Source organism: Pinus tabuliformis, chromosome 5_2 (assembly GCF_031772625.1).
Source record: "Pinus tabuliformis cultivar Carrire ecotype Pingquan chromosome 5_2, CPIR1, whole genome shotgun sequence".
Taxonomy (NCBI): Eukaryota; Viridiplantae; Streptophyta; class Pinopsida; order Pinales; family Pinaceae; genus Pinus; species Pinus tabuliformis.
The window spans coordinates 486495587-486639765 of NC_142306.1; the positions used below are offsets into that span (position 1 = coordinate 486495587).

A 144179-nucleotide genomic window follows, 5' to 3' on the forward strand; every position below is an offset into this window, starting at 1 on the left:
ACTCTTGCAAGTACTTCCTAGAAGTTTCTTTTAGCACTATGGTTACCCAGACACAGTAGTTTAAAACATCTGACAAGGGTAAAGATCTATTTCCCATCCAATGAATAGCTCTTCCCACACGTTCGCCGAGATGTTGACATGAGTTCCCTCCCCTCTAACTGGATTTACATTTCACTCAGGACCTACCAGCCCAGCCAGGAAGGTGAAGAAAAGACAGTTCAAGGTCAGTTCAAAGGTTTTTATTCTACTGGGGTTTGATAAATCTAGGGTTAATGATGGTTTATGTAAATACTAAGCACACTAACTGCGAAATCGTGCCAAACAACTATTAAAGACATATATATGCCAACAGTAAGATGGAAGAACTTAACCACTCACGCACTGAAATTCCGGTGCATCTACCTTCGGTTTCTCTCTCTCCGCCTTTCACCTGCTTCACTGCATCTGCACTTCGCATTAAGAAAATAAAGCAAATAAATAACAGATTACTAATAAATTAAACTAGAATTTCACCATGCAACATACCTTCTCTGATTGAACAACCCACTATAGCCCATCCTGGGTTTGTCTGTTTTCTGCACAGAACACCATCCCTCTTGGCCGCAAAAACCAAAAGAAAACAATGGAAGAGGAAACAAACCAAACCAGAGGACAAAAAATAGAAATGGAAATACAGATAATTGAAAATAGGACAAACGCAAAGCAAAGGAAAGCATGGCCACACTGGACTCCAATCTACAAAACAAAAACAGAAATCAACCAACCAGAACCAAATAAATATATATATATTCTGCTTTGCTGTCTCAACAAATTATCTACAAGGTCATGCCCTGCTCTGTTCTTCAAAAATATCATCCCTGTTCAACCCCAACCTTGCTATGCTCTTTTCTCTTTTCCAAGATTCAACCCCATCCCCAAAAATACTATGTGCTCTGCCCTCTTCAACCCCAACTCCAATATTATCCAACATTCAACCCCCACCTCCAATATGCTCTGCCCGCTTCCTCTTTTCTCCCATCCAACCCCAAAGTATTAAGCTCTGCCCCCTTCTCCCACATTAAACTCTCGTATACTCTGCACTCCTTTTATCTGCCTCCCTGTCTCTGTCTCAGCCAGGCCAAGTCTCCTCTGTCACCTCATAACATAGACAACTCAACCCATATCAAGACCGCTCTGTTCCTCTGCCTCAGATGTGTATTTAACGGCCGACTAGAACTCCATTATCACTCTCAACTTGTAATGCACGCGTTCCACTTCCAACGTCTATAGTTTTTCTTGGCCTGCACGGCTCCCAAAATCCTGCTTTAAAGCACACTTCCAATGTTATTTTGAATTATTTGACGGCCCAGATTCCCTCCGCTTTCATGTTTTTAATAGACAAATATATATGGTTCGCTTTAAGACATTTAGTTTTTCTTGATTACATTGGCATACCTTGTAAATTGGTGATACAATAATTTTAGGAAGGTTTTAATTTTATAAAAATATTATAATTAAGGTAATTTTATAATAAATATACGTCAGGTTAAAAGTAAATGTATAGATATGTTTTAAAATTATTTAAATTATTTGTAATTGTCTAGTAGAGATGTTGTAATACAACTATAAAAGTAGAGATGTAACATAAATATAAACATTTTGATTCTAAATTTGAATTAGTACAATCATATAAATTAAATGGTTAGTAAATTCTTATATAGAGAGTAAAACAAGTTAAATATGTCTTTTTATGGGATTTGAAACCGGGGAAGGGGATAACATCCTCAACCATTTAATTGACCCACTGGAGACTAAATATTTTGACTATGAAATGAGTTATGGTTTTTGGGCATGTGGTATCAGTCCGTGACATTGTAACAATGCTTATTTATAACTTAAAAATCTCCATAATAAAATGGAGAGTGAATCTCTCGAATTAAGAATCATGTTACATTTTTTTTTTAAATCTATATATGTTTGTCAAGTCCCATTAACACACTTGGTTGAGGATGGGCCTAGTTAGCAAGGCAACCGAGGATCAAACCTCACGAAAGTTGTTGCGCCCGTGCTAGGGGGAGGAGACATGCTAAAATCTAGTTAGCTTAGAGCTGGTGTGGCCCAAGCCGGATACGATCTTGGGTGATTTTTGACGGCTTAGATGTCCTACGCTAGTGTATATATATATATATATATATATATATATATATAGAAAAACATGTAACAATATTCTTAACTATGGAAATCCATCCCCACTTTACCATATCTACAAATATGCCTCATTACAATGCATGAACCAATATCATGACTTGTCAATACTATATCCCAAAAAAATCATAACTCATTTCATATTACCCTTGTTCATATGACATTTTCTTCAATCAATCAATTTAATTAAAAGGGTATGGTATTTCTTTAATTAATCAAGTTAATTAAAAGAACAAAAAGAGCATAATTAATTTGGAGATACTTTGATTTCTAAAATATAGGTTAAATCTCATCCAACAAATAATTCTTGATAATTAAATTAAAATTATGAAACATCTACTCGCATAACTAGAAATCCACATTTATAAATGCAAGTAATTTAATAAATTTAATCACAACTTTTCATTAAATGATGATATTGAAGAATATTATTTTTTATTAAATGTTCACAATCATATAAATTAAATGGCTATTAAATGACCATAAACATCAACCTTGATAAACATTAAAACACTTGTCTCATTATCTTATTATATGACTCACATAGTAAAAAAAAAGAAAAAAATATATTTAATTAAATTATAAATCTATTTTAAATTATTATTTATAAATATATGTGTGTGGAGATTTTAATTATAGAGATTCACCTTTACTTTTAAATTTGTAAATAAATTTTGTTATAATATTATAGCTTATTACTACCACGCGTTTAAAAAAATTGTGACTCATTTCACAATCAAAATATTTTATATATAATTTTGATATGGTAATTAAAATGTCAGAAAATTAATCTAAATTAATTTTAATAAAAATTAATTTAGAAAGTTCAAAACAACACTTCACTTTACCATTTTTCACTTAGAGGGTTTGAAGCAACATTTCACTTTCTGACACTATTTGTTTTAATGAAATACGCTAGAGAAACAAAACCAAATTAAATCCATTTCTTTTTCATGGCAAGTGATCTCTTATCGCTTTTAAGATGAACGGGCAAAATGTTGAGGCCATTCTCTAAATAGTATATGTGCATTAAGGGTATCTTGTGAAATTGAACAGCTCGTGTATTACTACTTAAGTTGCATGGAAACAAATCTGCATACAATTTCTAGAATGCTCTAGTAACTGTGAAGGCGAGGGATTTCCCCTTGGGTTCCATCTATGCCTATGCATCTACGACGTCTAGCCACCATTGAAAACAATGAAGCAAGAAACTATCATTGTTAAGGTCGATCTAGTTCTTCTGAGATTGTCGAGGAGCTACTCCCATCCGTGCAAAATGAAGTTGCGCATGTTGTAGTGCTTAAAGGGGAGCTCAAAGACAATGGGTGACAAACATGGTGTCGTATCCATCCACCATATGATAGGTTAGCACAATATATCATATAGATGAAATATTTCTAAAACTTCATCTCATCTTTTTTCCCAAGCATATAAGGTCGTATTAAATTTTTCCCCCAAATATATTATCTTGGCCAAAATAAGAGTCTCCCAAATCCATAAGGGATAACCAATAGTCAATCTTTGCCTTCAAATGAACAAGCATTTATATATTAATTTCATTGCCAATAGTTTGATCAAGGATGAAGCCCAACAAGCATAAAGTTTGTCAGACACTCCTCTTTATTCACCTATTATTTGATAGTTTAAATTGATGTTAAAGGATTTCTTGGTACCTCATCTTAGTCTAGGGATTTTCTCTCTTAACTAGGGATTTTATTTTTGACATATTTTTCTCAAACCCTAACCCCCTACAATTCTAGGAGATAATCTTCAACGTTTACCATGTGTTTTAGTTGGCCCTTGATGAGGGGCTAAGTTTCCTCGTTTTCTTGTATTCCAACCTCCTTAGATGAACAATGGATCCAGTATTGATCAAGTTCCCAATTCTTTGTCTTTATTTTCCTTTTCCATTCTTACCTCTCGATTAGTCTTCCTACCCACCTTATGATCGAGCCACACTTGATCCTTTTCGGCTTCCAATTTCCCATTAGTAGAGATCACGAAGGCAAGCAGCCAGTTTTGATGATTTGGAGAAAGTGATATTCTTCCTCCTTCAAGGAAGAATCTTCAACCAACAATACAAGGGCTAAGGAATCCTCTATAAGCAACATATTCTTAGTATTCAAGACAACCTTATAATCTAAAGCACAATTACACTCCTTTTCCTAGGAAATAGGATGATTGTTTCACTGGATTTATCCTTCTTCATTAATCAAATTCAAAGCTTCAGAGCTATTATGGATATGTTTCTTCCCACTGGTCCTGCTCAATCCTTCTTCCTTTGTTGGCCCTAAACTTTTTTAGAAGCAAAGCCTTTCCCTTTATTCCCATTTGGATGATTTTTTCTATGTTGATTATTAGCTTGTCTTAACAAGCCTCTTCTTCTCTTTGGTTGTTGCCATTAATCTCCCTCTCCCACTTATTTTTGTTGTTCCTCTTATTTCTTCTTAAAACTTCTCTCAAACTGGTCATACTCACAACATATTTTGTAGTTGAAGGGAAGTTGGTCATAGTCCACTTCTTGAATACAAGACTTATTACCCAAATTCAATTGATGGACAACAAAGGGGCTAGGACATCCTCTAGAGGCAACATACTCTCAATATGTTGAACAACCTTAGAATCTGAATCATGATTACACTCTTTTTCTTGGGAAATAGGAGGATAGTTTAGTTGGATTCCTCCTTACATTAGTACAAATGGGACAAAAATACGACGTATATTCATCGACTATTGACTCAGTGTCATCGGTTATCTGAAATATTAGAGTCCTAATTTTTGTTGGTGTGATTGCATCGAATAGTCGACCCTTTACTAAGCGTTGGATATTTGACAGGCCTAACATCGAATATTTGACACCCAAGATGGCCAGAAATGCATTTAGTCATCCAATGCATTGTGGTCATATTTTTTATTCCAATTGGTGTCAGAGATGTGACAAGCCTAATGTCAGATATCCATCACCCAGGATGCCAAGAATGTGTTTCAACATCCGACACTTTGAAGTCAGATATTCCACGCCAACACCTTCATTATATCAGATATTTGGCGTCAGTAATCAATGTCATAATAATCTAATGTGATGGGAGCGTTATGGATTTGACAGTTTGTTTCGTTGGTAGGGAGTCGGATGTCCAATGGTTTGACATTGGATAAGTGACGTTATAATAGTTTAGTGTGGTGTGAGTATTATGGATCTGACAATTTGTTTTGTCGGTATAAAGTCAAATATCTTATGGTTTATTTCGTCGGTGTGGAGTCAGATATTCAACTGTTATGAATTAACATCGAATATCTGAGGATCCATACTAAGATTTGATGATTTGGATGTTAAATTGTTCAAAAGAAACTAATATTTCATGTATTTATCATTTTTCATGTCACATGATCCATAGAAAGTACGCAACATGGATACTCCTTGGATGAGGAATTAAAATTTGCATCCAACAAGTGCTCCCACTCAAAATTTGAGTAAAACCGTAGGGAGATAAGTTGAAAAAGTAGTTTTTTCTTTTTTCCCTCTAAAATTTGATGATGTAATGTAATCTTATTTTATTATTTCCACTATTATTTTATAATATTTCTTATAAGGAGGACCATTTTAGACCTCAAATTTTTTCTAATGCCTCATTTTTCTATTGTAGTTCCTCTAGATGAACTAAACCATCACAAAAGGAAAAATCCCACCATGAAACTAGAGAAGATGTGGGAATGGATTTAAAAGAATTGGGATTTTAGCCATTTCTAACATAAGTAACTTGATTGGAAGTTTCCAACTTGATCTGATATTGACGTGAACTTATGAAGAAGACTAATACGTGAATTATTATAACCAAGTCTTCTCAAAATTATCCAATTTTGGGGGAGCTAAAGTTTACGCTGACGAGAATTAAGGTGATATATTAATAATGATATTGCATTACTAACAACAAATTTAGGTGGCACCTTCTCATTATGGAAGATGCCATTGATTTCATGCCAACTAGATCTTCTAGCAATATCTTCATGGATAGCCATACTCTTTTGAATAAAGGATTGTATTGAAAAGTCCCCATATAGAGATTTTTCTAATTGTAAAAACTTTGTGAGCAACTCCTTGCAATATAGAGTTCTGAGCCAACCTTGTGAATCACATTCCAAAATAAGGTGAGTGGAAGATACAATAGATGAGAAATATTAAAAAAAAAAACACACTTTGAAGGGCCATGAATGCCCCTTTTGTACAAATTTTCAATTACAAGGATCTTTCCATGAACAAGGGTCCAATAGAAGATGTTTATTTTGATCATCCCAATGGCAGATTTTATTTCAAATTCCATATTTCAATGTGATTTCTTAATAGAAGAGTTAATGTTCATATCCTTGTTTCACAATGTATTCATGAGTTCCTAATGTTTAGAATTAGGTTCTTCAATATATCTTGGTTTAGTTCCTTTTAGGTGAAGAAGTAAAGACCACATAGGATCAAACAAGTACTCTAGAACTGCCCCAAAATCACAACTTTTCCAAACGCCCAAAAAGCTTGACCAATAAGAGATCTCAAAGAGTAGTTTTTCCTTATCTATATAACCATTTCTTAAGTAGAAGAAGGGCATGATCATGATGTAATGGTTCCTTTCCCATATTGCTATCATACCAAATGTTGATTTTCTATCCATTACATGGTATCCACACTAACTAACTTTGAAGTAAGGAGATGGATACACTAAGGAGCATCTAAATTTGTGATCCTCCTTGAATTGACAAAGCCTGACCTAGGAAACAAATTATGTCTCCTTCTAAATATTTTCTATGTAACACCCTCTTCCACCAATTGTATTTCCTAGTTATAAGTCTCCACAACAATTTGGCACCCAATGCAATATTCATTAGTGTATTTTCCTTCATCCCTAATCCTCCATGGGCCTTTGGGGTGTGAACTATAGCCTGAATAACTAAATGAAACTAGTTTTGGTTGGACATTCCTCCCTACCAAAGAAAGCATCTAAGATCTTGAGAAATGGTAAGATTAACACCAGTCAGAGCTAATAGATATCAAAATTAAAATTGCAAAGAGATGATAAAATAGAATTTAATTAAAACAAGATAGCTAGTAAGATTTAGCCATTGTGTTCCCCATTAATTAGACTCGGATTTTATTTTAAGGGGAATATGATGACACACCAATTTCATTTCCCCAAAATTTGTGATGTAGTTAAATACTTGTAGCCCTTTTATGGATAGATATGGCATGTAGGAAAACAAGCCCATGTTTATGTTATTAAAGCAGGATTTTCATGGGTGGAATTATAACAAGAAGGTTCACTAGTAGAAAATGACTACTTAATTACTACAAAAACGACTAAAATTTGCATACAAACGACTATTTTTTGGTTGATGACCAATAGTAGCTAATTTACAGTATCTTATAATGCGACCAACTTTTAGTCATTTTTAGCTTAGTCATTAATTGGTTGTCTCAATTTTATTGTCTAGTAATATATTTAGTCATTAATTTAGACATTAATTTAGTCATTAATTTAGACATTAATTTAGTCATTAATTTAATCATTGATTTGGTCATTAATTTAGTCATTGATTGGTCATTAATTGTCACAATTAATGACTAAATATACAACAAATATATTACTAAAAGATCACCCGAAAAAACCAATTAATGACCAAATAAATATGACCAAAATGTTAGTCATGTTATAAGATACTGTAAATTAGATACTAATAGTCATATATATGCAAATTTTAGTCATCGTTTGAAACCAATTAATGACCAAAGATATATGACTAAATTTTAGTCGTGTTATAAGATACTGTAAATTAGCTACTAATAGTCGTATATATGCAAAATTTAGTCGTCATTTGTAATCACAAATTTATCATTTGCATTAGTCATTTATATTTTTTGGTAGTATCATATTCATTATATAAATTACTACTTTAGTAGTTTATATTCATTTCATTTATTTTCATTAACAATCATTATAAGCAACTAATTTAGTCGTATATTCATTTTATGTGTTCATCATTAATAAACATAAACTACTAATTTAGTAGTTTTAGATTGATTTTATGTTTTCATTATTAATCAGCATAAATTAATTAGTATGATTTTGCAACTAAAAAAAAATAGCATACAATGTACATGTTCATATAATATGAAAACACAAAGTTACATATGTTAATTACAATACTAAGTAATATCAAGTGCAACTATAAATAATTCCAACCACATAAAGTATATTATATAAAATGTCAAGTATTACAATATGAGTTTCCAACTTAATATTGGTTGGAGTACAATTTACACATGAAATATTGTTTCATCACTTCAAAACATTATCATTGTGTTGCCAAGGCATTGCAGGTGAATTCACCAACTCTGAAAATTTGACCATTAGTCTTTATGTGTGCCTTATGCGGGATATTGGCTCTATGGGTACCACTAGACCAATGCTCTTCTCTTTCTCTTTAATTTTCATTTTGTCGTTCTAGTGTTATTGTTCTCCTCTTTCTTCAATCCCTGCTTCTTACCATCAATACTGAGTTCCTTTCCAGGAAAAAAAGATACATTGCAAAGTATAAGACATGAAAGTCGATGAACATTGGAATATAAACTAAAGTATACTATAAAAGATTTATACAATATATACCTCAACATCAACAATATTGTTAATGTCATTTTTCCCCATAAAATTAAGAAACTCGAACAAGTTTTCTTTAGTTGGGCAATAATGACCACTATGTGGCCAAATGACCTATATAAACAAAGCAAATAAAACGTCACCATAAAATAAATTTTGTACCTACTATGTTCTCAGTGTACAACATTTGTTCATGAAATGTTATCTTCAACTAAAGTAATAAATGCAAATAGATGCACACATTTCTATCCCAATATTTTGAATTCCCATGCTTATGGTACATTACAATTTTGATTTTATCCAACATAATCAAACACATCGGAGCTAGCAATTTCTATTAAGAATGTTTCATGCTTCACTTTTGTAGTTGTATCGTTTCCTCTAGTTATCTTTAAGAAGCAGTGACACTTCAACAATAAAACTGGTCAGTAGAAATCTAATGGGTGGAGCAAAGTATTGCTGACACAAGATTACAACAATAAAGTAGAAAATAATAAGACAAAACTTTATAAATTGTGATACTAACCGGGAATATAGCTTCAACATAGTAATCTTCAATTGTTAGCGTACCATTCTGAGAGAAAAGGAATCCAATTCCCAGAAGCCAACAAATTATGTATGCCCCTTGTTTTCCCTGTAATTAATTGAGCAAGATTAGCACATGCAATTTCCATTTAAAATCTCTAAAATGATTCTATAAATATTCAAAGCAAACTTAATGTTACTCATTCATTTTTCTCTAATGCACAAAAAACTGAATATGCTAACATGTTTTTGAGCAGGAGAGTTATGTAATTCATTTGTCCAAAATCATTTCTTATTGTCATGAATATTTTTTTTTAATGATCATGCAATGGGCCTATATAATATTTGATCAAAAAACATATTTTTCAAAATATATTCCATTTTTCTAATTCAAAGCTAAATTTTCTTCCAGTTTATGGCGTTCAAACAAACCGAAATCTTTTTCCTTTAACAAGTCATTGTTGTAATATATTACTAAACGAGCAGCTACGTAATGAAGTTATTAGTGGTGGAATACTAATAAATCACAAATACATGCAAGGAACAACACCATTATGTCCTAGGCATTCCAAGTCTTTGTCTACTTGGTTGGAAATATTACTTCATGAAAACAACATATTTGACAAAGAACTTTTTCTGAAACTAATCAACGCCATTGTATCAAACAACAACGACATTTCTATTGGCATGCCCTCAAAATGTGTGGAAGTATCAAACACGTGTCCTGCACTTCCCCATACACACTCCTCTTTCTTTCTGTCTTCATATGAAGCTCTCAAGTTCGATACTCTTGCAAGTACTGCTACAAAGTTCTAGCTCTAAAGGCACTAGGATTTCAAATAGATGAATGTATTGTATCTTGGTTGTAAATGATAGACACAGTGATGGAAGCATCCGCTAATCCTTAGCTTGATTATATGTCTCTATGAAATGGCATTAAGGAAAATGTTTCTATAAAGCTTTAGGTCCAACTCAACATGGACAAAGAAACAAGGTCTATCAAGAATTGATCATTATTCTTGATCATTTGTGTGTACTACCATGCATAGAGAAATACATAAAAAAATATGATGAATCCTAAATAAATACAATGTGGTCATCTCCCTCCACTTCAAAATTATACCTTGTAAAGTTGTGATCGCAAAGAAGAATGATAAGGAAAGAAAAATGCTTGCTACCAAAAATGAAAATGATTTGAAAAAATAAATAATATATATATATATATATATATATATATATATATATATATATATATATATATATTCAATTGAACTTGGAGGTAAAAGAATAACTTATTGGTCTGAATATTGAAACTGCAAACCCAATTTTGTTCAATATTTTGGCTTCCCACAACAAAAATTCATTACTACCCTTTGAATCTCTAACCCGACAAACAAATAACAATCTCCAAGCATATAACTTCAAAAAAGGACCCTCTAAAGCTATTGCAGTTGTCCACATTTTTGGACATAGGTTAGGCTTCGAATTGGTGAATGATTTAGTTTTTATGTAGTTGGCTTAAAATGGAATCAAATCAATGTTGACACCATAAAATAGCCCATGGACAAGGAATGTTTAGACGTTCTTGCGTAAGAAGCGACACCCCAAAGTGTTTCCCCTCTAAGAAGGACATCTCCCAAATGTCCCCTATTTGGAAGAGATGCCCTAAGAGATGGAGGGCATCACCAACATCCTCCAGGGTGTCCACTCATATATAAAATGTAACAAGGAAGAACAATTTTCGGGCCACTTCCCTTTAACTCGTGCAATATAGACAAAAAGCCATAGACAAGCATAAAAATTAAGAGATTGTGCAAAAGTTGTCTGGTCTTCTAATCTAAACTTGATGTGAGAAAATGACAAGAAATTACCCATCAAATATCCATGCATCCATATGATCTCACACATTCCAAATATAATTACCCATAGTTGCATTGCAACACTTCTGTGTGCCTTCAAATTTTATTACAGTCATAGGATGAGCCATATGAATTCTAGGTGCTTTTCAATTATCTCTCTTCAGCGATATCCACTCTTGAAGCTAACCTGGGCCTACATAAATTGAAGGATATGCCATAAATCATATCATGTATGTACCATTATTAAATCAATGATTTCCACTTAAAAAAGAACTCATAAAGAGAACTGTAAATAAAGAAGCAATTTCTGGGCCACTTCCCTTTAATTCATGCAATATAGACAAAAATCCATATACAAGCATAAAAATTAAGAGATTGTGAAAATTTTGGTTGGTGTTCTAATCTAAACTTGATGTGAGAAAATGAAAAGAGATTAGCCATCAAATATCCATGCATCCACGTGATCTCACACATTCCAAATATAATTACCCATAGTTGCTCTGCAGCGCTTCTATGTGCATTCAAATTTTATACAATCACAGGATGAGCCATATGAATTCTAGGTGCTTTTCCATTATCTCTCTTCAATGGTATCCACTCTTGAAGCTAACCTAGCCCTGCATAAATTGAAGGACATGCCATAAATCATATCATGTATGCTTCCATTATTAAATCAATTATTTCCACCATCCAAGTTTGGAAGGAAGAAACTCTAATTGGGTCTCTGGTCACTCCAATGGGACTAGGAGTCAACTAATAAATTTGTAGTGTCCATGCATTCTTCATAAAAGAGGCATGTGAACATTCATTAATGACTGTTGATAAGGAAATCAAATGGATTCCATAGTAATGACATAACCTAAAAAACATAGCTAATGCCATATAACAAAACTATCAAAAATGTTGATTGAAAGAAAACCAATTCTCAACTTGAAACAAAATCAAATATATGATAGCTGACATTGATCCTAAATTGAAATAACTTCAAAGTTACATCAGACATTCGCATTGAAATAGGGAACCTATTACCAAAAATTCTGGATCATTGAGAAATTTTGCTCAAACTATAGTTGGAGCTGCAGTTCACTGATGAAACCAATGGAGCATTAAACATCCACCAAGATTCCATTCTCATGTTGTCTTCCCTACAGCCCCCTCAAAGTGCATGTGCCAAAAACAGATGATGCCAGGTGCAAGTCCCGACAAATTTAGGAAGAAGGGTTCCACATCCTTGGATGGCATGTATCAAAAATAGATGAGACAAGTCCCACGATATTTTGGAAGGAGAGTCACACATGTTCACTGATGAAGCCAATGGAACATTAAACATCCACCAATATTCCATTCTCATGTTTTCTGCCCTATAGCCCCCTCAAAGGGCATGTGCCAAAAACAGATGATGGAAGGTGCAAGTCCTAGGAAATTTTGGTATAAGAGTTCCACATCCTCGGATGGCATGTGTCAAAAACAAATGAGGTTGGGTGCAATTCCTAAGATATTTTGGAAGGAGAGTCACACCTAAAATTTGACATTAAGGACAAAGTTGACCCATGTTATACAATGCTTAATGAATATTATAAAAAGAAGCCTAAGGAATAGGTGAAGACACAAGAGAGGGGACACAAAAAGAGAAGGTGATTTTCTCTAGTGCGAGTGGCTCAGTAGACTGAAGTGCATAGGAGGAAAAGTTTAGGAGGATTTGAGGGTGTATCAAGAGGACAAATTGCTGGAGATTGGAGGGCCAAGTTGTTGAAGAGAGAGGGAGGTCAATTTGATTGGAGAAACTGATTTTCCAGGGCCGAATTTCCTAAGGCACAATGGCAGCTCAAAGGGAAGGCACAATGTCGATTTGCTGGCAATTTGTTGGGCCAGAATACTCCAGGCCGAGTTCCTTCATAGGTTGATTTCATAGAGGCTGAATTCCTTGGGCCAAATTCATCGTATGTGGGCCAAGTTAAAAGTTCCAGTAAATGCATTTTTCCTTGTAATTTTTTGTGAGTTGAAAACCTTGATTTCCTAGATTAATGAATGACAAAGAATTGTTGTAGGTAAATAAATTTGGGTTGGTATTAGGATATTTAACACTTACCACTATTTGAATTTCTTTCAAAACAAAAAATCAACTTCTAATTGTTTGGTTCATAACAATTGTATCAAAGCCACTTTCTTGGTCTCATGGGCAGTCACCAACTATGGCTTCTTTTTTAGCATCTCATGGGGAAGATAATTAGAAAGCCAAAGATTGAATTATTAGTGAAAGAAGCCATAAGGATTCCCTTGGATGGAATGAGAGACCTCGTGAAACAAGTGAATTAATCCATTTATATATTAATTGTGGCAATGAGCAAAAGGGAAGGGAAGAAGGCAGTAGTATTGAGGAAGAAGATCAACAGAGACCCCAAGATCGAAGAAAAAGGCTAACCGACATGATAATGATTGAAATTATTTGTAGGAAACATTAATGGGAGGAAGGCCTAACATGGGAGTCATCAAAATCAAGATAATTCAAAAGGAAATCATATTAATCAACCAACCACTACTTGAGAGGATTACCATTCCCAAGTTTGATGTAGTCAATGAAAAGACTAAACCAACGGTTTGGATTTGTATGTTGTTACATGTCTTTCAATTAAATCCTATGGAGGACTATTAGAAAATCCAATTTGCAACCCTACACTAGAAGGACCTGCATTTTATTGGTGGCAAATGAAGGAACATGAAGGTGATCAACATGAAATTACTACTCGAGATGAATATGTCACTGCTTTTTATCTGAACTTTTAGGCTTACATCCAAGAAGACTACTTCTCACCCTTTCAGAATACGAAGCAACAAGGCCCTATGACCTACTACTCTAAAGAGTTTCACCAAGCTAGCCTACATATAGAAAATATTTCTCCTCCAAGTTTAGTTGCTATGTATATTGTTGCACACAAGTGCTAGTCCCCTCGAAAGATCCACATGATTTCCAGAGTAGATAGCAAAGGATGAGGAATAAATTACTCACATGGATAACAAAGATCAACAAGAGATTCCAATAGTTTCCCTCATTGCCATACATGGGGTAACCCAATATCAAACCCTGCAAGTAAGGAGCAAGGTCAAGGGGAGGACTCTAGTTGTGCTTATTGAGTTTGGTAGAACCCATAACTTTATAGATTCCAAGTTAGTATTATCAATGAAGTCAAAAGTCAATCCATAGCCAAATTTCCAAGTCGCAGTAGCCAATGATGTTATGATGGAGTGCACATGAGTGGTTAAATCATTGAAAGTACAACTCAACAACTATGTACTAAGTTTGATATCTACATCGTGGCTTTAGTTGACATTGATGTGGTAATGAGTGTAGAGGTTGAAGACCTTCGCCAAATTTCCAATGAATTTGGATGAGTACATGAAATTTGAAGGAGGACACTAGCTATGATTAGGTCGCAACATAATGCAAACAAGTTGATTTCCACAAACAAAATGACAAAACTAGTTAAAAGTAACTTGTGTTTCATCCTTCAATGTAATTCCATGAAAGCTTTGCATGTCAAGGTACAAGAACAAAAACCAACAAAAAAAGGGGAAGAGCAAAGGTTGATTAATGAATTTGTAGTTGTCTTCATAGATCTACCCCATGGGCTATTGTTACCAACTCATGTGTATGAGATCTTGAGTGATATATTTGAAGGGGGGCTTAAAAGAGCCTTTTGGTAGAATATTTGGTTTATGAGGGGACCTTTCTCTATTATTTGATGCATTTTGGACGATTGGAGGTCATTTTGGGCATTTCTCACATTTTTCAAGGCAAATTCACATATTTGGAGGCATGATGACTTTGTTTGAGTAGCGCCCTACACGTTAGGAGGGAATCCAAGATAGACCCCTTGTTGGCATTCTTACATAGGACGTCCCTATTTTTTGGCTTTTATTATAGGTAAAACAATAAAATAATTGGAAGCCCTCAGAATAAGGAAGACTAAAGACATTGGTAATGACACTTGGCACAAGAAGCAGAACAATCCCCTAGATCAACCCCTTTTCAAAGCATAACCACTCTTTGAGAGGGGTGCCCAACTTGGAGGAATGACACGTGGCATGTTTGACTTGATCAAAGCATCTAAATCAATGAAATTGACCCATTGAAGTGAAGTGCCCTACTATTGAGGGTTTGTAAGGCATGCTCGTATTATTTTTTTCCAAAAGGTAGTTGCAAGGAGAGCCTACAGGAGAACTCGTCACTTTGTCATTCATGATTCATGGTGGAGAAAACTCTAGACTAGAGTGTTGGAACTTGAAGACATCTTTGGGGTAGTTTCAAAGTGTTTTCATGAAAATTTTCAGGGTTGCCTTATATTGTTGTTTTAGTGTTTATTTCAACATGGAAAAGGATGAAAGTGTGATGTTTTGTCCACTTGAAGCCCTTTTTAATTTCAAATCTGAATATGTGCAATATGGGGCCCATTCTGGACAAGCCTTGACGTCTTCAAATCCATATATACTTCAGAAGCTTCCAACATCCTTTTCCAAAACAACTGACCATAAGTTATGGGTTTTATGTTATTTTGGATTTTTCTAGATTTCTCATCAGTTGTGTGTGTGTGTGATTAGGGGTAGCCAGGGAGGATGATAGTCTTTTTGCAGGTTCTAGTTAGGAGTCTACATAACTGCATTGTTGCTCCTCAACTGTTAAAATTGGCAACTAGGGCCAAACTCCACACAGGTCATTTTATTTATGACAACTAATATTTTTCTTGGATTCCTCTTTCTGATAGGTGTAGGATTGATCTAAATTTCATTTGATTCTGACATGGACAAATAAAATTATGAATTTATTTGATTATGGACAAATTGTCAAGGTCGGCCAGCAAACTTATGTAGGCTCAAAAGCCCAACAGTCACATTTATCCTCAACGTTTGCTATAAATACATGATGCCTTAGCCTCATTTGGACATACTCATCTTCACACTTCTCTCTCTCTCCCCTCATAGATTGGGTACACATTTATGGGCCTCTCTCTCTCCACATGTCCAAAATTTCAAGAGAGAAATTTCAAGAGACCGAATTTTTGGACAGTTTGACCAAGAATTGACTAGCATGCGTTGACCTCCTTTGACTGCGTTTTTGTGAGGGATATCTTTGTTTGGGAAAGCCACATTTTTGGGCACAGAAATCGAGGCTAAACGTTGAATGTTGACTAGCGTTGACTACAGCTAGGGCTGACCGCAGGTGGTCTGTTTGACAAAACTTTGATTAGGCTGAATTTGACTATTTTGAGCGTTGTTTTATCTTGTTGTTTGGAGGCCAAAGTTGATTAAAGTTGACCAACTTATTGAGGGTCAAATCTGCTCTGTTGACCAACATTGACTTTTCTGGTTAGGGCTCTTTTTTTGTTGTTATAGATTATTAGATTTGTAAATTGTACTATCTCTCTCTCTGCTGAACTATTGAAGACTAAAAGAATATTTGATCAAGGGTTTCCCCACATTAGGGTTTGTCCCTAGCTAGTGCCACATGTTGTGTCCTCTTGTCTTGGCTTGTCTTCTACTGTTTATGTTTGGAGTCATCTACGAAGGCAGAGGAATTTCCCGGACAATCAAAAGTGGCCAGAATCCAGGCAAAAAAATTTCAAAAAATCTTGTAGATTAGTGTTTGAATCATGTTTTTGATGGTGGAAATGGATTCAGCACCATCAAAAATGTCTAGGGCACCTAAAATTATGAATTTTGAAAGCTTTTACTTGGATCTACAAAAATCCTTGCCTGATTTTTTTAAATATGACCAGAATTTCCATAACTTTTCAGGCAAAAAAGCATATTTTTTAGACTACGACTTTATGTTTATGTTCTATTTGTCTTTTACTATCATGTTGATGTGATTGCTAATCTGAATATTGATACTATTCTAATAAAGAAATTGAAGTAAAATTTCTCTAAAGCATAGAACATACCATTGTTGCCTAAAATTAACATCAACACTGATGTGATCTCAGCCAATGTGCCTCTCTGCTATGGACAGGAACTGAGGTACTGCTACTACAGAACTTGCTACACCTCTGCTGAAGGAGAACATATAAACAGCAAGAGGTAAAACTAACACTGATCCAACGTGGAAAATTATTGGAATTGAAATCTATTTTTGCATATGCAAAAGAAGAAATGAGTATCTGTTTAACCAAAGTCAGCATAGTAAATGCTTTACTTAGGATGATGGCTTCCTAATTTGTTCAAAGTTTCAAACCTCCATTTACAGATCTAAGTATAGGTTTGCAAGGTGGAGATAGAGATTGGGTATGTATGCCAACCTCTAAAGTTTTAAGGTAGTGCACCTTGCAACATGAGCAAGGAACCCTTTACTAACCTCGCCCATTCTGCTCAGTCTCTTTGGTCTGAAGGTCAACTTTGAGACTGAATTGGCCATGCATTTTGGGAGCATTGCGAAATTCACCATAGCTAAATCCTCCATGTCCCTCCCAAAATGAAAATTTTTGTTGCCTAGATCTCGTTGTCTCCAAGGATGAGAAGCCTCCCAAACCCAATCAATGAGATGATGTTTGGGAACCCATTATCACTAGTCTTAGGTCCACTGTTCAAGGTTGGGGGCCATCCCCAAATGACAAAGAAGATCCTCTACCCAATAGTAATGATTCCTACTATTGCATGACTTGACAACTTGAGTGGGCTAGTTGGCCCTACTTTAATTTCAATATATTTCGTTTCAAAATTTGTACTATACATGTGGCCTATCTCGCATTTGTTATTTTTTGGCTTGTAAGTTATCTAGATATCTAGGCTTCAGGGTCTCTTAGCTCCTGGCAAATACTTAATGCAGCCCACATTTTTTTATAAAGTGCCTTGTCCATATTTTGATTCAGTAGTAGTCAAAGGAAGCTTTAATAAAAAACAACTAAATACACCTTTAAGCTTTGCAATTTCCCTAGAGTCCATATTTCAAATTTCAAGCAGCTAAACCAGAAACACTACTAGCAACATAAAAGGAGAAAATATTTCAGTGCTGAAGCACAAGAAAAAAGGCAAAGGAACATACGATACTGTCATTAAATAAAATCGATAGAAAACCAAAAGGAAGGGCCAATATGACTACCCAAATTTTCCCCAAAATACTAATGGCGTGAACCGAATAGCCCGTGCAAGATGATTGTATAGCTCTCCTCTTGGTCTCCACCATCTGTATGCCTCAGTCTGAATAAAATATCAAGTAAGAACAAGGAAAATTAGTAAAAGGCTAAAATCTAAGGTGTCAAAAAATACAAAGGTTGTGGCATAGTAAGGTATCATTATATACTAATAATAAACATTAGAAACAAAGAAAAAAGCAATTTTGAAAATTGAATGAGATATCTCAAGGAAACAACTTCAATAATTTAAATAAATGATTCTCACGTTCACCAACTTGACCAAAGCAAAACACAGGGACTAAGGGATAGCCAGTTTCAATAGCCACATGGACAAATCCATGCCTCTTTCTCAAAAAAGCAACCTGTGAAAAGGTAGTAATTTTAAAGTAAGTTCACCTATTCATATACTATTTCCTTGAAGAACATGATACATTTGCATAGTGCCTAAGTGATATTTCTCTCTAAACCAGTGCTTCTAAGTTCCCACTAGCTCTCATGTTTCTCCCTATTGATCTATTGTATGTTTCACAAAGACAAAAGAGAGCATTTCTCGTTCAATAAAAACCTCAGAATCATTACCATAAAATGAACATTTAGTATTTATAGATAGTGGAGAAGAACTGACCTCTGTACCATACTCCATATAAAATATTTCTCGAACACCACCAGGAATAACAATGCAACTAAAACCAGAGGTTAGATACTTAATAAAGTTCTTCCGAGAAGCAGCCACCAATCCCAACCAAGACCATATATGATGTAAGAGTGGTGTGTAGAAGATCTAACCAAACGAATCAAAAAATCATGAATCAAAGTACATCCATAGTGTTCTACATGACAGTCTCATCCATCCCTCACAATTTCTAACAAAATTTCATTATGATTAAGAAAGTTACCAAAACATAATGTTGATAGTTTAACTTCATGTGATCTTGTTAGTATTAGTACTTACAACACTACTTGCAAGAGCCTTGATCCTAGGTAGGGGCATATAACCAGTATGATTGCACAGGGCTACAATGTCGATTGGTAAAACTGAATGTGGTTCTACAACAAACACTGCAAACAAAAGTCCATCTTAGAAAACAAAATATTTTCACCCATACAAAATATTGGGAAGAAAAACTACAACAAGAATCATATCAAACTCCTCTTCTTACTATCTTCCTCTTTCAAGCAAATGACTAGACAACTATGTTGCACGAAACTTCTAGGAACCCAGCGTTTCAGGCCGTAACCGTACCCGAAACTCAACCAAAACTTGACCATCATGTAATCATGTATGAGAGTTAATATAGACTTGGTTTTCCTTATAAATTGTCATCTATGGGTCTTATTCCCTTTTTTCTTGCAAGATAATGTGTTATTCACTTATTTATAACCTTTTTTATATATATCTAGACATATGTGACATTTTATCTAATGTTTCGGTCGACGTTTCCATTTCTAGAAGGTGACATTTCTAAATGTACCCATTTCAGAAAATCTGAAATGTTTCGGCATTTTGTGCTACTTAGTTAGACAACAAATAAAGACAAAATTGATGATTTGTCACATTTGTGCCTGTTATTCAGCATAACTAGATACTGTGCCTCGAAAGTTGATACATTGTTCGAATTTGTTTAATGTATTAATTTTATCTTTGTTTATTATAGAGTGTGGAGGGTTTGTAAAAAGGCAGCAAAAAAGTTGCACTAGTGATATTATAGGAATCCAAAGAGGTTTGTAGTACGTGATTGAATAAATCCAGTGATGGAGATAATAGAGAAACTACTTAAGAAACTTCGACACCAAGTTGAGAAGTGCTTTCACTTGGTTCAAAATCTTCCAAGACCTAAAAGTAGTATTAGTCATTTACATTTGCTCTTCCTTAAATTAATGTAGAAATTGCACAAAGATAATAAAATGCCCAAAAGACACATTTAACATCCCGGTTGGAAGTTGGTTACTGAGCCAATAAGTTAGACCTTCCAGCATATGTCTAAGGCTCAATGTGATATCACAGAGGATTAAGAGAAATCAAATATCTATATTCTACATTAAAGCAGTTGACCGAAATAATGACAAATTTGTTAAGAAGCATGAGGTCAAAAACTATAACTTCGAGGAATGATATCTTCCACAGGCATAGAAAATTCATAAGGCTCAAATCTCAAATGGATTCCATAGTAACGACATAACCTGAAAAGCATAGCTAATGCCATATAACGAAACTATCAAAAATGTTGATTGAAAAAAAACCAATTCTCAACTTGAAACAAAATCAAATATATGATAGTTGACATTGATCCTATATTACAATAACTTCAAAGTTACATCAGACATTTGCATTGAAATAGGGAACCTATTACCAAAAATTTTGGATCATTGAGCAATTTTGCTCAAACTATAGTTGGAGCTACAGTTCACTAATGAAACCAATGGAGCATTAAACATCCACCAAGATTCCATTCTCATGTCATCTACCCTACAACCCCCTCAAAGTGCATGTGCCAAAAACAGATGATGCCAGGTGCAAGTCCCGACAAATTTAGGAAGAAGGGTTCCACATCCTTGGATGGCATGTATCAAAAATAGATGAGACAAGTCCCGTGATATTTTGGAAGGAGTCACACCTGTTCACTGATGAAGCCAATGGAGCATTAAACATCCACCAAGATTCCATTCTCATGTCGTCTGCCCTACAACCCCCTCAAAGGGCATGTGCCAAAAATAGATGATGGCAGGTGCAAGTCCCAGGAAATTTTGGTAGAAGAGTTCCACATCCTTGGATGGCATGTGTCAAAAACGGATGAGGCTGGGTGCAAGTCCCAGGATATTTTGGAAGGAGAGTCACACCTCAAACTTGACATTAAAGACAAAGTCGACCCATGTTATACAGTGCAGCCCATAAACCTTGGAATGTGTTTCTTGAAGCTACTTCAGAAGAAAAGGGAAAGAAAATAGAAATGTCAATTGTGCCAACTAGAAAAAATGATTTCTTTGCCTATAACAACAACACATAGAATACACCTCTAGGGCCATGGATTAGCTACAAGTTGAACGCTTGCAATGATAATCAACCAGATTCCAAACCCTATAAGCATGCTACCCATGATAATGCAGGGAACAAAATATTTACAAATGTCAGTCAGGATATTGTGGTTGACAAAATCTTATGAAACATTGATCATGATAATGCAACAAAACTAATTCCAGTGATAATAAGCACTGCTACTATGAGAAAAAGGGTGGCTAGAGGCATTTGGATCAAGAAAGTGAAAGTTTTCAAAAGTTAGTGGATTACTTGAACACAGTTGACATCCACACAACAAAGGTTCCTTTGCATGGAAAACAAAAGAAGCAAATAATCTGATCCAGGATGTTTTCGCTTATAAATGTATAGAAAAGAATCACATGTAAAATTGCAGCTTAACACAAAAATGTACACATAAGAAGAAGTAAACACATAAAAGGCACAAAAGAAGACACCAAGGCTTGATAACAGAGTTCGTCCAATTCGGACTACGTCTCCGGGCCTAGCTCAACAATGGGGAGGCCTTTCTTATTAAATGGCATGAAAGAAAAGAGAATTACAATCATCAACTGTCCACAAAGAGGCTTATTCCTCCAATCTGCAAGATGGCCTGTGAAATGGATGCCTGAGATGGAGAGGTAAACAACACCAAAGCGTCCCACAGCAATGAAAGGGGTTGGAGTCGTGTAAACTGTCTAAAACAGACCAATATGTGCTCTTGGCCTCCTGCGAAATAGCGTGCTGCAACCATAAATGCCTCCTCCTGTGCTCTTTCCATCGACTATGTTTTATAATGGGTTCTTTGGACAGAATCCCATTCAAATCGGAGTTTGTCTGTTTCATTATGGAGGTCGGTAGTGTGGAATGATTGGCGGGCACAACCGCTTCTTTAAATGGCCTTCCACCGTTGAAGTGATAAGACTTCAAAAATCCCAAAAAACACTGAAAATCCGCCCAAAACCCATATACCCAGACTTCAAAAATCATAAAATCGGGTGTATTTTCCATATCGGGTCTGACCTAGGGTCGCAAATCGGCCTATCGGGGGTGTCCCTGTCCTGGTTATCGGGAACGACCAACCGCCGATATCGGAGTCGACCGATTGCATCAGTGTTCCCTCATATATCGCTTCGATAATGATCACCGATCCGATTAATCGCTGATCGCAACCTGCCACTGCCGATATACATATGTGTAAGACCTCTGATCTAGTTACCTCTGATTCGTCGATCCGATCTGATCGGAGATCGATGATCGAGGGTTCCACTGCCCAAAGCTTAAGTCCACCTCTATGCGACCTCCGATTGCGATTTTGCCTTAAAGGCTTAAGACCCATTTTCAAAGGAAAATCCTCATTTTCTTAAGGATCAAAGAATCCTTCTTTATACGATAACTTCATCATCTGGACTCGGATTGAAGTATCGTTTGAGCCGTTGGAATCAGGAAGGAAATATCTCAACTCTAATCCTAAGTTGACTTCCTTCCGATCACTTTGATTTCCATGCCATTGTATCTAAAGATCCACCTGGAAAAGCGAAAGAAAATAGAAATGTGAATTGTGCCAACTAGAAAAAATTATTTCTTTTCCTATAACAACAACACATAGAATACACCTCTAGGGTCATGGATTAGCTACATGTTGAATGCTTGCAATGATAATCAACCAGATTCCAAACCCTGTAAGCATGCTACCCATGATAATGCGGGGAAGAAAATATTTACAAATGTCAGTCAGGATATTGTGGTTGACAAAATCTTATGAAACATTGATCATGATAATGCAAAAAAACTAATTCCAGTGATAATAAGCACTACTACTGTGAGAAAAAGGGTGGCTAGAGGCATTTGGATCAAGAAAGTGAAAGTTGTCAAGAGTTAGTGGATTACCTGAACCCAATTGACATCCACACAACAAAGGTTCCTTTGCATGGAAAACAAAAGAAGCAAACAATCCCTCATAATAGCAGAGAACCTTCATAAATCTATGGTAAATGGTTCCTCTTTGAAAATTCTCTTTAGAACAGAAAAGTCATCCTATGTTCTGTTTATATTTGAAAAATTGCAATGCACAAACTTTATGGAAGGTAGAAGACCACTTGAGAAGAGGTTATAAAATGTTCATCCTGGAAATGTTAATGCAACTGTGAGAAAAAGGGTGGCTAAAGGCATTTGGATCAAGTAAGTGAAAGTTGTCAAGAGTTAGTGGATTACCTGAACACAGTTGACATCCACATAGCAATAGTTCCTTCGAATGGAAAACAAAAGAAGTAAAAAATCCCTCATAATAGTAGAGAAGCTTGATAAATTTATGGTAAGTGATTCCTCTTTGACAATGTGAGTGGGCAAGGTGGACTCATAATTTCCTGGGGGTATTCTTGCTCCCACCCCTCCCTAAGTTAGAAGCCCTAGTAATTCTAGTCGGCAATAAATGGCTCCTTGACATTGCCAAGTCTGCTGACCTCATTCCTGAAATAGGATTCCTTGCATCAGTGGCATTAACTGATGCAAAAGGAGTTGTAATGTTCATGACTTCAACAAGGACATCCCAGAGTGTTTCCTCTCTAAGAAGGACATCTCCCAGATGTCCCCTATTTGGAAGAGATGCCCTAAGAGATGGAGCGCATCACCAACATCCTCCAGGGTGTCCACTCATATATAAAATGTAACAAGGAAGAACAACTTTCGGGCCACTTCCCTTTAACTCGTGCAATATAGACAAAAAGCCATAGACAAGCATAAAAATTAAGAGATTGTGCAAAAGTTGTCTGGTCTTCTAATCTAAACTTGATGTGAGAAAATGACAAGAGATTACCCATCAAATATAGGACTACTCCAGTAGTTTTATTGACCCCTGAAAACCCTTAGCTCTGTTTAGTCCCAAAAAGCTTTAACAAGGACTTTTTTTTTTTTTTTAAATTCAAGTTGTGGCCCTATCTTCTTTCTAATTTGTTATGGTCCTTGGTAAAGAGGAAAATATACTAATTTTTTATTTTGTAACTGAAATTGATTGTACGGCTGATGTTTTTTTTTTTTGTTTTTCTTAGGTATCAGGAGAATCAGTAGACCTGCCATTGGTCAACAAGGTAGACCTGTGGTCTGTCATTGAGGAGGCCCAGGGTTGAGTTAGAGGGACTTCCCCCACACTCCTGAGCCTATAACAGAATTGCCCACAAGCCACGCTAGGCGGGTTAACTGAGTTTCGAACATGCGCAAAGCTCCAATATTGGTCAACAAATGCTTTCTGGTGCATGATTTCCACAGTTTGGCCTAACCCTATGTGCTTTTGTGCCATGAATGTTAACATGCTTGTTTGGTTCAAGTCTCTAGTTCACATCCTACATCCTTCTAATAATTTTTTTTTAACCCAAGACACTAAAAACAAGCTAAAAAAATTCTTGTTATACCTTATTCTCAAAATGGGGGTTTCTGAAATTTTGCAAATATATTGAAAATCACATACATAATTACTTTGCATGGTTCATTCAAATTATCAAGTTGCCTCAATAACACAATGCAAAACATCTTTCTTGTGATAAAATTTACAAGACTCAATTGTTTAACATCAAATATGAAACTTGGCATCCTTAGCGAGATTTATTCTTCAATGTAAGTTGGACAATATAAAATATGTAAGTTTAGGATCCCATGCATCCATATGATCTCACACATTCCAAATATAATTACCCATAGTTGCACTGCAGCGCTTCTGTGTGCCTTCAAATTTTATTACAGTCATAGGATGAGCCATATGAATTCTAGGTGCTTTTCAATTATCTCTCTTCAATAGTATCCACTCTTGAAGCTAACCTGGGCCTACATAAATTGAAGGACATGCCATAAATCATATCATGTATGTACCATTATTAAATCAATGATTTCCACATAAAAAAGAACTCATAAAGAGAACTACAAAATAACAAAACAATTTCTTGGCCACTTCCCTTTAACTCATGCAATATAGACAAAAAGCGATAGACATACATAAAAATTAAGAGATTGTGCAAAAGTTGGTTGGTGTTCTAATCTAAACTTGATGTGAGAAAATGACAAGAGATTACCCATCAAATATCCATGCATCCACATGATCTCACACATTCCAAATATAATTACCCATAGTTGCTCTGCAGCACTTCTGTGTGCATTCAAATTTTATACAGTCATAGGATGAGCCATATGAATTCTAGGTGCTTTTCCATTACCTCTCGTCAATGGTATCCACTCTTGAAGCTAACCTGGGCCTGCATAAATTGAAGGACATGCCATAAATCATATCATGTATGCTTCCATTATTAAATCAATGATTTCCACCATCCAAGGTTGGAAGGAAGAAACTCTGATTGGGTCTCTGGCCACTCCTATGGGACTGGGAGTCAACTAATAACTTTGTAGTGGCCATGCATTCATCATAGAAGAGGCATGTGAAACATTCATTGATGACTGTTGATAAGGAACTCAAATGGATTCCATAGTAATGACATAACCTGAACAACATAGCTAATGCCATATAACAAAACTATCAAAAATGTTGATTGAAAGAAAACCAATTCTCAACTTGAAACAAAATCAAATATATGATAGCTGACATTGATCCTAAATTGCAATAACTTCAAAGTTACATTAGACATTCGCATTGAAATAGGGAACCTATTACCAAAAATTCTAGATCATTGAGCAATTTTGCTCAAACTATAGTTGGAGCTGCAGTTCACTGATGAAACCAATGGAGCATTAAACATCCACCAAGATTCCATTCTCATGTCGTCTGCCCTACAACCCCCTCAAAGTGCATGTGCCAAAAATAGATGATGCCAAGTGCAAGTCCCAACAAATTTAGGAAGAAGGGTTCCACATCCTTGGATGGCATGTATCAAAAACAGATGAGACAAGTCCTGCAATATTTTGGAAGGAGTCATACTTGTTCACTGATGAAGCCAATGGAGCATTAAACATCCATCAAGTTTCCATTCTCATGTTGTCTGCCCGACAGCCCCCTCAAAGGGCATGTGCCAAAAACTGATGATGGCAGGAGAAAGTCCCAGGAAATTTTGGCAGAAGAGTTCCACATCCTTGGATGGCATGTGTAAAAAACGGATGAGGCTGGGTGCAAGTCCTAGGATATTTTGGAAGGAGAGTCACACCTCAAACTTGACATTAAAGACAAAGTCGACCCATGTTATACAATGCAGCCCATAGTAATGAACATAACCTGATTCCATAGGAACTCAAATGGATTCCATGGTAATGACATAACGTGAACAACATAGCTAATGCCATATAACAAAACTATCAAAAATTTTGATTGAAAGAAAACCAATTCTCAACTTGAAACAAAATCAAATATATGATAGCTGAGGGTGATCCTAAATTGCAATAACTTCAAAGTTACATCAGACATTCGCATTGAAGTAGGGAACCTATTACCAAAAATTCTGGATCATTGAGCAATTTTGCTCAAACTATAGTTGGAGTTGCAGTTCACTGATGAAACCAACGAAGCATTACACATCCACCAAGATTCCATTCTCATGTCGTCTAACCTACAGTCCCCTCAAAGTGCATGTGCCAAAAACAGATGATGAAAGGTGCAAGTCCCAGGATATTTTGGAAGGAGATTCACACCTCAAACTTGACATTAAAGACAAAGTCGATCCATGTTATATAGTGCAGCGCATAAACCTTGGACTGTGTTTCTTGAAGCTACTTCAGAAGAAAAGGGAAAGAAAATAGAAATGTCAATTGTGCCAACTAGAAAAAATGATTTCTTTGCTTATAACAACAACACATAGAATACACCTCTAGGGACATGGATTAGATGCAATTTGAATGCTTGCAACGATAATCAAACAATATTCCCAACCTTGTAAGCATGCTACCCGTTATAATGCAGGGAACAAAATATTACAAATGTCAGTCAGGACTCTAAATATTGAAACTGAAAACCCAGTATTGTTCAATATTTTGGTTACCCCAACAAAAACTCATTTCTACCCTTTGAATCTCTAACTCGATAGACAAATAAAAATCTCCAAGCATATAACTTCAAAAAAGGACCCTCTAAAGCTATTACAATTGTCCACATTTTCAGACAAAGGTTAGGCTTTGAATTGGTGAATGATTTAGTTTTTTTTGTGGTTGGCTTAAAATGGCATCAAATCAATGTCGACACCATAAAATAGCCCATGGACAAGGAATGTTCAGACATTTCTGCATAAGAAGAGACATCCCAGAGCGTTTCCTCTTTAAGAAGGACATCTCCTGATGCCTCCTATTTGGAAGAGATGCCTTAAGAGATGGAGGGCATCACCAACATCCTCTCTTAATTGCAACCTTCACACCACCACCACCAATCTCTCCTTCATAAGCTTTCCCAAAACCACCAACACCAAGAATCCGTGACTCATCATAGTTTTTGGTAGCCTCTTGTATCTCTGCCAAAAACTAGAAGGTGCAGATGACACATAGCTCCCATATTTCAATATTGTACTCTTCATGATCCAGGTCCGGGTGTGAAGAAGGACCCTTCCATGACCTTTTACTTTCGTGATGTTTTAGAATTTCATTTTAAAGGAACATTAATGAATACATCTGCATGCGGAAAAGAAGAGGAACATAACAATCATCAACACATGAAAACATAAGCGTTGATAACGGAGTTCGTCCAGGAGGGACTACGTCTCCGTGCCCCGGTGTCAAGATGGTGTAGGCCACTACATTAAGTGCTGTCAATAATGGTGATTTACACAAGAGATGATGTCGCGATCATACAAGGAAAAATGCCCTCACACAGGAGTGGCTCTAAGAGATATTCCACAACCGGAATTCTCAATCAACCTTCTATCAGTGTGACACAAAAGCATGCATGGTGAGAATCCCGCCAACATGGCACAAAAGGGATGTCAAAACAAAACACATGTATGACGACAAAAAGAGTATCCCAATAACATACAACAAGGGATCTCAAAGCATAACATGAAGAGTTATGACAGCAGGTACATCATATAGAAGATTTCGCATCAAATCAGCAAGGAATCATGACAACAGGGAATAAATAAGATCCTGCCTCAATATCAAGCAAGGATCTATGTAGCATAATGGAATAAGAGGAAGTATATAAAAAATAATCATATATCTCACACCACGGGCCATCTGAAGAAGTGGATGTTCATAAGACAATCCATGGTGAATACGTTGTTCACATTATCGATGCGCAGGCACAACCCGCTACCAATCTGGACTCCGACCTCACTACAAATGGCCATATGAAGAAGCGGTGCATCTGAAACAGCTATCAATAAGTTGAAGCTTGCTGAAACATTGATCTCACAGCATCGATTTGAAGAAGGAGACCATTCTGGACTATTTCGCTGCAGTTCGCTAATCAGACATCTCTGATTAATTAAGAAGAATACCGCTCTAGCTTTATAGTGCTCTGGCTGAAGCTCTGCGGCTCCGCCTGACCCTCTAGTTCTTTGGCTTGTCTTCTCGCGCTGCCTTGATCATGCTCTGTGGCTCTCAGGCTCTGTGGCGCTCTGGCTTTCAAGCTTTCTGCGTTCCAGATTCTATGAGTAAACGCGGCATCGTCTAGCTACCTCTAGCTATCTGGTCCTCTCGTGTTGCAGCTCTCCATCGGGCACAGCCTCCTCATTGAGGTCTCTGACACTTAGCGTAGGCTCTCAGGCTCTCTAGCACACAGGCTCTCTGCTATCTGGCACTGTCTCTCCAGCCTTCTCTCCTCAACTCTTTGTCACCCATCATGTTTTATAACACGTTTGGGACAAGGCCACTTAAAAAGTGGAGTCGATTTTGTTTATAATAGAGGTCTGTTGTTTAGGAATATAAGTCGTTTGCATCAAATGTTCCTTGGTGCAAGAAAACCCCAAAACTGGCCTTTTTTTTGTTAAAACAGACAAATACACATGGGACATTGAAAAATCTGAAAAAGCTAAAAATCCGGACTTCAAATTTCATCCAATCGGGCTTATAAACCCATCAGGTCCGCGCTATATCGCAATCGCATATCACTGAGGTCATTGGCCCTATATATCAGGGAATCACTGCTTTGCCGATTTAATCTTGGCCGTTGATCTGTTTCCGATCCGACGGCTGAGCTCGCGTGTCGTTGATCGCTATCACTGCGGCCCGGGGGTTCTTCCCTTGTCATACGCCGACGTCGATCATCGATCGTTCCAATCACCAATCGCTGATCGCTCCTACGATCGCCAATATCACAATAGCAAGTCGGCGTTGCCCGGGTCCCGACATCGCGCCCCTGTATTCCTTTGATCTGATATATTGGAGATCGCCGATCAAGGGTTCTAAAGGACCGACATTGCATTAGCATGCCCCCTTTGAACTCCTTCCGATGAAATTTGCCTTATAAGGCTAAAGAAACCCATTTTTATGAGAAAAGCCTCCTTTTTCAAAGGAACTACGGCAAACACTTTTCGTGATAACTTCGTCATCCGAAATTGGATTGACGAACCGTTCGCACCTCCACGATCAGGACGGCGAGATATACACTCTAGTCCTAGTTCAAGCATAATCCAAACACTTTGGTTTTCGAGCGTTCATAAGCCCTCTTTGTCCTGTGTGTCTTTCTGGAGCCACTTGGATCACTTCACATGCCCATGTAGCCCCTACTATTGAAAATGAATTTTGATAGAGTGGTAAGACATTGCCATCTTCAGTTATGAGTAAGAGTAAATACCATTAAATTACACAGATAATGTAAGATTCCATGCTCAGATTCACAATTTTGACACAAAAATGAAGCAAAAAAAATGTGATTCATATTTGCCAATCAAACAGAGGAAAAGTAGGATGTTCTTGAGGGAATTTCTATAGAAATGTTTTTAATTTCCAATCAGTGATTTGAGAACTAATTCTATCCTAAAGAAGAGTTGGTGCACTATGAAGAACTCTACTATTACAGACAAAGTTCGTTCTATTTGTTGAATTTTCCAGCAAGAAATATTTTGGAACAAATACTTAAATCTAGATATTAAGAAAAGGGCAAATATGAAGGGGCCAGTTGTAGCTCAAAAATGACTCAGTGGAATTTTTTTTCCATCAATTACTTGGCAGTTTCTAGCTGGGAAAATTGGCCATATGATCATGTCTCAATACAAAGATGTAATTCAAGGGTTAAAGAAAGCTACATGTAGAGATAAGGAAATGGTGAGTGTTAGAAGTAACAAAGACATGTTTGAAACATTGGCAGGTTTTAATTTGAGGAGTAAAAGCCACCTATGAGTTCTCTTATCATTGTTAAACTGGAGAAATGTTTATATCAGTCCCATTGGAATTACATAAAAGTGTGTTGTTAACAAGATTGGAATATTATATCAAAGTCCATCAACATTATTTAAGCATGAAAATGCTTCTATTTAGCCAAGGAAAACCAACAACTAGGCCACATGCATATCTAATCTATCATAAGCATAAAATACCATGAGGAAACCCAAGTTTTAGAACGATGTTTATCCAAGGAGTTTGTACCTTCTAGAGAAAAAAGTCGAGCAAATTTGTATTCCTCCAAATAAATAAGATAAGGTAATTTTATTGAATCCTAAAAGTAACCCCAAAGTTAGGTCCATGGGACTAAAATAGGACATCTAGTATAGGTACAAAGTGGGAGTCTGAAAGTAGCTTCCGGATCAAAGCTAATGTTGACATTTCAGCCTATAGACCAATTCATCCTACATCCCTCTAGGCTGAATTGTCATCCTACAGAGATGTCAGCTGACATTACAACCTATAGGCCTGTACATTGAGATGTGATCCTACAACCATGTAGAATGAAATATCAGCCTACAGGTTTGTAGGTTGAGCCTATCATCCTACAGGTCTTCCCTTTTAACAAAAAAAAAAAATCGAATTACCAAACTAAAATCTGAATGTGTAAATTCCTAATTCTAGGTTCCAAATCATATTCCCATAGCTGGCCTTTCAACCCCTTGCTCCGCAAAACACTTTTCAGCTGCCCAGTGCCTCCCCATACTTCTCAAGGGACTCAAGATTTATTTTACCTTTCAAATAAGGATTTATTTTATCTTAGCATCCATTTTGAACATAATTTTTAAATAAATGATCAAATATCAAGAATGACAATTCTTTTAAAGGAAAAGTACAACCGTAGGTAGCTCAATCATGTTCATTTTCAATGATTTTTTTACTAAAAGCACAAATAAAATATCAATGATTTTCTATGTTATAAAGGAAAAGTACATCAAGTCAATATATATCAAGCACTACAATATATAAAAAGTCAAGTACTAAAATATATAATTGTATTTGCAATTGATTATTCATGAATTCATAAAATCGATCATTGATCCAGTACTATTTCATGACAACAATCCGCCACTAACCAATACTCTCAACAACAACAACAACAACAACAAAATGTTTATGACAAGAACAAGAAGACCATCTAGATCGATGACTTTTCCAAATACTTCTTCGGCCACTGAGTGAAACTCTTTTCCTTCTCCTTCAAATGAACACATCCATCTATTTTATCTTCATACGGAAGGGGGATGTTACTTGTGACATTAATGACATTTACATTTTCATCTTCAAGACCAAGTGGCACTCCATGGATGACAGAAAGTGACTGAATTCGTCCAATGCCAGCAATAGCACCATCATATGGATCTAATATGTTCACTTTGTCACCTACCTGAAGTAGGTCATGCCCTACCGGAGTTAATGGGCACTATCAAAAACAAAAAATTATACATAGATATTAGGAAAAAAATAATTACAATTAAATTGCAAAAACATACATAGATATTGAATTAATAGAATAATGTACACTCACTTTGTGAATATCTGAAATACCAACAAGATTTGGCACTGATTGGGAATGTTCAGGTGCATCAATTTTGTCATATTTTAGAACTCTCGAGGTAACATTTTTTCCTTTAACATCCTATATGTGATTTCATTATGCACAAATCAAATATTACATTAAAACACAATAACATAGCAGAAAATAATAAATATAATATTAAAACATTAAAATATGAATAACACTAAAATAGAAGCATATAGGGCTTGTAGATATCTACAAAAAATGCTATTGAATTAGTACATACCTTCAAATGTTCATGGCCCTTGTTTGAGTCATTTAGCATTCTTGCACCACCCAGATTTACATTTTCTTCCTGTGATTGACAAGCATTGCCAATAAAAGAAGGCTTCATGAGTGAAGGGAAATGGAACCAAAACATTAACATATTACAAATTCAAGTGAAGCATTGGTTTCAAGGGAATTATAATTATCTTACCTCATCTAAATCAATGTTAAATTCCTTCTTTTTCCATGCAACAACAAGAGGTTCAATGGAGGAGGCTATGGTTGACATTGTCTTTGCCAAATAAGTTATACATTTCATTGCATGATTATAATCCTCACTATGGTTTTCAACAGTAGATGAAGCTCCTCTTTGTCTACTCTCAACTTCAATAGATGGCAAAGAACTTTCTATTGGATTTTTTGACATGTAATTATGTTTGGAATTTTCTAAGTCTGCCATATACTGAGCCATTTCACTCATCACTGATTCTCTATTAGTTCATTCAACCTACAAATCATTTTCAACGCACAATTAGTTGGATATTCACAAAAATAAAAATACATAACACAATGTACAATATTCAACAACAAAAATTGTATACTTACAAATATGTGTTGTTTGGCTCGCAACCCACCCCGACCCAAAAAATATCAATCCTTCACATGCTCTTATACTCTTTGCCAAATACTCTTCAGCACGTATACTTTCCTTCAAATCTTCCCATTGTTTGGGATTCAAGCTACTCTCCCTATCTTTTCCATCCAAGATTAATTTTCTGCATTTATGCCTAAAGTTATTCATCAAAATTCTCATTCTATGCTTGTAATATTTAATGGAAATCCTTCCACCAATAGTCTCAAAAACATTTTCCATTTGTTGGATCACTTGATCAACATTTCTTGGATCTTGATCTGCAAAGTTGGATTTGGTAACATCCAAATGAGACCTTATTCTTGTGCCCAACTCTGTGGCCCACCTAGACGCATTTGGTCCAATAGGCTCACCATATTTTACCTCAATCAAGTAAGTCTTCTTCCCTTCTGATTTTCTTTCTTTGGCTTCCCTTTTTGTGGACCTATACAGGCTTTGACTAATTCTTTGTCTTTTGACTAAAGTTGATACATCTTTAAAACCAAGACTAGGTGATGAAAAACCACTCATACTTGTGGATAAAGAAGGTGTAGTAGTTCCTAGCACCTTGCTTGGAGGAGATGTAATTGGTGTGCTTTATGTGGCAGAAGGCTGAACTAGTTGGTCCTTGTCCACAATAGGTGTGGCACTAGGTAGCACACCAATCTCCTCAAATGTGCCTTCAAATATTTGCTTTAACTTTATATAAAGTTCTTGCAACTCTACTTCTCTAGAATATGCCAATTTTTCACAAACACCTTGGACATGATCATTTGATATATCAAGAAGTTGATCATTAGTATTGTCAACTTCATCTCCATGTATCGAACTACAGAGGCATTTTCTTCTACGAGTTGGCAATGATATTTCATTGTTTGCTTTTTGTTTCTTCTCATTTTCTGTGTAATCCAAGTTTCCCTTATAAAACAAAAAAACTTATTAATTTATAATTGAAAACATATATGGTCTACATCATCCAGATATTATATACAACTTTCATTAAATATGCATAGAAGTGATAAGTGATAAGGAGTAACTACTTATTCGCCAAACCAAGAGATGACAAATATTCTTCATTTTTTGTGATGCGTTGTTTATGAACACGCTCGTATTCTATCATATTTTCATCATTGCTGAGATAATTTTTATGTTTCAACCCCTTCTTCATAGTACTTATTTCCTACATTTCAAATTTAAAGAAAAAATATTAGTGCATGGACAAACAATGACTATAAAATATATCTATTCTAAAATCATGTATTATGATCAATTAAAATGAATTAACCTTAAACTGATAATGAGAATGAATCAACATCATGGTAACTTCAAAAACTAACAAAAATGGGAGTTGTTCCTCTTATATTATCAAAAACCTTTCTTCAACACACTACTACTATCATAACATCAGTGGAGACCTATTACGATGAATTGAGGTAATTCTAGCACCTCAGATCTATGGTGAACCCTCTTAAACTATGGCAGTTAGTATTTCCACTTAAATAACCTTGAATTTGAATATTTATAAATTAAATGTTAATCCCAACTTGGATTGTAATCCCTCATAAAAAACTCTTAATCCGTAACAGTTGAAATAGAAAGAAAAATGAGACATGAACCAGAACATATTCTGTTGATTCTTATTTTGGTTATTTCCTTTGAACTATGTTGCTAATATGTTGGTAGAAGGGACACTTCAATCAGTATCAACACCTATCTAGAAGTAATGGATATTCAATGAAAATATAGGAAAATGTTAAAATCATGCATAATTTTTTATTTTTTTTTAAATGCAAAGTTTTTTGTAACATTTGCATAAATTTATCACATAATAGAAACATAGCATATTGCAATTGGGAATGCAGATTGGTTGTCCCAACCATTGTAACATTATTGAATCTATTATATGTGTACTAGTGCCAGTACCATATAGCTTAGGTGAAGAGCTCCTGAACCATATTAAGACTTTGAGCCCTTAGTAAACAGAGACTTACATTGAGCTTTGAGGTTTGCAAGCTGAAAATCAAATATCCCTCAGTAAATAGATACACATTCCCCAATTTAACAAATAAAATAATAGATACACATTCCCCAATTTAACAAATAAAATAACATTAGAAGCTTCTAGTTTTACAAGTTGACTTTCATAATCTAACCCTTAAAATAAAAAATTACAAGTTTTTCCTAAAGAAAAAAACCAACAATAAAAGTTAGAATAAATATTGAAGTTAACGTAACTTCATGTAAGCAATTTCATTGATGGATCTAGTAACCCTCTTTAAGATAAATTGAATCACTTCATGCTACAATAGAGTTACTGGAATGAGACAAAATTCACACAGAGAAAAATGAATGATAAATTTCACACAAAGTTTAGTACAACCATTTGGCTAATCCCATGGCCAAAACAATAAAATCCATTTGCATAGTGAAAAATTATGCCATAAAGTCAAGGTGATAAATCATCATTGTGATCATTTGCATGGTCATCAAGATCACAATCCCGATCACTTGTGTATACATGCCATAAAGTCAAGGTGATAAATCATCATCATGATCATTTGCATGGTCATCAAGATCACAATCCTGATCACTTGTGTATACATCTACTTGATTTTCTTCATTGTCCTCATACATTATATTGTCCTAACCATGCATTATGTTTTCTATCTCAGTCTCTTCATTGGGAATCAAAGTTTCATCTTCAAATACTCTATCGCCATCTTCAGTTTCTTCCTCCAATGTTTCTTGTAAACTATTACATTTCCCATCAACCATTATATCAACATATTCCATGAATTTCCTTTTTGAGCGAGGCTCTATTTGAATGACATACAACCATCCTGAGCTTGTTACATCATCAATTAAAAATGACTGGTTAATTTGAATAGGGGAAACATATGGCTCATTGGTCTTTAGTAAAATTTGGCGTGTATTTGCACGTACAAATCCATACTCATCACGTTGTATTGCAGATGGCTTGATCCATTTACATTTTAATAATATAGGACTAGTTTCACCATAATCAACTTGAATAATTTCTTGTATGAATCCAACATACAAGTTCTTTTCAGTGTTGTGATGAAATTCAACACTAACAATACAATCACAATTTGCCTTTCCTATGTCCCTTTCTTCCACTCTTAAATGAGTACCACATCCCACTGAAAGAAGAAGCCCATATACTTGGAGGTAGTGAAAGCTCAATTTCCCCTTTTGTCATATCTTGACCTTCTTGTCACGCATCATTAATTGCATCAACAATCTAGTCATCAAATTTTGGAAAAGAACGATCTCCAATGTTCAAATCTTGAAGTGTACGCTTTTGAGATGGAAACATCCATGTTTGAATCTCTTCTTCGTATTTTTTGCATAGAATATGAACAGTAAGAGTGATAATAATTTAACTATTAAATGAACCCAGATGCGGGTGCTCTCGAGGCTCATTTAAGGAGGGCTCGTGTCAAGCCGGCAGCTGAATATGCACCTGGCAATCCTGCACGACCTTCGATCTCCTCCCGCGGATGATATGAATTACTCTCGGTACTAGCAGTTTTTCAAGCATTCAGTATTGAATGCGCTCCCTGTTCGAGACTCTGTGCAGGTGGTTATATTCATGGCTTCGTCTGTAGTTTCAGCTGTCATTCTTATCGGGTCTCTCTTCATCAGCCTGTCTTTATTCCTGCATCCCTGTGTCGCTCTGGTAGCTTGGTGGATTCTCCGGTGTAAGCTCCTTACCTGGCTTGCCCACCTTCGTTCCTGTTCTATCTGGGCCTGTTCATCTCTTCCCTCAGGTCTCTTTGTTCTCCTGACGATGGTGCGCCGTCGGGGTTGCTCTCGCCGTGGAGGCACCAGTGGAAATCGCGGCCGTTCTCAGTCTGCTCCCCAGAACATCATACCTCTAGCTTCGGCCTCCCTGTCCTCTGATCATGGTAAGCCCTTCCCGCATAATTCATTCCAAACCACCCGCTTTAAATTTCACAGTTGTCTCAACAGACCGATTCTCTCAGCTAGTATTAATGTAGCTCGGTCCATACCTCACCCTCGCAGTCTCCGGATGACAGCGTGCTCCAGGGAGATGTGGTAGGAACTATGTTTAATCATGATGATTTGCAGGTTGAGGGGAACGTTACTGAGGTCCCTAAGCCTCCAGAAGACAATGTTTAGAACAACTTGACCGCGGTCGGTCCGGCGCACCCATCTGATTGCAATTTGTGTTTGGTAGTTCCTCTAGGTGGCAACGACACGGGTGCCGGGGACAATGTCGATGACATGTGGATGGGCTCTCCCTGCCGGGTGGAGAAGGATGCTCGGGACCCTTTGCAAAATGCATGATGCCTCCGGAATCACGCCTACTGTTGCAGTTTCCCTTCTGGTTCTTCTATCCTGTGTGGTATGCTATTATGGCTTTTGTCAACATGTTTTGTATTAGGTCTTGGCTAGGCATAGTAATCATCTCTCGTGGTCATATGCTCTGTATCACGTCTTGGCTCGGCAAGTTTATCAGGCCCTTGTTTTTGTTCAGTTTTGCATATGGTTATCAGGGCGGCACAAAAATTATCACAACCACAGTTCTTATATGCCCTGTAATGTTGTTCACCACCTTGGCCAACATTTTTTGTATGTATGGATTCTGGGAATTATGTATTGGGCCATATCAATCCCGGGATTGGGTTAATGGGTTATCTAGTTATCTAGTTATCTGGTCTTATGTTCTATGGGTCAGTGTTGTTGGATGGCTTCGGCCTCCTCTGAGGTCTTGACCTCCTTGTAAATATTTCTCTTTATTAATAGATTTAGCCTTTACTTAGAAAAAAAAAATTAACTATTAAATGAAATTAAATAAATAAATGATCATGTAAATAAATTCTTACCTACGCCACTTATCGAATGATGATGTGTTTTGAAGAACATAGGCATGTATGGCAATTCTTTCCTCATTTGATAGCTTGAAGCGACGTCCATTTCCTTCTAATACTTCACCTGCAACTCTTTGGTCGTCATCATCATCCCATACATGCCGATTGACATTGCTAAAATCCTTCATATATTCTGTGCAAAATCCTATGGCCTCTTGCATTAAATATCCCTCACAAATGCTACCTTTTGGTTTTGCCTTATTACGAACAAACTTTTTTAGAACTTTCATGTATCGTTCTATAGGATACATCCATCTTGTTCTTATTGGGCCACAATGCTCTAGTTCATGTTCTAGATGTATAAGAAGATGCATAGAAATATTGAATATTGCTGGTGGAAATTATCGTTCCAATAAGCAAAGGACTTCAACAACCTCTCCCCTCAAATTATCAAAGTTTGAAGGATCTAGAACATGCAAACTCATTCTTTTTAATATTAGGCCCAACCTTATAATTGCCAATCTTGGTCCCTTTTCCAAACTTGATATGACTACAATAGGTAAAATATCCTCAATTATGACATGATAGTCATGGGTCTTGAGGCTTCTTAAGCTATTATTGTCGGTTTGGCTTCTAATATTACTACTTACATATCCAGTAGGAAATCGAGTCTGAGACATCAACTTTAAGAATTGTGCATGTTGATCCTTTGTCCACACATAAGGAGCAATAGGTTTTCTATATTTTCCATTACCATATTTTTCAACCCAAAGATTTCGACGAATCTTTAGTTCTTGAAGGTCTAGGCATGATGACACTGTATCATATGCACCAAAAATAGTTTCTATAATAGCAAAAGCTATGTTTTTCTCAGTATGCATAAAGTCAACAGTATGCCTAATGGTTATATGCTTAAAGTATGGCAATTTATAGAATATGCACACTCTTTTTACACCACTATCATTAAGTGGATCATTTTTACTACCACAAATGCCACCATTTTCAATAAATTGCATTCTTTTTTCTCCATTCTCAATAATGTAATCACTTGTTATTGCCAATGGTGCTTCATGATTCTCTTCCTTACCATTGAAATGTGACTTTTTTCAACGATATGGATGCTCCATTTTGAGGTAAGCACGATGTCCACAATAAATACACTTGTGAAAACTACTTGAATGCCTCACAAAACCCTTAAAGATGCAAGCCAGACATCCATGGTATCCATGAACATTCAGACCAATCAAAGTGCCATATTCAGGAAGAACGTGGATTATAAATAATAAAGAAGCTCTTAAAGTGAATTGAATTGAATTTCCATCCCTTAAAATTTGAATTGCTTCAATTCCTTTCCACAATTCCACTAACTCGTCAAATAATGGCTCTACATAAACATCAATTGTATCTGAGGTCACACTTTTTTTCCTTGATATAATCAATGACAGCATCAAGAAAAATGGCTTGGTTGCTAACCATGGAGGCAAGTTATAATTTATTAAAAACACTAGCCAAGTTGACCATTTAGTGCTTTGATTTGAGAAAGGGTTCACCCCATCTAGAGCTAAACCCAACCTTATATTGCGAGGATCTTGGGCAAAATCAGGTGATTTGTTGTCAAATTCCTTCCAAATCTTAGAATCAGACACAAATCGTTGTTTTCCATTAGTACTCTTATTTTGGGCATGCCATTGCATTAGATCAGCAATGTTTTGACATTTGTACATTTGAAGCAACCGTGGGATTAGTGGAAAGTGACGAAGAACCCTTCTCAGAACTGAATTTGATTTCAACCCTAGTCTATACCTCCCTTCTTTACATTTTTGACATTCAGTCTCACTTGCAAGATTTTTTCGAAATAATACACAACCATTCACACATGTGTGGATGTTTTCATACTCTAAGCCTAGCTTATTGATTTTCACTTTACATGCTCTTTGTTTTGTTGGCAATGTGGAGTCAGGTGGTAACAACCATTGTAAAAATGCCAATAACTCATCAACACTCTCATTTGTCTAACCATGCACCACTTGCAAGTTAAGAATTAAAGGATTGTTGTTAAATGACTTAAATTGCAAGTACCATACATAGGTTTTAAAGCATCCTCCATCAACTTTCGACATTCATCCTTGAAACCCTCATTCAACATTCTATCAACTTCAATCCCTTCATCAAAGGTTCCTACATTTCCATTTATGTTTGTTGCATCTTCATCTATGTCAAGTGCCTCTACATCTCTCATGCTATGCAATTTTATCCTATCTGGATAACAATTTTGAGGGAAAGGGCTTATACCGCTATGCCCATATTTTAGCATATGTTGAAAAATCACACTTCTTTTTCTCATCTTCCCACCATGACAATCATTACATGGACATGCATATTTAAGCAAGCTCTTCTCATCAACTATTCTCTCATCATGTGCATGGTATTCATCCGTTGTCAAAATTGGGCATTGACTCATCTTCAATTTTTTGCATTCAAAGATGAAACTGATATGTTAACTCTTTACTTTCAACTCTTTTCAGAACTTTGTTTGTAAAAGAGAAGTTTCAGCTCCCATTTGAGCACAAATGTCAATTGTGCAAACATTTTAGAAACAACATATAGGAAGAGAATACTACACATTTTTTACCAGTGTGAACACACCCATACACAACAATCACATAGTCAAACAACAAAAGAAAGTCATATTTGAGAGAAAGCCTATGGATTAGCACTTATTTGAGGAGATTTTTTTGTTTGTATTTACCCCTTTTAAATGTAGATCTACCAGCATGACAACGAAATTTTTTGTTTAATATACTAGCATTCTTAAGGGCACATCCCTTGCAGCCATATTTAAACACTCATTACAACAACAATGAGGAGAAGAACACAACAATGTGGGTTGCCTTAGTAGCAAATAGGATGCATCACTCAGCTACAAGGGAGGCACTGATGTAGTGTAAGTTACCAGTTGTGCACTCTCTCCTTTAAAGCCTATTTATGACATGTTCCAAGTGTTCATTCCTAGAAAATGAGGGCACTCCACTTGAGGGAGTCACTTACCTATTCATTGCAACATGACAAGTTACAAATTATTACCTTTTTGGAACTTGAAGGGAATACATTATATTTTTAGCCACTTGCATGGAGGGCACATTAATGAAGGATTTACACCACATTCTCTCCTTATTCCTAGCATGCAAGAGGGTACATCATTTGGAGATTTACATTATTTTTCTAAGCTTGAAGAATTTCACCCTAGTAGAAAATATGCATTAGGAGTCATATTTGCTATTCCTATCTTCATCTATAATTATGAGACTGGTCTTTGATACTCATTCAAGACCTTCAAAAGTTGTAATAATATTACCTAGGATAAAATTCCTCTTAATAAACTCTAGCTGATCAAGTAAAATGGTTCAGGATGCCATATTCTTGATTATAAGACACATTAAAAAGTGTGACAAACTGACAATTGCTCACTATGTTTATCTTGTTGTCTATCTTGAAACTTGTGTAGTTTATCTCGTTGTTGAAGTGAGACACCTTGTATGTGTCTCAAACAATTGATTTGTCTACAATATACTCAAAATTATCCCACATTTCCTTCAATGGATGTGTGAATATTCAGCAGGAAAATTTTCCTCCAATTACCATTATGGCAGAATCATATAGGAACAAAGTCATATGATGTAAATGCATGGACAATCCCAAACCTTTCCTCTTAAAGAAGCAACATGGTTTTGTGGATACAAGATAGATGAGATTGGAAAGCATCCAATATTGTCAAATCCATGCTTTTCAGAAAATAATTAGATGACCAAGAAGCCACAAAAAAATAATGTTGATGCTAGTTGGCCCCCAACAGCTTGGACTAGAGTTGTAACATCTAGAGATGAGTCATAGACACATTTAGAAAATTAAGGCATAGCTCAAGACAATGTAAGACTAGACAGATCTTTCTTGTTATAGACAACACACATGTATCTCATCCAAACAATTTGAAGTGGATTGATGAACATGTAACAAAGATAGATTTGATGTTTCGCTTGTTTTAGTCATTTTTGTCTACTAATAATTTTTCTCAAGTCAATGAGCTGGTTGGAAAAGGGGCCTTATATTATGGAAACATAAGAGAAAATATTGTTTCTAGTTCAAATACAAATATGGAACTTATTTTGAACTCTTTCCACACACCTCTTTCTTCATAGGAACTCATAGAGAAACCCTCTAAATTTCTTGAAGACAAAACACATTGCACTCTCGTAGCTTTGTAGATGAAAATATAATTAAGCTTCAAGTTAATTCAAATCTATATTATCTTGTCAATTTTGAGGAGGCTATTGTCTATGACTCTAATGGTTCTAACAAAGAGCAAGGTACAATTCCCCATGCACATTTGTCCACAAGCCATTGTAGCAGAAATCATGAAAGTATGAGCATCTTAAGACAGAAACTACTCAAGGCACGAATGGTCATATGTGAAGAAGATGTTGAACAATTGGAAGAATATTGTTCTTTAGTAGCCCTACAAACACAGGATTTGTTGAAACTACTTAAAATTGATAAAGGGAGTGCTAGGAATGCTCAAATTTCAAACCTACAACAACAATCACCATTCAATAATAAGAAAATACACAAATTATTGAGTTGGAAATTAAACCTCATAAGCCTTATTCCGTGCATTTTGAAGGTGATCATATTTATGATTCAGATGATTCAAATGAAGAGCAGGCTACAAGCACATACCTTAGACAACCATAAGAAGAAAAATTATGCCTAGAAAATAAAGGTAAGAAGCTTTCTAAAATTTGACCATATATATTTCCTTTCATAGAGAAATCAATATTCTTTCAAAAAGCCCAAAGCTGAAGAATCAAGAAATAGTGATGGATGCCTTGTAGAAGAAGATATTTTCAGCTGGCACAAGGAATTATATATTAAAAATTTTCATGATAGATTTCACCAAGTTGTACAAAATTTTGTGAACCAACTAGAGAAATGGCCCAAGAAATATTGACATGCTACACCAGAGGTCCCTAGGATGAGGGAAGAAGAACTAACACATTCACTATCAATAGGGGCCTAAAGACATAGGAAAACTTAGAGAAATACATTTGCAGATCTATAGCTCAGAGTCAACAACATTAATCCTTAGTTGAGAGATTAATCAAAATGAATAAGTTTTGAGCCATTGGAACCCAAGGAGAATCCAAGCCATATGAAGTAGACAAGGAGCTAAAATATATGTTGACTACTAGAGAATTGTATTTTAATATCTTCAAAACAAAATTGCAAAAGACAATCTCTAGTGACACACTGTGGAATCCTAAAAGAAACAAGTACTCATAGACTCTTTCATGGTCTCACTGAAGAAAGATGTACAAGCCCTCTCACAGAGCATGTTAGAATATTATGTCATCATGGAAGGGTTGTTACCCAATAGGATTAAGATGATTTACTCCTATTACAGAATCTGTGTAGCTTATTTTAAGAAGTATTGGGGATCCCTATGGAAGATCTAATCACATTATAGCAGCTACCTTTTTCAGTCTCTAAAATTTTGCAAATTATTTTCCTTAATTTCATTTGAAAATAATGAGAATATGAATAGATTGTACCTACTCAATGGAATCCCAAGAGTCCCTAGGGGAAATTACTATTGTAATCTGCAAGTGATGTAAAATTACTAGTAAGAAGAACTTTTGAATTCATGAACTTCTTTACTTTTGAACTTTGAAGTCTCTAAGTAAAATATGTAGAGTTTAAAAGAGAGGATCTAGGAAGTTGGTGTATGCTATATCTATTGAAAAATAATATTGATAATACCAAGAAGGCCACTGCTAGAATTGTGATTCAACATACATTATGATTATGCTTTAGACTAATATAATGTATTTTCATTTATGTGTGCATTCTGTGAGATTTGTTACTATAAGTCAACATACCGTTTTGCAAACTCGATAACTCTTGCTCACATTATTACTAATTATTTTTTGTTTATTTATTCAATTAGCACTTGTTAGAATAGAGAATGAATATTATTTATTTTCTCTAATAAGTTAATCATTATAGTGTTGGTAAATCAACTAAATTTTTTCTTTCTTCATCTATTTTTATGTTTATTTCTTCTTGTCTTAATCTATCTTTCAACATTTAGTTAGTTTACAATAGTTTTATTTCTGCAGTTAGATAGCTTTATTTGAATTTTCATGCTCCTTGTTGTGACAATCATTCAATATTTCATAGAATTCAACAAACCAAGCATGGTTGTTGGGAAAGAATATAGATGGGTCTCTTATCCAAAATGGTGTGAGGTCTTATTAGAACCTCATACCATAGATAACCATTGTGACTGTTACAGGGTCACTTATCCCTATCAATAATTAATTTGGAACTAGAAGGGGGGACTAATTGCATGGCTAGCAAGAATTCTCATTCATACTATGCAAGCATTCCCGATGAAGAAAATCTCTCCCAACATCCACATACTCCTTTTACCTATACTAAGCATATTGACAAGGAAACCAATTACAAAGATGTTCCCTGTAATGAAACATTATGTTATGTCACTTCCACTAAGGTTAATTCCCTTAGGCGTATTACTCGTTCTTATGCTAAGAAAATAGGAAGACTCCTTGTAGCCCTTTTTCTCCCTAGGAAAAGGGATATCAGAAGACTAGTGACCAAAGAGAATGTTTTAGTTGACTCTGTCAAAGATATTATTGAGCATGCTTTTAAAATAAATCCCTAGTCCTTTTGATTATATAACTGTAACTCCATCTAGTTCTCTACCCTCTACACACATACAATATGATATTGATGGTGAAATTGGTCATATTGATCATAACAATTATTCCTATGATTCTAAATACAAATCAAATTAGGACAACATACTAGATATAATGGCTTGTAATCCCCAACCTAAATGGATGTCCCAAGGTGCCCTCAACCTTGGAGGCAATTTGCATGATCTTCCTAAACAACCAAAGAGGATCCTACCAAAGTTTGATCTTGATAATTTTGTCACTCCTGAAGACCACATAAAGAAATTCTATATAGCCTTTTGTCTGATGAATGTGTAGCTTGAGGATGTGGTATATAGGTTTTTTCCTTATACCTCTGAGAACAAAGCATCCACATAGTATTATAATCTACCTATTACTTCTATATCTAGTTGGGATTCCTTTAATAAGGTTTTGGTTAGTGAATTTGGTTAGGATTAATCACCATCTATCCTTCTCAAATAACTTATTGTAATCAATATTGAGAAGAAAGAAAAGGTCAAGGATTTTAATCAATGTTTCACTACTATGCTAAATAAGCTCCCTTAAGACTCCCACTCTATCGACCCTCTAGCCATGGAATATTACACCTCATCCCTAAATGCTTCTATAGCCATGTTTGTTAAAATGAAAGATAAGAACACCTCGACTCATAAATTTGAGGAAGTTATGAAAGTGGAGAATGAAATGTTATCCTTTGTAGGGAATACGCCTAAGGAAGAGCCTAAGGATAGTGGGAAGAAGCCTCTAGTGCTGACTAAACGAATGAAGAAAGAATATACATATTTGGAGAGTGTACTCAAAATCCTAAAGAATATTTCAAATGAAGTAGTTGACTTGAAGAAAAAACCAGGGAAAAGCTAATCAAGACATATACCTTTCCATCATTTTTAAAAGAAAGCCAACATCCAACCCAAACTAGTCATGGTTCAAGAGTAAGCCTAAAATTAGATGATTTTGGCATTGATAACTTTTGTTCCTATCATCAAGCCAATAATTTTGAGAAAACCTTCCCTCAATGGATAAACTCTATGATGATTGTTATTAATCAACTCCTAGAACAACAATTATTGTATGATGAGCCATCTCAAGAAGCTAATGATGAACCTAGCATAACTGAGGAAGAAGCGATTGAGGGGTCAACTATGTTCTTATGGTATTAGGGGGTAGACACTCATACACATATCATTAGAGAAATATCTTTAGGAAAAACCCAAGCTACTCAAGTAGTCCTGAGAAATTATAATCTTCACAGTAGGGGACCTGCACTTGATACTTCTCAACCTACAAAAGGAAAATATCTACTAAGACAGGGCATCTCTACCTTGGGCTCACTTACGAATAAGGAACAAAAGGTTCCTACATCTTCTTACGGATACGGAACCTGGTAAATGCTCTTACCCGGGATATATGGAAGGAGTCATAACTATAGATTACATATGTTTATTCACAAGAGGTGGGGGTGAGTGTAGACTGAAAGTATTGACCGACTCGGGCTAAAGCTAATATCTTGTAGTCCGGTCGAGGTTCTGAAGAAAGCGTGAGTATAAGGGGAAGGGGCATCCATGAAGTCTCCATAATCCAAAGGGGGACTTCATGCTGGTCATTTTAATCCGGTCATGAGCTAATGCATGCTGGTCACCAGCTATGATGGTGGGTGTTATGAGCTACGCTGGTGGTGTGATGGTGAAACCAAATACACCTGAAGTCGGTTGAGTGCTCGATATGGAAATCAAGCATAAATGACATGTCCCGATCAAGCAAGCATAAATTTCCTTAATGGAAGTGGGAAAGGGTACCGCAGGAGCATATTCTAGAGAGATACTGACTGAAATGGCTGGAATATGTTAAAATATATAAATATGATTGAATCTATCAGAGAAAATAGAGCTATCCACTATCAAGAGAATGAAGAGGATTCTAATACTAGATAGAACTTTTATTTATTCTACACTAATGTTAAGGTGAACTACAGCTAGTCGGACTACAGCTTCAGATAGTTGGCATATTCATGGATTGAACTGATTCAACTATTATTGAGAACTATAGAGAAGAAGAACTAATGACAGTTTTAGTTCGATTGAAGGTAGTTATAAGCACTACGGTCCTCAACCAGAAAAAAATCACTCCATAGCAGAATGGAGGAGTATTCGCAGAGGGGAGGACTCCTTTTTGTCCATACCGACAACATTTTCCATTTCAAGTAAATACATGTAAATCCATAAATAAATACAACTAACCTGTGATTCGATCAAGTCAATTTAGTCAGTGAATTCGATTATGGGCTCAGACATTTATATTTTTAATTGCCATGTATAGGAATGCAAAGGTCCCCTGTTCAAGTGCGGGCTCAAACATACATTTATAATTTCTGTGATTTTCATAATTATTTTAATCGCCATGTACTACAATTCAAATTTCGCAAAGATTCTTCATAAACAAAATCGATTCTAGTGAAAGAGGGTCATATAGTTCATAAACCAAATGAATTCTAGTTAAAAGAAAGTCATATATTTCAAATTTCGCAGAGAATGAATGAAAAAATGAACCCAATGTGAATCGAAGAGTTCGGCAAGGGAGAGATCTGAGCAGAATGGGGGAGAAACCTAAGCAAAACATAGGAGTATTCACAGAGGGGAGGACTCCTTTTTGTCCATACCGACAACATTTTCGAGTAAATACATGTAAATCCATAAATAAATACAACTAACTTGTGATTCCCCTGCCTCTTCTGAGTTAGCCCGCCTCTTTTGTGATTCCAAAGCCTTGAATTGTGAGTTAGCCCGTCTCTTCAAAAGCCTCCAAGTCCTTTCCAATGTTATTTTATCCATGACAGAGGCTCTAATTATATAGAAACTTTCACAGGCCCTAAAAATATCTAACCATATATGGATTTCTCTCAAAATATATCAAAACCCTCCCACCAACCGTGCCAAATGAGCCAACCCTCCAAACCCTCCCGCCAACAACAACTATTTGGCACCAAATGAGCCATCTTCATGGACATATTACCTGTTTTCATGGAATTTAGAACCAGGGTAAACGTTTTCATGGAAACATGGTCCCTGGAAAATTTTCGCGGGTAATTGGTTTTTGTTCCTGGGCGTTCCTGGGCTTTCTTACTAGGCTTTCCTTCCTAGCCAGTTTTCCACTCTCCCTAATCTTCTCGATCATTGCAGTCCAAGTTTGGCGGGTAATCTTCTCGGTCATTGTAGTCCAAGTTTGGCGGGTATTTGGTTTTCGTTCCTGGGCATTCCTAGGCTTTCCCACCTAGCGAGTTTTCCACTCTCGGTCATTGCAATCCTTTGTTTTTAATTGTATGTGACTTTGCACTTTGTTTTTAATTGTATGGGACTTTGCTTTTAGTTGTATGTTTTGGGTATTTTGTTTTTAATTTTATTTAGAGTTTATTATGTTTTTTTGTTATTTTTATTTTAAATTGTTATTTTGTTTTTATTTTATTTAAAGTTAAATGAGTTTATTAGAATTTTGTTATTTTTATTTTAAATTTAATTAATATTAATTATCATTTTTAAAGGTTTCTTTATTTATCAATTATCTATTATTAAAAACAATTAAATTATTAATAAAAGTTCATATACTATTAAAAAAATTAACAAAATTAAATTATTAATCAAGGTTCATATAGGTTCATATACTATTAAAAAATTAACAAAGATTTATATACCATTAAAAAATTAACAATTTAATTTTCTTGAAATGAGTTTCATTTCATCACTTACTTTATCTATCCACTATTAAAAACAATTAAATTATTACCAAAAATTCATATACCATTAAAAAAATTAACAAAATTAAATCATTAACAAAGGTTTGTATACCATTAAAAAATTAACAAAGGTTCATATACCATTAAAAAATTAACAATTTGGTTTTCTTGAAATGAGCTTCATTTCATCACTTATTTTATCTATCAACTATTAAAAACAATTAGATCATTTTTTTCGGTAAAAACATTCGTTATATTATCATAGCAGAAGTGTCAACAAAATACATCACTACTGCAACAAAATACAATGTCACAGGCTTAAGGGTTGGCACAAGCCTTGCTCTAAACAGTAAGAAGCCTGAAGAGAATCTAAGACAGTTGGTGTCTTTGGTTATTGTCGGCACAAAAAGATCAAAATTACATGTCTCAGAATTACACATTAAGGAGGGGGATTGGGAAGAAATGTGGGAGGTGCAACAAAGAAAGAAGCACGTTCATGCATATGATATTAATCAATGTGTTCCACCTGAGTCTCTAGGGCACGGAGATGGTCGTTTGTGCATCGAAGGCGCTGACACTGAAGATCTTCCACCAAATCCAGGGTCTCATTTTGCATATGCAGGAGATCATTAATATAAGCAACCAATTCATTCTTGTCATCGTACATCTGCTCCCTCAGTGTATCAATGTTGAGTTGTATGTTATTCAACTAGGTCGTGATGGACTCCAAGGTGACCTGAGCTTCTATGTGGCCCAAGGAGCAGGCTGGGGATAGGGCCATGTCCGAAGTGAAGTGGTGACTCCCAGTCGGCACCTCCCCTTTCGGGCATGCCCTCGATCTCGAATAATACAACCAACACCACCACCATTAGTCGCACCACCACGGGAAGTGTACCACCTGACTAGAGAAACACACCATGAAATTCTGAATTGATAATACTGAAATAAAACTCCACTTACTGTACCTGATTCGTTGAACATAATTAATAATATTATCCTTCTAGGATTAAAGAGCTCGAAGTCCCGAGCACCAGCATCGTAACCACGGCCAACAAAGAAGAAGGAAGGCACGCCACAGGTCCCGGGGTCCGCAGAGCTCAAACAACCCCAGAGATGGCACCTGAAGTCACTCTCCCCTAGAAAACTATTATCTAGTGGAGCTTCCTCGAACCAGAGATAGAGCCAGACTAAGGAAAACTCTGTGTCTTCTCTTGACCCACACATTCCAATCCCAGAACCAGATTATAATTCGTTACGCCGGATAGAGAAATCTTCCCCTAGATCCAATGGCCATGCTTGATGCAGGTGTGAATTCCCCTCTCATCCGAATTTGATGGTCTCGTCCTATTTAGTTGCCCCATGCCACAGCCTGAGCTAGGACACAAACAAATTACCACATGACCTCGTCCTCTCCCAACACTCTCTCCTCATCGCCCAATGCCTATGAATGATCTCCTGCATGCAGTCCCTGTGCGGTATTAAACACTGCTTGTGGGGAGTGGGGTACAGGTTCTAACGGCTCTTCATTGCATTCGTGTGGCACGTGGAGGCCCCTCTAGCTCCTCGATCCAATAATATTGCATTGCCAAATGGCCTCCAAAATGATCACCCCCATCGGGGAACAATTAATTAATCGTTAACAAAGGTTCATATACCATTAAAAAATTAACAATTTGATTTTCTTGAAATGAGCTTCATTTCATCACTTACTTTATCAGCTATATATCCACTATTAAAAACATTTAAATCATTAACAAAGGTTCATATACCATTAAATAATAACTAGGGATGGGATATTTTTAATCATATATATATGCACTGCAGATGGATTCAGAGACCCTTGTAGTGAAATGTAACACTTTGGTATCAAAATTGCAATTTTCCATTTCTAGAGTGACACAATTAAAAATTACTAACATAATTGACTAATTCATATACTTCTTGTACTTGTTATTTGGTTGTATTTTTATTCTTTGACTATAATAGTCATTTACGTTAATCATTATTAATTTTGTCAGTTATTACGTAGTCATATATTTTAATCATAAACTAAATTAGTCATTTAAGTTAGTCGTTTTTAGTTTAGTAATTTATTATCTAGTCGTATATTTTATCCCTAGACTAAATTAGTCACTTAAGTTAGCCATTTTTAGTTCGGTCACTTAAAATTGCTCAAATGTAGTAGTAATTCACTTGAAATAATTGCGGTGACTAACTTTTTTAGTCACCTAGTCACTAATTTCATCATTTTCTACTAGTGGTCGTTGTAGCAAAAAGATGATATTTCTAGCAATGCATTTGATCACAAGCATTCAGGTCATTATAAAAAATAATAGTTATTCTTGTTGTTGAGCAGGGTATTGCAAGTGACAATGTTGTAGTGACCCAATTTAAGATCAACAAAATTGAATTAGGAAGGCCTCTCTTTATAAGCCATGCATACACATCAAGAGTGGTTATAAATAGAAAGCTTCACAGAAATTGTAAGGCCATTTCTATAGTGAAATAATAGAAAGTTGTGGAGTTCATAAATTCATCACTAGTGACCACGATGGAAACAAAAGATGCAACAAATAGAGGAATTGGCCCATATGAAGAGAAAGGAATCCAATGATACCTGGAGTTGCAAGGAACAAAATGATATTAGCTCATATTTAGAGCTCCAACGTTGAAGAGAGACTGTATGTTTGTAGAGATTTGTATAAGAGTTAAAGGAATGTGCTCGAATCTATGTGTTATAATGACATGGACTGAAAACATTCTTATCATGTTTCGTTTTCCCACCATGAACAATGCCAAAAGTAAAACTTCTTGAGAATAAACTTTTTAAGCAATTGCAAAAAGAGAAGAGATTACTTCTAGATATGTCAAGAATATTTATATATATTGAATCTCTAAATAATGACATCATATATTAAAATAACTAACCCATGCATACAGTTACAACAATCTAGTGTTATCTCACCTAAATTGGTGTCATCAATTCTAGACGCTTCTCCCAATTTGACTGCCTTGTCTTCTTGTTAAATTAATATCATGTGTTATCAGAAGATTACAATTCGCTCAAAAGTGCCATTTCAATTCAGGTATTGTAAAACCTAGAATTAGTAGGTACTCGAATGTACAAATTAAATTTCTTCCTAGCACAAGCAAGTTCACAAAGCTTCATTGTATTAGATACAAAAGTTCTTTATTGCATAATATAAAATTATAAATGATTTTAATTCTTGTAGTATTTTTATTGAAGGTATTAACTAAATAGAAATTGAACATGTAAGCAATGGGAAACACCACAAGATCACAACTACATGTATCCCTCATCTTGCTACTCATGATATCAACCATGTTCCATCACTTCTGACTAGATAGTGACAAATAAAAACAAATAATACACCTTTGAATTACCATTTCTCATACCTACTTTGATCCATGGAAGCATGTTCATGCCAATCTGAAGAACTTTGTAAGTTGGAATTATCAAGTTGTACAATAACTCCCTTTGCAATACAAAAGAAATGTCAAGTTAGTTCAAATATCTACCACTCATATGACTACAAATACAGTAAGTAGTGTAGTACATTATGCAGAAGGAAAAAGACATCAACTTGAAAGTAACTTACCTTGAACATTGTTGGCAATTAAATTGGCCATATTTCTTTCCAGACTTAGGTGTTAATTCTATCGAATTTTTGAGTTAGTTAAGGCATAGAACATGCTTGTTTTCATCATTGTCTTTGCTCCAAAGTCAATTCAGAATTTGGCACCAATAGTCTTAGATCTGAAGCCTTGATTCAAAGCTAGAGGAGGGTTGTTTGAATCCAATTGAGTGTGGATTAGAGGGAGGAATGTCCCTATAATAGAGTGAAGATTGGAAGGTTTTTTTGTGTTAATATTTGATGGTAGTATCTAGTCACATTTTGTGAATATTACAGAAGGATTGAGGATCATGTAGTGAATTATTTGAAGGGGCCGAAAGACCTTAGATAAGTTCAAACCTAAACTATTAATAAAGAGAAGAAACCTTATAGTAGGATCTAAATTGTTGGATGGAGAATCAATTTTCTCAAGGTCTATGGAGTGACTATGAAAAGACCTAGTTGGAGGACCGAAAGGATTCGGTAGTATCAAGATTTATATATAATAAATAGGTATCAGACCTATTGATGAAAAACAACAGAATAAGGAAATGGAAAACTTTGGTGGAAGCATCACGCATTGGCATCTTAAAGTAGTATATTTAGTCGTAAATTTGGTCATTAATCTAGTCAATGATTTAGTCATTAATTGCCACAATTAATGACCAAATACACAAGAAAATATACTGCTACATGATCACCTGAGAAAACTAATTAATGACCAAAGAAATATGACCAAAATGTTGGTCGTGTTATAAGATACTATTAATGAGCTACTAATAGTCATATATATGCAAATTTTAGTCGTCATTTGAAACCAATTAATGACTAAAGAAATATGACTAAATTTTGGTCATGTTATAAGATACTATAAATTAGCTACTAATAGTCATATATATGCAAAATTTAGCTGTCATTTGTAATCACAAATTTATCATTTAGAGTACTCATTTTTTTTTGGTAGTTTCATATTCATTATATAAACGACTGATTTAGTAGTTTATATTCATTTCATTTACTTTCATTTTATTTGCGTTCATCATTAATCAATATAAACTACCAATTCAGTAGTTTTAGATTGACGTTATGTGTCTATTATTAATCAACATAAATTAATTAATATGATTTAGCGACTAAATTAAAAAAATGTCATACAATGTGCATGTTCATCTAATATGAAAACACAGAGTTACATATGTTAATTACAATACTAAATAATATAATTTCAACCACATAAATGATATTATATGAAATATCAAGTATTACAATATGAGTTTCCAACTTAATATTTGTTGGACTACAATATACACATGAAATATTGTTTTGTCACTTCATAACATTATCATTGTGTTGCCAAGTCATTGCAAGGGAATTCACCAACTCTAAATACTTGACCAGTAGTCTTTATGTGAGTGTCTCATACGAGATATTGACTTTAAGGGTATCACCAAACTGATTCTCTTCTCTCTCTCTTTCTTCATTTGTCGCTCCAATGTTATTGTTCTGCTCTTCCTTTAACTCTCGCTTCTTACAATAAATATTGAGTTCATCTTCTGAAAATTAAATAAGATATAGCGCAAATTATAAGACATGAAATACAATGAACATTGGAATATAAACTAAAGTAGACTATAAAGGATTTATATAACATATCCTACAACATCAACAATGTCAATGTCTTATTCCCTAGAAAAGCAACTTGAACAAGTTTTCTTCAATTGGGCAATAGTGGCCAGATCACGTGTATAAACAAAGCAAATAAAACATCACCATACAAAATAACACCTTAGGAGCTTAGTATTCAACCTTCATGAAAAGCTTAGGCACAATCATGTCAACTAAGTTACATGCTAAAGAGCTCAAGTTGTAGATAACTTGTGAAAACAAATGGAAAGAAAAAGAAGAAAAAGGGTTGGAAAATTCCACCATAGAAGAAAAAATTTCTCCTATGGTTACCCATACATGTGGGTGGGTAACATGCCCCAGTATGCCATGATCCTTAGGGTCAAGAGGAAGTGAAGATCCTACTAACATAATGATTGATTGGTTACATCTTGGCCTTATTTATCCTTTGTGAGTCCAAAGAATAAAAATATGTCCATCCTTAACTACTTGTACTCCATAGTATCTTTTTTCACATGTTATCTCCACATACCTACTAAAACTGTCGCATATGCCAAAAAAATGGTATTTTGGAATTGTTTCTAAAACTATTTCATTTACACTCCCTTCCAATGTATTTGACCAAATGTACCCACTTGATTTTCTTCTTTGATATTCATTTACATCTTAAAAAAAAAATTGTTTCAAAAACCAAGACAACCCCAATATCTCTAGATCCTAACACTCATCCATATTTGTCACAAGTGATAGGAAATATTACTCTCTTGCGATCAACCCACTAGTATTTATATGCATGTGTGTGTGTGTGTGTCTTCTTTCCATTCTTGATGCACATAAAGTGATATTTTATTAGTTGGTCAACAAGTTGCCATTAAAAGTGACAATTTCATTGTTTTTCATGAAATGTCTTCATGCAACCTTTTATTGATTGCCCTGACAAAACAACTCTTGCATTATTATATCAGAGAGAATGTTTCATGTGCCATAGAAAATATGAATTGCAAGATATTATGAGTACTCTAGAAAATATTAGAGCTAATATTACTACAAATGTATAAGGAAGCAGAAGTGGTGCACAGCATAACAAAACTGTAAAATTGAGCTCTGAACTTATTTAATTTCTTCACTCTTATAACACATATTAGCGAAAACTATGTAAACAATTCCTTCTTCTAACCCCAACTTTTTAAGGGCTTGATGGGATGGAACAACAAGAGCCACACAATAACTGTAATGGTGACTTGCTGATATATTTCTCACATTAACACGACAACCACCATTATAATATCTGGATTGGAATTAAACAAGGGTATATGTAAATATGAAATCATAAACAAATCAACACAGGTATCCATAACTCTTGATCAAAATATGCTCATGTGTCTAATTTTACAACTACTTTCATTCATCCTGCACTAACATCAAAGAACTTCCTCTTCAATGGAAAAACATGAGCTACACTAGAACAAGGCAAACAATTGTTTAATTATTAAAACAAAAATATATATATAATTGAAAAAAAAGTGCATAAACCTCAACTCCAGTAGGGTTGGGACCCTCTAAGAAGCCTTATTCTAATGCTATATTCATCTTAACACCTTTGAATCATTGTTTCAAATAATTTCACCTCCAAGCTTACTATATGTAGTAATGCAATTCGTCTTTTCAAAGAAATCCAATGGAAATTTTGGGTTGATCCCAACATTTGATGTAGTGTTGAGGATGTTAGGACCTATATTTTTTACCTTCTCTGAAATAATACTATAATAATTTCTTAGTAAATCCAATCCTTGAGCTCCATTTCCCATTCCAAATGAGAATATTTGCAAACTATCATCATCATGTTAAAAAAAAGCAATATTTTTGTCCTTAGTGAGAGGCATATAAGGTATAATTCCAACCCATGGAGAAGATGAATTTCTAGACAATCGCAAAAGTTGTGCAGACAACTTCGTAGGACCAAGAGACACAGTGAGTGAAGATTTCGACTTTAAACTAGACAGATAGACAAAAAAACCATTGTCATCAAGCAACTCCTTCCAGTGATGTAGCCAACGGGCCTTAACTGACCATCTTGATCACCCTTAAGAACACAAGATACTTCACTAATAGATGTGCCTTCTGAATTTAATTGTCCAATCAAAGTTGAATCATCATGATAAGAGAGGAAAATTAATTAGTAAGCTACTATGAAACATAAAGATATATATGTGCCTTATGGGTTCAATTATCTAATCAAAGTTGAACTATCATGATAAGAGAGGAAAAGTAATCTATATGGAATCTTCCAATAATGTAAAATAATGCATAGGGCTAATGTTGTCTTGGGACAGGTCATAGATATTCACAAATTGCTTGGTAATCACCATGAGTTGAACCTGAGAACCAAGAAGTCAGGTTATTTGTTGGATGTAGGTACCTTGTAAAGAAAACTCAATTGCAAGATGGTCTGTTATTTCCCCTTGAGAACTGAAAGTGAGAATTTAGCATTCTTCATACCTAGCTACAGCTAAATAGTTCTTATTTGCAAGGTTGAAAACGAGGTGAATTATTTCAAAGTGAACTAAATTTATGGAAAGAGAGTTAATTTTAGTTCGTCTGCTATCACAGACACAACAATTGGTGGTACAATAAGTTGTTTCACACCAAATATCGTTACTTTTTCACCTTCTCCCACTGCAAACCTACATCTGTTATTTATAGTAAGCATAGATTTGATAATAGAGCCACTAGAAAGATGTGATTTAAGTTCCCTTGCATTAGAATATTTTGTTTTAATATTCATGTCCAGAGATCCATTTTTATATGCCTTCCTTAATTGCAAAAGATCTGAATTGTAAGACAAAACCTTGTCATCACCCAAAACTATCCTCTCATATTTTGATAATACTAAATGACTAGCCACATTAATACTAGGTAGAAGTTGTCTACATAACATCAAAACATGGCCTTCAATATCCATATCCGTAAAAAATGATAGCAACTCATCCTCTTCTTCTTAGGGATACATAACTTGAATGGTTTCTCATACCATCATCCTCAAGATCATAGTCACTATCAGATGGTTGGAGATGGTCCCTCTCATCTGGAAGAGGCAAGAATGGTTCAACGTTGCTAGCCCCTCTCAATGATGTAGTGCTAGAAGAAACATACTTGTGTGGTGGTAGAGGTAGCTTATCCCTCTTACTCCTCATGCTCCACAATCACAGAAGAAACGACTTAAACAAGAGTAAACAACTTTGTGACCCTTGTAGCACACCTTTCCACAAATAGAACAACACCCCTTAGGAACATTCAGATCGCATGTGTAGCAAAAGCACCAATGTTGTTCCATAACTTTCTCCCACTAGATGTGAATGTACAAACTTTTGATGCAAGTGATCGTTCACTATTATTCTCATCATCATCTACTTTGTCCATACAATACAATTCTCCACCAGATGTTCCATAATCCTCATCAACCTCTGTTGATGTGGCATCACACTCGATTACAGTAGAATGAACTCCCCAGTTTACTGGATTAACCAAAGCCTTTGAGTTCTTTCTAGGACATTAGACTTCAACTTACAACTAGTAGAATCATTTCTAGAACTAGTGTTTGACCAAGGCTTCTCTGTTGATTCTTCAAAAACATGCTTGTTAGCACCATACGCACCCAATGCAGAAACCAGAAAACCCAAGATGAACTTCAAACCTTCAAGGTGGGTTTCATCAACAGACAACTTTACCACCATATCAATTTCTCTCTTGATCAGAGGCTTTATTGTAGGCTCACCATTTTCCAACTGAACCACAAAGTTGAAATATGCTTTCGCAGTAGGAACATCAAATGATAGGAATGTGTTCTCTAAGCCCACAAGAAATGCATCAAGAATGTGATCACATAGTTCTCTTGATTTTGAATCAGATGGAGGTAACACCAAAGCATTTATGAAAGCAACAACAAAATCTCTTACTGAATTAGAGACTCCTATTGGAAAATTACCCACAACTGATTGAACAGTACATCCTAGTAGCCTTTTTTCCAGCCATGTAGACAAAGAAGATGAATCCATCAATAATAACTTTTCTTGCAAGGTGTGCTTCAGGTTAATATAACTCGAATCACCTGTTAAAAGATTGACAAACAATTGTAGCACATTTGTATTTACCATTTAATTATGGAATCCATCAATGCATCAATTAAAGGTAAAAGTTACCATGGTCTCCAATAAAATCTTGGAACTTATTGGATTGGTTCAACATCGATGAGTCCTTAGTGTTCCCTAAATAAAACTTAAGCAGAATGACTTTACTAGAATTTGTTCTCAGGCATTCCAAAATTTCAATTTCATTTGTAAGTAGATTCTCTTTGATGGCTAATTTAATCTCCTTACTTGAGTTCATTTCTTTTATGAGACTCTCCATGTGCTTAAGAAAAAATAGATCACTATAAATAGATCTCTCTTCCATACATGGAATTAAATTATTGAAGAAGACTCTACATTTTTCATGTATACCCTCAAATAGTTTTTCATTCATTATTTTCATTATGATGCCAAGAAAACTATTGAAAAATTCAGCATCCATCTCAACCCCCGCTAGTGCATTTCTTTCTCTAAAAAATTACTTAATTGTATACAAAAATCACTCAACAAAAAGGGTAGAAGAGACCATGGTTGCACTCCCTGAATGAACATGTGATGGGAAACCATGCAATGAGGAGCTAAAAAAAGTTTTATTCATGTTCCTTGTGTTTTCTTTATTAACAACTCCTCTTAACTTTGTCACAGCGCCAAGTATAGACTCTATAAGCTTAAAACTAGCTCCTAGCTTCCCCAACAACTCTTCCTATTTTGACTTATCCAAACCTGCTTGAAGCAAAAAATTTAGTGAAAACTATGAATTTCCTTCACATCCTTTTCCATCAAGAACAAAAAGTACATGTTTTCTCATTTCCCCCACATCCATGCTCAAAATGGATGTCAAAATTGTCAGCAAAAAGCTTGCTTTTCCATCCTCCAACACATGAAAAATTAATTGCTCGCAAAGTGTAAGTAATGAAATATCTTTAGATGTCTACTCTATCCAAAAAAATCCTCTCTTGAAACTGGGCTCTTTCTCAGAGACACTTTCCATAGACTTTCCTGGAGAAATGATAAAACTAAATGCAACCATGCATTGTGCATTAAGAATAACTAACCTCTAACCTTTACACCATGTTCTTTGTCTAATGTTTGAAGTTGAGACAATATATATACAACGATATTTTATAGTCGTGATAGATCCCCTATATGGCCAAAATGAACATTATGGCACATAATTTGGCTAAAACTTGTGAAGTATTCAATTCGAAGCAACTTGTCTCTACCCAATTCAACACTCCATGGCAGAGCAGCAACTTCCTTGAAATCAATATCAGATAGAGTGATCCGTCCAAGTATAAAACAATGTCTTTCAAGTATAATCTCATGCACTTGGGAAACTTCCCTACTCTGCCACAAATCCAAAATACAAGAAATTACCGAATAGATATCAGACCAATTTAAACCCAGATCCTGAAGAACTTTGTGTTCTACAATACCCCAATTATGAACCTCACTAACATCAATTAGTTGTTAGAAGATGTCAGCCATTCCATGGTATTTTGTGACTCCCTCATTCACATTTATAATGCTTTATACCACATGATATACCCATGATTCCAAGCATCATATTCCTGTGTGCATCCGAAAGGTGCCTCCTTGTGTGTTTTGTAATATGTATTAACTTATTTCTTATATTGAACATCAGCCAAACTGGGAAGGTGGTGGAGTGGAGAATCATATGCCAAAGAATCAACATCAATATTGAAATGAGAAAAGACCAACAAGCTAATTGCAAGTTGTTGAGTGCCAATGGAGGACAATTTACATTGTTGAGGGCAAAAAAAATATTCCCTACCATTTTGATTTTTTCCACCACATTCGAAAAATGAAAATACATGAGAAGAACTTCCAAATGAAATAGGGATGGAATAATTGCATAAAATTATTTCATACTTAAGCAAATTGAATATGTAGCTTTCACTTTCTCAAAAATAAAACTTGTGTAGCCACTCCGGATTTTAAATTTCAAAGAGCTAATCACCCAAACTGGACCATGTGGATTTCCTTATAATAAGAATGTGAGCTACAAGAACAAGAGAATCATCAGTATAAACAAACCTCCCATCCTCTACCTTCAGAACTTCATTTACTAGGTGTTCTTCAAGTTTGTTGCATAAGGCGCTCCTCATAAAAATTTCATGTAACAGGTTAAGGTAAGATTTGTGAAAATGTTCAAGGAAGTGTTTTTCATAAGGCACATCTGAAGCACCGGCCCCTTCCATTCTTTCATCAGCAACTAAAAGTTGTGGTTGTAACATTTGTAAAAGAGCACTGACATGGTCTTCATTAAGTTGGTGACAAGCTTCTTTGTAGATAGAAGAATGCTAATATGGAGAAAAAAACACTCTTTTAGAAAGATAAGCACTTCAATAGCTCTTTGTAAAGGTATATTGGAGCCTGAAACACCATCCTTTCTAGGGCAGGGTTGTTCATGTCTATTAGACGTAGCTAATTTCTTTCTAACCTATGAAAACATATCTCCAAAGAGTGCATCATCTTCATGACCAATTGCAGACTTTGCGTCATTTACTCTTAGTTCATCCTTGGTAGCAGTTGGCCAAGACGTATGCCCCTCGAGCCTTGTTTGTACTCCTTGTGCATGCAAAAAACTTGCAATAGCTATTAGATCCTCTAGCCAGTGACCTGCCTATGAAAATGTAACACACAATTTATTCTCCTTGTTGCACTGTCAAATTAAGGAAAAATATTGTGAACGCTGGTTATAGGACAAAGAAGTAGAAGTTAAGTCTACAACTATTGATTTGGGGTAGCATTGGATGTGCTCTAGCCATGAAAATTGGTGGAGAGGCTAAAGCACAAGAGATATCCAAGACCAAGAAATGGTTTGGGTAGGTTCTAACCGGTTTGGGAGATATTAAAATAATTAATATTTTTAATGGAGTTCCTAAGTCTAAAATTAGGAAAAATAAAATAGTACTAATATAAAACTAGGTTAGAAGGTTCCAAAAGACATGGATCAAGCCAATCTAATCTTAGCCATTTATTAGAGATGTAATCTCATCCGTTGAAGGACCAATAGAAAAAGTATAAGAGGAGGCTTGAGGGTTAGTTGGAGAACACACCAGAGTGATCAGTCATTCGTTTTGCTAGAGTGAGGTTGCTAAGAAAAGTCAAATCAGTGATCAGCAGTGAGGGGTAGTGAGTACTGGACAGAGAGGCAGAGATAGTACCGAGAGACAAGCGTAAAGAGTGAGAAACAACATCTAGATCAGGCCACACAGATCTTAGCAAAGACAGCGCAGAGGCCATAGGGACTGCGTCATCCATGCAGAGAGAAGCTAGAGTGACGCAAAGGGTCCCAGAGTCTGCACAGTGCCTAAGAGGGATGACACAGATGGGTTTGTGATTGACACAGAGACCAGAAGGGCCAACTCAGTGCTTCAGATTTGCTGGAGAGGGTTTCGTGGGACAGGTTTTCTAAAGACCTGTTTCCGAATAGAGAGGTATTGTTGCCGTTGTTTTTCTCTGTCATGTGAGCCAGTTTGGCACCCAGTTGTACTCAAGGAAATACTGCATAATAATATACCCTCAGAATAGCTACACAGGTTTTCCCGCATTGGGTTTTTTCAGGGACATTTGTCCAAAAATAATGATGTCACTTGTGTGTTTGTTTTCTTTTAGCTGTTGATCTGTAGATGTTGTGATTGTATTGTGTTTATTTCGGTATTTAAATGTTTTAAATAATTTGTTCGAATTTAATAAGTGGAAGAAATAAACTAGAAGAATACAGATTAATTTTCTAACGGATAGACTTAAAAAATTCAACATGGTATCTGAGTGTGGTTGCAGATCACAGGAAAGCTGAAGGCATCAGCTGAGCAGAGCATTTGCAGTAGATTCTGTTGTCCCAAGTGACAAATCCGATCCTTGCAGAAAGTGATAGAGGAAGGGTTGACGCAAAGGGATTGCATCATCAGTCCAGGCCTAAGAGAGGCCAACGTAGAGGCTGATGAAGATAGAAACAGGCTCACACAGAGGCCAGGAGGGTTGACGCAGTTGACTGAGGGAGAGGTTTTGCCGGTGCCAAGATTGTGTAGAGCCAAGAGGCTCAATCCTTCAGTTGTTGGGGTGAAGGAAGCTATGGGAAATTTACGGGAGTGAAGCTGGTGGGGTAATGTGGTCAAAATAATACCTAACAGGGAAAAACCAAGGTATAGGGAGTTGTTTCCAAGGTGGATTTCTAGCCAAGGAATCTGGATCAGTTTTGTAGTTGCATAGACGATCGAAGAGGGTCAACTTGACAGTTGGAAAAAGGATTTCCAGGAGCGAAACTAGGACTCATAGGGAGTCCAGAAGAGAATTTCCAGATGAGAAGTAGAGAGATTCAGCAGGAGTCGAGCAGAGAACTTCCAGACGGGAAGTAGAGAGACTCAGTAGGAGTCGAACAAAGAACTTCTAGGCAGTAAGTAGAGAGACTCGAAGGAGTTGACAGAGAAGAGCAGAGAGATGGTCGTGAATGGGCTGAGGGATCAGGACAGGCTGGACGGAGCATCCAACTTTGTGGTATGGAAGGCCAGGATCCTGTCCATTCTAGACATACATCACATTAAGGCCTTCGCCTTGAGAACAATGGCGAACCTAGTTGACCCAACTGAAAATGAGAAGTACGAGGAGGCAATGGCTAGGGCGAAGTGCATCATCCTTGATGGGGTCAAGGATCATGTGGCCCAATATATTACTGAGAAGGATAAGGAAAATGTAATGTGGGAATCCCGGAAGAAATTGTACCATCATACTTACATGCAGAGGAAGATGTTACTTGAGAAACAGTTGCGGTCATACCAGATGCAGAAGGGGGAGTAGATAGACAACTTCCTCGATCGATTTAAGGAGATTTGGGACCAGCTAACTTCCATAGGGGCCACGTCGGATGAGGAGATGTTGGTGAGGATTGCACTTAATGCAGTCTCTGAGGAGTGGGAGACATTTCTCCAGATTATACTAGGCAAGGCAAATCTTCAAGATTGGGAAGAATTGTGGGCGGTTCTTCGCTAAGAGGAGATCAGGCGGTTGAGCAAGAAAGGGAGTAGCGGGAAAGGAATCAAGATCAAGAAGGAAGAGGAAGAGGATGCGGCTCTAACATCTGTAGGAAAGCAGGAGAAGAGGAAGAAGAGGGACCTTTCCAAGGTAAAGTTCTTTCATTGTGGGGAACTGGGTCACTATGCGAACCAGTGTCCGAGGAAGAAGAGTAAGGGAGAGGCTTCTGACTCTAAGGTAGCACCAGTGAAGGCAGAGAAGGAGGTTGAAGAGGAAGAAGATTGTGCCATGAATTCTCATGTTCCACTAGAGAAGAAGTGGGGAGACATCAAGCAGTAGTCAGGAGGACTACAGGCGATGAGGGGTAGGATCCTTGAGGTACCCAACCTCTTGGATTATACCTTTCTATGGGAGCCCCAAAGAGAGAGTAGTAGGACTGACGGATGTTAGTAGATATGGATGCAGATGAATCAACAGAGAGTGCTACAACGTAGGAGTCCCTGTTACACAAAATTTTGTCACTGTCCCTGTACTCCCCATTCCTTGATCCTGGAGGAGCTCTACAGTGAAACCTACATGCTTCCCTTCATGAAGAAACTCCTATTGTGTCCCTCTTCATGAGTAGAACAATTCCCTTTTGCACCATTTCCCCTGAAACTTTTGTTTTTCCCAGTTTAAAAGACCGGTTCTAATGGCCCTTGTCTTCCTCGTGCTAATATGTAGGGATTAACATTGTCCCTAGAACCGACCGGAGCGACTGAGCTTTGTTCCATTCACGTCGGTCCTCTTATGGAAAGTTTTTTAAATAAAGAGTCAAAGCTTCCAGCTCTAGAAGCTTTGTAACGGAAGTCTGGTAAATGGTTTGGTTGGATGGGGTCACGGATGTCAGCTTGGGATCCTTTCCCCTAAAATGATGGAACTACCTCAAGGGATAATACCTTCTCCCATGAGAAGAGGATCCATCTCCCATCCATTCATCCTATATAAACCTCCCTTTTTCCCAAGCACAAGCTAATGTTAGGATTGAAGTGTTAATGTTGGTGTGCTAGTGCTAATTAAGTTTGGAGTAAACATCAAGCTATTCATAGCTGTAGCCCTCTAGTTGTGTGAGGGAGAAGTGTGAGTTTGGTTTAGTGTGAAACCCAAAGGGAAGAGCCTTAAAACTATTGTTGCTGAGGCCATCATGGAATGCTAGCAGAAGTGTGTGGGAACCTAGTCTTGTCAGAGGAGAATGGAAACATCAAGACAATGGTTGTAATCTCTTATTGATTCAATATATATTCAACTATCAATTGATTTCCTACATGATTTGTCATATTACATGTTCATGGCTTAATGTTTCTTGACTTGTTAAGTAGGTTGAATTACAATTTGTTTATTAACACGGTTGTTGTTTGTTGTTGTTTACTTGTTTCAGGTGTTTGAAGAAGGAAGCGAGAGATAGCTAGAGAAAGCAAGCAAGGACATCATCAAATGGGATAATCGTACTAAGAGGTAGGCCCTCTTATTTGGTTCTAACCTAAGGAAATATTCCATAGAATGTATCAATTGTGGCTAGACCCATTATCAGGGTAGAGGATTGTTTTTGTGTCCGCACTTATAATTTTACTTCATCCCAAATTGGCAACCATACTAGGGAACCAATCCTTCTGTTTGTTTGCTTGGAATTTCGTGTTTTTGTGTGAACTTTTCTAGTTCCACTTTTTCCCTTTGGTTCTGTTTATTTTCTCCTGCTTACTGGCATGAGTTTGAAATTCATAGTAGTAGATCTAGTCCCTATTTCAATTTTTTTTTTCCTTGGCTCCCTCGATCAGCGCGCTTAATCCGCTGACAGTGTCGCTGATCGGCGTGATATGCTGAGAAACAGTTGCGCCGACCCCCTTCTGGCACTCGTTGTCTATTAGGCAGTCATGTAAATGCCTATAAGTGAATATTACGGTTTGCCTCAAATCTTGGCCAGTGTGTTTTGCTCTCATGATTTCGACCTTGTAAGCCTTTTAGACCGTCTTCTCCCTGACTAGAGAGCTTCATTTAGCTTGGTTTGTGTGCTTGCTTGGTTTAGCCCACCCTCTGATGTGTTAAGTCTGGCCCTGTGTGAAGTTTTTTTTTTATTTTTTCTTTGAATCCCTTGATCAACGCTATTTTTGGCCAAACAGTTGCACCAATGAGGCCTATCAGCACTATTTTTAGCCAGAAAGTCGTGCCAATTGGCCCAAAAGTCGCTCTGGTCTCTGAGTTAAGAAAAATCATAATTTCTCCCATTCCAGTGCTAGTGTGTCTTGACCCTCAGACTCTCTTCTTCCGCCCAGAAGTGACTAGGATGCTTTGTTTTCAATTGAATGAGTGAAAGAGTCTCATTTGTTCTCTTATTTCGAGTGTCTCTTTTCTCTTTCCAAGCATAGATTACATTGCTTGGTTTTTTGATTAAAGCATTTATGTGTTTTGTTTGTTCGATTCAGGGAAAAAGTTGCTTTTAGTTTCATTTATAATGCTTTGGATTTGACTGATGCTTGTTTGTTCGGAATTGTGGAAGTTGTCATTTAAAGTGCTTTATGTGAAAGATTCATTTTGCATTTTTTGAAAAGGAGAACATCATTCTAGTTTACTTAAGCGAAAATATTGCATTAGTAGCGTTATTGAGAAGCTAGAATTACATCATCATAAGCATTGGAAATGAAATGAAACTTCTTATGTTGTTATAGGAAGATTAAGTGCATTTAGGAGATTTATTAGTGAAAGATTTCATTCTTCAATTGTTGCATTAATTTTGTGTTCTCTATCTCTCAATTAGTGATAACTTTCATCGAAGACAAAGATTTCTTTTCTCATATAGCTGCATATAGGAGTTTTCAGATGACAGTGGTAGGGCCTTGTAATTGAAACCTAATTCAAGATCAATCGTTAAAATTTATTGAATTAACCTAAGGAAGCATTGAAACTTAACGCTCACATTTAGTGGTCTAGGCTAGAGACGTGTTTCGACGTCTTTAAACCTAGCAGTTGTCGTTCGCTTCGACACTAGACAACGCTAGTACAGATTTGTGCTCCCCGTACTATTGAGTATATAACGGGAGACCCCTCTAGGTTGCAATCCTTTATCCATAGGAAGACGAGTTGGCTGCCTTGAAAATGTGATACACCGAACACAGCATTCAGAGAGATTGCCTACCCGTACTTCTCAGTTCACTGGGAGGTATTCTGCAGTTCACGACTGCTTGATAATTCTTTTTACCTAGATCATCTAGAGCAAACATTTTTTTATCTTTACTAACTCTTTAAATTTGAAAAGATCATTGAGCACTTGTCCTTTTGAGCTCGTTAACTTTGAAAGTGATTAGAGTCACCTTTTTCCCTTTTCTCGACTCTTAAAACATGAAAAGGAAAAGTTTTTTTTCAGTGTTCTAAAATTAACTTCCCACGAAATATTCTTGGTAAAAGTTATCTTCCTTAGTAATTATTTAGGGTCGATTCCAATGGCAACATTTCCAGAGTCCACTAGTCAAGGGTTCCCCTCGGGGAATCCTGGTCCTTTTTTGTCTTTTGGAAATGTTGGTGCTCTTTATATGGAAACGTTGTCCCTTCCACGGTTAACCATTGGTTTACCTATCTAGCTGTTTTCAACGTCGGTGGTCTCGAGTGTCCTGACTCCTATCCAAACATCTCCTTCATTCAAATCACATCACGATGATTCTGAGGTTGACCCCTCACCTTCTTCCCATATTTATTCACCCTCCTATTCTACTTTGCCTAGTGAAAGTTTCAAGTCTAGTAACCCGGAGGCTAAGAAGAAGAAGAAGAAGATGAACAAGAAGAAGTCAAATAAGCGAGAGGCCAATCGTGCAGCTATTACTCCTAATGCACCCCCCATCGACAAACCTTCTGATCCTTCGTGGAAGGTAAAATTCCCTTGCAAGTTGTGTAAGGGTGACCATCTCCTTCAAGGCTGTCTTGGCATTCCCAGAGTCTTAGAGGTATGGTCTCAAAATCTAGATCGACCATCCCCATCGACCTCTAGAGATCATGTCGATGTTGAACCCTCAGTTAGCGATGGTAAGAAGAAGGGGAAGATTAGATTCCCCTGTATGTTATGTGAAGGAGAGCATCTTCTTCACCTTTGTCCTCTTATGGATAAAGCTTCCAAAGTTTTAGAAAACCTTACAGCTCCTCAACCCCAACTTCCTGTTGGTTACGAGAGGCTTTCTTCTGACACTCTCCCAATTCGTAAAGAGATTGACTTGGGTTCATCTCTTTCCCATCCTGCACTTCCTGGGCGAGACTCTCTTTTGTTTGTTTCCGATGAACCATTGGTCGAAAAGAGTGTCGAATTGGTTTCGCCACCAGTTGCTCACTTTGTTCTGAAAGAGGGTGGTAATCATACTGCTCATGTTCTTCTCGTCTCCTCAAATTCTCATGAATCAAAGAGTGACCCTCCCATCCCAGTTGTTCAAGAGAGTCCTTCTCCTATTCCTATACAGCATGGGGGCAATCATATGATACCCCCACCAAGTAGTTATGTCATATCTTTCGATTGGGGTCCATTGACTGCTTTCTGCCTCCAATCTTATGTGCCTTTCCAGATCAGTACAAGCCTATAATATGGTAGTACCTGACACTATATTAGATGAAGGTGTGTCTATTAGCATCATGTGTTCTACTACTTGATAAGCTTTGGGTTCGCCACAACTTGTGCCTGTCACCCAGAATATGTTGGCTTTCAACGAAGGAACCAATCAGCCCTTGGGGATCCTTCCAAAGTTCCCTATTAATTTGGGAGGAAAGACCATCTATATAGACGTGATGGTAGTCCAAGGACCCTTAGATTTCAATCTTCTCCTTGGATGCGACTATGTTTATGTCATGGGAGATCTTGTTTCTTCGCTTTTCCGTGTGGTTTGTTTTCCGCACGAAGGGAGGATTGTGACTCTTGATCAATTATCATTCATTAGTCACCAGGCACCTCCTTTGCAACCATCATCCCCTATCGGCTCTTGTTTGCAAGCAGTACCTTCCTCACCACAGGAAAATTATGTGGCTACCCGTTCCATCTCCACATCTGCTAATGATCACACATATGGTATAGTACATTATGTACTAGGGGCATTGGAACCCGATCTGTCTTTGGTACCAAATGACATGTATTCCTCCCAGAGCGTGGTTCTTCCATCTAGTGAAGACCTCTTGGGATCCATGTTCTCTTATGGGTCATGAACAAATGTCATGAGGATAGTTCCTGGTCTTGTGTCAAGCTCGTTAAAAAATGAAACAAAGGGTGTGAGCATAGTTCTTCGTCTTGTGTCAAGCTCGTTAAAAAATGAAATAAGGATCCCGAGGATAGTTTCTTCCTGTATTAACCTCATTAACAAATGAAACAGATGTCTTGAGGATATTTCTTTTACTATGTCAACCTCATTAAAAAATGAAGCGACTCCCTTTTCCAAATCGAGTCTTTGATTACGATCTCATAAAATCCTAGTTGAGTCTTTCCAAGATCTCGAAAGTGAACCTTCATTCCATCCATCTAGTTGATTAAAATGAAGCTTGGTGGGCATGTACCTCGATTGAGTCATTATGCTGGGGGCATGCGAACTTATTCAAACATAGTTTTTTGTTTCGAGCTTGTGTAAACATGAAACCGAATTCGAGCAGAGTTCTCCATGGTTCAAGCTTGTGTAAAAATGAACCCATGCACAATTTGCATCCCGTGATTGCCCTTTTTATCAACTAATTTCTGATGAACCTTAGTTGTTTCATTCCATCATTACCATCTCTTTTGCTGATCATATGCTTTCACTTGGTTGTTTTTCCTTCTTGAGGAACCACAGTGATGAGTGGTTTTGTTAGCCAACCTCTTGACCATTACATGTCTTGAGCAGTTCCTCCATTGTCGGAACCAGTTGCTACATTTTATACCACTTGTTCCTCTAGGATGAGTCACCTTTAAGCTCTTTTCTCGGCTTGTAAAACTCAAATGAAAATATCGCCGAGTAGTTTTCCCCTTTTGACTCGTTAAAAGAAAATAAAAACAAGGGGTCCGCTTTTAAGCTCTTTTCCGACCCTTTAAAAGTGAAAATATGGTCAAGCCCTTGTCGTTTCGAACTCGTTAATGGATGAAAAACATCGTGTGCCTAGTATTAGTTTACCCCTTTTTGGGGCTGGGATGCACTATTTACGAAAAAGGTACTCCTTGACTGAAATGGTCTAGCAGTTCTCTCAAGTATCATTTTCTACCTTTTCGGGCTCGAGAGACACAAATGTACGAAAAGGGACCATGTGGAGTTTTATTTTACTTGTCTTTTTCAAACTCTCTAAACATGAAAAAGATATTGAGTTACAACTTTGTCAGACTCGTTAAAATATTAAACGACATCAGATTCGTCACCATGACGAACATGAGCTTCTACTTCCTAGGGCTCGTTAAACTTACTAGGTCGGATTCGTCTGAAGGATGAACTTACAATGCAAACATTCAAGCTTGCGATTAAAAAATAATTGGGGTACCTGCTAGAAATGGTGGGGGAAAGTTTGGAAATCTAATCAGTTGTGTCAACAACTCACTCTTGAACATGACACTTTCTGCTTCATGTCAGGTTGGGATATCCTCCTTTGTATCATTGAGCTTCTTGGGTTGGGCCAATCATTTTTTCCTTCCATTTGATCTCTGCCACGTCATCATGACCATATATCCAAACTTCCAGTCGTGTCGCCAATATGTTCAAGAGTTGTCCTTTTGCAGTTACACTTACCTCTGATTCTATGTATCATCCACAATCATTTTGCATCCTTTCGTCTCATGTTGATGATGTGGGAAACATTATGGCCCTCCTTCCACACAGTCGCTTCCTGTCGACTTCAACTCATTATCTAGGAAGTTGACCGAGAGACTCCCTTCCAGTACCTTAGAGCTTGCATTCCCTAATGGCAAGTTCTTCACACTTGACGACAAGTTAACATCATTGGCTTTCGATCGAGTGGTTTCACAGGTGTTCGACTTCAGTTCCTCTATTTACATTCCCTGGATTGTGTTGATAGTACCTTGAGGACCATTATCATTATTGGTGGTTTCTCTCGCACTTGTTAACAATTTACATCATTGACTGGTAATCAGACGACTTTCTAGCATGTTCGATGCCAACACGTCTATTCTCATGTTAGAATTTGTACTTTGACCGAGTCATGTTGGAGCACAAGACCTTGGACTCAGATCACAAAAGTCCAGGTTGCAAAGTGATGTGGTTATGTTGATATACATGTCTCTTTCAGATGGATGGATATGACCATACCATGAGTTATCATCTGTGATCCTTCTCATTATTGGATGGTTGCGACCATACCTTGGTTTCATTATGATCCTCTTTGACGGATGGTTGCGCCCATGCCTGGATCCATTTACATGATCATTCTTTGGATGGATGCATCTATGCCATGATTCATGTATCATTTAACAGAGTTCTCAGTTATGTATATGTATTTGTACTTGCTTGCAGGTTTTCCGATGGAAGACTATGGTTCCCTACACTAATTCATAAATCATTTCATCCCTCACTCTAGTTCGACCTTCACGCTTTAGGGGGCATCTGTTACACAAAATTTTGTCATTGTCCCTATACTCCCCATTCCTTGATCCTAGAGGACCTCTACAGTGAACCCTACATGCTTTCCCTTCATGAAGAAACTCCCATTGTGTCCCTCTTCATGAGCAGAACAATTCCCTTTTGCACCATTTCCCCTGAAACTTCTTCTTTTCCTAGTTTACAAGACTGACGCTAATGGCCCTTGTCTTCCTAGTGCTAGTATGTATGGATTAACACTGTCCCTAGCGCCAACCGGAGCGACTGAGCGTTGTTCCAGTCGCACCAGTCCTCTTATGGAAAGTTTTTTAAATAAAGAGCCGAAGTTTCCAGCTCTAGAAGCTTCGTAGCGGAAGTCTGGTAAATGGTTTAGCCGGATGGGGTTGAGGATGTCAGTTTGGGCTCCTTTCCCCTATAATGATGGAACTACCTCAAGGGGTAAGACCTTCTCCCATTAGAAGAGGATCCATCTCCCATCCATTCATCCTATATAAACCCTCCCTTTTTCCCAAGCACAGGCTAGTGTTAGGATTAAAGTGTTAATGTTGGTGTGCTAGTGCTAACTAAGTTTGGAGTAAACAACAAGCTATTCATAGTTGTAGCCCTCTAGTTGTGTGAGGGAGAAGTGTGAATTTGGTTTAGTGTGAAGCCTAAAGCGAAGATCCTTAAAACTATTGTTGTTGAGGCCATCATGGAATGCTAGCAGAAGTGTGTGGGAACCTGGTCTTGCCAGAGGAGAACAACAACGTCAAGACAATGGTTATTATCTCTTCTTGATTCAATATATATGCAACTATCGATTTATTTCCTACATGATTTGTCATCTTACATGTTCATGGCTTGATGTTTCTTGACTTGTTAAGTAGGTTGAATTACAATTTGTCTATTATCACGGCTGTTGTTTTTTGTTGTTTACTTGTTTCAGGTATTTGAAGAAGGAAGCGAGAGATAGCCAGAATGAGCAAGCAAGGACATCATCAAAAGGGATAAGCGTACTAAGAGGTAGGCCCTCTTATTTGGTTCTAACCTAAGGAAATCTTCCATAGAATGTATCAGTTGTGGTTAGACCCATTATCGGGCTAGAGGAATTTGTTAGTGTCCGCACTTATAATTTTACTTCACCACAGTACCCAGGCAATACGAGGCGAGAATTTGTTTGTGTCATATTCAGCGGTGCGAGATGCAGGGAGTTGTTGTAGAAGCGTAGAGGCAGTAGAGCGAGAACTTAATAGCAACAGAGAGAGTTTCAACATCGAGAGTATTTTCAAGCCTAACAGGGATGTCAGTATTTGGGTGGATCAGTTACTTACTTCTTCATAACTGATTTGTAGTGCAATAGTAGTTGGCAATAGCACGATGCAACGTGATGAGAGGGGGTTGCAGTGAAAATGCAGTGTTCGAAGAAAGGACTAGTAATAGCATGAATGCAGAGGGAACTGCCGTATGGATGCAGCAGTGGCAGTGGTAGAGCCATGGGTAGCAGTACAAGATGCAACAATGCAAAGGATGTTGGGTGGGGAGGCCTAGCATTAGCATAGGTATCGATGTCATATAATCAAAGTGATGCTCAGTGAGGAGTATTGGTAGAGAACAGTGCTCACTAAGAGGGAGTGTTGATTTTGGGTAGCATTGGATGTGCTCTAGCCATGAAAATTGGTGGAGAGGTTAAAGCATATGAGATTTCCAAGACCCTTAAATGGTTTGGGCATATTCTAACCGATTTGGGAGATATTAAAAAAAATATTATTTTTAATGGAGTTCCTAAGTCTAAACTTAGGAAAAATAAAATATTAATGGGTATTAATATAAAACTAGGTTAGAAGGTTCCAAAATACATGGATCAAACCAAATCTAATATTAGCTGTTGATAAGAGATGTAATATCAGCCGTTGAAGGACCAACAAGAAAAGTATAAGAGGAGGCTTGAGGGTCAGTTGGAGAACACACCAGAGTGATCAGTCATTCATTTTTCTAGAGTAGGGTTGCTAAGAAAAGTCGAATCAGTGATCAACAGTGACGGGCAATGACTGCTGGACAGAGAGGCAGAGACAATACCGAAAGACTAGCGCAGAGAGCAATAAGCAGCAGCCAGAGTAGACCACGCAGACCAACAGAGATAGCGCAAAGGCCAGAGGGACTGTGTCATCCACGCAGAGAGCAGCTGGAATGGCGCAGAGGGTCCCAGAGGCTGCGCAGTGCCTCAGAGGGTTGACACAGGCAGAGGCCAAAAGGGTTTGGGGTTGACGTAGAGGCTAGAAGGGCCAGCGTAATGCTTCAGAGTTGCTGGAGAGGGTTTCGTGGGACAGATTTTCTGAATACCTGTTTATGAATAGAGAGGTATTGTTGCAGGTTGTTTTTCTCTATCAAGTGAGCCAGTTTGGCACCCAGTTGTACTCAAGGAAATACTGCATAATAATATACCCTCGGAATAGCTACACCAATTTTCCCGCATTGGGATTTTCTGGGGACATTTGTCCAAAAATAATGGTGTCACTTGTGTGTTTGTTTTCTTTCAGCTGTTGATTTGTAGATGTCATGATTGTATTGTGTTTATTTCGATATTTAAATGTTTTAAATAACTTGTTCAAATTTAAAAAGTAGAAGAATAAAACAGAAGAATACAAATTAATTTTATAACGGATTGACTAAGAAAATTCAACAACAACCCCATCTCCTTCATGACCATCCTGACTTGTTTGTTTTCAATGATTTTTTTTTTTTACATTTCTGTGATCCACTGTCCGATAAAATCTCAAATTTTAATAATAACCTCATGATTGTAAACCAAAGGAAGCTTTTTAACATTATTTTATCTCTCATACCTCCACATTCTTCCATCCAAGATGTTCAATAAAGCAACAAGAATAAATGTGAGTATGTTCTAAAAAATGGTATCATCCAAAACCACATCATGAACAAACTGCAAGAAAGTTTCCAAAATAAGTGATAGTTGATGATATAGATTGTTCTCCACATCTACAAGATCATGATTGACACTAGACAGTTTCAAAACTCATCTTAAACAAGCCAGGAAAAATACCAACCACTTCACTAATATTTACCAGTAACTGGTTACTTGATACAACAAAAGTTGTTGCCTTTGTAAAGCTAACAAGAATTTTCAAAAGCTTTGTAATCAAAGTTGTCCTTGACTGAACTTTCTCATCTGAGCTTTCCTCAGTCAATTGAAGAGAACACAACAATTCTCTACAAAGAACCACCACTCACAAGATGCACCCAAGATGGGTTATTGCATAATGTTGTGCAAGACATATCACATCACTGTCATTCTTCCAGAAAGTAGACCCTTGTAGATCTATTGGTTGTTCACCATCCAAGTGAAGTCCTTCATTGGCTAAAACAACAATGGCATTCTCTACTGAATTTCCTCCCTTTATCCACAGATGGTATTTTCCATGATCACATAAAACAAAAGATATAAATATTGTCTCAGCAAGTTTGGTACAATAAAAGTAGCTTCTTAGAAAACAAACTCTAACCACAAATCTGATTGAAAATACCATCCAAATAGGAAATGCTTAGATAATTAAATATGTTTGATGCAAGAAAGGTCATTACCTTGTGAAGTAAATTCTATGGTCCTCTTTAATTCCTATGATTCAAGATCAGAAGAATTCACAACAAAACAACCCTCCAAATTTTTCACTCGCTTTAAAGTTAATAATTCCAACTCTATGACTAGCATTTCAAGAATTAATATAGACTCTTGCCAATGTGAATGAAATGCTTTTAAAAAAAGACAAATATAGAACTACCTTATTTTGGTCTAGTATATACAATGATCTTCATAAAGAAAAAAGGAAGCAAACAAGATTACAACAACCACAAAAGAAACTAAAGCCCATATGCATTCCATCACTGATCAAAGAAAGGGAAAAGCACCTAAAAATATAAGCCAACCAAACTTTTTGTCAACCATGATATGCCAGTCAGTATAAACTCCAAGATCATGCAAATAATTAATGATATATCCTAGGATTTAAAATAAACCTAATAAAGATCAAAGCCCATGCAATAAATAAAAAAGATAAAAGCATACTCATCCCCAAGTATCCAACTGAGTAGCATCCAAGCAATGTAGCAAATTATTGTTTCCTATGGGAAATATATAATTGATAATTATAATCTAAATGAGAACAAATGAAAATATGCATGATGGATATGTTCATGGTATCATGATTAAGATGGTCTGGTTAAGCCATCATTCAAACCATGTCATTTCATAAATTGAGATAGGAGTTAGGACACCTTTTATTTCATTCAGTAGGTAGTTGTCCTACCACTTGACCTAAGCACCTTAGATTAATGACACCTTGTTTATCTATAAAGGTCACTTAATCTTAATTTGACATTTATTACACATCCCAATCACTATATTCCTTAATGCCCCCGAACCGAAAAGACACACATGAAACATAGAAAAAAATATATTTTGACATTTTCCAAAGTCTACATTTAAAAAAAAAAACGTTTCAATGAATCTTTACACATGAATGCATAATGTCTTTGTCATATCTCTAGCAAAAAATCTTAAAATCTTATCCTAGCAGAAAGTTAAATGTCCATCTAGAAATACACCATGGAAAAGTCATCTTTAGACAAATTTGTGAGAAATTTGCCACAACAAATAGCGAAATAATGTTTTATATTTATTCCTAAGATAGTTCAAATGTCAAAAAATGGACAACTACTCAAATAAACAACATAGCCACAAATATATTTATGTTCCTTACTGTTACTCAATGAATTCTCTTAATGACACACTGCCATAAAGGAAGTTTACAATAGTAGTTCAAATAAAAAAGTTAAAACACAGGTTCTCAGTCAAAATGCACATAGAATATTGTGAAAAGGAGTGGAAGATAACTAGATACCAAGATGAAAGAATCTAGCGACACATTTTCCCTAGCACATTACAAGGCATTGCATAAAAATGGTATAAAATACAAGAGTAAAAAGGAAAGAAATTATGTGAATTACTTGATCCCCTCTATGGCACTTTATGCATTCCATCGAGAACATGCAAAGGATAACGCTCCTCTTCACCCCAATCACCTGCTATGTTAGGTCCCTATACTACTAGTGTAACTCCTTATTGTTATTAGTACAACCCACTTATTATATTGTTGTGCCCATGTAGTCCCCATATTGTTATTATTGTGCCCCATAGAAGCCCACTATTGTTATTATTGTGCCCTTACACTATTATTGTTATGTCGGATTTGATTATATTATGACCCCTTAGACTCCTATATATAGAAAGGAGGTCTTGTCATTTGTATCATCCAAGAATTGTTCATTTGTGTAATGTAAAGGAGGTTTCCCCCTAGAAGAGGTTTATTTGTAAGGCGTTGATCTATCTTTTCTATCTTTTAGTGAGCTGGTTTCATAACATGCTATATTCCATATATTTGGAAACTACTTAATCTAATGTAACCATATCTCCTTGAAAATGGACATTGTAGTGCAAGACAATAGGAGGATCTAGCTCCCCTGAAAGTTGTGACCCTATAATTTGATTAAAAAATGGCCTAGAACCCCCCATTACAACAAAAATAATTTAAGAATTCTTGAATCAAACCACAAGGAATCTTAAAATTAATCTATAATTTTAACGTTTTGTTTGCTTCAATGCACTTAAAGAATAGGGACACTGCTTCTCTTTTGTATTATTCATAAGGCTGTTATTTTGCATCACCATAGGTAGTTTTACTTGCTCCATAGAATCTAGAAGGTCCTTCCATGCACTACTTCTCTTAACACCTCAGATTCTCCAGGTAATATTTCTCTATGATGGATGGGATCCTTCACATGTTTTCATGTTTGTAAGACCCTTGACTCTTCTTTAGATATCTTTTTTTTTTATCTAAGAATATGTTTTTTAAAATCTTTAAGTAGAAAATATTGGGGATTGAATTGCGTGAGTATTATTGTCTGAACACTGGGAAGATGGACAACTTCGTTCTGTTTCAATTGAAGAGTGTCTGAACTCAGGTTTGTGGATAAACTGAAAGGTGATTGTCTCCAAAGACAATTGTTTAGGACAAAAAACCCCAATCCCAAAATTATGAACACAAAAAGCATCAACATGCCTCCTTACCACCTTTTCATCTCTATTATATTTCAAGCACTCTCAACGAGGTGCTTAAAAACCATTATCTTTTATTCTATTTAATAGGGATTGATTTGAGGCCTTGGAAAGAAAAGAAAAAAAAGGCTCAATCAAAAGCAAATAAGTTTCAACTCAGGGAGGTAGGAAAACCCTGAAGTTCAGTCAGATGACTAGTTGCAATACAAAAAATTATTCCCTACTGAGAAGAAAACACTCAATACCTAGAAATGAAAATTAGAACTCCTTAAGCAAAGACATGATTCTTGCTTTCCAGCTTAATTGGATACCATGTAACTAAGAATAGATTCTCCTCCATTACTCTAAGATTCACTTGGAACATCAAAAAAAAGACTTACACTGCTTGAATTATGCCCTCTTTAAATTCTTTATTTAATTAAATTTTAACAAAATTAAAGAGTGCACCCAAAATTACATTGAATCCTTGTTTTCTCACAGAATTGGTAGATCCAACCAGGAAGCACAAGGACTTAGTCATAACTAGAGCTTAAAGATTTAAGCCAACCAATAGATTTCTTGCAATTTTCCACCTCTAGAATCTTAACCAAAAATTAAAGGTTTAAGCCAATCAATAGGCTTTTTAGCATATTTCTACATCTTGAGTTTTAACCAGATCTTAAATATTTAATCCAATAGGTATCCTCTTAGCAATTTTCTACCACTTGGGCATTAAATTAGAATTGAAAATATTTAAGCCAACAAATGGCACAATCAAGAATCTTTGCTTTACAATAAACTCATCCATGTTCTCCCCCACCCCTGGACCTTTTTTAACAACAAATGTACAATATTTTTTTATACCTTCTACTCAAGAATTTTTCGATCTCCTCGACACACAAGAAAATAAATTTTGGTGTCGTATAGTAGTCTGCTTCTTTTCTACATTGTCTTCTCCCTCATTTCCCCATACAACCCATTCACAAAATATCATGAAACTTATTTTTTTGAAGAAGCATATATCAATTCTAGACAATATATTAGTTCATAATAACAATATCTCTATAAAATATACTAGGACATGCTTTCACCCATGCCATGCCAAATATTTGATTGATCTACTTGGACTTCTTAATGAGTTCAACTAAACAAGTTGAAGTGAACTAACCAGATGCAATGTATCCTTTCCCCAAAAATCAAACCCAGATTAGCTTTAAAAACAATATATTATCAAAGTTTTGAGCAAAAAGATTAAATGAGAATTGTTGCTAGATTGGCCTGAAATGCATATTTTTAAGCATGGAAAACTGAGGCACTAAAATTCTATATTATTACTGGAAATTTGCATTAATGGCCATTAATTTGTCTACATAAATCTAACCATATCCAATGGAAAGATTTTAAGGAAAAATATATCAGAGATTCAAATTGTCAATAAATAATTCACTAAGGCAACAAGTTCACATTAGATTGTCGATAAATAATTTACCAAGGCTACAATTTCTCACTATGATTATGAAAATTGAATAACATTTTCCTTTCTACACAGAATTAAATTTTGAACTCTCTAACTATAATGTGGATCATAAAATATTCCCACACAAGGAAGGACAAGGAACCTCAATAGTACAATATAAAGTAGGTATACAATACCATATTAACAAAGCCTCCTACCAACAAAAACAACAATAACAAGGGTGAGGTAGGAAACTCCCCAAATATAATTAAATTCTTTATAGGCCAATGAATCTCGTATCATAAGGGCTCATATAGAATACAACTCTTGCGAACATTTTGGGAACAAATAAACTACCAATCAAAGGTGATCAATATGAAAGTTGCACAGCATTTAACAATATTCAACCTAACACCCAAGATTTCAAATGAAAACGTGCTTTATGTTCAACAAAAGTATGTTAAGCAGAGTATGATGGTAATGGTTATACACTAAAAGGAATGCATTCATAACATAATCACCATTAAATATTGTCTCAATCCTAACTACATTAGCTATAAACAAAGAGAAACAAGCTCAAGTGCAGGTACATTTTTCTTTTAAATACACAACAATCCATTATCAGTTATGAAGTCTACTTTTAAATCAGTGCAACAATATAAGTAACAGCATGGCCAGGATAAATTTGCATGACATTTAGAAGTTGGAGATAGATTATACCTGCATATACCCAAAAAACGATCTAAAGACGGATAACAGAATATAAAGAACATTGAAGATGAAATCTTCATTGGTAGAAATGCAATTTGACAATCAAAATGCATGTTATGAGGCATTTTTACCATTAATTACAAGCAATATTTTGATCTACCTGTTGTCAAACATACCAAAAATTAATGAATATGTTTATATATATAATACCATAAAAATGATAGGTGAGGGGTGTTCGCAAGTTGCAATCCTATTTTCCAGCATTTCGGAATGGAAAATACTGCACCCAACATTCCACAGTGGAACAAAAACACACACCACGCAAAAGTAACTCTTCATAGACCAAATAAATCCACTTTAATGGAATGTTAGAGAGAGATGGAGGATGCTTAACCCAACAATGCATAGCCATTCATCTAAAAGTATGCTCATATTGACAAATATTTAAGCTAAATTGTGCCATATGAAGCACTTTGCATGGAAACAGTAATCATAGTTGGAATATCTTGAACAAATGTAAATATTTTGCCTTGGAATGACCTACTTATTTTTAAGAATAATTGTTGGGAGAAATCTTGAATGAACAATAGAGTCTACATATTTGAAGAAATTTCAAAAGAAAGGCCCAATGATATATACTCTAACAATGTCAAATCCAAACACAATACCATATACAAAATAACTCAATATAAAGAGGTAAGGTTTGAACTGTTGCAAGTAAGAAAAATACACATAATCAGAATTGTTGAAAAAGCTATCTAAGATGACTCTATAATGTAAAGCTTCCAAATGGACCCAACAACTAGACCATGAAAATGGATTTATCAAGTGTAGAGACTATTTAGAGGGAGGCCACTTCAAGGAAGCTCGTTAAAAAATCAATAGTAATCAAAAGGAAAATCAACATCCATCCATTTCAAAATAAAGTTCAGATGGTTTCAAAGAGTTGCGTGAAGAGGAAGAAATATGGGTGATCAGTGAGTTAGTGGATTTAAAATCAGTGGATGTGGGACCATTATCATATAAAGAAGATCTTCTTAACAACACTCAGTTGAAAAGTCCCACAATTGGGGAATAAGTCCAAAGCAAGGATAACCTAAGTGTAGCCGAGTTGGAAAAACAAGGAGTCACTTGCATCAAGATTCCAGTTCCAATCTCTCATTTTCCAATTTGGATCAGACATAAGATAATATATGTCTTTTAACTGAAAAAGATAAAACAATCTTGACAAGAAGCTAAAATGAAGCAACCATTAGTGAAACAGTGTCATCCAAATTCCATTCTAGGAATAATTAATGAAAAAAGAACGAGCTTATGCACAACACGGAAAAACATACAGAATTCAGATACCATATAGAACCAACGTACCCACTACACATGAAAACATATAGAACCCAGATAATATATAATGTGATAGGCTAAAATTCCAGCGCATTTTCAAACACCATTATTTTGTCTTCAATACTTCCGAGAGAAGCAACCCATCACATAAATGGGTTCTCATATTTGAATATCAAAATGAGATGGGTTTTCTTATAGTCAAAATTCTACATAAACGTTATCAATTGAATGATATGATAATGCAAAACATTTAAAAGCATTATTTTTTATAACCTCATTTATGTCACTATTTGTTATTTGTATGATGGTTATTTGGTACAAGCACATAGCATTATTTGTATGATAGTTATTTGGTACAAGCACATAGCAAATAGTAGAGAGTGATTTTCCTCTAAAGAAAATTGGGTCTTTTTTTATATTAGTTGAATACATTCTCATAATATTATGTTTGGGATAAAAACGAAGAATGAATACTAACTTATGTTCAACTTATTATAAATTATGCCATAATAACTTCACACAAGCAAGAGGAAAAATTATGCTCCAAACGAATAATAGATTCAATCTCTATGTTTCACCATTAACAAATTTCAACTAAATTTAAATTCAATTAAATTCAACCAAAATACCATACCTAAAGTCACGAGCATCTGTGACTTAGAGTTGGGACAACTTTGATTCCATTGCTACATGCTTGAAATTATCTGGATTTCAATTCAACAAGCTTTCTATCATGATTGTAAACACAGTCGGACTAGGGTTGACTATGTGTCGACCTAGGAAAACCTGTGGATGCCCCAATGGAACAAGGCTTCCAGCAAGTATTGGCCTAAATATCCTTTTCATTTCCCATGATATCATTACTTCAATCTTATTGGTGTAATTAAAGGTATCTTTACCACCAAATTTCCTCAAACCATGGGGGATAAATGTCACCCTAGAGGAAAAAGGGTAGATGAAAGTCAGCAATGGACAATTTCAAAAGGGAACTCTTGTCAACATAGTTAATTTCATGTCTTTTGTTTTCAATTGAATACACTGATAAAAATCGGGATTCCCCCTCTATATACCAAGTCTAAAGGCCACTTTTAAGAGCCAGTTTAAGATAAAATTCAAACTTGCATCACATTGTATCCAGTTATGTTACAGTTTACCCACTGAGTACAGCTTTTGAAATTTTATTTAATCCCTATAAATTTGCAAGGAAAATTATTCAAACTAAACACATTTGCACATAACATTTTTTAAAACAAAGATTAGCTAGGATAGATTAAGAACCCATTAAAGAAACATATTCACTAAGAAGACCAAGGAAAGGTTCAAGCCAAGGTTACAGCAAGCATCCCCCCACTTTGCTTAGGCCCTAGAATGACGCTCCGAGCAGGAGCATTCATAAGCATACTCCCAAAATCTTGGAGGATGCTTTGGACATTTTGGGAACAATCCAAACCAATTTAGGAGCGTTTCACTCCCAAAGACATTTATGGAGCCAAGAAGCATGCTCTCAAGGCACTCGCTAGACACTCCCTAATGGTAATGTTAAATTATTAAAGATAAAGGAAATGCCAACTTTTACTTAAATTTTTAACATTACCATTAGTTGTTTTTGGATGTTTGAGAGTGGCTTCAACCATATCAGACTTAATCTAGAGAAAAATTTCATATCCCAATAAAAATTCCACAACCTTAATAGTTTTTATGATTTCATGATCGATGACATTGCAACATTTCCATTGGATTTTATCATGTATGAGGGTATCTGACTAGCATTTAACCAAGAGAACCAAGCCCTATATGTACCACAATTTTGGTGGTGTTGATTGTTGAATACTTTTATCATGGCCTTAGAAAAAATGTAGCTTTCACTCAAATCAAAATCATTGATCGGGCATGTTAAGATTTTTCTACCATATGTTAAGGCTTGGCTTAGGCAATTTCATCAAAATTAAGTGGTGTCAAATTATATCCCTAGAGGATCAAGGTAAATGCAAAGGTTAGAGTCTAGACAAGAGGCAAATAATGAAGGATAATACTAATGATGAGGGTCCTGACATAAGCGATGGGTTGAATATTGCATGTTAAGTTGTGGTGGAACATGCATGGTGGTGCTACCCCACAACTACAAAATTTGGCAACATGTGTGCTTTCATAATTGGTGATAACTTCTTTTGTAGATAGGTGTTTATCAAATAAATTATTTTATTGTTTGGAATGACTGGACCTTTCACTCTTCATACTCTAGTGTGTAGATGGCCTCTTTTGTAAACATAATAATAATTATTTGTTCATGTTATTGTTGATACATGCTAAATAACCTATTTGATTTCATAAGTTAATGGTCTACTTTCTTTTATGTCATTTAAAATTGTGTATTTTTGTTAGTAATTTGCTAAAATCTAGATGGTTGATGCTTAAATAATAAATTCAATGCCATTTGTATCATCATTAATGTACAAATATGCATGTTTTCATATATTTTGCAACTAATTTTGCATTTGAATTTTTTTACAGTGTAAATGCAAGATAACGTACATACATACATATACATATACATACATACATACATACATACATACATACATACATATATATATATATATATATAGAGAGAGAGAGAGAGAGAGAGAGAGAGATGTCAATGGGGTTTATCTTGGGTGGTTGGGAGGAATAATTGAGACCCTCTCTACCGAGGTTCAATTCCCATAAGTGACATGACGAGCTTTGATGTAATGGCTTCAAACCTATGATGTAATGGACTAAAACATATATATTCCTCATATAGAATATAAAGAGTATTTTCCACATGGAAAAAAATATAGAAAGTAGATGTTCCCGAGATGCTTCACTCCCAAGGATTTTTGGAAAATAATGATGTCCCCACTCCATGCAACCCTGGTTCGAACATATCATAATAAAGCACTTGCTCCAAAGCATGTTGATAAATATCAATATCCAAATCCCTCCTTCACCCACAGATGGGTGAAGCTTAAAACTAGTTGCTTCACACTGCATCTTATTAAATATTCCATTGAGAGTAACCCCTTCAACAATTGTATTAATTCCCAATTATTATTTACAATTTAATTATTATTCTAACAAATTGGTTATTTACACTTGGGAACAATATTGTTTAGGATCCAAAAAAAACACAAAGAGCTTGAGGGCCACTTCTATTTCGTGCAAGAAAATCACCCAAGATAAACTTCAAAATCGCTTCTTTCATACTGTTAACTATTTTTCTAGACATCACCTTTAACAATTCTATTAATTTTTGCATGTAGTTTTCCATAGCCATAATTATGTTGATGTGAGCTTCTTTGGGAATATTATGAAGTATCACTGAGGTATCCAATTTCCTTGTTGTATTACCTACTTGCAGAATGGTTGAACTGATCAAAAATGAAATCAACATGCTTATACAAATTGTACACAATGCTCTGCATGGCTTATTCATTTCAAACATGATTTAAGGTTCTTTTGTAGTGCATCCTTTTACGCTATCACTGAGTATGGTTTATGATAATTTTAGATGAGAAAAACTTATTTAAGATCTTTTTCAATGAGCAATGCATGTTCAAAAGCATGGACTAGGAAAAAATCAAAAGGATGGTCTAAGCATGTTTTGGTTTGGTTCATGGAGAATTTTCATGATTTTTCTAAAGGCTTAACTTTGGCTAGCCACTATAAAACTTACTTCTTTTAAATAATTCCCAAGCCATCATCTTTTCTCTCTTAACAAGGAGCCCCCAACCCAGCAACAACAAGCTGGAGGTATACAAGGCTCTGTCGAGCAGGAAGATAGGGGAGACCAAGGCCCTTAATTTGATCATCTTCCATGGGGTCGAAGATATTTATCTCCCCCATGAGATTTCGGGTTGAGATTTACTTCCCGATGTGGTTTCGGATTGAGATATGCTCTCCAACAATGTAGAGGGTGGTAGCGCTAGCTCCCCGATGATTCTTCTTCTTTAGATTCAAGAATTTTTCAAGAGATAGAGTTGAGAAGAGATGGGACATGATATGACGACATGGTATTTTTGGCTTATAGGGACCTGACCCAGGTTCAGAGATGATTTAGCCAAACAAATCCAGGTACTACTGGCCCTTTCAACAACAGCCTGCGGAGCGTGGACTGAGGTCTCACCCAAAGAAGTATGGGAGGGTGCTAGAACTAGGTTTCTGCACCCTAGAAATGTTTGATGAATTTCAGTGGTTCGCAGATTTGACCTGCGTGCACATCACTACTCGCATCTATCGGTACCTCACAGCCTATAATGTTGCCTTCACGCAACCTTGCTCGAGGTGCGATCCGTGGTATTACCCAATTCCTTAGTATTGACCCGATAATTTTCGATCACTTAGCTTATTAGTATGTGTCTAGTTATATTTTAACAGTGTTCAGTATTCATATAAGAGCGCGCAATAACGAAAACAATATATTAAAAAGGAAATAGCACAAGAATAGATACACAAGATCTGGAATCAAAATTTTCTTTATTATTCTTCTTTCTTGGTTACAGACTCAACTCCACCCTGCGCACTTAGCTGCGGACTCTACTAGGCCTCTGTGCACTCAGTTGCAAAGCCTCTTCCTACTACTACGTCCCAAGACACTTAAACCTTTACTTTATGCTCTTATCTTCTAGACTCCATTTGTTTTCATCTATCTCTTCCTTATCTTTACAACTTGAGCCTCGCTCTATTTATACAATCCCATGGTCCGCGGACCATGGGTAGGCCGACATTACATTACAAACTCAGGGCGGACAACCCTATGACTCAACATACATTTCGCACTCCGCACCCGCAATTTGCGGAGTCTTACACCATTATTTGACCAAACTTGGGCTTTGAGCCCTAAAACATGCTGTGGGGGGGATTTCATGCCCAACAGGCCCCCAACACAAACATCATGATTCGTCCTTGAGTCACTCTGTCGGCGCGGAGATCTTGGCAAGGAGTCCTTCCAGCTGGTCCCGAAGAGCCTGAATGTCGGTAGCGCACTGCACTGCTGCCTGCTGAACCTGTTGCATTCTTGCTTCTAAACCCTCTGTTTCCTGCATGTTGTGCTGCATCTGTGCATGCATTCCTTGAATCTGTGCAAGCTTTCCTTCAATATCTATCGTGATTGTGAAGGCTTCATCAATCCACAGCTGGACGCACGCTTTTAGAACTGCTTCTTTGTGGCGTGCCGCGTCCACCTGCTCTTTTAAGGCCTTGGCCTGCTGCATCCTTGCAAGCCGCTGAGTAAGGACTACTGTCTGCGTAGTCCCTCTAATGTTGTCATATTGTTTCTGGAGTTCGCGTGCCTCAGTCTCCAGCCACTAAATGTTGGGGTCCTCCTGCAATGTAGTGAGGACCTCTAGCGCCTGCCCCAACATGTTGGTACAGTAGCGAACTGCACCTTCAATCTCTTCCATCCCTACTGCAATAGCACTAGTGCGCAATTCTCTAACCTCTGAGGGAGTGGAAGGTTATGCCTTTAGCCGTAGCTCAGCAATCTAGAGATTTAGATCCAGCTGCACTCTTGTTATTTCCTCGCGCGCGTCATGAACTCCACTTTCCAAACAGTGGATTTGCACTTCTGTTGGTAGGTCCGTTGTAATGTGCAACTCTGGGACACGCCAGCAAGCGTCGTCAACTATCTGTACCATCTGTCAGTTTTGCGACACCAACTCATTGCGCTGCAAGCTAAGTTGTTCTATATTAATATTCTGCTCACTCAGAACCTAGATTTCACGACTCTCTCTGGCATGGAGTTTTGTTGTTACCCCATCCTACAGCTGATAAAGTGTGTTGCAGGGAAGGGAAACCAAGTTAAGGCCAATGCCTTTCATTGTATTAAGCGTGATCCACTCCATTATGTTTTCTGAGACTAGCACTCCATCTGGTAATGTTATTGTATTGGCCATTTTCGCGTGTAGCATCTGTTATGTTGCCGATGTACCTGCTGCGATGTGGGTAGACAAGGTACCCTCTTACAGGGGCCGCTCCTGTAACTCCTGCAGCTGCGCCCTTAGGGCCCCCAACACAGTCTGCTGCTCTGTCATAAAGTCTTGGAGCGCTTCACTAGTGACATCGCAAACCATCTCGCCGATGTCATGGAGATCTCCTTCAGTTAAGGTGATCGGGTCGATAGCCAACTTTGAGGCCTTGACCTTCTTTCTTGGGCCCGCTCTTTCTGTGACGCGCGGCTGCCTAAGCTGTGTAGAGGCGTCCCTGGGTCCACGCTCTCTTCTGCAAGTCTTGTGTCCTCTTCCTCCTACCCTGTAGACATTACTTGGCCTTCCTCTGCCTGTACTATGGCGGCCTCTGCTGTCTGTGTTGCTACCGCTGCTTCGGCGACCTTCTGCTGCTCTGCAGTGACCTGTGTTGCTTCGCGGACTGCCCTGACCTCGGCTATTGCTTTTTCGTTCTGCCTTCTCTCGGCCAGTTGGGTGACACGCTGCTTAGCATCATCCTTCCTTTTCTGCACTGTTGTCTTCTCCAACTCCGCAAAATCCGGGAAAGCTCTTACCTTGTTCCTGGGCCTCCTGGAAGTTCAGTAAAAATTCTTCGCAGAGGAACTCGGCCCAGTTGAACTGGACCCCTTCTGCACATTGCTGGCGCAACTACCGGCATTGGTACTTCATCGCCGCGACATTTTCTCATAAATTTACTGGCCGAGAGTTAGGTGGCTAGGCGCACCCCTTTATCCTTGATACAGGTGATAGCATAACCCCTATTTTTTTTTCGAGCTTATATTTTTTCTTCATGGCCTCTGCGAGAGCCAAGTCGATGCTTTTCCCTGCTATCATTGTGGGGTACTTTCCCTTACAGGGAAGCCGAGAAATGCGCCAAATGAGATCTACTGTGATGGGAATAGGCTCCTCCAGCCATAAGTACCAATCATGCACCAGGAAAAGCAGTTGCCTGATGATGAAAATGGTGATGGGAGCGCGGTGAAAATGTGGTATCCATATCAGATGAAGCAACCCGGCCTTTTCCACACTGCGCAGCCATTTTCGTGGCTCTAATGTTATCATCGGCCCCTCCGTATTCTATTTCATTAGGCTCACCATCTCTAAGTGCAGGAACTTCTCGTTGTCCGCGAGGTCCCAGTCTTCAAATTTCAGGGTGGGCACGCGGCCTAGGAGTGGACCCTCAAAGGTAATTTCATCGAGGAGGAGTGAGGTCTGGAGTGCACTCTTCGTTGCATCCAAATCCTTTGGTACTTTGGCTTTCCCTTTCCGTGGAGGGACATACTCGGGCAATTTTGCTACGGAGCGCATTGGTTGGATGTCTTCCTCTACGTCTTCTTCTTCCTCTACTGCGGCAATCAGAGCCTGCAAGTCCTCTTCCTCTTCATTTGTTTCAAGGGTGACTGCCTTGCCCTTTTCTTCAATTGATAACTTGTGTCGTGGATTCCTTGGGGACATGCGTACTAGTCCCATTGCCTGCTTATCTTTCTTTGGTCTCGGCGTCTAGGGTGATTTAGGAATTTCTCGTACAATCCTAGTGCCTTCGGGAACATTGTGGATTTGCGCGGCCTCGCCGATGGTTCCTTCTTCAATGCCCAACCCATCCTTAGTGGTCGTCATTATTTCTGCACTGTATGTGGTTTTTCGCGAACTTAAAGGCTCTATTATCGCTTGGCTCTCAACACTCTACACTCTATTCAACCGCTCAAATCTCAAGTGACCAAGTGTTGTTTGTTGGCTAGCCCTTGGAGTTTTATAGTGCCTTTTGAATTTGAATTCAACCGTTCCCCCCAATTCCGGGCCATCAATGCTTTCTTGGCAGCATATTTTCCTAAATTTTGCCCATAACTCCTGTCTTAGATGCCCGCCTCCCACTCCATTTGGCCTTAAATCGGACATTCCATCATGAACAATGATGCCAATGGTCACTTTCCAGCCTACCCATGCGGCAGCACATCCCCCCTACACGGGCGCAAACTTTGTGACAAGCTGTTCCTGCGCGCACCTGTCAAAGCGCACAACTGCTAGGCAGAATAATTTATATTCCCGCACTCTCTTCCATCTGCCTAGTGTGCTAAGATTGTTCTTCCTGCAGCTATTTAGGTGGTTGCACCACCTGTGCGAAGCTCCATCTCTCCCTTAGTATAGTCCGCGGAAAATCCTCATTTGTCCTTGTGGCAGTTGGCACCACACGCTCTACTGTATGTAATGCGCTCCCCTGGTTACTGTGTTTGGTGATATGTGGTCTTAGCCATGGCAGCAGACTAATTAATTCTTGGCGATAGTCGTCTAATTCATTAGTATGATCATCCACACCTTGCCTTGCCATCCTTGGTTTATCAACGAGACATGCTTGCTTGATCTCGTTTGCCAGCCTCTTGACCTTTGTGTCCATCAAAATGCTTTTCTTCCTTGGTCGTACCCGGTCCTTTTCCAGTTCGCGAAGTCTAACGTTCCCTTGCCGAATGGCTTCATGAAGCCTTATGCTTTCTACCTCGCGTAGCTGTGTGATTTCTTCGTCCTGGGCTTTGCACACTATCACACCTGCAGGTGCTATTATGTGTGGATTCACCTTTGCGTGCCCCTCAGATATTACGGTCCCTACTTCATTCCGTAACCTTGGAATTGTTTTCGCGGTCAGGTTTTGCACATGGTCCTATAGGCCCATCGAACCGCTGGCACACGCAAGTCCCAGTCAGTGCGTCTCACCTAGTGAACCCTATTTAGCACTTCGCACACCCTATCGAATTCTTCTCCGTGGATAATACTTGGTGCGCTTCGCCTTTCCTGCTGCTGTGTTTTGTTTCGATTCTCTATTCTGGGGTGGTGTGCACTTGTGCGGGCTACATGTCATATGTATGTACCCATCGGGAAAGGTGGGCGTGTAAGTTGCTTTGCCCCTGGTAACCAGCTCTCATCCTTAGCTGGGGTTTTCCAAATTGTAGGTGCATAATCCTCTTGCATTCGCGCCAGTCCTCAAAACTTCTTTGATGTGTGCCCCACCACCTTGCGGGTGTCGCTCGTAGTGCCCATTTCAGAGCATCAAACCGCTGCAGTTCTGGTACTGCGATTTCAAATTTGTTCAGGAATTCATCCACCGCTGTCAACTTGTCATACATAGGTAGATCCCTTTCCTCTGTTGTCACGCAATGTAGTGATCTAACCATCATGTTGCAATTAAGCGTTGTTATTCCATGCAGCTAATTCTGCCATCGCTCTATTTCTTCGTCTAAATTCGAAGTGCAGGAGATTTCCCGCTCCCACGAAATCCTACCATCTGCAATTGGGTTCACCCAATCTTGTTCTCATGCGATTATTTTGTAGATACAATCAAGGTCATCATCACTATAAGCGTCACGCACCGGTTCAGTGTATCACGCTCCTTTGGCTGGATCTAGCGGTACTACTACGCGTAGTGACTTTTTCTCAAAAATCATTTTGCGCTTCTTTAGATTTATGACTCCGTTCATATCAGTGGCCCAGTCTATTCCTAGTAGCGCAGGATAGGGATTGTTGTCATCAACAATCTCTATCACTTCAAAATCTGCCAGCGCGCTCACACCTTCAATGTCCACCATTACCCCCTGCAATCTTCCCATGGGAAAGATCTTCTGTTGGTTCGCCATTCACAATTGAATAGCAATCTTACCATGGGAAAGATATTTTGTTGGTTCGCCATTCACAATTGAATAGGAGACTATTGTAGCGCGGGTCTGCCCATGCGTTCCCATGTTTGTTTCGGCAGTACATTCGCGTCCGATCCGAGATCTAGGATTACCTAATCCATTTCATACTCATCGATTAGTGCAATCAACCTCATTTCCCTTCCTATGCGCAATGCATGCTTTCCAAGTTTCTGAACCACGTGCGGTTCTCCTGACCTCGTGAACCTAGTGATAAGTTCCTATAGTCTTTTTACTGCCTTGTTGTTGCGTATCAGTTTCATGCATGTCTCTAGAAAGGTAGCGAGCATTGAAGGATCCATCCCTGGTTCTAGTTGATCCATACTACCTGAAGTAGAGACCTTCGTGAAGCTCTTCTTAGCTTCCATGAATGTCTCCTTCATGTGTTCTAAATCAAATTCAGGTTCCTTTGTAGGAGATTGTGAGCCCACGCACTTTCTTCTAATTGCTTACCTTTATCATCGCCAATGGTGATACCACTTCTTAGCACTATGTTTACGTTCGGGTCTTCTTCACATGGCTCAGGCCTCATCATTTGCAAATTCTGAGTCGGAGGAGGCTGGAGTACCCCTTTTTTTGCATAGCCTCACTATCAATGTAGGGCAGTCTTCTGCCTCATGATCAAACTGAGTACAGTACAAACATGATGTCCTTGTCGGATTTGTACAATCGCGGGCATAGTGTCCTAGCCCTCCACAATTGTAACAAATTAGTTGTCTGCGACCCCTTCCTGGTCCCATTCCACCTCGACCTCGTCCGCGCCCCTGAAATCCAGCGCGCGCCATTCTTGCATTTGGGTCGAGGGCTTGCGTTTCGGTCTACACCCTATAGGCAGGAGTTTGATCCATCATTAGTTCATAGCTTCTGCAAGTGCGTTCATCATGGCCTACCGACCTGCAGAAATTACAAAACAATTGTTGGGACGTCTACGTATACTTCTGCAATAGATGACAATTATTCGTAGTGTGTTTTCCTCCTATCTGACAAATCGCGCACCATAGTGCAGGCACCGTGCTTGGTCCTGCTTCTGCCTCAAGTCTTAATGGCATCGGCCCTCCTCCTGCAAAGTAATTCACGAATACTGGACAATGGTCCTTGTCATGCCCCAGGCCTTTTCATTTTATGCACCATACCTCCTCATGCACCTCTGACCGAGGTGTCCTGTCCTATTTCAAACTCTGCATCTCCAGACACAGATTTTGCAGTTGTGTATGGATTTGTGGACTCCCAGACCAGGATCTTGTATAGGGGTCTCATGCAATCTCATTTCCATCTCCAAAGCTTCGGCCTAGGTGGAAATCTTTTGTTGTGATAGCATTGTCCTTAAATGCGGTGCTAGTGACGCTACAAACCATGCGCGGTGTTGTCTATCTGTTTTGACTCAACATACATTTCACGCTCCACGCCCACAATTTGCGGAGTCTTACACCATTATTTGACCAAAACTTGGGCTTTGAGCCCCAAAACATGTTGTGGGGGGATTCCATGCCCAATAGGTATTCATTACATGTTAATGAATGGTCAGGAATTGACAGGGGGAATTCTCCCTAGTTGAGAGGGAGTGTTAAATTATGCAACTACAATAAAATTCCACTTTATACAATTCATTTGATGGATATGATGATTTCATTGAATTCCACTTTTCAAGAGGACCAAAATAGACCTAAATATCACCCAAATCAGATAAGGGAAAGTTTACTTATGAAGAAAAACCCACATATGCACATTTGGACAAGGTTGGCCCTAAAGAAAATTGGACACCCTTGGAAGCCTATAAATACAAGTTACCTCAAGCTCATTTGGACATCACCAAGAATATTCTTCTTCTCTTCTTCATTGATTGGTTCGCACAAGTCTAAGGCTGGGACGAAAACAAAAGTTCGCAATAGTCTGAAATTATAGGGTTTGAGGCTCACATCTACTTTAGCGTTTTTGGATTACAATCGTAGGTACGTCACAAGGAAAATTTGTTCATAGTAGTTGGATTTCAAGCACCAAGGCTGTGATTGGAAGCCTCCAGTCGCTCGCACAACTCCTCATGTATGTGACTGGGAAGTTTGACTAAAATTGACCATTGACCGAAGACGGGAAATTTGTATCTGATATATTCTGATGCTAGAAACTTATTTCTGAATGTTATTGGGTTGTTTTGTTGATGATATTGTATTGAGCTCATTGTACTCTTTGTTGAAAATTTTATGACAATCTAATAGAGTAAGAATTTCAAATGGTTTTCCCCCTTGTGGTCCCTGGTCTTTTACCAAACCTGGTGTCTCTTGTTGATGTGTTGATTGTCTCCTTTGTCATTGCATTTATTGTTCTATCTTCAATTACTATTGATGAATGGAAAGACTAATTGTAATTGGAAAGATTGCTAATTGAAGTATTGATTTGGGCTAAATTAATTGATACAACATAGAACAATCTGAAAATTTAACATGGTATTGGAGCTAAGGTGAAGGATGAGCCCAAAAGGAAACAAGTATTGAAGCAATCGTCTTTGGGAAAGTTGAAGGAGCCAATCTAGTCAAGTAAAGGTGTCTTCCTTCTTCAAAGAAAATGAGAAGTTGGGCAACTCGTCCAATTTTGCTGCATGGAAAGTCAAGTTGGAGATCATAGCTGATAACAATGATGTTTTGGAATACATTCAAGGAAAAGTACCTGAGCCTCCAGAGAATGCTTCCATTGTTGTCAAGAACAAGCACAAGAAAGATGAGTTAAAATAAAATAAAATAATAGTTGATGGTTTACAATATAATTTGCTTGCATATGTTGGAAACTTGAGAAGGTCTAAGGACATGTATGATATGATAGCTGGCATGTATGAAGTCAACAATTTGAATGAAATCATCTCCTTGAATGATCAACTCAAAGACACAAATATGAATGAAGGATAGTTTGTGCAATCCTACATAATGAGGATATCTCGTCTTAGAGATCAATTGCAAAGAGTTGGAGAATATGTGCCTGGTAGGGAATTCGTGATTGTGACTCTAAGAGGTCTCCCTCCTATTTGGGAAACCTTTATTACTACTATAAGCAACAACAATTTCCTCATGTCATTCGATGAAATTGTTGGAAATCTCACTCAAGAAGAATCAAGGATGATATCAAGAGGAAGGATTCAAAAGCATGAAGAAGGAGAGTCCATTGCATTTATCACTCATGACAAGAAGAAGAATAAAGGGAAAGGAGGTCCATCAAATTCAAGAAAGCCTCCTCAAAATTCGAATAGAAGGAAGGAATTTTTGCACATCGAATGCTACAATTGTCATAAGAAAGGCCACTATGCTCGAGATTTCCCCAAGAAGAACAATGGACCACACTACAATACTAGAAGCAACAAAACCAGGTTCAATGATCAAATAAGGATAGATGACCAAAGGAATGATCACAATGAAAGAGATGAAAGGAGAAGAAGAGATGCTCCAAGTGATCATGAAGAAGATCATCGTCCACAAAAGAAGTCAAAATTCTCAAGGTATGAAAGTAATGTTGAAAATCAATCTAAATATATTCTTATTTTTGTCTTTACTAGCTCATCTCCTTTGGATTCATGGGATAATTGGTTGCTTGATAGTGGGGCCACTCATCACTTCTCTGGTTATAAGGAAGTTCTCTCTAATTTGGTCGAGAGGGAGTCAAATTTGAAAATCATGCTTGGAGACAAATCCACTCATCCTGTTAAATGTTTTCAGTCCATCAAAATTCATTTAAATTTGGGAGAATATATTTTTCTCCATGATGTGATGTATGTGCCAAGGTTGAAGAAGAATTTGGTGCTAATATCCGCTTCAGAAGATAAATGGATGAGGGTTTCCTTCATCAAGGGAAAGGTTCTTACTTGTCTATTTGGATCACCTATGAGAGATCCATTCACATTAGGATTAAGATATGAAGGAATTTATAGGGTTACTAGAAGACCATTCTAGCATTGGTCCATGATACTAATCATCTATGTGAGCTATAGCACTAAAGATTGGCATATCTACATTATTATGCTCTTCTGAAATTCGAGAAATTGGTCTCAGGTATTCCCAACGTTCAAGCCCATCATGATGGAGTATGTCCAATTTATGCCAGTGGAAAGAAGACAAGGGGTCCATTCCCCTCTAGCGAGAACAAGGCAAATGACATCCTTCATCTCATTCATTCAGATATATGCAGTCCAATGCTCATGCATTCTATTGGTGGCAATCTCTACTATATCACCTTCATTGATGACTAGAAAGAAAGACATGGATATATTATTTGAAGCATAAGGATGAACCCTTCAAAATGTTAAAGTTGTTAAAAACTTTGATTAAAAATCAAACAGGGAAGAAAAACAAAATATTCAGGTCTGAAAATGGTGGAGAGTACACATCAAAGGAGTTCATTGATTTTTGCAAGAAGGAAGGAATCAAGAAAGAAAAAAGTGTTCCCTATACTCTCGAACAAAATGGAGTGGCTGAAAGAAAGAAGAGGTACATTATAGAAGTTTTCTATGCCATGCTCCATGATCAAAAGTTATCAAAGTTCCTTTGGGGAGAAGCAACAAATGTTGTTATATATGTTCAAAATAGGGTACCTCATTAAGCATTGGACAACAAGACCCCTGAAGAAGTATTCACATGTGTCAAGCTCGATGTTGGTCATATCCATATCTTTGGTTTCCCCGTATACTTTCATGTGCCGAAGGACAAAAAAACAAGTTGGAAGCCTTGGGAAGAAAAGGTACGTTTTTTGGATATTGTGAAAATTCTAAAGCGTTTAGAATATATATTCCTGGTCAAAGGAAGGTTGAAATTAGGAGGGATGTTACATTCGATGAAGATTTCGCCCTTGGAAAATAAAGGTACCTTCCTCCACCTCCTCCTCCTCAAAAGAATGATGATATGGATATTCTAGATGGTCTTTCCATGCTCGAATTTGAGACAGATTTTGTTGATGATCCCATGGATCCCTTAGTTCCTCCTCCAAGCGATCCTCCCGTCAGGAAGAGGCCACTTTGGCTTTGAGACACATTATAGGATGATGAGAGACGAGCTCTTGGTCAAATACCATTTAGAGAAAGGAAGAAGTCATGCGGGTACGTGGGATATGTTGCAACCATGAGCACCATGATTCAATCCGAACCTCTCACCTTTGAAGAAGCTATGAAGGAACAAGTTTGGAAACATTTTATGGCCAAAGAATATGAATCAATTATGAAGAATGATGTATGGGATGTTGTGGCAAGACCTAAGGGGAAATCTATGGTGACTTCAAAGTAGTTATTCAAGATCAAGCATGGAGATGATGGTAGCATTGAGAAATATAAGGCAAGTTTTGTGGCAAGAGGATTCTCCTAGAAAGAGGGAGAAGATTATGATGATATATTTTCACCTATGGCTCAATATACAACCATTCATTTGATAATTTCCCTTGCTTCAAGTCAAGTATGGACCCTTCATTAGATGGATGTGAAGACTGCATTCCTTCATGGCATTTTACAAGAAGAACTATCCATAGGGAGTTGAAGTAGACACTCGAAAGACACATTTTTATAGATTTAAGAAGGCATTGTATGGTTTGAATAAAGCCCCCTAAAGCATGGTATGCCCACATAGATAGTTATTTGGTGAAGGTGGGATTCACAAGAAGCAATGTTGACCCCAACATCTACTTCAAGGTAGTCCAAGGTATATTTTTTATTTTGGTTTGATATGTTGACGATCTATTATTGACAGGTAGTTAGCCTCTGACGATTAAGTGTAAGAGGGAGTTATCCTATGAATTTAGATGAAGGACCTTGGACTCATGCACTACTTTCTAGGCCTTGAGGTGTGGCAAAGGCCCGGTGAAGTTTTCCTTTCACGTTGGAAATATTTGGAATGACATAATGCAAGTCCCTACCCACACCGATGGAAATGAAATTCAAGAAGTTATGTGGAGAAGTTGCAGGACCCCATTTTACGAATCCATCTGAGTATAGACAGTTGATGGGGGATATGATGTTCTTAGTGAACACTTGTCTAGACATATGCTATGCAGTAAATACATTGGGTCAATTTATGACTGAGCCTCTCCATGCACACTGGATCACTGCAAAACACATTTGAGATATTTTCATGTGATGATCACACTCATTCTGAGATATTTTACAGAAGATGTTCGAATTTATGGATACATCGATGTTGACTGGGTAGGAAACGTTGTAGACTGAAAGAGTACATCTGGATGTTATGTTAACCTTGGATTTTACATGATATCTTCGATGAGCAGGAACTAGAAGTCCGTAGCATTGAGTACCACCGAGGCAGAATATATTTATTACGAAGCAGTTTGGTTGTGGAAGCTCTTTGGAGAGCTATTTGAGCAGGTCCTAGATGCTACAATAATATATTGTGGCAACAAGAGTGGCATCTATTTGGCATAGAATCATGTATTTCATGACAAGTCCAATCACATAGAGATTCGTTATCACTTCATTCGAGATATGGTGCAAAGAGGAGCCATTAGAATCCATCACATATTGACAAATGAGAAGATTGTAGATATTCTTACCAAGGCTTTGCCAAAATGGAAGTTCTTGGTCTTCAAAGAGCAACTTGTACTGATGGATGTGACCCCTCCTAATAAGGGGCATCGTTGATCGAGGACACTGAGCCAACTCTTCCCCCCTCTTTGAGCTCCTAGGGTGTGGAATTGAGATAGAGGGATCCTGGGGTTGAGGGATCTCTGGAAAATAAGGTATCACCCTTATCTGTTACCCATAGGGTTGGAGATGTTTCGACAAGAGTTAATAGCACCCCATAACCCACAGCTGAATGGGGTGGCTGAGAGGAAGAAAATAAGTATTGTGGGAGCTACATGGGAAATGTTGCATGATCAGGACCTACCATTGCACTTGTGGGCTGAAGCATGTAACACAGTTGTATATGTGCAGAACAGAAGTCCTCATCGGATTATCAAGATGAGTACACCAAAAGAAGATTTTTCAGGGAAGAAACCAAATGTGTCACACTTCAGGATCTTTGGTTCATCAGTTTACTGTCATGTTTCCAAGGATGAAAAAAAATATAGAGCTGACAGCTGAGTCGGGCATATTTTTGAGGTATACTAATACACCTCACAACTATCGATGTACCTTCCATCTCATGGGATGGAAGTTGTTCGTAGAGATGCGAATTTCGATGAAGAGAAGGTCAGGAGATGTTCCCTTGGGATGGAGCTTCAGTTGCATGCATGTGAGGAGCTTTTGGCTCCAAATGAAGAACCTCAGGATGTTGTGGATCAACCAAAATCAAAATAGTAGAGAGTGGAAGCACCCACTCATGCAGAGACATCTGGAGATGGAAGGAAGCACACTAGGGAAGTTGATAAATTATTGCGTGATGTTGGAGAGAATGTGGGAGTGCCCACATCACAGTGCAGGAAGAGGAGGTCACCATATCAGTACACTAGGTACATGGCTCTGATGAGTGAGCTAGTTGAGATAGAACCATCCTCATTCGAAGAAGCAATGCATAAGCTAGTATGGTTTGATGCCATGGTAGATGAATATGATTCCATAGTCAGAAACAGTATTTGGGAAGTTGTCCCACGACCAAAGAATAAGTCAGTGGTAGGTTCCAAGTGGATCTACAAGGTGAAGCAAGCAGCAGATGGAAGCATTGAGAAACACAAGGCCAGATTTGTGGCCAAGGGGTTCTCTAAGGTGGAGGAAACTGATTACGAGGAGACCTTTGCTCTAGCAGCAAGGTACTCTTTTATCAGATCAATTCTATCACTTACAACGTAGATGGTATGGAAGATACATAAAATGGATGTGAAGACAACATTCCTCAGTGGAGTGATTGAGGAGGAGGTGTACATTGAGCAGCCAGAAGGATTTGAGACCTTCAAAAGAGAGTCGTGTGTGTGCAGACTTAAGCGAGCATTGTATGGATTGAAACAAGTACCCTGTGATTGGTACACCATGATCAAAAACTACTTCACCAGGTTGGGATTCACCAAAAGTGATGCAGATGGCAACCTTTATCAATTTGTGTTTGAAGGTAAATTACTGATTATAGTATTATATGTCAATGATTTGATTCTAAATGGTGATGAGAATTTGATCAAGTTTTCCAAATAGGATCTTACAAGAGAATTCAAGATGAAGTACATGGGACTCATGCGTTATTTCCTCAGTTTGAAAGTATGGCAAGGAGATTGGGAACTGTTTATCTCTCAAGGAAATTATGCCAACAAGATACTGAAGAAGTTCCACATGGAGAGTATCAAACCCATGGATACTCCTCTAGAAGGTAGTTGGAGGAAAGAGGATGCCACTTTAGGTGAGGAGGTGGAGGCCACTAATTATAGGAAGCTTGTGGGTTCATTTATGTATTTCGTGAACACACAACCAGATAGGTGTTATGTAGTTAACCAACTTAGTCAAGCATTGGTTAAGCAAACCAAACTGTACTGGAAGGCATCCAAAATGTTTTGAGATACCTCAGACGCATCAGTTAGTTTGATCTTTGGTATAGGCGGATAGAGGGAGTGAAGCTACAAGGCTTCATAGATGCAGATTGGGTGGGTAGTGCATCTGATAATAAGAGCACATTAGGAGGCATCTTCAGTATTGGGTCAGCAGGAGTTTCTTGGTACAGAAGGAAGCAGAGATCAGTTGCACTCAATTCAGCAGAAGTAGAGTACATGGTTGCTAGTCAAGCAGCTTGTGAAACTATCTAGATTAGGAAGATTATTGTTGTGTTATTTGGTCAGATGATGGGTCCCACCATGATTTATTGTGACAATTAGAGTTGTATCAAACTCTCTAAAAATCTAGTTTTTCATGATCGATCCAAGCATATTGACATCTAGTAATCGCCATCTACGAGATTGTGTGTAGAGGAGAATCATGTCGTTGGAGTATATTCCTACAAAGGAACGAGATGCAAATATTTTGTCAAAGGCATTATCAAGATGCAAGTTTTAGTTCCATAAAGGCAAGATCGGGGTAGCAAATAATCCCTTTCTTGTTGAGAGTGAGTGTTGAAAATGGCAACAAGAAAGTCTTGATTCAATATTCCCTTGAATTAAATTAGGAGAAAATTGTAATTCCACATCACAAGACAACAAGAATGAGTTAACTAAGTTAATTTCACTTAGTTGGCTCAGTTAATTCGAGTTGTTGAGGGCCTAACTTAAGTCATGTAGAGTGGTTCCTAAATTTTAGGAGCATGCGTTGAGTTTAATTTGAGTTATAACATTTTAATTCAGTTAAATTGAGTTAATGTCAGTTAAACTAGTTCCATTTGTTGGAGGAACTAGTAGGAGGTCTAGCAGTGGGGTGCAGCTTCATGTGTTCAATCAGTTAACTGATAAATCAACCATAATTAACTAATTCATGCATGAAATTCGAGTTACCTAGTTGTGATTGGAGTTCAAGAGCAGTGTATTACCAGTTGTATAATTTTCCAAGTTGTACATGTGGTGCATGCAATCATAGAAGGGCCTGTGCAATTCATGATGGGGATTTCCATAATTAATAGGGGGCCAATTCCTTGAGAAACAACACAAGGAAATAGGAGCTTGGTATGTAGCAGAATTGGTTAAGTATTGGTAAGAGTCAACTTGTGAGGTAGTGAGATAGATTATACTTGTGTAGAGATTGTTCAACATGAACAAGCATCATATTTATTCTCTATTTTTCAAATCTAATGCAATATAAAGATAAGGGTTTTGAGTAGCAAACTTTCCCCTTAGATAAATATCTGAGCATATGTGATTGAATCTTGTCTCATGTTTGTTGTGATTTCTCGATCGATTAATTGTTTCCACTGATGAGTAGAGTAGATTCAAGTCTTTTGTTTTATCATATTACATAAGTAGTTTGAATCTACAAGGAATTTCTACACTAATGAGGATAACACTAGCATATGCTTACCAGGCAACGATGGCCATGGAGGGGATTCGACAAAGGTCTCATCGATCGGAGAACCATTGTAGTTGAGCTACAAAGGAAGCCATGTTCATGGCGGAAATAGATAACATAGTTACCGATCACCCTAGCTCTAGTAAACCATAGCGGGTGACCTTACAAACCATCGTTATGACAGACAAAGCAGACAAAAATGACAATAATAACCAGCAATTACTGGTTCTGGCCACTATAAACCACCTCCTTGCATAATTTGAGAATATCAGAGTTTCATTGTTAAGTCTACTAAAGCGAAAAATTGGATGAGTTTAGAAACAACTACCCGTGAACCAAAACTTGACCACGCTATAAAACGTCCAATCTGTGGCAGGAGTTTTTCCACGATCATTGTAGAATGACTGAAACATGCAACCTATGAGGAAAATGAAAATAACGAACATAAATGAAATTACAGAGCTCTAACACTAGGATAACAGTAACAAAAAACATAGAAAACATACTTGTTCTCACATAAATTTTTAGGTTGTAAAATATGTATGCTCTAACAGGATAATTTAATTTAACCGAATTTGTTCATGGTCGATAGTGGTTATCTCATGGGCCTCATTTCATATAAATTTCTAGGTTCTAAGTCTTAGGTCGTAGCCTTAATTGTAGTTATAAATAATCTGTATGATTTGTTCATGACTAAGAGTCTCCACTAGACAGGCTTAAAAGTGTTGAAACTCCAACTTTAAAATATTACAATGTGGCTTATCATTGCTAAAATAAGCCACTAAAATAATCACGATAGGCCCTCTACGAGACCGGACACGTAACCAGCTCCCCATTAATATGTCATGGGCCTCCTTTCACATAAATTTCTATGTTCTAGTTATTAGGTTATAGGTTTAATTGAAGTTGTAAATAATTTGTATGATTTGTCCATGGTCGAGTGTCTCCACTAGACAGGCTTAAAAGTGTTGAAACTCTGACTTGAAATGATTACAGTGTTGTCGAACCTTGTTCTATTGTTGTCGTCACTAAAATAAGTTGTTATAATAATCGTGACAGACCCTCTGTGAGAATAGACATGCAACCAACTTCCCATTAAATAATTGCTTGTATTTACGTCATCCCTCATAGAATAGCCCAAGCATCTAGTGGCATGATGATCACAACACATCGAAAAAACTAAAATATAATGTTAAAATTAGCCATAGCAAAAAAAAACCTTAATTTTTTTCGTACGGACGTGAAAATACTTCCAAACCGAAACTAGATATAATAATAATGTAAAATTAATTATGTGGCATGCCAATCCATCTCTAGTACCTTCTGGAGATGAAGATGGCAAGGGAAAGGGTGTCATTGTTATTCTTTCTCACCCTTGCTTTCAAAGTAATTGTGGCTTCTCCTTTAGCATCATGTCCATTCAAGTTCTGCCAAAATTTATCAGTTTTCTCAGGGTATTAGTTTTAGTATGGTTTCAAAAAGGGTATTGACATATATAAAATGTGTTGCAGACGAAATCATGGAAATTGAGGGCCATAAGATGAGGGGAAGAAGGGGGAATTTTGAGGCCTAAGATGGTGGACTTTCTTCTCTCGCAACAAACAAGAGGCGGGAGATGTTTCCTATGCTCGCTTTGAGAGCCAACAACGATGTGCTGGACCCTTTGGTTGAAGCAAACCAGTGCATGAAACTTTCATCGACCATCAATTAGGGTTTGTGTTTGCAGTATGCACTCAATTTAACATGTTATAAGGTTGATTATAAGTATTTGATATATTATAGTACTAACATATGTCCATAATGAATGAAAGAGAGAACAAAACTTCATCAGTTCTACATAAACAATCTCAAGGATATTTGATATGTTTCTTCTAATAAAGAACCTGAGATTATTAGTTCTTCCAACTCTAAATTGGTGGCAGTTTATTTGAATTTAACTTTGGTGTGTTTCACAATGAATTTTGTATGATTTTTACTGAGAATCCCCAGTGTGATAAACACTCTTTGATTTGTTAAAAAAAATAAGAGAAACACTCTGTAAAAATACATCCATGGTGGATCATTGGTTACCCATGTTCCACATCTATTATGACATTTTTATGGCTTTGTTTAAAGTTAAATGTTTGCATCCTTTGTACGTACACCAATTGATCTAAGGAAACAAACAAGCTTCCATGAGATCCACCAAAGACAGGTATGTATGTGGAAATAGGAAGGTAGGGGACTCAATAGGAGCTAAGGAGAGAAACGCTTTCTCACCATCCCACTTACTTACTCCTAAAAGATTATCCAAAATCCTCCCCTTATTCCCAAAATATTCATTTACACTAAAAAGAGGAAAGAAAGCATAAGAATGATTTATCTTAACCGAAGTAAGCTCCTGCACTTGATTGGGCCTATTTTCCTTTGAGGGTATTTTAACTGATGTAGAAAGGGTGTTTTCTCCCATTGTTGACAAGACATCCTCATTGCTAGAGCCTGGTGAAATATATGTCTTGAACCTTCTATAAGTGGTATTAACAAGTCTCCTATCATAGTGTGCCTAGGTGTTGTAAAGGTCTCCTCTACATGTCCTCCTTCCATTGGTAAATAAATTGTATAACAATCAATGACAAGATTCCCTATCAATCTTCTAACGAGAGGCTACTCACAATCCTTATACATGTGACCAAGTTGAGGGCATCATGCATACCTGAATGGAATGTTTAGAGGGTCTAGTATTTGGGTATGTCTCTTCCCTTCCCAAACTAGGTCAAGGAATTCAAAAATTCCTTTGCTCACATCTATCTCCACCAATACCCTAATATTGAGCAGGGGACATGTTATCACTCCAAGAAACTCTCCTAGGTTGTAGCTCGAAGATGTCTGGTAACATATAATCTTCAATATTGTTCTGTGAACTATTGGAATAAATGATGGTTTGGATCAAGTTAGATAACCATTTCAGCTCTATTTTCACTCAAGGCATGCATGAACGCTCTCACCAATACAAGGCTTTAGACCAGTAATGCTAAATAATTTATAAATTCAATAGATAGATGGAGAATACTGACTATACCAGCAGATTGAATACATAAACATAAATCGATGGCTAGCTATAGGCAGCAAAAGAGAATACTGACTGTACTGGCAGATGCATATATGACCACATATGGATGGCTAGCTATAGGCAACAAAGAAGCTTGCAAATCTAATTTATCAAAGCAGAGATAAGATGACAATTATCTGGCCTTAGACACAAAGAAAACATGAACAAATTATTCAAGTGAAAGCATAGAACAACAAAGAGAATGGACATTGAACATATAATGGAAAAAGAAGCTTATATTGCTAGAATGAAGATGAGAAGCTTGAAGGAACAGAGGAGGAATAATCTCCAGAAGTTGAACCTCTATTACATCTTACTTTCAGCTATTTATAGCCTGTTTACAATGCTCCTGAGCTCTAAGAGGCTCAAAGTCATAATCTCTTTGATCTACATTGTTAACTGATTTGATGCCCTCTAGGCAAGCATGGGATTAGAGTTTTCTGCTTCTGACAGCAGAGTAATTGTTTTCAGATATTTTTGGTAGCTTGTTGCGCTGTCTGGGTGTTCTCTTGTGCAAGAGATGCTCCATGATGGTTGTTGTGCTGTCTGTGCTCCCTGATCTTTCTGTTTCGGGTTGCAGCATACTGTGGCCCTTCTCTTTCCCTTTCCAGGCTCTGTTTCCCAGCAAACTATCTCCTGGGCTCTGTTATATGGTGGAATGGCTCTCTGGGCCTATGAAATCCCTTTAAAATGTGGATAGTGATTGCGTTTTGTTATGAACAGAAAACACATCAATACTGTAAAAATCCTGCCCTCTCTGTGTATTTTGGACTTCAAAAGTCCTAAAATATGATTTAATTATCCATCAGGTCCACCCTCGTCACCATCGCAAGTCGCATTTGGCCTGGCCTGTGTATTTCCCTTATATAATGAAATATGCGAAAACACTGAAAAATGCATGAAAAAATGGCTTTGGCGGACTTCAGATATCATATATTCCACTTCCCGGACCCTTTTGGGTCCAGGCTTCATCGCAATCGGCACTGGCCAAAGGTCCCTTCGTATTTCGTTTAAACAACGAAAACACACAAAACTGCGAAAAAACATTGAAAATGGGCCTTCCACGGACTTCAAAGATTATATATTTTTATTTAAGAAACCCATCGGGTTCGGGTTCCATCGCTATCGCACTGCCCCTGTTTCCCTTTGTATTTCATTGAAACAATGAAAATACACAAAAAAATTTGAAAATTGCTTGGGCGCGGATCTCAAAATTTATGAATTCCCAACTATAATGCCATCGGGTCTGACTCATCGGGTTGCCCATATGTATGTGCATAGGCCCCGCCGTGGTATATTGTTGATGCAATATAGCGATGTGATAAATCGCAATCACTAATCCCTCAATGCCCAGGCCTTTATATAACATAACATATGTTCCCTGCCGATGCGACCCACCGATCCAATCATCGGCGATCATTGATCAGCGGTGTCATGCGCCCGACTTCAAACTATCCCTTCTGCTCGGCCGATTGCGATTAGCAGGTTAGATATGGGCCATTAATCGACCAGATCTAACGACTGTTGTTCACTCCTTTGTTTAAGCCTATGGTTGTGGGTTTTTTATGGTTTTCAAGCGTTTTTGCCTCCCGATAGTGTATTTCTGCCCTTCCAAGGGATCTCCTCTTGCGATGATTTTGATCATTAGATGATCTTTGAGAAAAAATTGAAGATTTCAAGAGCATTAATGGATTCATTGGCATGATTTTAAGCAACTTTGGAGATTCTAAGAGCCTATATGGATCCATTTTTGGGCCTTTTGCCAGCAAGGATAACACTGGCTCCTTCTGGGGATGAAATCCTCCCTGTGAGGTTTCAAGGATCACAGATCAATGCCTTTCCTGAAAAGACAAAGTCAAATCTTCCTTCTAGTGTTCCATTGGGCATGGAATCTATTTTGTAATGAAAATAAAAAATGGAAAAACATATTTACAATGACAAGGCTTTAAAGCCTTAAAAGAAATAAAGTTTCAAGAACCGCCCATTTATTAGGCTATCAAAAGTATCTCCTCCTTCTAGACTGTGCAGAATGAATGTATTGTTCTGCTGAATTTGAGCGATGACAAACGGACTTGTCCATAAGGAGTCAAACTTGCCATGATTACCTTTCTTTTCCTTAAATGCATCCCATTTAATCACCCAATCACCAACTTGGAAATTTTCCATGTTTGCCTTCCTGTCAAAGGTTTCTTTGATTTTATTCTGATGAGCTTTTGACTTCTCAACCAGCTGCTCTCTGATCTGTTGTAGTTCAACCAAGTTATTCATTCTTCTTACCATATCATTCTCTTCACATTGTTCTTCTTGCAAGAACTTATCCACAGGGAGAATCAGCTGGATGGGGAAAACGACATTAGCGCCATAAACCAGTTTGAATGGAGAATTCCCTATGGACTTTTTGATGGTAACTCTGTCAACCTATAGTGCAAACTTCAACTTGGAATCCCAACTCTTTTTTTTGTTCTCTAATAGTTTTTTGATTACCCTTACCAGACTCTTGTTAGATGATTTTGCCAGGCCATTGCCTTGAGGATAATATGAGGTAAAATGAACCACTTGAATGCCCAAGGATTCAGTCATGTCCACCAATTCTTTTGCCTTGAAATCTATTGCATTATCAGTGACTAGTTTGGTTGGGCAACCAAATCTAGTGAAAATATTCTCATTCAAGAACTTTATGACAACTTGATGATTGGCATTCTTAGTGGGTATAGCCTCAATCCACTTGGTGAAATAATCAATGGCTACTAAGATCCATTTGTGTTGGCTACTGGAATGTGGGTTGATCTCACCTATAAAGTCCAAGCCCCACTGCTGGAAGGGACCATTGACATGTATTGGCTTCAAGGGAAGAGATTTTAGCTGTTGTCTTCCTGCAAACCTCTGACACTTATCACAAGCTTTTACAAAAGAAAGCACATCAGAGAATAGAGTAGGCCAATAATATCCAGCCCTCAAGATTTTGTGAGTTGTGGTTTTCCAATAATGATGCCCTCCACAGATGCTAGAACGAAACTAGTGTATGACTTCCACAGATTGTTCTTTATCTAGACACCTTAAGAGGATTCCTGATGGGTCTTTCCAATAAAGCAGATTTTTATTAATGTAGAATTTGGCTGATCTGAGTTTAATGGCATGAGCTTGACTTGAGCTAAGCCCTGGAGGGACTTCTAGCTTTTGCAAAAAATGAACTATGTTGTAATACCATTCACATGTGGCTAGATTTTCAGCCAAAGACTGATTCTGCTTTTGCTCTTTTGCTGCTCCCTCTGTCTGCTCATCATCTGAATTTAGACCCATGGAATTTATGTCTAACAAGCTACAATTTTCTTCAACCATAAGTTTAGCCAAGCCCTGGCCTTTGACAAGCTTAGTGGGCTTCATCTCTATGTTAAACTCTATGAATTTTGCAATCCATTTAGCTCTTTTCCCATCAATATCTGGCTGAGTTAAGGCATCTTTTACTGAGGTTGAAGGTAAATATGCAACTACTTTGGAATGCAGAATATAAATTCTGAATGCCTTTAAAGACTTTATGAGATCATAAGCTTGTTTTTTAATAAGGTCATACCTTAGTTCAACATCCCTTAAAGTTTTTCTTAAAAAGGCCACGGGGTGCTCTATGCCTTCATCATTTTTTTGCAACAGAACTGTTGCAAGTGTATCATAAGAGGCAAAAGAGAAGATACAAAACTCCTTAGTGCAATATGGGCTGATTAGAGTGGGAGCTTCCATGATAGCTTGCTCGATGGCTTCAAAAGAGCTTCTTGAAGTATCTGTCCATTTTATTTCTGATCCTTTCTTCAGCATGGAAGTGATGTGCTTTACAAGCTCTGCAGAGTTTGGAATGAACCTCCTTACGAAGTTAATCTTACCCAGGAAGGATTGAATGTCCCTTTTTGACCTTGGGATGGACAATGTCTGAATGGCTTGAACCCTTGCTAGATCAATCTTCACACCTTCAGCAGAAACAATATGTCCTAGAAGTTTGCCTTCTTCTAGAGCAAACTGTGACTTCTTTGGGTTCACTGAAATTCCAAACTGTCTGCACTTTAGGAAGACCTTCTTCAAATGTTGTAAATGATCTTTGTGGCTGCTAGAGAAGACTGTTATGTCATCAAGATAAATAAGGACAAACTTGTCCTTCTCTCCCATAAAGGCTATGTCCATGGCCCTCTGAAAAGTAGCCCCAACATTCATCAGTCCGAAAGGCATCTTGGAGTACATGAAAGTGCCCCAAGGAGTAGTGAAGGTGGTCTTTTCCTGATCTTCTGGATGTACAGAAACCTGATTGTAACCTGAAAATCCATCTAAGAAAGACATGACTCTGGCCCCTGAAACTCTTTGCAGCAAGTGTTCCATCTTAGGCAGGGGGTAGTTATCTTTTTTAGAGCACTTGTTCAGATTTCTGAAGTCCACACAAAGCCTGATTTCTCCATTTTTCTTTCTCACTACCACAAGGTTATCTATCCATTTTGAATACCTTAGGGGAACTATAATTTTGGCATCCAACAGCTTCTTGATCTCTTTCTCAATCAAAGGAAATAAGAGAGGGCTGATAGGTCTTAATTTCTTCTTAAAAGGGGTAGTGTCCTTTTCCAGTGGGATCTTGTGCTGAATGATGTTTTTATCATAGGTTTTAAGATCACTGTATTCCTAGGTAAAAATATCAATGAATTGCTTCATGAGGGTGCAATACTCGGAATTCTGGGCAGAAGACAAATGAGTGGACAGATTGATGAATTTCGGATGGGTTGGGCTCCCTATATTATGTTTATAGACAAAAAACTCATTTTTTGTTTTGGCCGGCTTATAGGGCACATTGTTATGATCGAAAAGCTTCTCTAGAGGCACCAATCCTTTTGGTATGTGATTACTAGGCAGCTGGACGATGCTTCCTCGGCCGATCTCGCTTTTTAGCTTGGACTGGCCGCATTCTTCCATGGTTTCATTTTCTTGGTCAATTCATGTTTCAACAAATTCCTCAACGACTTGTAAAAACCTGTTAATTTCCTCATCATCTTCAAAAACTCTCCAATATTTGACATTGTCAGGCAGAGACGGTCTATATTTTACTTGAACTTCATATGTCAATTTAGGAGGCAAAGCAGGAATAAACACGCTAGCAGATACTGCAAGGGAGTCAGCAAGTTGGTTCTTCATTCTTGGAATATTTGGATGCTTTGCTTGGAACGCTTTATTTACTTGCTGAATAATGAGGTCTGCATCTCCAAACACTTTCAAGCCTTTGATACCCATTTCTTTAGTAGTGCTTAAGCCTAGAATCAAAGCTTCATGCTTTGCTATGTTGTTGTGACCTGAAAGGTTAATTTTAAAGATAAATGAATGTATTCCTGTGTTGGGGACACAAGGACTACTCCTACCCCTGCAGCTTCTTTATAGCAAGCTCCATCAAAGAACATGTCCCAAATCTATGGGCCTTCTCCCTTAGCAATTTGGAAAACTGGTTTTTTAAGCTGCGTAGAGGCCAATTGAGATTCTTCAATATGAAGAAAACATGCTCCAAAATCAGTGTCAACAACATAGATGGGATGATTAGTAGGGTTCTTCTCATCGTTGATGATATAAGCCAACTGCGCCTCTCTATATAATCTCTTGCTCTCACCTCCGAAAATTGGAACAGTAGCATAAGACATATCATTTTGTAATGATCCACCTAATCTCTTGATCCAACCTCTGGAAAGTAACATGCCAAACTTGGGGCGTACATCAGCTACCACAATATCCATCATCATGCTTTTCATAAGCAGCTGAGACAAAGTGATGGCTAGGTCCTTGATTAATCCTAGACATTTCACTTTTCTAGAATCAAAAGAAAACAAGTCATGATAAGGCTTAGTGATGTCAAGACCCAACTCATCCATGACATCCTTGGGCATTAGATTATGGCTAGCTCCAGTGTCCAAAAGGTAGTTGTGAAGGATTTTTTCATGAATGGTCATAGAGACATAAAATGATGAGGGGTTGTCTTCACAATTTTCAATCATTGGGCTGAGAATAACAACTGGCTTGTCATCTTGCAGATTTACATAGTCAGTGGAGGCTTGGATGGCTTTAGGCTCAAGGGCCTCGAGGATGGATCTTTTGAAGGACTCATTCTTCACTAGTTCAATCAGAGGCACAGGTATTCTTAGCTTCTGAATTTATAAAAATATTAATAAAAATTAGAAATTGAATACAGATTAAATGACTCAAATCAATGGGCTAAATAATAATAAAAATATATTCAATTTGATAATAGTCAAAATATATTAATTTCATGTTGATAATAGTGAAAAATATTGATTTAATTTAATCAAGTTAAGAGTGGGTAATATTTCTTTCTCTGCTTGGCCACTGGGCTTCCCACAGTGTCCTCTGTGAAGTGAGATTTCTCCTTCGCAGATGGTGTTTTTCCTATAATTTCTCTGCTTGGCCATTGGGCTTCCCACAATGTCCTCTGTGAAGCGAGATTTCTCCTTTACAGATGGTGTTGATCTTATAACAGGGACGTTTCTTTTTGTATTCTGCCAGCTTTTTTGGACGGTATAAAGATTCTTCAACAAATTTATGCATCTGTTCAAAATTTCATGGGACTCTTCATAGCGCCTGCTACTGTTAATATTTAGCTCCTGGCATAGGGCTGACACTATATTTTGTATTTTTTGTAACTTCATCTGATATTTAATACAATTCCGCTTTTTTGCGTGCTGAGAAAAGAGTGGGTAAAATTAAGTTAAATGTAAATATTTTTACTTGGAATTGATTGGTTGTAAATGAAATCACAGTTTATTATTTTAAGATAAAAATACTAATAATTGAAAAAATTATTATTATTTTTTTGATAAAGTTGAATTAAAAAATAAAATTATTAATTAATCAAATTGATAAAAGAAATAATATATATTAAAATTGAATAATATAAATTGAAAACAAGTATATGAAGTCATATATATATATATATATATATATATATATATATATATATATATATATATAAACTAAGATTAAATACAATTATTATAATGATATATAATAAAGGGATAGGACTAGAATAGAACTGATTATGAAAACAATAAAATGAAAATAATTGAATTTAGGTTTTTTATGATCTATATCTGATGTGTTAAGAAACCTTTCGAGATAATCACATTAGAGATAATTCGTCTACGCTTTTTGAACCATCCAGTGTGGTTCAAAGAATTAATGAGAAAATTAACCAATTAATGATATAAAATATATATATATATATATTTATTGAGAAAGAAGATTAATAATTAAACAAGAGATTTAAGATAATAATCAAATTAGATAGGACTTAAAGAAAAGATAGATAGGACTAGAAGAAGGATAAGGCTAAATGAACTTTAATTAGAGGGCATAGTTAAATGACATGAAAAGGAAAGCTGAGAAGAGAGAAAGAAGGGGATAGCAACGAGAAGCAGGGCTTTAAAATGGGATATAATTAATATCTTCTTTAGAGGACAAGAAATGAATAATGGATTTTCAAGAATGACTTAATTGGTACCCATCTTCCCAATTTAAGTTATTAGGATGTTTTTTAATTTCTAGGGCTTCCTTAATGATATATTCTATTATTATTATTATTTTGGATTTTTTTCTTGGGGTAGAACTACAAATTTGTGTTGCTAAATTTATTTATAAATGTAAAGATATATTTTAAATATAAAAAAATAAGATATCATAAGAAAATGTATCCTCAATTTTTGATGAAAAAAGCCAAAACGTGCCTAGGGCAACTCAATTGGTGATGTAAGTGATGTGAAATCCTGCAAACTAAGAGATCCAAGATTTAATCCCATAGTCGTGACTCGGTTTAGGAAAAAGAAGACATATCGTAAACCCCCAAATGTATAGTGTTAGTCATGATTCGGTGATAGATCATAAACCCCCAAATTTATAATGGTAGTAGCCGAAATCGACCTCATATCAAGCAAATACGAGATTGACCTAGTTGTTGATTCCTCTGGGTTAAAGAAACATAAAGATAAAAGTGAAACCTAAAATAAGTAAACTATGCCATTTAAAATTAGCGAAAATTGTTAGATATTATTCAATTACTTAAGAAACTTTGTCATATTTAAATGTTTCTACTTTTATTATTGTGCACTTTCATCTTGTGGCTAAATTTGTGTGCTTCACTATTATGTAATATTTATATCTTTGTTTTACCATTGCATAATTGATAAATTGTTATTTTAATCCTTAAAAAACTCAATAGTGCTAGTAATGGTAGGCATGTTGGATTCCGTTATCGGCAATAACATGGTACTTTTGCTAAGATGGAGGGTTTTGGAGTTTATTTTTCATGGTGGTGGGGTAGACCATCTACATTAGTATGGAGGACATTCTAGAACTAGTGGATTATTTGAACAATACAATATCTAAAGACTTATTTTTTGAATAATCTTTGGACATCACATCTCTCATTTGAAGGCTCCAAGAGGACGAGGTGGCGTCTTAGTGGGTTAGAGTTTGTGGTTTAGAGGATGGCAAGTCAGATCTGCCAAGCCAAATTCTAAATATTTTCGACACTCAATTGGGGGTTTTAGGTTCTTGAAGTGTGTTGAAGTTAAGGAAGCTAATAGAAACGATACTCCTTTGACTTCATCAAAGTGGGTGCGGAATTGGGAGGAATAGGGTTTATCAATGAATTTATTGACCAAGGTCTTTAGCAAGGTGGGCTCCATACAAACCATGGGGCAAGTTTGGTGAAGAGGAAGCAAAATGTGGTGAAAATTCATGGTGGAGAGGTCTCTCCGGAGGGTTTTGGAGTTTCATTTTTAGGGTGTTCGGGTAGTCCGCGTGCATTAGTATGGAGGACAATCTACAACTAGTGGATTATTGGAATAATACAATCTTTGAAGACTTAATTTTTGTGCAATCTATGGACGTCACATCTCTCATTCAAAGGCTTTAGGAGGATGAGGTGGCATCTAAGTGGTTTAGAGTTTGTGGTTGAGAGGATAGCAAGTTAGTTCCACCAAGCCAAATTCTAGATATCCTTAGTACTCAACAAGGGGCTCTGGGTCCTTCAAAGTGTGTCGAAATTAGGGAAGTTGCTCGAAAAAATACTCCTTTATTAGAATTGGGAGTTGTAGGGTTTATTAATGAATCTATCAACTAGGGTCTTTAATAAGATGGCCTCCCTACAAACCATGGGGTGAGTCAAGTGAAGAGGAAGAAAAATGTGGTGAAAATTCACGGTGGAGGGGGGTCTATGGTTGTTAGTGAAGATGTGACAAGTGGATCAAATTCTAGACTTGTCAAGTGAAACCTTAGTGGATAAATTTCTCGGTAGAAGGATCAACATGGAGCAAGTCCAACAATGATTTATGGAGAATTGGTGCCTAGTTTTTTGTAATGCACCAACTTATCACATTTTATCCAAAGCTTGGTTAGGTTTCATCTTCTGATCCATTAAAAATGCTACTAAAATTATGAAGGGGCCCTAGTTTTGTGATAGTTCCTTACTTTCCCTGAAGCCATGGATTCCATTATTCGATCTTAAGAATTATTTCGGTGTACTAACCCCTTTATGGGTTAAAAATCCCAATTTGTTGATAGAGTTATAGTTCAAGCCAATGATTCATGCTATTGGAGATTGTTGGAGAAAACAATTCTAGTGGATGAAAATTTTATGTTGTTTGTCCTATTAGCCTTGCTGGCAAAAGGCCCAAAAATGGATCCATATAGGCTCTTAGAATCTCCAAAGTTGCTTAAAATCATGCCAATGGATCCATATAGGCTCTTAGAATCTCCAAAGTTGCTTAAAATCATGCCAATGGATCCATATAGGCTCTTAGAATCTCCAAAGTTGCTTAAAATCATGCCAATGGATCCATTAATGCTCTTGAAATATTCAATTTTTGCTCAAAGATCATCCAATGATCAAAATCAGTGCAAGAGGAGAGCCCTTGGAAGGGCGGAAATACACTATCGGGAGGCAAAAATGCTTGAAAACCATAAAAACCATAACTGCAGGCTTAAACATAGGAGTGAACAACAGCCGTTAGATCTGGCCAATCAACGGCCCAGATCTAACCAGCTAATCGCAATTGACCGAGCAGAAGGGACAATTTGAAGTGAGGCGCATGACACAGCCGATTAGCGATCGTCGATGATTAGATCGGCGGGTTGCATCGACAGGTTGCGTCGGCGAGGAATATATGTTATGTTATATAAAGGCCCGGGCATTGAGCGATTAGAGATTGCGATTTATCGCATCGCTATATTGCATCGGCAATATACCACGGGTGGGGCCTATGCACATACATATGGGCGACCCGATGAGCCAGACCCGACGACATTATAGTTGGGAATTCATAAATTTTGAGATCTGCGCCCAAGCAATTTTCAACGTTTTTTGTGTATTTTCGTTGTTTCAACGAAATACAAAGGGAAACAGGGGCAGTGCGATAGTGATGGAACCCAGACCCAATGGGTTTCCTGAATAAAAATATATAATTTTTGAAGTCTGTGGAAGGCCCATTTTCAATGTTTTTCCGCAGTTTTGTGTGTTTTTGTTGATTAAACGAAATACGAAGGGACCTTTGGCCAGCGATGATTACGATGAAGCCCGAACCCGAAAGGACCAGGGAAGTGGAATATATGATATCTGAAGTCCGCCAAAGGCATTTTTTCATGCATTTTTCAGTGTTTTCGCATATTTCATTATATAAGGGAAATACACAGGCCAGGCCAAATGCGACTTGTGATGGCGACGAGGGCGGACCTGATGGATAATTAAACCATATTTTAGGACTTTTGAAGTCCAAAATACACAGAGAGGGTGGGATTTTTACAGTATTGTTGTGTTTTTTGTTCATAACAGAACGCAGTCACTATCCGCGTTTTAAAGGGATTTCATAGGCCCAAAGAGCCATTCCACCATATAACAGAGCCCAGGAGACAATTTGCTGGGAACAGAGTTCGGAAAGGGAAAGAGAAGGGACACAGCACGCTGCAGCCCGAAACAGAAATATTAGGGAGCACAGAAAGCGCAACAGTCATCATGGAGCATCTCTGGCACAGGAGAACACCCAGACAGCGCAATAAGCTACCAAAAATATATGAAAACGGTTACTTTGTTGTCAGAGGAAAAAAACTCCGATCCCATGCTTGCCTAGAGGGCATCAAATCAGTTAACAATGCAGATAAGAGAGATTAGGACTTCGAGCCTCTTAGAGCTCAGGAGCATTGTAAACAGGCTATAAATAGCTGAAAGAAAGATGTAATAGAGGTTCAACTTTTGGAGATTATTCCTCCTCTGTTCCTTCAAGCTTCTCATCTTCATTCTAGCAATATAAGCTTCTTTTGCCATTATATGTTCAATGTCCATTCTCTTTGTTGTTCTATGCTTGCACTTGAACAGTTTGTTCATGTTTTCTTTGTGTCTAAGGCCAGATAACTGTCATCTTATCTCTGCTTTGATAAATTAGATTTGCAAGCTTCTTTGTTGCTTATAGCTAGCCATCCATATGTGGTCATATATGCATCTACCAGTACAGACAGTATTCTCTTTTGCTTCCTGTAGCTAGCCATTGATTTATGTTTATGTATGCAATATGCTAGTATAGTCAGTATTCTCCATCTATCCATTAAATTTATAAATTAGTGAGCATTAGTGGTCTAAAGCCTTGTATTGGTGAGAGCGTTCATGCATGCCTTTAGTGAAAACAAAGTTGAAATGGTTATCTAACTTGATCCAAACCATCATTTATTCCAATATTTCACAAAACAATATTGAAGATTATATGTTACCTGGAATCTCCGAGCTACAACCTAGGAGAGTTTCTTGGAGTGATAACATAATTGGCGCCGTTGCCGGGGAGAGGAAACTGAAGCTTAGCTTCCCTGGGAAACGACATAGATCCAGCTTTGATGATAGACAAAGTCTAGGCACTTTTTTGGTTGTAATCATCTATCTGGCGACTCTATTAGAGGTCGAAACTCTTGGCGACTCCACTTCATAGTTTTGGCTTAGTTTGTGAGGCATACTCGGAGAAATCCTCAAAAGCTACAAGCTGACCCAGTGCCTGACCCTAAAAAAATCATCAAAGAGAGAAAGGTATTGTAGAAAGGAGCATCAGGTTCAGGTAAACCTAAACAATCTTCTATATCTCTTCAAGAAAGGCTTGTAATAGAACAAATACATGTTGAGAGTATAGCATCTAATACTAGCAGTGAAGAAAAACTATCAGAGATTCATAAAGCTCCTTATTCTTTAGGTTCTCCTTTTGTTGTAAGCCTAAAGGAAACCTCACCTCCTATCCATCATACTCCTTTAGTCTTATCAATCACTCCTCAGCCCTCTATCATTCAGACTGCCAGTACTCTTTTAGCCACCACAGCTATGGCAGGTCCACAAGCACCTACCAAAATGGAAAGAATCATAGCTGCTAGGTATGGACCTCTAATACTGCCCACTCCTCTGAATGCCATGCCTACTGGAGAATATCAGAAATATAGGCCTAAGTTCACTGGGACTGAAGGTGTTACTATTGAAGAACATCTTGAGTCATTCTATAGCTATGCTGATAATCTGGACATTAGTGAAGATGATGTGTGGATGAGAGTCTTTGTCCAAAGCCTAGATGGAGAGGCTAGAAAATTGTTTAGAGAACTAACCCCAAGACCTATAGCAGATATTGAAGCTTTAGATGATGCATTCCTAAAACATTGGGGGGATAAGAAGGATCTCCTCTACTACCACACTGAGTTTGGGAACTTAAAGAGGGAAAATGGTGAGTTGTTGTTTGATTTTAATCAGAGGTTTAACCGTATGTACAACAAGATACTAGCTAGAGTAAAACCTACTACTACCTTTGCTAAACTCACGTATGCCGGTGCTTTTGACTCTGACTTCTGCCCACTGTTGAGAGAGAGGTGATGTGCTACTTTGGCTAACACGCAGGATGCAGCCTTGGAAGTATAATCAAACAGCATGGCTGCAAAGAAGCTCAAGGGAAATGTTGATAGAAGAAGACAGAGGGGCGAGTCATCATCCTCTGATCTGAAGATAGATAAAATGACCAAAATGATCGAGTCATTAGCCTCTGAAATCTCTAAATTGAAGGTTGAGCAGCACCCGAGGAAAGGAAGAGTGCCTAATACCTTTGCTCCTAGAAATCCAAATCCAAATCCATATAGAAGAACAAATGAGCAGTTGCAGATTTTGCAAAGAGACAAAGATGCTAATGAAGACCAAAGGGTGAAGGCTCCTTTTCAAAATGCAGTCATGCAAGAAGAGCAGTTTGAAGAAGATGATGAGATCCATTGTCTGGAAGACAAAGGCAGTTCTTCCTTTTTGACCTCAGCTGCCTATGAAAAGTCATTATGCAATGACCAAATCAGCCAAGAATGGGATGGTAAAGCTATCTACAAACTATAGATCAGCAAAGATATAATTTGAGGTCAAAGATAAATAATGCCAAGGAAACTCATGTTCAAAGAGCTGTTGTCCTTTCAGTACAATAAGATAATAAGCAAAAACAACTGGCAGTTGATCCCATCATCCTCAAAGCTCCATATCATGAGCTAAAAGGCCTTGAGAAGTCTCCTTCTCGAACAGTTTTCAATCAGAAAAAAAAATCAATAATCTTATCATTCTCCCCCTAATAGCTAAATTCCAAACTCCTATTTAAACCCTGTCTAACACTCTCCACATCGCCCAAAGCTTTATGTCCCTGAAATAGACGAAGTATTCACTTGGACGTATCAATAACAACACACTATACCAGAAAATTTCCTGTACATCAAATTAATAACTCTGGAAATATTAATGTAAAACTATATATATAACGAGCGAAAGTACTAATTATATCTTATAATTCCAATCGAGAAAAAAGGTGCTTCGACGTGAGAACCGAAACCAGTAACTTTACTAATTTCGGGTGGGTAATCCATGGTGGAGGAAGGTTCATCTCTGGAGAAAACAAAAAATCAAAGCAAAGACTTGAAAATTACTCTGTTCCGTCCAATAGCCAAACACCTCACATTTTCTTACAAGTTCCGTGATCTTATTTTAATTTGCTACATCGGTGGAGAACCCACTTTGGTTTGGTTTCCATTATAATAATAAATAATGTGGCGTGCGAGTCCATCTCTGGTACCTTCTGCAGATGGCAAGGGCAAGGGCAGCACTGCTATTCTTTCTCATCCTTGCTTTCATAGTAATTGCGGCTTCTCATTCTTCGGCACCAGGTCCACTCAAGTTCTGCCAAAATTTATCCGTTTTCTTAGGGTTTTAGCTTTAGTATGGTTTCAGACAGGGTATTGACAAATATAAGTTGTGTTGCAGACGAGATCATGGAAATTGAGGGTCGGAAGATGAGGGGAAGCAGGGAAAATTTTGAGGCCAAAGATGCGGCAGTCAAGAGGCGGGCGATGTTGCCTCCGCCCGCTCCGAGAGCCAACAACGATGCGCCGGGCCCTCCCGCTTCAAGCAAACCAATGCCCTGAAACTCTCATCGGTCAGAAATTAGGGTTTGTGTTTGCAGTATGCACACAATTAAGTATGTTATAGGGTTGATTTTAAGTATTTGATATATTCTAGTACTAACAGATGTATATGAATGAATGAAAAAGTGAACAAAACTTTTTCAGTTCTGCATAAACACCATCGTTCTTACATGGAGCTGAACTGGATTCCTTTTTCTGATGGATTAGTATTTTCTGTGTATATATTGTGAAACTGTTACATCATTTTTGGTTTTGGTTTATATGAGACTCATCCTCCTGTTGGTACAATTAATATATGTTTTTGGCTTTTGTTTTTATACGTACATTCCAGATTGTATGCTGTGCAATATCTGGAAAATATGTCCGAACCACAGACTCTTGGAGTTTTTTTTTGGGAATACGTCATATATAAGGAAAATGGATGACATTTGTACTGGCATATTTAATATAAACCAGCTTTCTTTTCCTTAGGAAAAAAACAGTCTGAAGGATATTTGATATGTTTCCTCCAATAAAGAACCTGAAATTATTAGCTGATTTAACTCTAAATTGGTGGCAGTTTATTTGAAGTTAACCCTGGTGTGTTTCACAATGCATTTTGTATGATTTTTACTCAGAATACCCCAGCAAAATAGCCACTCTTTGATTCGTTTATAGACAGACATGGTGGATCATTGGCTACCCATGTTCCACATGTATTATGGCATTTTTGTGGTTTTGTTTAAAGTTAAATGTTTGCATCCTTTGTACACCAATTGATCCAAGGCAACACACAAGCTTCTGGTAAGCTTTGCACATTCCATAAAATATTACTGAGTTACAGTTGCATCAGGACACATAGTTCCTTCAGTTACAGCCTCCTACTGTAGGGTATCTCTTGCTCCACCCTGGTTTATAGTGCACCGCCATTACGTTTTAGGGGATAGGGAACCAGCACTTTGAGCTAATAATTAGTACTGTTGTAACGTGAGAAGGAAATAGTATTTAATTACATATTTAGTTTATTTGAGATTCTTAGAATTTTAAGCTTTTTCTTATATCCTTTTTATTTTTATTTTTTTTACATCAAGGGAAAAATGTATCCTTTCATGCATATACATATGTTATAAATAAAATAAACAGGGGAAAGGCACTTGATGTTGCAAAATATATATGTAACACATGCGTTGGCTGGATGATTGCCTTGTTGAAACTCTCTTGAGCATTAAATATATTTTACTTATATGGTAATTTATTTTTTATATTGAAATTGAGTTCATGTCTTATATTAAATAAGATAAAATATGGAGACATTTTTTTAGCATGTTTATTTGTTTTTATGTTTTCATTTTATAATGATATTTATCTTGTAATTAATATATTAAGCATTAGTAGAGTTTAGGCTTTTGTGATCTATACTAAGTTTACAAAAAAAATTCGGCGAAGATCACATGAGACATCATTTGTCGACGTGTTTCGAACAAACCAGTGTGGTTCATCGTCCTGCAAGTGTGGTTCATCGTCAGGACGATGAACCACACTGGTTGGTTCGAAACGCGTCGACAAATGATGTCTCATGTGATCTTCGCCGAATTTTTTTTGTAAATATTAGGCATTAATTATGTTCTCATTTTATAATGATATTTATCTTGTAATTAATATATTAAGCATTTTATTAATGATAATGATAATTTTTTTGCAATCCAAATTTTGTGGTATCCTTGTTTTAAGTTACATTAATTTAATTAATTATATATTTGTAAATAGTAAAAAAAAATTGCAATCCAAATTTTGTGATAGTCTTGTTTTAAGTTACATTAATTTAATAAATTATATATTTGTAAATAGTAAAAAAATTGCACAATTTCAAGCTTTATTTTTATCAATAGATTAATTTTCGTAATTTGGAATGATAGGTCTCAAACTATTCTTCTTTTTGCATATACTAGCTATTTCTTGGTCGTTGTGTAAACACATTGATACTTATTTAATGAGCTTTTGTTTTTCCTCATGTTGTCCATTATGAAAGTGGATACATACACCAAGACATCATCATTATGTTATTATGTGGGAAAACACAAATAATGGTGGAAATAATAAAAATGAATTGGGTAGTGCATAATAGCATTGTTCTTATTGTTATTGATTACACTTTGTATTGAAACTTGATGTAGCAACATGGCACTCGGCAAAGAGGATACACTTTCAGTAATTTAGATGTAATTTTTATTAATTTGTAAGCCTCTAGAAGGCCCAACATGGCAAGAGGACAAGATTCCTCGCCTCTTTTTGGGTTTGTTTTTTTTTTTAAGGAGTCCCCAGATGTTAGGACAACGGCCATTCCAATGTAAGATCAGGTTGAGAACAATGTATGAATGGTGGTCCTGTGTTGTTCTGGCAGGTCGAAGTGATGGAGGGTTTGGGGTTCAAATGAAGCATTAGCTCTATTGCCACAAATTATGAAGAGGGATTAAGTTTCATTGGCCTTGTTACCACAATTTTAGTTGTTAATTTTTAAAAGCGCTGACAGTTTCAGTGTCAGCGCCGATTTGTAAATAAAGCAATGCTAAAGCGCTAACAACAGGTGTGTTAGCATTGATTTGTAATAAATATGAGAATGTTGATAATGGAGTTATCAGCGTTTATCAGCGACAGAAAAATGATTAATAGGAATACACTGACAACGGGAGTGTCAGTGTTATCAGGGATTGGCTGATAGCGGGAATATCAACACCAAAAATAAAATTTGAATTTGAATTTTTGAAATGCATTGACACATTCGACGTCAACAACAAAATAATCATTATTAAAATTATAAAAGGAAAATGCGATGACAATGGGAGTAACAACGCATTTCTGTAAAAATGGTCAGTTAAAACTTTGTTTTTCCGGTACAATACGGTAATTTCGAGCACGCTTTCTAGAATGGATTTTTCAAAAATGAAAGAGGTTTTTTTCCATAATAAACCCATTTAGAAAAACCTCTTTCAGTTTTCTAATAGCTATCATGGTTTTGGATTTTCGAAGGGATCATTGGACCCTATTTTTCAGGATTTCGTGAGGAAAAAGCTCATGGACATTTATTGACTTGGATGCCACCTCACCAAATTAGATTTGTTGATCCTTGTCTCTGCCACGACTTCAGCAACAACATGATCTTTAGATGCAGATAGGATTGGAAATTTCTATATGCATGTATTTGAGATGTACGTTGTGATTTTTAGACTTTGTAATTAAAGTTTTGTTAGAAACTGGTTTTTAGTTAGTTTGTCTTTTTTATAAAGACAAGGACTGTGTAATGAAGAAGGATTGGGAATACTTTGAAAGATCAGACCTGGTGTATATTATTTTGATATTAATAGAACTTGCTGCAAGCAATATTACAACATTTCAAAGATTCATGTGTTGAAGGTTTCTTGTCAGTTTTCTCATGGTGTTTTCCTCTTTCTTAGTCAAAAATTGAATCCATTAATCTTCGCTAATTTGAATAAAGGTTATGAAATAGAATTCTTTGTAAATTCTCCATTTCAGATTATTCAGATTTCCTAAATGTTTTTCAACTTAAATGTCAATTGCAAAATTCACATGGTTGCTCTGTCTTTTGACGTTTACTTCTACTTTCTCCTACCATCTCTGATTATTGATTTTTCTAAGAAACCTGCAACTATCTTGCCTCTGTTAGACTAATTTGTATGGCATGTAACTAATGTATTTGTATTAGAGACTCCATTCCTAATGGTAGTATTTTTCTCATATCCCAACCAAATTTCATTTTTTAATAAATCTGGCCACATAACTTAACTGCAAAACCTACTACTACAGTGATCTAGAGTAGTTGAGTTTTAGGGAGAGATCTCTCTCTAAGTTGAAGGGTTAACTTTCAACCTCGAAGAGGTTAGAGATTACCTTAGAAGTTTTCCCGTAGTCGGGTTTCCTCTAAGAGATAACATTTTGGCGTTGTTGTCGGGTAGGCAAAAATTTCATGTCAAATCATCCCTGGGAGAACGACAAAGATTGATATTTGACTTATGATGGTGAATAGAGTCCAAACACAAAGTGGTTTGTGCACCATTCACCTGGCGACTCCATTTTCAAATGATCCAGAATTCATGGCGGCTCCACTGTCCGAAGAATTCAGAGCTTGAACTGCAAATCTAGTTTCCTAATGAATCAAGATGACTAGGTATGTTGGAGATCTTTTTTCTATTAAAGGTTTTAAGGAATATTGAGACAATTTTGATGATGATCAAATTGTTGAAACTTTCTCAAGTTTCTTACCTATTTATTTAAAGTCATGCAAATGTAGTTTTGAGGATAAAATTCATTTCTTAGAAGCATTTGTTGAGAAACTTGAAAAAGGATCTTGAAGCCTTAGAGATTCAAATACAATCCCATAATTCCCAATATCATAATCGATCTTTTGAAAGCCTTTTTCAGCCAAGTCAAGAGGAGGCAGTGCTACCCTCTGTTGTCAAGAGTGTTTTATTTTTTGGAATGAGTTTGACAATTCACAGTTGAAATGATAGTTTGACATAGTGAATAAATTTGAGAAATTCAACCATGATTATCCAATCATTCAATGCCTTGGGGTTCATTAGATAGATCATCATTTGTAGTTGACTACATGGGGGGTTTTTTCAGTTTGAATTTTCAGCCATTTTTTCGTTGTGGATACAAATTACATCATGAGTTGCCTTCGCCACTATACTGTCTAGTTTTGATTTAGTTGAAGCACAGTGAAAAAACCACGGTATTTGAGCAGCTACTGGATTGGTTTCATTTGTATTATTTGATTGGGTAGTTATTTCAGCAATTTAGGATAGGTTGGTGTGCCAATAAGCTCAACACTTTGAGCATGTTTTGTTACGATTTTTAATTTCAATTTACATTTGCATTGTGGTATAGTTTAAAAGTTGCAGGGTCACTAGTTGGGAGTCGCCCAATAGATCATGCCTTTGGTTTATGGGGCTCTTGTTGCCTTCTATGATCAACATCATCCCCATGAAGCCAATTCTTATCACAATTTTAATTGTTAATTTTTAAAAGTGATGATAGTTTCAGTGTCAGCGTCGATTTGTAAATAAAACAGTGTTAAAGCGCCGAGAACGGGAATGTCAATGTCGATTTGTAATTAAACAGGAGAATGCAGATAATGGAATTATCAACGTTTATCAGTTGCAGATAAATGATTAACGGGAATATGTTGATAATGAGAGTGTCAGTGTTATCAACTATTGGTTGATAGCGGGAATATTAGCACCAAAAATAAAAATTGAATTTGAATTTTTAAAATGCGCTAACACATTCCATGTAAGCAACAAAATAATCATTTTAAAATTGAAAAAGGAAAATGTGTACCGCATCTCTGTAGAAATGGTCAGTTAAAACTCTGTTTTTCTGTACAACACAGTAATTTCGGGCACGCTTTCCAGACAAATGAGAATGAAGTTTTCAAAACCGAAAGAGGTTTTTGTGGACAATGGACCCATTTAGAAAAAAACTCTCTCGATTTTCTAACAACTATGGTGGTTTTCGATTTTCAAAGGGATCACTAGACCCTATTTTTTAGGATTCATGGACATTTGTTGACTTGGATGTCACCTCACCAAATTCGACTATATATATATATGATTTTGTATACTCGTGTTCAATTTAAATTTAATTCAATTTTAATATTTACTATTTTTTTATCAATTTGATAAATTAATAATTCTATTTTTTAATTCAACTTTACCAGAATAATAATAATAATAATCTTATAGATAAATGTATTTGAGATTAATCATATTTTTTAATTCAACTTTACCAAAATAATAATAATAATCTTATGGATTAATCACATTCTTAGGATTTGGTCGGATTAATCACAGTCTTAGGATTTGGTGGAAGTTTTGAACCAAATGTGGTTCATCCTCATGAGAAGGTGAAAAATCATACAATCTTCATGAATAAATAGTAAGGATGCATCATTGCCTAGGGTCAGCGGATGAAAACTAGTCGTTGAGAATTAGTTGTTGAAGATTAGTTAAACAGGTAACCAGAAAAATTATTTGATATTCTAAATTAGTTATAAATTCTATTTAATATTGTAAATTTAGTTATAAATTGGTTATAGGAGCACCAATAATAGTAATATATAGTTAAGCAAATTAATAAGGAGAATAAGAATAAGCTTTAATAAAAATAATTGTTAACATATAATATTAGATCATAATAATAATATTTTTAATTATGAGTATTTTTATTCCAAATTAATAAAGAGTGATTTCATTTCTATCCAATCAATTCCAAGTAAAAATATTCACATTTAACTTAATTTTACCCACTCTTAACTTAATTAAATTAATATTTTTCACTATTATCAACATGAAATTAATACAATTTTTACTATTATCAAATTGTAGGAATTTACCTCAGACAACACCGCTCACAAATAAGTACAATTTTTACTATTATCAAATTGTAGGAATTTACATGGTAAGTTCCTCAGACAGAACACCAAAGGACACTGCTCACAACTAGGTCACGGCTCAATACACCCTATTATTGACGTGGAAACAGTCCACGTGTTGTGCCAATGAGGCCACTTTAGGCAATGTATTAATGTAAAAGAAAGAAAATTTACATAAGATTCTCTCATGAACGGTCACTCTACAAATGACCCTCCATGCTCTTTAAATAGAGATCATGGACAAATCGGTGTTAAGCTACAGATCCACGTGCTGTGTCAATGCGGGCACTTCAGGGAATTTATTAATGTAAAAGAAAGAAAATTTACATAAGGCTCTCTCATAAACGGTCACCCTACAAATGACCCTCCATGCTCTTTAAATATAGAGATCATGGACAAATCGGTGTTAAGCCATAGATCAAGTGTCAGTAATACTGAGGAGAAAATGAACCGTGGGATCACTTCATGTAACATATCGTAACAATCAGATTGTAAGTTACAAAAGTACATAGTAAAGAAACACACTTTACCTAACTCTACACTAGACCAAGTTATACTTAACTATTTCCTATATGTCGGAATATCCTAACATGCTCTTTCAAGAACAATTTAAGATAGGATTGAAAGATGTACAAATATGATACAATAAGAGAAACAAAAAAGCATTACAACCTATTCAAATTAAATATATTTTTATTATTTTTTATGCATGTTAATTTAAATCCTTTAATTTCTATTCAATTTCTTATATTTATTAATAATTTTATAAAAAATTGAATCAATACTCTTATCATTCTCCCTCTTTAACGGCTAAATTCTAACTCTTTCTATTTAAACTAAATCTAGCACTCTTCATATCTTCAAAAACTTAATACCCAAATAAATAAACATCCAACATATCAATAACAACACACTATACCAAAAGATTTCCTCTTCATCAGAAATATTCTTGTAAAATTATATATAAAACAATCGAAACTGCTAATTATATCTTATAATTCGAAAAGATTTCATTTCCATCAAAAATATTCTCGCAAAATTATATATAAATTTCCTCTTCATCAGAAATATTCTTGTAAAATTATATATAAAACAATCGAAACTGCTAATTATATCTTATAATTCCAAAAGATTTCATTTCCATCAAAAATATTCTCGCAAAATTATATATAAATTTCCTCTTCATCAGAAATATGCTTGTAAAATTATATATAAAACAATCGAAACTGCTAATTATATCTTATAATTCCAAAAGATTTCATTTCCATCAAAAATATTCTCGCAAAATTATATATAAAACAACCGAAACTGCTAATTATATCTTATGATTCCAAGCTAGAAAAAAAGGTGCTCCGACGTGAGAACCAAAACCAGTACCTTTACTAATTTGGGGTGGGGAATCCACGGTGGAGGAAGGTTCATCTCTGAAAAAAATTCAAAACAAAGACTTCAAAATTAGTCTGTTCCGTCCAATAGCCAAACACCTCACATTTTCTTACTAATTTCCGTGATGTTACTTTAATTTTTGCTACATCTGTGCAGAACCCACTTTGGTTTGGTTTCTATTATAATGGTACCTTCTGCAGATGGCAATGGCAAGGGCAAGGGCAGCACTGCTATTCTTTCTCATCCTTGCTTTCATAGTAATTGCGGCTTCTCATTCTTCAGCACCAGGTCCACTCAAGTTCTGCCAAAATTTATCCGTTTTCTCAGGGTTTTAGCTTTAGTATGGTTTCAGACAGGGTATTGACCAATATAAATTGCGTTGCAGACGAGATCGTGGAAATTGAGGGCCGGAAGATGAGGGGAAGAAGGGAAAATTTTGAGGCCGAAGATGCGGCAGACAAGAGGCGGGCAATGTTGCCTCCGCCCGCTCCGAGAGCCAACAACGATGCGCCGGTCCCAACCGCTTCAAGCAAACCAATGCCCTGAAACTCTTTCGGTCAGAAATTAGGGTTTGTATTTGCGGTATGCACACATTTAAGTATGTTATAGGGTTGATTTTAAGTATTTGATATATTCTAGTACTAATATATGTATATGAATGAATGAAAAAGTGAACAAAACTTCTTCAGTTCTGCATAAACAGTCTGAAGGATATTTGATATGTTTCCTCTAATAAAGAACCTGAGATTATTAACTGATTTAACTCTAAATTGGTGGCAGTTTATTTGAAGTTAACCATGGTGTGTTTCACAATGCATTTTGTATGATTTTTACTCAGAATCCCCCAGCAAAATAACCACTCTTTGATTTGTTAAAAAAACAGGAGAAACACTCTATAAAAAGACAGCCATGGTGGATCATTGGCTACCCATATTCCACATCTATTATGACATTTTGGTGGCTTTGTTTAAAGTTAAATGTTTGCATCCTTTGTACACCAATTGATCCAAGGCAACGCACAAGCTTCTGCTAAGCTTTGCACATTCCATAAAATATTACTGAGTTACAGTTGCATCAGGACACATAGTTCCTTAAGTTACAGCCTTGTTTAAAGTTAAATGTTTGCATCCTTTGTACACCAATTGATTGATCCAAGGCAACACACAAGCTTCTGGTAAGCTTTACACATTCCATAAAATATTACTGTTACAGTTGCTTCAGGACACATAGTTCCTTCAGTTACAGCCTCCTATTGTAGGGTATCCCTTGGTCCATCCTGGTTTATAGTGCACCGCCATTACGTTTCAGGAGTTAGGGAACTAGCACTTTGAGCTAATGTAACATGAGAAGGAATTAGTATTTAATTACATATTTAGTTTATTTGAGATTCTTAGAATTTTAAGCCTTTTCTTGTATCCTTTTTAATTTATTAGTTTATTTTTACATTAAGGGAAAAATGTATCCCTTCATGCATATACGTATGTTATAAATAAAATAAACAGGGTAAAGGCACTTGATGTTGCAAAATATAAAAGTAACACATGCTTGCCTTGTTGAAACTCTCTTGAGCATTAAAAATATTTTATGAAAAATGTATCCTTTCATGCATATACATATTTTATAAATAAAATAAACAGGGTAAAGGCACTTGATGTTGCAAAATATAAATGTAACACATGCTTTGGCGGGATGATTGCCTTGCTGAAACTCTTTTGAGCATTAAAAATATTTTATCTGTTTATTTAGAGTAATTTATATATTTATATTGAAATTGAGGTCATGTTTTATATTAAATAAGATAAAATATGGAGACTTTTTTTTATAGGTTTTTTTATGTGTTTTTATGTTATTATTTTATAATGATATCTTGTAATTAATATATTGAACATTTTATTAATAATAATGATAGTTTTTTGCAATCCAAATTTTGTGATTTTTTGTTTTAAGTTACATAAATTCAATCAATTGTATTTCTAGTTTTATTTGTAAATAGTAAGAAAACTTACACAATCTCAAGTTTTATTTTTGTTAGTAAACCAACTTTCACAATTACACATTATAGATCTCAAACTATCTTTGTTTTTGCATATACTAGTTATCCCTTGGCTCTTGCAAACGCAGTGACACTTATCTAATGAACTTTTGAGTTTGTTGAAGATGTTCTTTCTCATGTTGTCCATTATGAAAGTGGATGCATGCACCAAGACATCACTATATGCTTCAAAAGTGTTATTATGTGGGAATACACAAATAATGGTGGGAATAATAAATTGGGTAGTGCACAATAGCATTGTCATGGATTACTATTTGTATTGAAACTTAGTAAGGATACCAAAAAAATTCATAACCAAAGTTGTTAACTAAGTAGAGGAAGTGATCTTCTAAAAGGGATAAGAAGAATATTAGAATGGCTATAAGAAGAAGACTCTATGGAGGCATGGTAGTTTAGAAAGAAGTATGTGAGATGCATGCACATTCTCTCTTAAGAGGGCTTTGATCCCAATGTGAGTCACATGCATATTCTATTCTAGGAGGTCATAGATCGCAAAGGGAGTAGGGTGCATGCATGAGGAACATCTTTAGTTCTCATATGTAATTCTTGGGTGAGAGATTCTTTTGCATGTGTGCATGCATTCATTCTTTTTTAGTGGGCAAATTATTATAGGTGAGATATTCCATGCATAAGTGCACACACTCCCAAGGCACATCACAATTGGGGTTTGACCTCTTCAAGGGGCCCTCTTCCCTGAATATGTCCATAGTCATTATAACCATTTTTCTCTTGTTTTATAAAAGAGAGGGAGGGTGCTTCAGTATTTGCACTTGAGATTTTAATGTGTTGCTCGATATAATCATATATCAAATATGATATTCTTATTAGTTTGATAGAGAGAAATCTGATCGGTAGAAATGCTTTTAACTTGACATTTGAATTTCCAAAATTATGATTTAAGAGAGGTAGTCTTCTTTATGAATTGTTTTGATCTCTTTGTTGTTTTTCCTCATGTTGGGTCTACTGTGAAAGTGTATATGTGCACTAAGACAACAATGTTGCATGCTTCAAAAGTGTTATATGTGGGCACACGCAAATAATGGTGGGAATAATAAAAAAGAATTGAGTCGTGCAACTGCACAATAGCGTTGTCTTAGTTTCCATTGATCATTGTATGTATTGAAACTTTTGTAAGGATACATGCTTCACTATTTTGGCTAGAGAGTTTACAATTTGAGTTTAGTGTATTGCTTGAGATAAGCATATTTCAGATTTAATTTTCTTATTAGTTTGATATAGAAAATGTGATTAGTAGTTGTTCTTTTAGCTTAATGTTTGAATTTCCAAAAGTCTGATTAATGGAGATCAAGTATTTTCTATTCATTTTTTGATGTCTTTCAAAGTTTGCCATGTTTATACTCTTGAAATTTCCACACTTAGTTTTAGAACATGTAGATCTAAAGTTTTGAGAGGTGGTCTTTATTTTTCAAATCCCTAATTGTATGGTTTATTTCCATGAGTATAGATTTTCTTACCATATATTGAAAATTTAACATGGTATCAAATTTGTACAAATGAAGTCATCGTGTTAATGTATGTAGAAGGTCATTGCTTGTGAGAGCAAATTGCTATCAAAGTCTTTCAGTGGGTGTGATGCCCAAAAATCTCTAGAGATTAGAGTGATTCATGTTGAAGATAGACCTTAGGACTTGTGAGGGGTCTATGGGTGGGATGCCTAAGGAATTCCAATGTCTAGAGCACTAATTTATGTATTTGAGAGGTTATATGCACTTGCAATAAGTTGTTGTTTTTTTTTTCATTGATTTTTTTATTGAGGCATGTTGAAGGGGTGGTGACCAACAAGAAGGGGTGTATAACTTCACTTCTTTGAGGTGCGAGCTTCAGATGAAGGAGGTTAAACTATGGAGTATATTTCAATGGAAGGCTACAATGCTCATTGATACCCAACCACTTACTAAATATGAGAAGAAGGAAGCCAAGGAAAATAAAATCATTCTAAATTTAATGAACGATCATTTGATCTCTCGTATCACAAGTAAATCAACTAAAGAAATGAATGAAGCATTGGTGTCTCGATATCAAAGTGTCAAAAATCTCTTGCAAGATGCTCCTAGAGATCAAGCTCACCAACATGCACATGAATGACATAGACATGGTGTCAAGCTACTTGATGAAGATCTCTAAGCTTAGAGATCGACTCTTTGCTATTAGCATCAATAGCACTAAATGGTTTTATTTCACCCTAGAAGGTCTTTGTGGAAGGTGTTAATGCTTGTAAGAAATCACCTATCTTTAAAAAACTTTGGGACAATTTCATCCAAGAGGAGACAAGGTGACAAGTAGTTGCAACAAGACTGGGGAATGTAAGAATTTATAGGGTAAGTTCCTCAGATAGAACACCAAAGGACACCGCTCACAAACAGATCACAAATCAATACACTAGTATTCTTGACATGGTTAAAACCCCCAAAGAGGGAAACAGTCCACGGCCTGAGCCAATGCGACCACTTCAGGCAATTTATTAATAAGAGAAAGAAAATTTACATAAGCTTCTTTCATAAACGGTCACCCTACAAATGACCCTCCATGCTCTTTAAATAGAGATCATGGACCAATTGAGTGTTAAGCCATGGATCAAGTGTCGGTAATACCGAGGAGAGAATGAACCGTCGGATCGCTTAATGTCTAGAACATATCATGATCGTCGGATTGTAAGTTACAAAAGTACATAGTAAAGAAACACACTTTACCTAACTGTACACTAGACCAAGTTATACTTAACTATTTCCTATGTGTCGGAATATCCTAACATCCCCCCTTAAGAACAACTTGGGATAGGATTGAAGGATGTACAAATATGACACAATAGGAGAAGGAAGGGGGCATTAGAGCTTATCTCCCCTTAGTGACAACTTCCTGAACTCCAACCATAAATCGAAGTTTAGTAAACTTTGCCTCTGTGAGAGCCTTTGTAAAGATGTCTACAACTTGATCATCAGTTGAACAATATTGCACTTCAAGAACATGGTCATGAATGAGCTTTCTGATGAAGTGCATGTGTAGTTCAATGTGTTTGTTGTGCTGATGTTGAACTGCATCTTTGCATAGTTGAATGGCACTTTGATTATCACACCAAAGTGTAGTCGGATGCTGCTGCTGAAAGCCAAACTTTGATAGGATCTGACAAAGCCACAGGGCTTCCTTACTAGCTTCTATGGCGCCACGATACTCTGCTTTTGCTGAAGAAAGAGAAATGGCACTTTGTTTCTTGCAAGCCCATGTAATAGGTCCAGAACCAAGAGTGAAGACATAACTTGTAGTAGACTTCTAATCATCAAGGTCACTAGCCCAATCAGAATCAGTGAAACCAACCAATAGAGGAGATGCTTCTGCACTGTAATGAATCCCAAACTGAACTGTACCTCGAACATAATGAAGTATTCTTTTAGTTGTTTTCCAATGACTTTCATGTGGGTTTTGCATAAACTGAGCAATAAGGCCAATGACAAAGGAAAGGTCAGGATAGGCATGGGTCAGATACCAAAGTTTTCCTACAAGCTGACGGTATAAGGTAGCATCAACTTCAGGGGAAGTACACATGACTGAAAGTTTGACTCCAGACTGAAAGGGAGAAGGGGCTGGCTTACAATCTTCCATGTGAAAGTGGCATAGAAGATCACAGGCATACTTGGACTGGGAAAGGGAAATACCTTCCTTGGATTGCAAGACTTGAAAACCAAGAAAATAATGCAAGTTTCCTAAGTCTGTCATTTCAAACTTCTTTTCAATGCTGGACTTCACATGGTTTATAAGGTTGGGATCACTACTAGTAAGGATAAGATCATCAACATAAAGAACAAGAATGATAAGAAACTTACCCACTTTCTTGGTGTAGACAGTATTGTCATAATGACACCTAGAAAATCCAGTATCTAAAAGAAAGTTATCCATTTTGGCATACCAAGCCCGAGGGGCTTGCTTGAGACTATAAAGGGATTTCTTAAGCCGACATACAACATTGGAGTCTGTTTGTATAAATACAGGAGGTTGTTCCATATAGATTTCTTCGTGCAAGAAGGCAGATTTAACATCCATTTGATGGACTTCCCATTTGAAAGAGGCATCAAGGGAAAGAACAAGGCGGATAGAGTTCATTTTGGCAACAGGGGAGAAGGTTCCAGTATAGTCAATGCCTTCAACTTGTGAAAAACCTTTAGCAACAAGACGAGCTTTATGGCTATCAACTTTTCCATCTGATCCAAACTTGGTTCTGTAAACCCATTTGCATCTAACAAGTTTTCGTCCCTTTGGAAGAGGAACAAGATCCCATGTATCATTTGTCAATAATGAATGATATTCTTCATTCATATTTGTTTCCCAATCTGGATGGCTTGAAGCTTCTGCAAACGTGTCAGGGTCATGATTCGCTGAAGCTTAAGTCAGTAAAGAAGAGGCTCTATCGAACTGAGAACGTGTATGTCGTTGATTTGTAGGATCACCTACAAGAGCACTTGTTGCATCCTGAGTAGAACGAACCCATTTAGGAAGTTGAGGGGCTGAAGGAGGATCCTGAGAAGGTGGGGGAGGATTGTCATCCTCACTGTCATCATCTAAAGAAGAAATGTTTTCAAAAGTAGAAGGGATAGAGAGAGGTGGCACATCCGCCAAACTAGGCTTGCAGGCCGATATATTTTCAACAAACTTTACATCTCTTCTAATGATAACATTTTTGGACTTAAGTGGAATAAGTCTATATCCTTTAACATATTCAGAATATCCAAAAAAAATACATTTTTCACTCATAGGTTCTAAAGATTTATGTTTCTCATCTGGAATATGGGTCCATGCTTCACTTCCAAAAACACGAAAGTGACTTACATCTGGTTTAATTGAGCTCCATGCTTCTTCTAGAGTGATATTCTTTAAAACCTTAGTAGGAGTGCGATTTACTATGTAATTTGCAAAGTTAATTACTTCTGCCCAAAAATTAAAACTAAGTCCTTTAGATTGAAGCATACAATTAGCCATTTCCTTTAAGGTGTGATTTTTCCTTTCAGCTACACCATTTTGTTGTGGAGTATATGGAACATTATGTTGCATTTGAATTCCATGCTCAGTGCAAAAGTTGATGAATTTGTTGTTAACATATTCTCCGCCATTATCAGATCTTAGCTTAAGAATTTGATGTCCAGATTGTTTTTCAACAAAGGCCTTAAAGGCCAAGAACATGTTAAATACTTCACTCTTGAGTTTTAAGAAATATACCCAAGTGCATCTGGAGAAATCATCAATGAAAGTTAAGAAATACTTCTAGCCAGATAATGAAACAACTGGAAGTGGACCACATAAATCACTATGCACAAGTTGTAAAAGCGTTGAGGTGTGCCAAGTTGCACGTTTTTCAAAACTATCTCGATGATGTTTTTCAAGTACACAGCCAGAACAAACACCATCTCTGCAAGATACCATAGGAAAACCTGTCACCATATTTTCTTTACATAGATTTTGAAGGGAGCGATAGTTTGAGTGACCAAATCATTCATGCCAAAGTTTACTCACTTCATCATTATGCGCAACAAATATCGAGGGAAGAGTTGATGACCCAAAGTTGTTAAACTTATACAACCTTGTAGAATCATCAACAATACCAGTAGCTAAAATCTGTTTAGGATCTCTTAGGTCCTTAATTACAACATTGTGAGGCGAAAATTCAATGGTTTTACCTTCACCTGAATGAGTTATCTGATATACAGATAGAAGGTTGCAGGATAAGGTTGGAACACATAATACATCATTAAATGGACCATTGTCTAGATGAACAGTTCTAGTCCCTACAACACTAAGAGATCTATCATCACCAACATATATATTTTTGGTGTTACAATCATTTAAAGAAGAAAACATGGCTTTGTTTTTGGCCATGTGATAAGAAGCTCCACAATCAATGAGCCACTCATGAGAATGAGAGGAAGAAGATACATTTAGTGCATAATCAGATTGAGATGCTTGACAACCACATGCAGAAAGTGTTATTCTTGAAGATGAAGTTGAAGTTGAAGTTGAAGAGTGCTCCAAATGGATGTTATGCTCCTTCATTGTTGCTTCCAAGGCTTCCATCTTCTTAAAGCATTTGGATTCTAAGTGGCCATCTCGATTACAAAAGTTGCAATGTTTATCAATCTTCTTCCCTTTGTTTTTATTTGCCTTATCATTTTGTTGAATTGATTTTTCATTTTGAGACTGAAATTGCTTAGGACCCTTGTTTGGTCTAGGACCATTCTTTTTAGGATATTACTTCTTAGGATTCTTTGAATTTGTTTGTTGCTGAGCAGCTAAGGATTTTTTAGAAGAGTTTCCAAGATTAAGAAGACCAAGATGTAAGAGTTTTTCTTATTCTCTTATTAAAGAATCACAGAAGGCATCAAAAAGGGGGGACTTGTAGTCTTATCTTTGAGAAATAAAGACTTCTTTAGTAGAATGGAAGGTGGAAACAAACACAGAGTAGGCTGGTCTCAACTTAGTAAGAATGGAATAGATAATGCTACCATCTTCTTTCTTAACGTTAACACCTTCCAAGAGAAGTCTAAAGGTCTTGAACTTGGACAAAAAATATTCAATGGAAGAAAAATTATTTGGGTCTAACGTAAGCAACTCATTTTCGAGTTGATGGGCTCTAATTTCATTTTTAATTCCAAAAACTTTAGTGAGCTGTTTCATTATTTCATTAGGCATATCAAGTTCTGCGATATGGAATCTAAAGTCTGGAGAAATAGACATCCCTATCAATCCACGTGCTTGATCTTGCCTATTTTCCCATTTCGCTACCTTATCTTCATCTTTAGGTTTAGTTTCTTGGCCTGAGGCTATTCTGTAAAGACCTTTACTTCTAAGTAAATCCACAATGTAGGACCACCATTGGAAGTAGTTGGTGTTGTCAAGAATAACATGGCATGGACTTTCCATTTTAACAGAAACTGACGCTGTAGACGCTGAAACTAAGTGTTCCAATGGAAAGATCTCGAAAAATTAGGCTAATTAAAAAAAACGGCTTCTGGATGAAGAAGTTATGGCTTTTTAAAGAAAAGTTGTTGAAGATGCCGACAAAGTGCGCGAATATGCAGAAGTGAATGATAATGTTATATTTAAAAAAAAAAAAATTCCCGCCCCCACCCCCTTCCAAACTTAATCTAATTAGCTCACTTTAAAAAGGATTTTATGTGACCCACTTTTATAAATAAGTGAAAGTCACATTTTACAATGGTACTTTGTAAGCTTCTCACTAAATTGTAACTTAAATAAAATATAACGAGACTTTAGAATTATAGGTGACTCACTTTTTATAATGGGTGAGAACACTTTATATAAAGTAACTTTAAAACATAAGTTACATGTGCTTTTTGAAAAAGTAACTCAACAAAAAGAAAGACTTGAACCCAAGACCTTTATTTTCATAAAGTAACTTTGGACCAAGTGAGCTAGTTTAAAAGGTTAGTAATTTTTGGAAAAGAGAAAGTGACATAAGTTACATGTGCTTTTTGAAAAATTAACTCAACAAAAAGAAAGACTTGAACCCAAGACCTCTATTCTCATAAAGTAACTTTGGACCAAGTGAACTAATTTAAAAGGTTAGTAATTTTTGGAAAAGAGGAAGTGGTTTTTTTTGTCACTGAAGCTTTGGGATGCATGCTTACTTGAAAAAAACATTTTTTGCTTACAAAACCCAACGCAGACATGCAAGAAAAAACCAAACCTTATGGCTTGAAGTTAGCTTTTGCCGGACACTACTGATTTTCCGAGATCACACTAAAGCATGGCAGAAAAAAACATATGCATGAGAAAAATCCTTCCTTTCTGTTTCTGATTTGCCCAGATTGCACAGAGTCGCAAGGCAAAAATCATACACAAAAATGAAAGGTATAGATCCGGTAATAAAAAACAGAGAGCTAATTAAACCAAAATAAACAGAGAGATGAATAACTAAAACTGCAAATAAATATTGTATACCTCTAGATCTTAAAAATGACGTATCTAGGGCTACCAGAAACCTTTTCGCATGAAACGAAAGGGGTTCCTCACTGGAACAGATGCTCCTAACACAATAGAGCAGTCCTTTCGGGCCAAAAGTAGTCAGAAAAAGTAGATATAGAAAACGACAGTCACATGCACTTGTACCGGCTTCGGATTTGGATCACCAACGGATGCGACCCTTAAATAGCTCTGATACCATGTAGGAATTTACGGGGTAAGTTCCTCAGATAGAACACCAAAGGACACCGCTCACAAACGAATCACAGATCAATACACCAATATTTTTGACGTGGTTAAAACCCTCAAAGAGAGAAACAGTCCACAGCCTGAGCCAACGCGGCCACTTCAAGAAATTTATTAATAAAAGAAAGAAAATTTACATAAGCTTCTCTCATGAACTGTCACCCTACAAATGACCCTCCATGCTCTTTAAATAGAGATCATGGACCAATCAGGGGTTAAGCCATGAATCAAGTGTTGGTAATATCGAGGAGAGAATGAACCGTTGGATCACTTAATGTTTAGAACATATCGTGATCGTCAGATTGTAAGTTACAAAAATACATAGTAAAGAAACACACTTTACCTAACTCTACACTAGACCAAGTTATACTTAACTATTTCCTATGAGTTGGAATATCCTAATAGGGAAAATTTGAAACTTAGGTGAGGGGTGTGTAAGAAAATAGAGGACCTAGGATGGGTAACAAGGGTAAGTAGGACTCAATTGAGTGAATCTTAGAATTAAGAAAAGAATGACTTGAGTCATGTGAAATGCTTCAAGTGCCATAAGATGGGACATTATGCATGTCAGTGTCCCATGAAGAAGAAGACCAAGGGTAAGCAATAGTAGAAGCAGTCTACAAGGAGTGTAAAAGCTTCTACTAGGGTGGACCAATCAACAAACAAGCTTGACACTGTTTTCTCCATGGTTTCATGCCTTTCCATCAACACCATTTTTGGTGTAGGGTGGTATGTAGGCAATGGAGCAACTAAACCCTCGACTTTCAACTACAAGGCTTTTTGCAAACTTCAAGATTAATAGGATGCCACATAGTGGAGTTGAGTTATGATATAATATATCTAATGGTTGTAAATGGTTGTATCTCCTTTCAAATGTTCATGTGTTATATGATATTTCGTATGTTCCTAGTTTGACTTAGAACCTTCTTTTAGTTTCAACCATTACAAATTTGAAGTGCATGGTTGAGTATGATGATCAACATGTTATCATGGAAAATGCAGCAATGAATGTGGTTGAGTTTTGTCCAAAACAATTCAAGAAGGTGCCTTTTTGGTCAAATGTTGATTTTATGAAATATGATGATTTAGTGCATCGCAATGACAATTTGTGTGATGTATGGCATAAACACTTTGGCCACTTGCACTAAAGTGCAATTCCCATATTGAAGGATATGGTGTTGGGATAGCCAAACTTCAAGACAAAGAAGATAGTGAACATTGGAATGTGCAAGGGTTATGTACTTGACAAACATGCAAAAATTGATTTTCCAAGTAATAAGCATAGATCAAGATATATTCTTGAATTGATCAATTCAAATGTATGTGGATTGATGTTTTAAACTTCATTAATAGGTAGTATGTACTATGTTTCCTTTATTGACGATTCCTCGTGCAATACCTATATTTAGTTTAGGAAGACGAAGTTTCCAAGAATTTCATAAAGTAAAAACCCCTTATGGAGAATTAGATATGTATAAAGATAAAGGTACTTCACTTTGAAGTGGAGAGTACAACTTCAAGGCCTTTGATGCGTTTTGCACGGATTCACGGATTAAGAGAGAATTCACGATCCTACAAACTAGAGACGGTGAAGTGATTCATTATTGAGATAGGAGAGGTTGTGATCCATGACAGGGATTTTACCATGTGTCTTTGGGTAGAGGCATGCAACAACATTGTCTACATTTTGAATCAATGTCCTCATAGGATATTGAAGGACAAGACACCAAAAATCAAGCAATTATGTGAGGACTTTAATCCCTAGAGGATATAGTGGACCCCTATTTACAAGTTGTGAAGACAAACATTGCTTCTATTTTAATGAATGTGGGAATGAAATGGAATTGAACATGAGAAGATGGAATCAATTCTAAAGGTTAATAGACAACCAAGTAGTTGATAGTACTATCATGAATAAATGCAAGGAGATATCAATTTATTGAAATCAAACTTGTTTCTTGGAGGTCAAGGATTAGGAACTATGGGAAAGGGTATTCAAATTTAATGATTCAACTTCAATATCTCTCTTTTGTTTCTTCATTTATAAAAAGATGGTGTCTCTCATACTATACATTTTCGAATGGTAAATCTCAATGGAGAATTATGGAATTCCTCTATAAATATGGTTATTATGTTGGTTCCTTTTTACTTGTGTCATGGCTTGCACCAGATACAACCAACCATTATTTTAAGATGATAAGGTTACTCTCTATTTACCTATAAGCTTATACTTTAATGTATGTGTGGAAGTAATTGACCTTATTTTATTACCACCAATTGTGATAGGAATTCTAGACAAGAGTTTGATGATGATATATGTTGATGTAATAGTCTTTTCCTATTCATTGTCTTGAATATAATACAAACTTTTTTAAAGGGAAAAAATGTCTAAACACATATTTTCTCTCTAAATCAAACATTAGGCATACACGGAAAAATACTTGAATAAAATGGGGTTTTATCCTTCAAAGGAGGACAATGTTAAACAAGGAGGAGATATTTTGTCTAACCAAGTGGTTAATACCATTACATTTAAATAGGAACTATAATTCTCCCAAAAGAAACCCTATAAAAAGGAAAAAAAATGATTCAGTGTTGTGATTTAAAGAAAGAGAGAAAGAAAAACTTTCTGAATTAGTAATATTGAGGTCCATTGGCATAATGCAATTTAGTGGCTCTTCATCTAAACAATTGCAACAACTAAATTGAGAAGTTATTAGATGTAGGAGTGATTTATTCTCCTCGAAAGGAAGAATTGTGGAAGAAGATCTAGTTGTTTACTCTTTAGATTTGTATGTGACAAAGGAAGGTTCAATATTTAGATCTCATGAAGAAATTTTGAATGTATGGATGAATTTGATGACCAATAATTAGGGTTTCTAGTTGGTGTAGATCTAGGGTACAATCCTCATGGAGAATATTTGAATCCTAAATCAAAGAAGAAAGGGTTACATATACATTTTGATATTTCTAGCAGTCTATTAAATGCCCCCTCGCCCCTACCCCCTTGATGCATTTTCCCAAGTACAAACTATCGAAAACTTGGCAATTAGGGGCCTAACTACTAGGGGTCAATTGAAGATTATACAGTGGTGTAGGTCAATTGGTCTCTCTTGTTGAACCTTACAAATATGTTGATTTAGTCAACGAGAAAATGTTTATATGCATCAAGTTTTTGTCTAGAAAAAATTTGAAGGAAAATGTATGCTTTGTCTCTTGTGATCCTCTATTTGGTTTGGAACTATCTTGAATTGAAAACACTGAATACACTCTGGATGTAAAAGTCAAGGTCTCAATTAGTTAATACTAGTGAAGTCAAACATGAGCTAGATATTGAAGATGTGATGAGAGATCAGAGTAAAATTGAGTTTTAGGGAAAAGGAAAAAATGAAACTTTGTTAAACCAAGAAAGATCATATTAGATAGGTGATTAGATTTGACATGATAATGAAGGAGATGGAGGAGATTATGCCTCTCTAGGGAAAATAAGTAATCAAGAATTTTTTTGGATAAATATCTCACAACAAACCCACTCTAGATAGAAAAGGGATGGGGATGTTAGTTAGGTTACATGTTGGTTTTTCATAGTGGCCAAAGGTTAGATAGCATTCATCTTAAACTTGTCTTTGGATGGAGACTAATAAAACGAAGATATTGGTATTGGGGTTCAACACTTGTTTCTCTCAAGGGATTGACCCCTTGCTTAGCTTTATGGATGGAGAAAACCATAGTTCATCCCATTATTGGGTAAAACAATTGCTTTTCAACTAGAGTTGTAAAGCACATGATCATTATGGGCTATAGGAGATTGTATCAATTCCTTTATGGATTTTGACAACTAGACAAAGAACCAATATCATAAATCGGTGGCCAAAATCCTAATGGAGATGAGCCTTTCGAAGAGTCTTCCATAGAGATTTCAAATCAAAGTTTTTCGTTCGAAATATAGCCAGATCTTGGATTATGTATGAATGCCATTACAATTCTCCAGTTGTCATATTTAGGGCCATTTAAAGGTTATTGGGAAGAGAAAATTTGAGTGGCACAAGGTGGACTAAGTTAGTCCTAATCAAAGGGAGAAAGTGAGAGAAACAAATTTGAATAGGGATGGGAGAGGGGAAACTCAGATTATTCATATGGCTCAATGTTTAATAGAAAAATGTAAATTGATCAAAATTTTAGCAATGATCAATTGGATGATAAGGTGATTGTATCCTTAAATAACCTACGTAGTTCATATGTGGGGAATCCACATCCTAAAAGAGTTGACAATGTTGTTGAGATGGTAGATGTAGCCTAGAAAAGATCTTGGAAGAAATTGCTCAACTTATCGAGCAACATGAAAATGGTAAGCCATTATCACCCCTTTCTTTAAACTATTTGACATCATAACACTAAGTGAGAAATGAGGTAAAACTGCAATTATTCCAAATTGCACAAGGTCCAAATATTGGTTTTATATCCACAAGAGAGAATGGAGGTGGGGAGCCACTCTCATGTAAGTTTTCTTGTAAGGATCCTCCACCCATTGAAGCCATATATCCCAACACCCTAGACCCTTTCTTTCTCTCAAGAATATATAAGGTTGTGCCTATTTTTGAGGAGCCCCTTTGTGCACTTCAGAGGATTGCTTAGATCTATCCAAACTTTAAGGTGTTTGCTTCATTATGGAAAGATAAAGACTCAAGTGAAAAGGTATATATTGAAGGTGGTTTAAGTTTATAACGTGGACTTATAGGATGTTCTAACACCCCACACATAAAATATCATTAGTCATTAGCATAGAAGAAAGTTGACTAGAAGATTAGGTTAGGGAAACAAAGAACCATTAGAGGGGCTCTTCGAGTAGGGTGTGTCCCAAGATAGATTTAGCATTGATTGTTGTACCTCTCAATGTTATGGGTATGGGTTGTTCCCACAACAAAATTGTAGTTAAGAGAGTGTGTAATTTCTATAAAGTAGATATCTAAGTTTTTCTTTGAGAGACCGTGTGGGATGGATAAAAAATGTAAGGTATCTTGTCAACTTTTTTCAAAGGGATGGAAATTTTTGTCCTTGGAATAAAATGGTAGATTGAGGGGACTTGTATTGGGTTGGAATCATTCTTTTAATTGTAATACCTTACGTCTTCTTTATGCAACTCAAGTAACAATTTTACCTTCTATAAAACTAGAGAAAAAGTGTTATATTGTAAATCTCTATGTCCTTTATGAGGACATATAACTTCTCAAAAGGCTTCTTCAACCATGATGTCTTAAGTCAAGATACTATAATAACTAGGAGTTTTGAATTTTATCATCAAAATATGTGAAATCTAGGGATCCATTGCCCATATGCACCATATTGTTTTGTTTTTTCTTTATAAAATGAAAATGGGAGGCCTCTTTGATTTACGTGGAGATTGTTGGATTTAAGCCAACTTGTAGAAATTTTAGACTAGGTAAAGATGCAATGTCTAAAATACTAAACATATTTCTAGTGTTTGAAAAGATTTCATCAATGGTAGATAGAATTGGATTTTAGGTTTGTAATGGAAGTTTATCTGCAAATCTCCTATTCCTCTTAAACTTTTGAAGGGTGAGAACACACCACTTGAGCCTTTGAAATTTAAACTAAAATTGTTAGAAGTTGAATAGATATATCATTGGTTAAGGATGTGTGAACACCTTTTAATGTTGATAGTGAAAGCTCAAATCATATATTAATTTAATGAGAAACTCAAAAGAGGAAAGTGGCGAGAGTTAATTAGGCCACACAAAAATACAAGAAGTTAGAGTAGGACCTAGTGTTGGACACATAAATTTCCTTCTTGTTTGATCATCATTCTTCGAGGGTGTGTTGGGTGTGGAGCCTGATTATCTTCTGTTTTCAAAGGTATCGTTGCATTGGACCCCAGTTTGTAATGGGGCGGCGCCCGTAAAATATTCGTTGTAGTAGGGGTCCAGGGGGGGGCGGTTGCAACCTTTGGGAACCCCCCCCCCGGCGGGGGGATCGGGGGAAGCGCCCCCAAAGCTAAGAATAGATGTAAAATTGCCTTGTAAAATGTTGTAATTTTGTAGTCAATCTGGCCTGTTCATTAAGCGGAGATCTGACGGTAGAAGTTATGTTTAATTTAGGGTTTTTTGCCCTAGAAGGAAACCCCTCGCTATATATGAGGGAATTGTATTACGTCTATGTATATCTGTTTTCTGAGTGAGGAAGAGAGAGGAGATTGAGAGCGAAGAGGGAATTACAACGGATCTGTTGTAGGTTGTATCTCTTCAGTTTGATGGATAATATAAAAAGAAGGATTGGTTGTTTCTCCGTGGACATAGCCCAAGCTGGGTGAAACACGTATATCTGTGTCTCTCTTGTTTTATGTGTTTTTTGTGTTTATATTTCTGCAATATTTTATGTATTCCATTGCTCTGTAATATATAATTCTCTAACAGGGTGTTCATAAAGGAGGATAAACATACGAAAGGAATTAGAGACAAGAAGGAAACATACACTAGAATGCGAGGAAATTAAACGGAGAATAAAAAGTAGGGTAATATGGTTGGTTGAAGGATTTTAACTATGATTTTTTTCTTACATATCCCAAACATTGAAGTGGTATATGGGAAATGTATGCAAGCAAAATGAGGGGATTTTAGTATTAAGTAACACTAGGGATTACAAATTTGTAGAATCTTGACAAATAATTGCTTGGGGCCAACTTCGTAAAGATGGTTAGAATTACTTCTTTTGTCCCAAGCTTTAAAGATGAAGAAGAAAATGAGGAATAAATGGAAGTATCAAAAGAAGAACTCAAATCTGTGTTGGATTTGTTCAAAAAGAGAAAATATAGGCCTGGATAGACATATTATAGAATTTTATATAGGATTCTATTAGCTTATCTAAAGGATTTAATCCTAGTGGTGGAAGAATCTAGAGTTGGGGAAGAAGTTAGGGGCATTCAATTCCATATTTATAGCTCCATTTGCTAAAAAGATAATTAATGCTTGAGGTATTTAGACCTATTACCCTCTGTCTTGGATTATGTATGAATACCATTACATTGCTCGAATTATCATATTTAGGGTCATTTAAGGCAGGTTGTGCGGTTGTGAAGAGAAAATTTGAGTGGCACAAAGTGGACTAAGTTAGTCCTAATTAAAGGAAGAAAATGAGAGAAACAAATTTTCTTAGGAATGTTGATGGGAGGGAGCAAACCTATATTATTCATATGGCTCCAATGTTTAGTAGAAAAGGAAATGATCAAAATTTTAGCAGTGATCAATTGGATGATAAGGTGGTTGTATCCTTAAAGAGCCTACCCAGCCCATTTGTGGGGAATCCACATCCTAAAAGAGTTGTCAATGTTGTTGAGTTGCTAGATGTATCTTGAAAAATATCTTGGAAGAAAATGCTCACCTTATCAAGTAACATGAGAATGGTAAGCCGTTATCACTCCTTTCTTTAAATTATTTGGCATCATAATGCTAAAGTGACAAATGAGTTCAAAGTGAAATGATTTCAAACTATACAAGGTCCAAATATTGGTTTTATATCCACAATGGATAATGGAGGTGGTGAGCCACTCTCTTATATGTTTTCTTGTATGGATCCTATACCCATTTGAGCCATAGATCCCAACACCCTAGACCCTTTCTTTCTCTCAAGAATATATAAGGTTGTGCCCAGTTTTGAGGATAGATCCCCTTTATTCACTTTAGAGTATAGCTCAGATATTTCCATACCTTTAAGGTGTCTACTTCATCATATAAAAACAAAGACTCAAGTGAAAAGGTAGATATTGAAGGTGGTTTAGGTATAGAACTTGTACCTATAATATTTTCTAACACCCCACACTTAAAAATATCATTTGTCATTAGCATAAAAGAAACTTGACTAGAAGATTATGTTAGGGAAACAAAGAACTATTAGAGGGGCCCTTATAGTAGGGTGTGTCCCATGATAAGTTTAGCATTGATTGTTGTATCTCTCAACTTTAGGGGTATGGCTTGTTCCCATAAGAAAATTGTGCTCAAGAGAGTGTGTAATGTCTACAAAGTAGATATATTTTTTCTTTAAGAGACCACTTGGGACAAATAAATAATGTAAGATATCTTGTCTGCTATAAAATCATAAAAGCGGAAAGATTTTCTTATCTTGATAATTACTTGCGATTTCTTTGTATTCTCGTTATCTCCTTATCATCAAACAACTACCAAAACATAAGTGCATGAAGATCAAAACAATAAGGACACCGGATGTAAGCTCTTAGCTAGGGAAAAACCCCTCTCTTAACTTGGAAAACCCAAAAATTTTCCTCTTCCTTTAGAACCAAATCAAATGAGACAACCAGGACCCTTTTACCAAGACAAATAACTCCTCCAATCCACCAAGTCAACCTTCCAATAAAGTCCTTTCAAGATGAAAAAAGTCTGCTTCTAGTCAACAAAGATCAACCTTCTTCAAAACTGCTTCAATCACATATTTCAACCCTCCTGCATCAGAATTTCAGCCTCTATGGCATCCCTGCAATTTTTGGCCCCTCCTACAACTCAGAATTGTGCACATGTGAGAAAAAACAAGAGAAAGTGAGCTTCTTTCCTTCGTTATGGTTCCACCTTTCTTCACTAGGGTTTCTTTTTCTTCTTTGAGTATTTTTCACTCCTTCTTTAGGTATTCGCACTTCCTTTTTATTGCAAATCGAACTTCACTTGATTGATGCCACAATAGGTCGAAGATGTTGCCTATATATAGTCTTCAAGGGTGATTGAATCCCTTCCATGAGGCCGACTTGGTGGACAAGAATTATTTTACATTTTTTACACAAAAATAAATTTCTTCTTTGATACAATAAGCCCAAGAAGGATCTAATACAAGATGACAAGGACAATGACTCATGACACAAACCCTAGAAGCACACAATGGGTGCTTTAACCTAGAAGTATAATAAATTGAGCATAAAACCCATGCTTATAAATAACAATTTTCATTTATATTACAATATTTTTTCTTCTTGTTGCAAATACATATAAATTACA

At 36.6% G+C, this 144179-nt stretch overlaps 1 protein-coding gene, 2 long non-coding RNA genes and 2 pseudogenes across 3 annotated transcripts; 2 read left to right on the forward strand and 3 right to left on the reverse strand.

Moving 5' to 3' along the window:
* Positions 1-18054: 18054 nt before the first annotated feature.
* Positions 18055-22682, reverse strand: LOC149159809 (diacylglycerol O-acyltransferase 2D-like). The gene is made up of 5 exons (XM_089434430.1): positions 22367-22682; positions 19283-19389; positions 18956-19111; positions 18606-18692; positions 18055-18394 (listed from the first exon to the last, which is right to left on the reverse strand). The coding sequence occupies exons 1-5, from the start codon at positions 22680-22682 to the stop codon at positions 18293-18295; spliced, it is 768 nt and encodes a 255-aa protein (XP_089290556.1). The 3' UTR covers positions 18055-18292.
* A 15242-nt stretch (positions 22683-37924) lies between these two features.
* LOC149159810 (auxin transport protein BIG-like) lies at positions 37925-71617 on the reverse strand (annotated as a pseudogene).
* A 1449-nt stretch (positions 71618-73066) lies between these two features.
* LOC149159811 (auxin transport protein BIG-like) lies at positions 73067-86049 on the reverse strand (annotated as a pseudogene).
* Positions 86050-116450: 30401 nt separating this feature from the next.
* On the forward strand, positions 116451-117381 carry LOC149159812 (uncharacterized). The gene is made up of 2 exons (XR_016261155.1): positions 116451-116806; positions 116904-117381. It is a non-coding gene; the product is annotated as an uncharacterized LOC149159812 (long non-coding RNA).
* A 7472-nt stretch (positions 117382-124853) lies between these two features.
* Positions 124854-125643, forward strand: LOC149159813 (uncharacterized). Its single transcript, XR_016261157.1, has 2 exons — positions 124854-125168; positions 125266-125643. It is a non-coding gene; the product is annotated as an uncharacterized LOC149159813 (long non-coding RNA).
* The last annotated feature ends 18536 nt before the right edge of the window (positions 125644-144179 follow it).

What these genes read in the sequence shown, in the direction of transcription:
- LOC149159809 (XM_089434430.1), bottom strand. Translation starts at nt 22,682, where the DNA reads ATGGGTCTTAAGCCTTTAAGGCAAAATCGCAATCGGAGGTCGCATAGA. An exon ending in AGGCCGATTTGCGACCCTAG is followed by an intron (nt 19,390 to 22,366) that starts GTCAGACCCGAT and finishes TTTTGTTTGCAG; the next exon opens with TGTTTGTTGTAGAACCACAT. An exon ending in CTGTGTTTTGCTTTGGTCAA is followed by an intron (nt 18,395 to 18,605) that starts GTTGGTGAACGT and finishes TATTTTATTCAG; the next exon opens with ACTGAGGCATACAGATGGTG.